This window comes from Protopterus annectens, chromosome 17.part0, assembly GCF_019279795.1.
Source record: "Protopterus annectens isolate FY-2018-M chromosome 17.part0, PAN1.0, whole genome shotgun sequence".
Classification (NCBI taxonomy): Eukaryota; Metazoa; Chordata; order Ceratodontiformes; family Protopteridae; genus Protopterus; species Protopterus annectens.
In genome coordinates, this window is record NC_056751.1 from 647,273,902 (window position 1) to 647,418,080 (window position 144,179).

The 144,179-nt window shown below is 39.6% G+C and overlaps 1 long non-coding RNA gene across 1 annotated transcript; it reads left to right on the forward strand.

The window, feature by feature from the left end:
- The first annotated feature begins 6,299 nt into the window (after positions 1–6,299).
- On the forward strand, positions 6,300–111,714 carry LOC122791853. Its single transcript, XR_006363210.1, has 3 exons — positions 6,300–6,497; positions 48,383–48,534; positions 109,803–111,714. It is a non-coding gene; the product is annotated as an uncharacterized LOC122791853 (long non-coding RNA).
- Positions 111,715–144,179: the final 32,465 nt, after the last annotated feature.

Genomic DNA, 144,179 nt, shown 5'->3' on the forward strand with positions numbered 1-144,179 from the left:
GCATTTGCAAGTGCATTGCTGCAGGACCCACGTGATTCTGAGTCTGTCTTCAGTGAAGCACATGTCCCTGCCCTTCTATCGTGTTTATGTATGCCTTTCTATGTGATGGAAGATAACTGGCCAATAACCATAGTGAAACATTCTAAACAAATCTTAACATAGTGGATCTCTGAGAAACTCATTTGCACGAATGATGGCAAGGTGTTAGCGCATGTGTAATTCCCAATTCATGAATTTGACTTGAACTTCTGAAGTAGTTAAGAAGATATGGTATGAGAGAAATAGCTGACAGATGCTATGCTGTTCATACTGCAGTTTATATTGGAAATATTGTGCATCAATTTTATTACCTACATAACTGCTGATGTTACCTTCCCAGTTTGCACATAGTTAAGCAATGAATGATTGTGGTTCTTTGATTAAATGGCAAAATAGTAATATGTCAATTGGTTCACCTCACTCCATGCAAACAGGCTAACCATCAACTTACAGCCATCAGCACTCTAGACAGAACTGAGTGTGGAGAATAGAGATAAAACCTAACTTTCCCTGTGGCACCATGTGTAACAGTAGTACCATACCTCTCAAACCATTCAGCACAAGAAATTTGGAAAAAGCCAGAAATAATAGGGGACAAAGGCCGAAAAATAGGGACAGTTTTTAAATATTGCTCCTATAAACTTAGAACATTGCTAGAGTAACAGATTTTGTATTCTTATATATTTTCTGAAGGATATGAAATCTGAAACTCAAATGTCTGTTATTTAATATTATATTTAATGACTTTGATCCTTAATGATTTGCCAGAAAACCACAGATTTTGTGAGGCAGAGACCAAAAATATGAGACAGAAATCGGGATATTCTGCAAAAATCTGAACAGTTGAGAGGTATGAATAGTACTAATTTTGTCAGAGCACACATGGGAACAGGGTTCAAATCCAAATCATTTTCTCTTTTTTTTTTTTTTTTTTTTTTTACAAATGGTGTCATTAGCTAAGTAAATGGGATCAGCACTACAACCCTCAATAAATGATTACAGTAAAGTATGTGTCTTCCACAATTTTTATCTGAAATGCCTACCTCAACACATTTGTACAACTCTTAGCTGTTTTGCAGGCCCCACTTTAATTCATAATTCTAATTCTGTATTATTTGCAATAATTATTCTAACTCAGCAGATATGCTAACTTTTTGCGTATGGCCAGATATCCTGAAAAGTATGTGCAGTATGCTTTGTCACAGTAAGGACAATTTCTGCATCAAATTAGATAAATATTTCATCCATCATCACCTGAACATGACAAAAACTGAATCCTACAGATGATTTTAAAACATTGCAGAGTACAGGAACAGTGATAAACTATTGAATTAAGGTAACATATTCATATTATCCATCAGCACAGTCAAGTCAGTCTGCAGACACCATCCATCAACCTAATAGATACACAGACTTAAAGAGAGGGTGGAATGATGAGATGAATACAAGGAGAGATGAACATACACCTAACAGTGTTTTGTTTAATGGCATATTAATGGTAATCTTTGGTCCGTTGTCATTACTAACCTGTCATTATTAACCATACATGCCATGTAGCATGGAGTGACTGACATAAGGCTAAAGAAGGCTTAGGAGAGGTACAACAGGCTTACGACAAGCAGAACAAGTTTAGCTAAATATGTGATAGCAGTGGGGATGGAAGTCACTTCTTATACTCATTTTTGGGTAATAATACATCTCCATGAAAAATCATAACTGTGGCAAATTGTAATATGTGGGTGATTAAATATATCATACAAATATATCATCACACTACAAAATGATGAGAAGTGCATCTGGAATCAAACCCTCAAAGCTATTGTCAAAAATCTTTCAGTCAAATGATTTACGTCAGCACTCCACATATGAAGTTGCATTTTGTAACATTCAGCGGTATAAGCAATTGTAAGAGTTAATGTTTCAAAATACTGCATTTACTCTGGTTTAACTCTGAGTTCCTTTAGCACAGCGAGTTTAAGCAACATTTTGAGGAGATAACCAGAATAGTGCAACCTTTGGCAAAAACTTAGCAGGTTTTGCCATAGGACAAGAAGAGCTATTCACCACCACTTGGCAATGGTGCATGATGTCAAACTTTGCACAAATGCAGAGAACAAAAAGTGAAAGCTATAGTAGAGGCCATTTCTGGCCATGTGTGTGGTGTGTGATTCTATTTTTTGACCCGATTAAAGGTGTGAAAAGGGGTAGATAGGGAAGTTTTGAAATGGGGAGAAAGCAGGTGAAGAACAAAGGGGAAGCAATTAAGGAATTTACTGGAAAGGACTAGGGGAGAACCATAGCTATCCACTTCTTTAACACTGTAATGTGAACATGTATAGCAAATTAGATGAATTTGGACTATCACTAAAACATAGATGGGTGCCAAAAATGCAAAAAATGTTGTATGGCCAATTAGACCAAATCAAGAGTGTCAAGGTGACACATATGTGAAGTAGACAGCTATATATGAGACATTTCTTTTTTCATTTCCAAAAAAGTAGAATGTTGGGGAAGGGATATAGGAATGTCAGGATCAGGTGGGTAGGGTAGGTGAGGAAGCAGGTGCAGACAAACTGAACAAACAAGACAGACACAGGGATGGTGATAGACACAAAAGATTGGGGAACACCATGACAGGGGATAGGTAGGGCACATTAGAGGTACATGCACATCAAGTATGGGAAAAGTAAGAATCTAGTCCTCAACTTCAGAACTGTCATCACTGTCTCCTGCCTTGGTTCCCTGTGAGATCGCTTGACTCTAGGGTCTTTTTTTGCATTCTAAGGATCAACCTCTCCAGAAGGCTGAGGTGACCACCAATAGCAGTTTCAATTATATCCTGCACCCTCCCTGTCAATTCCTGGCAAGTGATGTAATCACTGCCTTCACTAATACTCCCGGAAGGTTCCAATGCACCAGTAGCTAAGGCAATGCTACCTGATATAAACGGGCCAGATAATGCAGGGGCTGCTGAGGCAGTATTGCCAGGTTGCATCCCACAGGTGCTGGATGTTGGTGTGGAAGTCATTGAGGGGTTGGCAGGCTGAGCCACAGCAGATGGCCTACCTCCCTGTGGTGAAAAGCATTTTGTTTGTTTGCAGAAAAGTATGACATCAGAATTGTATATTTTTAGTTATGAAAAAAAGAGATAAGGGGTAAGGTGAGACTAAAAGGAAAACAGACAATTAGAACCCATTATATGTCACATTCAAATGGTTTATTGCAATAAATATACTTTTATTATTAAATTAGCTATACAGTTTTCTCAATCCATAAGAGATTTTGAATTGTAACATGTAATCCTTGCAATATGCAGATATTGCATCTATGCTTTTAAATATAGTACAGATTAAGTTAACAACACAGCATTAAAGCCAGTCTTGATGGAATTACAATTAAAAACATTATACTTTTGTAATTTGAATGTATTTGTTACTTGTGGGAATTGAAATCAAATATGAATAGATTACTACACTTGCCTACTACAATTACAAGAGCTACAGAAGAAAGCATGCATGCTTCCTCTTTCAGGTAAGATCTGAATGCTTAAGTTGCTAATAATGGATAGAAGATTAATAATTTATTACAATCATGTTTATTTGTACTGACTTACATTTCCTGAGCAGCTGTAAAACAAAGGAGACAAAAAGAGACAAGAAAGCAGTATGCATACCAGTCTTAGCTATCTAAGCTTTCCTTAACACTTAAAGTTGCTTTATATATATATATATACTTACACAACTGTGGGGTGTCAGCATTTCTAAACTCATCTAGCCATTGATTGAGTTGTGCCTGCTTGCGACTTTTCAGGTATTATGGTGCCTGCATTGCTGCTCAGTGTGTAGTATGCCAGTCACATTGAAGACACCCTTAGCTAGACTGTTCCAAACCTAGACCTGATATAGTCCTCCAGCAGCATTCTATGGCTGTAGCACTTTACAAGGAGCGCAACAAATATTTTTCACTCCTCCACACCCCACCTTTGTGCCTTGAATTTGGCACCACCATTCCCATCTCCTGACATGTCTGCACAAGTTCTCTAATTACAGTAAAGTTGTTTTCCTGCCAATTTGTAATATCATGTTTTACAGCCAGTGCGCAAACCTGCACAACCATGCCAACCATGTTTGTGCAATGTTAAGTGGAGATAAACATTTCCAAACACAGAGGAAGGGAATTTATGAAATAGGAAGGATAACCTGACTGTTGGCATTAATTTATGGCATGTGTGCTGCTATACCCGACAACACTTTGTCCAATGGTCAACACTGATATGTTAAATTACTTGGCTTTTAAGACATGACTTTGGGGGGATCAATGGTATGACTTGACACATATCTTGTGTGGCCTTACACACTATTAAAAGTAAGTTGTACAATGTGGGATGCAAATCTATGTAAAAAAGAATATGTGTGTGTGTGTGTGTGTGTGTGTGTGTGTGTGTGTGTGTGTGTGTGTGTGTGTGTGTGTGTGTGTATATATATATATATATATATATATATATTTCCATATAAGTGATTTTTTTTCCTCATTGCCACAGAAGAAGTTTTTGTGAACCATGGTCATTACAAATATACATTTTAATGAATGAATACTGCTATACTTCAATCAACTATGTATGTGTGTGTGTGACATGACAGGGTCCTGGCTTATGCATTCTCAGGTGTGATGCAGGAGTAATGTTTGACAATATACTGGAAATGCATATACTTGTATTACTTTCAGAGCAGATTTTTTTAGTTCTGGTTCAGGGCACACAATACATTCAGTCTAACAGTTATACTTGTTTTAGGAGAGGTGTGTAGATGATTGTCAGTAAACTATGAAGTCCGTCCCAGTTCTGAAAATACATTTTTAATTACATAATCATCATTATTATGTCAAACCGGTTACACATATAATAGATATGATACCATGTGTGTGCTCAATTGACCTCCTATACATCAATATTGGTATGTAGAGTTATCTTTATAATCTAAGTTTTGTAAAAAATTTAAATGGGACACCCATAATAAGGGTAAGTGGAGTGTGCTGGATTAGAACCCTGTCTCGCTTCTGTACTAACCATGAACTTACATCTAATGCCACAGGGAAAGCAAAATAGCAGGTATATGTTTTGCATTCTTTACTGTCCAAAGTGCTGACAGACATGTATCGTCACTTAGCCTATTTGTGCTATGGAAGGTGAACCACATAAAATGTTTCAGTTTTGTCACTTAAGCAGTGAACCATGTTTGTGCACAGGTGAGCAAGTGCAAATGTAACAGGCAATAGCTAACATATACATATTTGTTTAATACTCATTATGATCCTTCCTCAGTAAAAATAACTACTGTTGAACTGAAACCATACTTTACTTAGCTTATCTATTGTGTAACTCAACATATTTACACCTTGTGTTACACACACAGGTGGGCCACAGGTGTAATTTCCACCCATATTGCTGACGGCAGTGCAATGCCGCTAAGCGTGTTTGTGCTTCTTGGGAAACTGACAGTAAACTTTAAATTTTTATGCCTTTCCCTGTGTTTGCACCAAGCCACACTTCACCCAAATGTTAAATACAAAACAATTAAAATAATAAATAGCCAAAAGTTAAACAAAGTTTAAACAATTACACAGCTCTGGATTTGAACCATCAGACTAATGGAATTACAAAACATAGTTAGAGTGTATTATCTCTCTTTGCTACAGACACAGCTTTGAAACACCACTCAAATCATGTGCATTCAAGCAATTTACATTTTTTCTCCAGTATTAACAGATCATATATTTGGACATTCTCAGATGGTTGTGTATGTGTGGCTAAAATGTATAGTGTAATGAGTGATCACACAACCATTTATTAACATGTTTTGCAGAAATATAGCTCAGTTTTCTCTTTGTATTTTGGTCATTCTTCCATTATCTCTGCTGTACATCACACATGCAGTCTATAGTGCATTTCCAAGTATTTCTTTTTCAAGATGTGATACAAATATATAACAGTGATCAACATATTTCAGCAAAGGCAGAAGAGTTTTGCTATTACCGATCAAAATTATAAAAGTGTGGTGTTTTCCTTTATTTAAAAACTCACTGAAGTTATTTCCAAACTTTGCAAGTTTACCCTCACTGACACACCCACTGCAGTGAAGGGTGTCTGAATTGCAGCTGTGTTTTTCTTCTCTCACACTAATCATTTGCATTTGCAAGCCATTAGCACCTAACAATGGCGTAGAACCTACACTATGTTTACATATGCTATACAAACTCAAACATTTGACATTCAGCAATTCTATTGAGTTCATACCTAATTTACATCTTCACATTGATCAGAGTGCTAAATGCATACTATAAAAAGGTAACAGTGTAGCTAGGAAACTTGAAGGTTAGGAAGCTTGTGCATTTGGACAAAACAGAAGATTGGTAATCCTTTGAAGGTGATTTCTCTGCAGAAAAGGCTCAATTTTGCTAAGGTATTCTTTAATTGAAGGACATTATATATTTTGTAAAATATTACAAATGTATTTATATATCCAGGAGAAAATGGAACTTTTATCAGTATGCAATTCTTTCACTTTACTGTTGGCATAGACAGTTTTGGCAGGTATTTACGTTTGTGAGATAGACAGGTTCTACTTTCAGCACAACTATGTTCTTAACATTTGCTTTTTCAATGTCCTGTTATGGTATTGGAGAGAAATGTAATGTACATGTCTCTGACACTGGTGTTATGCTTTTGAAATGGTCCACAGCAATCTACACAGGAGTTATAGGCACAGTGAAAAGTGACTGTCACTCATAAATTGACTTTTCTGTTGGAAAAAGTGTAGACATCCTGATAAGTGTGTGGAAAACATATACACATTACTTATGCAGCATTCTTTGGTTTGTGCAAACCTTTGTTTGTTTGGGGTTGGTGTGGGAGCCTCCTACCATTCTGTTGGCGAAAAAGAGATGTGTGTTTCAAGTGCTTTTCTGTTGAAAATGTGTAGACATCCTGATATTTCTGTGGAAAACATATGTACATTAATTATTTATGTTGTATTCCTTGGTTTGTACAAACCTTCGTTTGTGTGGGAGGGGGTGGTGGGACAAGCACCTAACATTCAGTTGTACTAAATGAAACGTGTGTTTCAAGTGTTTAATTTAGACAAAAGGTATATAGACTATTTTTTGTAGCAAATACATCACTTCTGCAATATTTTATTTTTTGTAGCAAATACATCACTTCCATGATATCTATCTGTATTATCCTTCTCTGTTTTGTGTCGCATAGGATTATGGTTCCCAAGCCTACAAATCCATGAAAACCCCTGTCAGTGATGGTGAAAATGAGGTCATAATGCATGTTCTGAGGCAGCATGGAGCCTTTCTGCTTGAGAGAGGCTGTGTGGATATGTCTGCCAGAAAGGAGATTTGGAACCTGTTATTCAATGATGTAAATACAGTTGATGGTCGCAGCCACAATTATGACCAGGTGTGGCTTCGGGCCACCATCAATCCAGAGGAAGGTAGCTACCCTTGCCCAAGAAAAGCTAGCTCTGTGGGGTGGTCTGCTATTGCACCACCACTGTCACCAAATGAGGAGTTCCTTCCACTGTCAGAGAGCCAGATAGCTAAATGGAGACTGTGTACAATGTGCTAGATGTCAGTGCTGATGTGGTGGAGAGGACACTTGTGTCCCAGGAGCAGCTTCCAGGTAAGCTAACATATGGTGTACAGCTGAACGATCTAAGAGGCCTTTTGGCTGAGTAAGATGTGTAGGCTTTGTTGTTGTGGGTGACACTTATTGGGGAGGTAATAGATAGGAATGACAGAGGCAGAGCTGATTGTAGGTTAGAGGGAGGGCAGGCAGTTCAGGCAGCCAAGTGCTGAGCAGTACAGTGATGAGTTCTATATGAGCAATTTGCAGCAAATATAGCAAGTGTCATATTTTCCATTTTTCTTTTGCTTAGTCTTTTTTTGTTGAGATTATTCAGAATGGGAGATGGATAGAATAGGGTGGATAGATTGATCTGATGTTGTCTTGTGTTGTTGGTTTGAAGGCGTTAGAGTGACTATAGTTATGGAGAATTTTTCCATTTTCACAGCTTGGTACCTGTTAAGTAGCTAGCTTGACCAGTTTTCAACAATTGATCTGTTTATGACAACATTTATACTTGCTTGTAGAATAAAATGTATAATTTGACTACTACATCCACTGATACAGTTTTTTTTTTCTATCAGTATTTATTGATAAGTAATAGATTTATAAAAAGAGTCGTTCAGTACACATGGGTGTGGGTGGACATCTCAGGCAAGTTTCAGTTACAGCTATTTCTTACAGGACATATAGGCAGTTGTATATTCACTGTCCCCCTGTGTTATTCCCATTGTGATGTTTAATGGTCACCCTTTCCTTGTGTCATTTCTTCCAGAATCATCCACCCTGCAAAGTCTGGAGACATCTGCACATGGTATGCAGATGTTTATTTGCTTATTACTACACATTATTTAGATATATAATTAACTGTATGTGTAGGGGGGTGTAATGAGTGTCTGTATTGCTGTACCATCTGCAGTTCTGTGAACAGTGTTACTTTTTGATCATCTATTTTGGTTTAATACTTAGTGGAGTAGTACTCACAGCAAGAGGTTCTCCCGTTCAATTCTCAGCTGGAGTGTGGGGAGTGCCTTCTGTGTGGAGTCTGCATGTCCTCCCTGCGGTTGAGTGGACATTCGAAAGACATGCATAAATGGGTGTGCCTTTCTTGATGGTTGAATGTCGAGCTGGCACCTCGGCATTTGTGAAAATCTACTGACAATCATTAGCGGACCGGAGTTCCACTGTGGCGACCCCTGACTGGGAAAAGCTGAAAGACAACAACATTTAGTGGAGTAGTAATTTCACTTCTGTGTTTGTTGCTTATCACAGGTGATCCTGAAAGTGGAAGTATGGAACTCCTACCACCTGATGTCAGAGTAGAGGTAGGCTCTGATGATGATGATGATGGACAAACACAGGCACAGATGGGTGGTGCAGAGTTTGAATCTGACACTGAGGTTGTGACTCACACATCCCCTGGATTTTCATCAAGCACAGTATGCCTACACATATCCATTCCACAGACCCCTTAGATAGTGGATAAGTTGAGGGTGATACAGTTGATCAGTGTAGTGTGGTTAATGTGGCTTAAATGCCAGTTGACTCTGGCCATATCAAAAGTGTGGGCAAGGTGTCATACAGGAGGGTTGGTACGGGTGCTCAGAGGAGGCCTGTTGTGCACCCTTCACATGATCCTGTGTGTCGTTACACTCCACTCAGTGTATGTTTAGGGCAGTATTGTAGGCACAGGAACAGGCCTCCAAGGACATGCTTAGGGTTCTAGATGTGGCTCAAGCTGACACGCATGACTCCCTCTACTGTATGGTCATTTCAATGGATCAAATGAATGACAGAAAGGAATGGGCAGTATCTGTGATGGAATATTTGCTAGGAAGGGGACAGCATCCATGTGGCCATAGGTCTGCAACATCATCTACTGTTAGCCAACATGGCTGTGCTCAATCCCACTCCCATAGTGGCAGTACTTCCACTACTCCATCAGAGGTTGATTTTTCCACACCCAGATGTGGTAGTCCATGGTGTCATGGACCTGGGAGTAGTCATGAGGACAGCTCATCCAGCAGACATTGCTCACATTCAGGTAGAACCAGCACATCTGACCATGGGCATGGACATGCAGTGCAACTCCATGCAGAGCCACTTCTCACGGTCTGGGTGGATGATAATGAAGTGATACCTCTACCATGTATGGCTCACACCTGTCCAACATGCCAGGTAGTAGAGCTAGCACAGAGCTTGGCTGTGTTCATGTACAAGATGCATAGTTAACTGAGTGCTTAGTATACATATTCCTGATGTTATTTTGAAATTTTCACTGATTTCTTAAGGCCTTTTTATGTGTTGTGATTACTACCTTGAAATCCTTGATAGATCATTGAGGCTTACTGCTCCACTTGTGAGAATGCAGGGATAATTCGACTTTGGACTGTGTTTTCTATTCTGGGTATTTTAGATGCATGTGTCAAGTTAGCAGATAAACAGCAGAAATCTGTCTACATAAGTCAGTCCTGTCACATATTGATGGCATTGCTGAACAACTAGTACACTTTCTACTTGGGTACATTTTCAAGTAACACTATGCATGTACCTGCTATTCATTCGTGTTCTTACCCACTTATTTTCCTGTTCCAGTTTCAACACTTACCTTGATAGTCCTACAGCTACAACTGTTGTAATTTGGGGCTGGCTCTTTCTGAATCCATTGCATTATTTATTTTATGTATTTATTTATTTCACATTTGTTAACCGAGTTGGTCCAACTGAGTTTGCAAACAAACCCATTTTCTGTGGAGACCTGAGGAGCAAAGACCCGGCAACATAAGTGAAGATAGTGTCAATATGCAAAGCAATCACAATACAAAAAGTGTAAAAAGAAAAAGTTATTAACTATTTGCAATGCATTGATACTGCAAATACAAAATTAATTATAAAGAGAAAAACAAAAGAAAAACTTATGAACATTAAGGATTGCACTTATAACACTGGTCTAAAAATTTACTACATATGAGAGTAAAAATAAAAAGAATCATTGTTCAAAAGAAGGACAATCTATAGACATTGATAGGATGTGGAGGGAAAAAAGATAAGCAGTGTGGAGAATGGGAGGGGGAGAAAGGATGGGGCGTAGGGCTATAGTAGTAGAGCTGGGTTTATATTAGATAATTGAAATTTCAAAAGTTCGACTGTCATATGGTCGACACCATATGATCGAACTTTTAAAAGTTTGAAAATCTAACGAAAAATAAATTACACAAATAACCTACCTAAACATTTTAAGTAGGAGCAAGCCCCCCTCCACTCCCCCCCACTCTTTAAATATACTAACTCTGAGATCACACTACAGTGCAGAAAAGGGAAATCTTCCCTTTCCGCGCTGTCCAGAGATCGCTGTTAAAATGTTCAGACTTTCAAAAATTTGATCATATGGTGTAGACCATATGACAGTCGAACTTTTGAAAGCTCAATCATCCAACATAGACCCATAGAGCTGAGGGATTAGGAGGTTAGTTTAAGCAGAAGTTACTAACAGAGAAAGAAAGTTAGGAAATGCAACAGGTTATACAGTAGGACAGACTAAGACTGCGTGTCGTCAAGGCAATGGCATAATCTCACGTTTAGAAGGTGGGATTTAAGCTCCTTTTTAAAACAGGAAAGGAAAGGTTGGATCTGATATGGAGAGGGAGTTTTTTTCCAATTTAGTGAGATAGAGTGTTTGTAAAGTAGTTTTCCAATATTCCTTTTGGGTTTATAAACTGAGAGAAGACCTGATCAGCACTCCAGAAAAGGCCGGGGGGGGGAGTAGAGAGTAACATGGGAGGCGAGAACAGGGCAGGCAGAGGGGTTGTTGAGTATGGAAAAGGTAGTGTGGAGTTGTGATTGTAGGAGAAGGTGTGGGAATTCCAGCCACTGAAGTTTGTTTAGTGAGAGGCAGTGATGTGAAGAGAGTGGTTGGTTTAGAATAAATTTGGCAATTTTGTTGTATGTTTGTTTCAGTTTCTGCATTGAGGTAGTTTGGATATTTGATAAGGATGGGGGAAGTGTATAGAAGACCAGGTAAGAGAAATGCCTGCACAATAGTACGTTTAGTTGCAGTAGAGAAAAATTGCTCCTATAAAGTAGTCCAAGTCTTTGGTAGTTTTTTTGATGGCCTGTTATATGTTCAAGTCAAATTTTAGTTGGTCATCAATTATTACTTCAAGGAGTTTGGTGTGTGAGGCAGGAGAGATAGTGGTGTCATCTTGGGAGGAAAGAGAAAAGTTGGATTTAAGGTGAGAGAGTATCTGAGGTAGGAAGAGAATGAGTTGAGTTTTCTTATGGTTAAGGATAAGCTGATTGTTTCTGAGCCATTCTTCAACAGAGATAAAGGAATTCTGTGCTAGTGTGTGTAGCTCGGAGATAGTATTGGAGATAGATAAGAGAGTAGAGTCATTTGCATATTGTATTACAAATGAGACTGCAGGATGAATGTAGGTTGTTAGTAAAAATGTTGAAAAGTAGTGGTCCAAGTATAGAGCTTTGAGGTACTCCTGTTTGAACAGCAAGGAAGGTTGAGAAAGCCTGCTGCCATCTAACAGCTTGTTTTTGCCAGTAAGGTAGGATTGGAACCAGCCAAGAGTAGGAGGAGAGAAGTTTAGGTCTGAGAGTTTAAGAAGGATGGGATGAGACACAGTGTTGAAGGCATGGGTAAATAAAGGTTGCTAGTGTTGGCTGTCATCAGTTTTACTGTATGTATGTGTATTGAATGAAAGTTGTACCCTGTAATTGGTCAGCATGTGTGCAATCTTTTGCCTCTATGTATGAGCATAGGGTGAAAGTTGTACTGTTTAGGTGGTCAGCATGTGTGCTATCGGTTGCTTCTTGGCCAGGTTGAGGGAATATAGTGCATTCCCTACATCTACCTATACCCACAGCAGCTGATGGTTCCCTCTCTGACTCCTCATCTGTGTGTGTGGTGACCTTGCCAGTGGTGGTGGAATATATGTTCCTTCACCTTGGTGTTCCTGTTGCAGCCATTTTATCAGTATAATATTGTGTAAGATAGCATACACAGAGATAATTTCAGCACAAATACTGGGATCATATTGCAGGGCATCCCCAATGTATCTAGACACCAAAACCATGGTTTCAGCAGCCCAAACACATGCTCTTCTGATATATTTTGTTTGAGCAGGTGCCTCATTATAGCGTTCCTCAGTGGGTTGATGTGTGCATTTTTGATGGGGGTCCCCGGCCATGGTTCAAGTGCATACCCTGCATCCCCCAGTAAATGGCCTTGTGAGATCATCCCTGAAAAACCTCTAGTAAAACTGTGAGTTGTGTGAGATATGGGAGTCATGGTAACTGCTGGGGTTGCCAGCACACACATTTAGGACGATTCCCTTAGCATTTCACATTACCTGGCAGTCAACAGAGTGGAACTACTTTCTGTTAATGTAGACCCTTCCCTGTTCCATGGGTGGTGTTTTTTTTCTTAACATGCTTGCAGTCTATGGCACCTAAGATTTCAGGGAACTGTGCTATGGGGTAGAAAAACTTCATAGCTGTAGCTCTGTCTGCAGACCTACTTTGAAACATGTATAGTCACTGGCATACTGTAAGATAGCATTCAGCAATTTATGTAGGATTCTGAATGCTTATGCCTGTGCCCCCCCCCCCAAGCATGTCCCCTGTTGTTCTCTAGCAGGTTCCTGTAGCTCTAATTCTAAGTGCTACACATACCTTGATCTTCACAGGCATTGGTTCCCCTCAGTCAGTTGAGGACAACAGAGTGTGCAGAGTTCCTGGAATGTGTCTCTATCCACCCTGTAGTGCTGTACTACTTCCACTTCATGCAGACCATGAAAAGTTACACGGGGGTTTAAATACCTTTCTCCTTCTTGCCCAAAGTCTATCAGCAGCAGCATAGACTTGAGCCTGTTGCACATACACATGCAGAAGAGCAGCAGCAGCCCCTAACATTCTTTCCCTCTAGTGTAAGTTTCCCTGGCTTTATTCTAATAGGTTTAGGAATACAAGTCAAAAACCTACACTAACTCCTGGATTTACTATTCTTCATGCAGGACTAGCTTAGTCCTGCATTGACGCGGCTGTTTAGGAACAGGACAGCAGCGCGCCATGCATATTAATGAAGGCTCACTGCCTGAGCTCCTAATCTTGCACAGAGCCACTGTTCTGCCCAGCAACAAAATGAACAGCCTTGCAGGTCTTGAACTCAGGACCCTATACTCTATAGTCAGAGTAGTTAACCACCAAGCCATCACAGTAGTACCTAAGATTGAGGTATCGCCAAACAAATCCTGACTATAGTAAAATCAAACTGAGCATGTGAAAGGAATCCGTATACAGTCATATGTTCTATAACCTACTACATAACATAAATATGTGAACTGGAGTACTGACGTAACCGTAAGCCCAGATGTGAGGTGTAATTGTAATGCAGTGTTGAAGTCCCCTATTAAACACAAGGACCGCATACAGTGTACTTACACATGGATCATCCCACTGAATTCCCAGGGGGACAGAATGACAGGCAGAAGATATGGGCCAATATATATATATCATATCACTAATATATATATATATTAAGCAATGTTAAGCATTGCACAGGTCAGATTAGTAGGTGTAAGCAATGTGCAAAGTAAATATTAAGCAATGTTAAGCATTGCACAGGTCAGATTAGTAGGTGTAAGCAATGTGTAGGCCAGCTAACTCAATTTGCCCAGTGGTATACCTCATTAAACAATGCCAACCTTAAGTAATCATGTTTTCCCATAGCTTAGCCTTTTCAAAATCATCCAATCACAGCAAAGTGTGGGAAATCAAGCCTACTTAAACCCAACAGGTGGGAATACATCTCATAACTGGTTGTAGCTTCCCCTTGCAGGCACCATGTCAGGAAGGGGAGAGGGAGTGTGCTTTCAGGTGCAGCGCTGGGGCATCCAGTAGTACAGAGTCATGGCAGGACTAATTGTCACAGACCCTGAGCAGAGACTGCTGCAGGGCCAGTACCAGGGTTCCCAATATAAGGCAGAAGCCTGGGACCGTCTCGCCGTGACCTCACCAGTGCCACTGGAATACCCTGAACTGGTCAGGCATCACAATGCCGACCTAAAGCAGCAAAAGGGAGATCTCTTGGACCAGTGGTTCCAAGAGGCTAGGACAGCAGGGGTTGCCCAGCTGTGTGTAAGTATCACTCCACTACCTCTTTAATAATTGCCAGCTCATGTATGTTATGGATAGGTATGGCTAAATATTTCTCTTATGTCCTTCACAGTGGCAAGTGAACAGGCCACGAACCAGGGGGACCATGGATGTTGGCTGGAGAGGATTCGACATGAGGCTGGTTAGTAATACTCTTGCATATACTGTCAGAGGAAATAAATCTAAAAGTATTAGTAAGTTGATTGCCAGTATAAAACCTGTATTGTTTAAGGCAAGTATTGCATGCACCGGAGAATATGGCAGGAAGAGTCTCATATAGTTTTTATGTAAATAAAAGCATAATAGCCTGACAATAAAGGTCTAACTGCTGGACTGCATGTGTATACTATGGTATCATATGGTAATGCAGATTTGCAGCCACTTAATAGTACTGTTGTATTAAGCACTGTTACCCACACTGTGCAACATAAATAGAATGTGTAGGAATGTCTGTATATGACTGGTGTAATCCCCAGAAGTCATTTAGTACAACTGAGAGACACATAGACAGAAAACAGTGAAAAGACAGACAACACAATCCGAATAGCACATGCAACTGAGATGTGCACTGTTGTATTTTTAGCACACACAGCCATGGTTCGAATCCTGGGAGTGGTAGTCATCTGCATACAAAATCATACCCCACAACTGTACAGATATGTCCAGAATCTCCAGTAAATTGGCCCATATCTTCTGCCTGTCACTCTGTCCCCCTGGGAATTCAGTGGGATGATCCCAGACGTATAGGCAGCAAACAAGAAATGCAACTGATTGTCACACATTTATAAGAACAAACCTGTCACTCTAGCAACTCCCCAAACTGTTTGTCCTATCTACACCCTCATGTTGTCAAGCTGTCACCTGAGTGTGTACAGCAACAGAGTGAGATGTATGTGCATAATAGTAATGTGGAATCTGGTACTTTGTGTGGCAACATTCAGGTAATGCTAACAAACATTGTTGGATACAAATACTGTGCCGAGAAATAAAAGCCTGATACCCTGTACTGGTACTGTTTACTCTGGTATTGTATGGAATTGTGAGTGTTGCTGTTGCTCTGAATAATAAGATATCACTGTCACCCACACTGTGCTACATAATATAACTGTGTAGGAAATCCTGTACAATAGTGTTGTAAGTCACTAAAGGTTGAAGAGGGCAAAGGTCTGCATATGTCCCGGTTCACCTGCATGTGGTCAAGACATGGGCAGAGTCTGTGCAAAAAGAGATGGAAAGGTATGTGCATAACATCAATCTGGAATCTGGGAGTATGTGTAGAAACAGTTAGTGTTAATAAACAATTCCTCCACAGGTATACCAGGTAGAGGTGTATACTGCAGGTAAAATCAATCCATGTATATAGATGTCAACAGCCATATCACTGTCCAAACTAAGGCAATAGGGTAGTGTAGTAATACTTGTAAAGTACAGATAACAGCACTGACTATAACAGCACTGACTAGGAAAGTAATGCGAACTATAGGAATATACTAGTTGTTAATTGACACCCCCCCCCACCATATCTCCAAACCAAACACTAAATACCCACCTCAACTGGTACGTGATGACTCCACTGTAATGTTGGGACATATGTCATTTTGTTTGATAATTATATAAATCTGTTTCTATGCATGTGCTATGTTGAAATACTCCAAAATTGGTGGCATGGTGCCATCAATGTACCTGCATGCTGTTATTACCACTGTGGTCCCATATATGCATGTGTTCTGTTTGCTATGCTATCTGGTGTCTGGGTTAATGGGAATGTCTATGCATGCTGTTATACCTAATCCTGGAATGTGGTGACTATTACTATCCCACATATGTTGATACACCATAAATACCATAGCATGTATGGGAATGCAGGTCCCAGCAGACCCACCTGTCCCACCTCAGGTGGCCATGGCATCGGGCACCAGTACATCTGGAGCCCAACCCAGGATCTCCTTGTCCATTGGTCCTGCATCACCTTTGGGTGGAACCACCTCAGGGGATGGGGCTCACCCCCCCGGGAGTGGGCGTGGACAGAAACCTGTCACCTATTGCCAGGTACAGGTCATGATGCATAGAGAGCTCAGTCAGAAGTTTGAAGATCTACGCCAGCTCAAGAGCCACGTGTTGCGACTAGAGGGTCGACCTGGCTCTTTGACTCGGCCCCCAGTACAGCCACCTTTGGAGCTGTGAAGGTGCAGTGGTGACTGCCCATGGGTGGGCATCTCAGTCCCACTGTTTCTACTAGGGGGCTAATGGGCTTCCGATTTCCCAACACCCCTCCCCATTAAGGTGTTTACCCCCCACATGTGTCCTATACCACCCCTGTATGTGTCTTGTTTGACTTGTCCCACTCCCACCTAAAAATAAAAAGGGCAGTCTGGTCCCAATAAAAAATATCACCCAGTACATAGCTGTCCATTTCGCACAACTGTCCACTGGACACATGTAATTTGGTCTAACTGGCATCACAACATATTATTTTTGTCCTCGCCCCTCTCTCAGGGGTTTGAGTGTCCAAATCTACCTCAAAATTCAGTGTATATGCACAGCTGCTGCTGTAGAAGAAATGTGCAGCTATGGACCTTCCCTACACCCTCCTGCACATCCCTAGCTATTTTCCCCAATGTCTTTCCCTCTTTATGCCACATTTTCACCACTTTCCCATCAATCCTTTTTCTTTTCTTTTAAAGAAATTAGGGCAGGGGTAAGTGGGAGTAAGCACTTGTAAGCAGGTGTAAGCCTGTTTGCGTGGGGGTAAGCAATGCCTACACAGGTTAAGCAATTTAGAAGCTGAGTATAAGAAACTTGTAACCAGAAGTTAGCAGTGCCAATCTCCACACAAACCCGCTTACAACGGCTTAAAAGTGCCTTAATCACTCTGTATCCAACAACCCATGTTATGCCCAGCAAAAAAATAAACAGCCTTTGCAAGGCTCGAACGCAGGACCCTGCACACCATAGCCAAAGTGATTTACCACTAAGCCATGTCAGTTATACATAATCCTAATGTTTTCACAAAATTTTCATCCAGCCCAGTCATTCAACAGTACAGGAAATGTATTTCAACATGTAGATGTGTGTGTGTGTGTGTGTGTGTATGTGTGTGTGTATGTGTGTGTATATGTATGTATATATATATATATATATATATATATATATATATATATATATATATATATATATATATACACATTACATACATCTATAGATATAAAAGGGAACATGAAAACATATATGCCCACATGCACCATTAAGGAGGGTGAGGGGGCCCAAACAACATCCATCTTGTACGTATAGATACCCCTCCCCCCACAGCCAAACACATCTGTCCTGCAATACAATAACGACTGTTGCAGATCCCATAACCAGGACCTGACAAAACATGGGCACAAGATGTTAACAGTACTCCATCCCACCCGTATGATGTCAGGCTGGTATCAGTAACATATCATGCAGCACAGTATGTACAATGTGGAAGCAATCAACATTTCTAAGATACATATACACAGACACATTTATGCAGATACATATGTATATATATATATATATATATATATATATATATATATATATATATATATATATATATAATACCTATATATAGATATATATGTAACTACACATACACACACACATATATGTATAGGAAGATACATATGTAGAAGGTGCACACAATACAGAACAACCACTATGCCTACAGTTGCCACCTTACCAACTGGACACTGTATGAGCCACCAATACAAATGACAATTGCTGCCTGCAACATATGCCCACAGAGAGGTCAAAGGATATAACACAACACACAGGTTTGCATACATGGGAAAGCTTTATTTGTGTACTATTGCAGTTGTATATGCTATGTCATATAGTTGTTTAGACACTAACATACATATAAACAGAGTAATGCAACTTTGAAACAGTTATATTAATACAGTAGTCTGAAAAGGTTTACATATGTTGCTGTCCAGGCCAAGGCCTTCAAGTAGTACAATAGACTGGGCCACAGGATACCAACTAATCAACAGTAAGTAATGCAGATGTATAGTCCAGCAGCCTCTATCTATACTCTGTACACAATCCCTAGGGGGTAAGGACCTCAGTTGGCACAATGGGATATATCTGTTACATAACAAGGCATAACTGACACCATCACAATCACACTGACAAACAGAACAGTCTGTATCGCAGGAAGCAGTAAGCCTGCATTTACCCAAGGTGAATTGTATGGTAATGTTAATCCAGATACATTAAGGCAGCTTACCCCTGATAGCCTCTCATGTTGTAACAGCCTAGGTTAGTTATGGTGCATTCCCCCCACATAGACTCAATAATGCATGGCCATATATCACTGTTAAATACACTGGCCTCTGGAGTGCATAAGGGCACACATGTATTGTGTAGGTGAAGCCCATATGGACCCAACCCCACAATATGTGTGGACAACAGCAGTGGACTGATGGAAGTCGCTGTGGGTAGTGAGCCATGCCCATCAACCATATAGAGCAACACTGACTGATGGAAGTCGCTGTGGGTAGTGGGCCATGCCCATCAACCATATAGAGCAACACTGACTGACAAGATGTAAGCCATCATAGTGTGTGTTGTGTAATGGGAAGTATGTATATTACCGTGGCCAATAGCTGGTGGTGGACGTAATGCCATAATGATGGACACGTGGGTTCCACAGCCCACCTCTTACAGGAAACTCAGATTAACCTGTATTGTAGCATGCAGGAATGCCATAGGTGTGTAATAGGGTTACCTACAATCTGGCCTTACATATATCCCCTAATGTCAGGCTGTGTCCATATGTGGCAGATGTCTGTGTTGTAGCAAGGCAGAACAGTGGAGCTGTGCAGGAAGGTGTTGTGAGATTGTGGACCTGATGTCTGAATGTACCCCATATATAGGTATGCATATGTGTATATATATACATGTATGTCCACAAATCTACAGATACCCATGTGTAGACATATATATGAACACATATATACAGCATATATATCTACACATATATAGATATATACCTATATGCACATGTCGACATATATACAAACACACACACATAAATGTATGTAAATACATGTCTCCTACATTACCACCACAGTGCTGCATGCTATGTGAGGAAACAGCACACATAGCAATACACACAAATATCTACAGCTGTCAGTGTGTGCAACATGGATGGGTATGTCACATGTGAACCCCTTGTTGAGACCACATTGCCCTTGTCTGTAAAGTATGGAATGGGAATATGGGGAAGTATGCCAGGCATAGTTGTGGAGGTGGTCAGGGTTGGTAGATATAGGGGACAGCCTACAGGGGTGGTATGTGACGTGGTTGGTAAACACCCTGGATGGTATGTGTGGTCTGATGTGGCCACCCCATGGGCCCCAATATGGACAGAATGGGAACAAGCCTCCCACCCACTGCTACTCACAACAGCAGTCCACATCCTGAAGGTACCTGGCCTGGAGGCTGACCAGGAGAAGCATGTGATCCCTGTGAATGTATACTGGGTGCTTCAAGGTGATGTAGCACATCCCACATGTGTCTGTAGAGCCTGCTATGGAACAGACCCTGGACCTGACCTCGGAGGACAAGATCATGTCTGTGTGTGCCCCCGGGGGGGACAACATCCCCTGACTCTGTTCCACCTGAAGGTATTGCTGGACCAGTACATGAGGAGGCCCCAGGGTGGGTCATACATGTGATGTGGTCTGGTAACATGGGCAGATGAGTTTGGAGAGGTGGGTTCTGCTGGCCAATAGTACATATACATGCTAGTGTGTCACTGTTATAGAAGAAGTGTCGGTAGTAATAGTCTACACAATCCCAGAACATATCCAACAGCATGCACAGATAACCCCAATAACACAGCATGTCAGATATGCAACAACCACATATCAAGCATACCACAGGCATATATGGAACCATTGTGGCCCTGACATTGGCATGCAGGTGAATAGTCCTGTAACAGGACAGCAATGATAGTGTCCACATAGGGAACATGGCTACAAACTAATTGCACAAAGTGTGGTACAGTACGATATATGTCCCCCTGGTAGGTATGTTGTAGCCATACCTATTGAGTTGTGTGTACAGTTTGTCGCTGATATGGTGGGGGGGTTGACAGTGATGTGTATTAAGAACTGTGGTAACCTTCCTGCATGACTTGATCACATCTGTGTCCATCTTTGTCTTTCAGGCACAATGTCCCATGGAAGGCTTCCGGCATACTCAGCAGCTGAAAATGACATTCTGGTGAGCCATCTCATACAGCACTATGTTGTCTTGTTTGTCTGGGCCGCACATGATCAGCAGGAGAGGACCACCCTGTGGAACGACCTAGTCCACAGAGTCAATAATGTCGGACTGCACAACCACAGTTATGAGCATCATTGTTCTGACCTGCTTCGCAATGCCCATTGGTATGCTGCTGCAGTCTGGGGGGATCACCTCACTACAGGGGGGGGCCATGCCATCCATCCCCCTGATACATGTGGAGGAGCTCCTAGCCATCCTCATGGCACCTGCCCATCCGCATAGCCACCAACCGCTGGACACCTTTGTGGAGGTAGGTGCTACCCACACACCGGCCGAGGAGCGTGCAAGTAAGGCCACAGGTCATATCAGTAGACCACTGTTGCATATACATCCACATTGTACAGGTAGATCATGCATATCTGACATCTCAAAGGCCACAGGTCATATCAGTAGACCACTGTTGCATATACATCCGCATTGTACAGGTAGATCATGCATATCTGACATCTCATAGATATAGTTTGTTGCTGCATAGTAGTGATAAACAGATGTGCATATGTGGTAGTATTCTGGACATGTACTGTTGATGTATTGTAATGCTGCACCCACCCTATAGTAATGCCACAGGTATGGCCACTGACTTTGCATCTCTCACCCTCTTATGTAGATCCCTCCAGTATACCACCAAGGCAGCAGCCTGTAGCTGGTGAGTATGGTTTATGTAGATGCTTGCCAATACACCAGGTATGTAAATGGCTATGGTATATTCCATGCACACATCTAACACCCCTACCCAGAATGCATGCTGTACATATGCACATATTGTTGCTGTTAAATGCATGGCATCACAGTGGTGACCATGATGGGGTATTGGAAGGGTATGTCAGACATCTGTAAGATAACTAACATCCTGCCATTGCAGAATGTGTCCACAGGGAGTAACATAATGGTGGGAGACATGGCCTACAGTAGGGACATGTTTGGAACAACACCCATATACACTGCAACACCAGTGTATATACCTGTAGGACAATGGCAACTGTTGCAGAGTTACACTATGGCATAAGGTATTACTGTGGTCCACATTATCAGCTGGGACTAGGCTGTAAAATGTGGTGTTCAGTGTATGGAACACTGCAAAGTGACACATGTGTCGGCCTTACTTGTCAAGCATCTGCAAAAAGGCTGAAAGTGGGGGGATGACAGTATGACACACCAGTGCACTGCAGCAGGGATCCTAAGGATGCTCTGAATGGCTGTATCTGCACATAGTCAAATTCAGGAACTGTGGCAGACGTAACCCTACCCACACATCAATAGTGATGGCAGTGTGTGAACACCAAGGGATGTGCACATGAGTAGACCTTGCAATCATGCATATTAGGGGGACATGTGTAGGGCAGACTGAACATACACTGGCAAATGCAGATGTCCCATGCTAGTATACCCTTGCCAGGAGTAGTGACTACTGTAGTACACATAACAATAGGTGCAACAAACCATCATGATAAGGGTGTGCACACATATGCCCACATGGAGTGTATGCATTGTGGTCAGCATTCATACACCTAACACATTCCGAAAACACTGCATGTGAAAGTACAGGACATATGTCACATCTTCGGCTCATGTACTGTTAAGATATGCGGTGATGTGATCCCATGGCAGATCAAGGATGGGTGCATCATATCAATAAGGGTGTGTACACTCCCCATAGCCACAGTATGCTCTTATGGTTGTCAGTGTAATAGGTTCATAGGTAGGTACTAGGTTGCATCATATCAATAAGGGTGCGTACACCCCCCATAGCCACAGTATGCTCTTATGGTTGTCAGTGTAATAGGTTCATAGGTAGGTACTAGGCTATCGACCCTAGGACCTATACAAGCCCAGCCAAAAAGGTACCCTGGCTTTTGCCACCCAAGAAAATGATTTTCCTGTGCCACTGTCGAGCAGAGCCCCAGAGGTGATCCCCAGGGTGAATTTCCTATTTCCCATCCAATCATCAAGATTTTTCTTGAGTGCTAATGAGGAGCTTTGTTTGATATAGATAGGTAGTTTATTCCAGAGTATGGGAAATCTCTTGGACAGGAATCTATCCCTCGGGCATGTTCTGTTTATTGTGGTGATAAGGTTTAGGTCCCTAGAGCATGCAGCTCGGAGGGATTGGGATTTCTTTAAGTGGAGCATGTCCAACACCTCTGGGTTTGACATAGCTTTGTATGTTAGGCAGAGATCACCTCTGAGTAGGCAATATGCGACGGAGTAAAGCTGGAGTTTTTTGAGACGGTCTGCATAGGGCATCTGTTTGTGGCCGGTAATCCTCTTTGTGAGGTACTACTGCAGCCTTTCCAGTTGTTGTAGATGTCTTGTGAGGTACATACCAAAAGGGGCATTGTACTCTATAATGGGTCTAATGAGTGATGAGTAAAGGGGAACAATGACCTCTCTTTTTCTTTATGAGAAACCTTTTGTGATGAGGTGTGCCACGTAGAAGGATTTCCTGACTACTGTGGCAATGTGATTATTAAAGGAGAGACTACTGTCCACCTGTGTCTCAAGGTTTCTTATCACACTTTTGGTGTTGTATACTACCGCCTATGTTGTAGTTCATGGGTACATAGTTTTTACCAAAGGGGATGACAATGCACTTTTTGGCATTGAGCTTGAGGCCATGGCTTTGACACCAGGCATCTATCTCGGTGAGGCCCTTTTGTAGGATATCCACATCGTTGGGAGTTTCGATTATGGCTCTTAGTTTGCAGTCATCTGTGAACTTCATTAACCAAAGACCTTCTGTGTTAGCCTGTACGAAGTAGATACAAACAGGAGAGGACCCAGGACTGAACCCTGTGGTACTCCACTTGTCACTGGTCTGAAGTCGGATTTAGAGTCTGCTACTTTCACAGTGTGGGTTCTGTCAGTGAATCTATGAACCTATGAACCACAGTACAACACATTCAGCAATGGGTTGTACACCTGTGAGGTGTGGTGCACAGTACATGGCAGGGTGCAGAGCAGGTGAAGAGCAATACTGTGTTCATGGGTGCAGTGGTATCCATGGGAAGGGGCATCACCTAATGACACAGCACATGCATCAAACACATGTATACTGTTGCTAACATGGATTGACTATAGCTGCACTGCATGCTGTTGTGTACCATATGTTATGCATGTTGACAGATGGGTAATAAGAGAACTATGTGTACTATCATTGTGCAGCCTCACCTGTATGTGTGTGTGTGTGCATCCTGGTGGGTAGTTAGTTTGTCTGCAGAGTCTCTCTGGTGAAGTGGAGGGAAGTTGATGCATGTAGGATGCGTGTGTGCATGTTTGTGTTGGTGGCCATGTATGCACATGTGTGATTGTGGGATTGTTCATAAAGCTGTACCTCCCTTTGGGATCGTGCAGCACATGGACATGGGACTGCCACATTACACACTAGGAATACTTGTCATGTATGTAATCATAGGACAGCTGATAGTATAATAAGGTCTGTAGCATGGAACAGGCATTGAGAGGGAAGGGAGACACCAGGTATACCCTTAATACCGCATTCTGCAGGGAGGTGACCGACAACTCACGTATGCAGCACTACAGATGCATTGGGGAAGTACTACTCAACACCAGGGAGTAAACACCAGGGAGTGTATCGATATATTACAGTTGTCAAATGATAGGCTGACTGAGCAGCATATCTAGCATGTACTGAGCAATACATACACATGACACTCCAGTGCATGATATTATGGAGTGCTCATAGTAGCCCACACATATAGGGGCCATGTGCATGATGTCCGGACATACACAGGTTGAACACCGAATGACAGCAGTGAGGCCATCTAAAACCACTTCATACATTCAGGCAGGTAATGTAGTAACAGGTCTTGTGTTGTGATCACTTGTCTAGGCATTTGGAGGACTGATATGTTAATGAATGGTATTAATGTGTGTATGTTACCAAGATGATGGGGAATACATGGAAATGTATGTGGGACTGTCTAAGGCACGGACAGATAGGTATTAGGTGGTGTGTGTGTCTGTGTGTGTGTGTGTGTGTGTGTGTGTGTGTGTGTGTGTGTGTGTGTGTGTGCGTGCGTACTGTTATGCATTGCTGTACAGGTTTTAAATTGCATTTATTGTTTTCCCCCACAGGTGGCAAGGTGGGTCAGGGTCCCTCCTGCATGCAATTTGATGTTGGTGTCCATACAGACACCGAAGATTATGATAGTACTGTTGAGGCACAAGTTGGGTTGTCAGGGGCCAAAACAGCACCATCATTTGACATCCCCCTTTTAGCCACTCAAACCCCACACACAGTTTCAGTGTCTATACATACCCAATCACCAGTGACCATAACAGAGGGACAACTGGTATTTTTTGGCAGTGCACAGGAAAGTGTGGTAACCATGCCTACTGTGTCTGGTCACAGCAGTCATAGCTAGATGTCCGTCAGGGCACCACATAGGCAGATTTCCCCAAAGTGCTCATGGTAGGGCCACTGGTCATCATGCCCCTGGCAGATGAAACACAGCTGGTACCAGCAGGTGCTTGTTTCAGGCTGTCATAGCAGTGCAGGCACATATTCAACGTTACACCAGACAGGGTCTGAGGCTGCAGAGGGCTGTTCTTACACCTGCAAGTGACAATGCCCGTGAACTGACTGGTGCCATCCATGCATTAACTGATTTCATGGATAGATGGTCTGGTGAGATGATGACCCTCATCGACCATGGTTTGTCCGTGCTTAAACATGGGGTAGGAGTGCGGCAATGGCCACATGGATGTAGGCCAGTACGCCAACAGCTGGCAGTCAATGTGGACGTGCTAGGACACCAAGGGGTTCCTGAAGTGGCAGAACCAGCCCCGGCACTGAGGGGGGGCACTGTCCACACCACAGCAGGTCACAAGCACGTGGTCCTGGCCATTCCCAGGAGGGACCTGGTTCCAGCAGACATTTGTCATCGGCAGGTGAGAGTAGCACATCGCCTGTACCTGGATGTGCCTATGGAACCCCTGGCAGGCACAGTCCACGTGTCTGTAGCCGGAGGCAGTGAACTGCACACCCTGCCAAGTATGGTCTGCAGTTGTCCTTAAACACCTGTGTAGGGCAGCCACGTGGCAGAATTGTGTGCATGCATACCCACACACTATACGAACACACCTAGGGCAGCCCCATACCTACACACACCACATCACCATGCCCAGTTCACCTCAGTCCACTCCTCACCCACACACATGGTGTCAAATGTTTGGCCCACCCTAAGCCTCTGGCAAGCCAACAACACACCCTATGCATATGATGATACCTGTGCCACATCCCTGTCATCCATACCATCAATGCAGGGACAGGCTAATATGGTTCTGATGCACACGGTGACAGTACTACAATGTACCACAGTACTGCAGTGTAACATGTAAGGAGAATAGTGTAATTCATATATTTCAGGTAGTGTAGCCATCCAGCAATGCTGCATTATAGCTTTTGGTAACAATGTTTTGAGTGTGGTCTCTATAATGATATCCATTTGTGTTGTAGGTGTACATGTGTCAGCACGATGATGGACTGCATTCATATTCCACAATGGAGTATGGCACTGTTGGTGACACCATGGCTGTGACATATCTGGGGTACAGTAGAACATGTCACAGGTTAGTTATTGCCTGTGCCACATGGACAGATGATCCACTGGGATGTGTTTAATCTGCAACCTGATGTAGACTCATCCACATACATGCACACTCTTACTTGGCAACACTGGGACTAGACCCCTACCTAGGTATGTAGTTATACTGAAGTGTGTTGCTTTCATTGCACACACCACACAGTGTTTAGGGTGAGGTGTGTTCCAGGTTGTATGTTACATGCAGAACATCCCCAGACATGTTCAGTATGCTAATGGGGGATGTAATGAGCGCATATGGACAATACATAGTGTGACATACCTTCATATACACATTAACAGACATGTAACAGGCAGACACACATCTGAGAAACCTGGGCCTATTGCTGCTAACTTGACCATGTGGCTAGTGTGTTACAGGTAGGCTGCACACACCACATGCATAACTGGCCTGAATTGTGGTATCAGCTACCTGTATGGTTGATGGTGACAGTGGTAACTATAACTGGTACATGGGACATATACTGGGTGTACCTTGGTGTACTGACAGTGTACACAACACTCGCATCCTCCAGTTGATTTTGTACCCCCTGAAGCCCATAATGACACTCTGACATATCCACCATCACATATTGGTGATGACTGCGATACAACCCATTATATATCCCAACAGTAGTACTACATGGATATGCATCTAATGCAAATCCCACACACATAGTACAGTGTTGAATTGTCATGCCTCACCTTTGGGCAGCAACAACACTATCTGTACTACTGTGGCAATGGGTATTGTAATAGGAGTATGTGGCCTCGGAATGCTGTACCCTACAGATATACGGACATGCACACATACACTTGCCAGAACACAATGGGTATCCTATGGCTATCAACCCATTTGTACAATACTGTTGTGCAGGTACTGCAAGGCTTGTGTAGCTGGCATGGAGAGGAGCTTAACGGGATACATGTAATGTCCCATACAGCAGCAGCCACAATTGACTATTGTAACGGGTGTTGCTGTGGTTGTGAAGGCCCCTCATGGAATTCCCAAGTACAGGTGTGCTAACACACAGACACTGATATACTCAGCCATGCACACATACTCATGTCAGTACTGGAGTGCATCGCTGCTGGTGGTTATAGCTGTGTACCTAGCTATTGTCCAAGGAGAGATGGGTTGTGTATGGGTTGTCTGTACAGTGGTATCCTGCCACCTGCCATGTGGCAGCCGGCAATCTATCGACAAACACTACTGTGGTGACCTTCAGGGTGAGAGTGACATGCATCAGCCAATTCTCAAGGTGCCTCCTGCACATGGCCACTGAGGTGATCAAGTAGACATGCATGGTTAGTGTCTGTGATGGAGACCTGTACCCAAGCATGGTCTGTTGACTGTGGTAGTGTAGTGGAGATACCTGTGGCATGTGGTGCATACAGGGTGTTATCTCCTTTATGTGCCAGTTCTTACGCAGCTGGGCAGACATGTCAGTGTCAATCAAGCTTACATTGCCTGTACATATCCCAGCTAAAACCCTGCCATCTGCACATCTGTACAGCTTGGCAAGTAGCTATGCAGTAGGATCAATGTGTTGACTGATAGATGCTTAACAACAATATGTATGCCATAACTACATGTCAGAAGCACTCACTAATATGTGCTGTACAGACTGTAGTCTACAGTTGCATGCAAATGTTAGATCATTACCTAATAGGGGTTATATACTGTGACAAAGCTCACGCACCAGGGATACAACAGGGAAGCCTGAGACTCCAGCTATACCAGCAGGTGTGCCTGTTGTCAGTACTACATTTAGCACTCTACTCTTGCCAGGGTAAGCACTCTCAACAGTAGTACTGCCGTGATACACTACATGCCAGTGTGAAAGCAAGTACCCTGGGCTACTACTCCTGTATGTAACACATTCAGATGGATAACAGTGCTGTACAGGCCTTATATACATCTGTATCCCACACATGACAATCACACCCCTTGCTACTGTAATGACAGCACATAGGTGCATGTATTGTACATGGCATTGCATACACTTATTACAGATGTCATTACCCTGCTATGTTATCAGACTGGGTGGTGAGAACTGGTTACCAGGGCTAAGCCATGCTTAGCAGGTATCAACATTGCTCCAATATAACAGCTAAGCTGATTTGCACACTAGTAAGCGAAGCCTACACTGTGTAAGCGCCCGTACATTTACCCGTAGCTTAGCACTGCTTAGCTTCATGCAAACCCACAGAAACACACTTAAAGCTGCTCAAAACTGCCTTAACCACTCTGTATCTGACAGCCCTTGTTCTGCCCAACAACAAAATGAACAGCACTTGCAGGTCTTCAACACTATATTCACAACACTTAACCACTACGCCATGACCACTGTGAAGACAGCTCTTGTTTTCCAATATATCTGTCAATACACATATTGATTAATATTTAACAATTGCCTTTACTTCCACAATTGTGCAGTACTTGTTATTAATATGACTGTTGCATCACATATGTCATTTTACCATAATGTACACATAGCAGATACATATGGTGAAATACATCTGGGAGGGTTATACACAACCGTGAGGATTACACATGACAGGAATATGGATATATACATATAATAGGTTGATATATGTCTGCATGTACATACACATGTATATTTATACATATATCTGTATACACATCTGTATAGTGCAACACATATATGGCCATGCATACATCTCACGTGTGTGTGTGTGTGTGTGTGTGTATATATATATATATAGCTATATATGTATGCACATCCTATGTGTACAGATATGCCTATTTATGTAGATATAGATGTAGATATCTATAACTATATGTGCATACATATCTATTCTGATATACCTATTACTGTCAATATATATGTAGATATCCATAAATATATGTGCATATGTATCTCTATCTGTATATGTGTAGACATATATTGCTGTGTATATGTATATATCTGAGTGTGTGTGTGTGTGTATGTATGTGTATATATATATATATAGTGTGTGTGTGTGTACATATACATATCCATCTATGTATGTCAATATGTATATGCGTATATATCTATATAGATATATGGATAATTATATATACATATATGTCCACCATATGTCCTGAACATGGAGTGGAGCCTTACCTCAGCCCCAAATAGTCCCAAACATTTAGTACAAGGGGATGTCAGGTATGTAGTGCAGGTATATAGGTATATAGGTAGACTATTGCGACTGTGATAGGGGTTGTCTTCAAAGACATGTTGTGTGTGGGAGGTCACATCTGCTTTTAATATGTGTGCCATTGGCTACTAACAGACATCCTAAGGAGATCATAGTACAGTACCACTGCTAGCACAGTAATGATCATGTGGACTACAGCAGAGATATGGACAATAAATGTGGACAGTCTGACACTTTGGTCAGTCCAGAGGTATACACAGAACCCCTTAGTGCAAGAGATGTGGACCAAGCCTGATGGTCAGTCCAGAGGTATACAAAGAACCCGTTAGTGCAAGACATGTGAACCAATCCTGACAATGTGGATGTTGACAGCCATGTAGATGGGTATATCACGTAAATACTGGTATACATTTGCCCCCATAGGTTATGCATTCACACACCCCTGTCTCTCCTGACACATAATAACCACTGGTACAGAGGTGCTATGGCCATATACTACCCACTAGTTAGTGACATACATCTGTACAGCATCCCACTGCTTTGTCTGACATACATGACTGTTATGGTGGCCTGGCAGCAATACATCTGAACAAGGAAAAGGTCACAGTAAGCTGCCTGTTGGGAGCTAGAATCCGCCACATAACACAAGCACTCAGGTCACTCCACAGCAAGTACAAATATGACTCAGTCATTGTACATGCCGGTGTGAACGACCTGAGACGCACTTGCCCCTGGACTACATGAAAAGAGACATAGAGGAGCTCTCTGATTATGTAGCCCAGGCGGGTATGACCCTGACCCTGAGCAGCATCTTACCCTCACCAAGAATGATGTTACAGTACAAAGACAAAATGATCAGTTTTAACAATTGGCTTAATTACTGGTGTCATTCTAAGGGGATCCAATGTCTGTCTGCTTGGGATGACATGCTTGACAAGCCACGCTGCTTAAGGGATGGCTTGCACCTGTCACCCTGGGCTTCTGGATATTGGCCAAGGCTCTTGCCACCCCCATAGTGCCTTTTTTAGGCAAGGCTCAAATGACAAACCCACCTCCCTAGAAAACACAAGTGGAAAAAAACTAAGGGTAATGCTGCTCAATGCCAGAAGTCTAAACCTCAAGATGCACGCCCTCGAAGCCCTCCTCAGTATGGAGAACATCGATGTCTGTGCAGTGACTGAAACCTGGTTCAAGGCTCCTGGGAGCACCCCAGCACTATCAGATTTTACCTCATATCATGCTTTCCGGCCCCAAAACTTGGACTGAACCACAAAAGGAGGGGGAGTATCCATTTTCATCAAAGATACCCACACCTCCAGGTTAGTGGCAATGCACGAAGCATCGGAGACTATCCAGGTGCAACTAACCATAGGCAAAACTGCCTTACAGTTTGTAGCATGCTACAGACCACCCTCTCAAACTCAGGAACCCCACACAGCCTTCCTGAAGACACTGGAGAGTATAAATGTCTCTCCAAATACCATCATTTTGGGAGACTTCAACTACCCAAACATAGACTGGGAACATTACTCAAGCCCCAACACCCTAGCCCAAAGGTTCCTAGAATTCATAAACTCAAATGCAATGGAACAACTAGTCACCATTCCCACAAGAGGAGACAATATACTAGACCTGAACGTCACAAACATGGGGACAAAATGCTCCACACCGGAAGTATATCCCTCTTTGGTAAGATCAGACCATAAATTAATCTCACTGGAAATCCACATCCTGCCCCACCCCTGCAAAGACCACAGTGAAGAACTTCTCAAAAGCAAACTTCACACTTCTTAAGACTGAAGTGGTATCCTTCAAGGCCCCTGGGCCAGTGGAAACCACAACCCACACTGCTGAATCCTTTGCAAATGCCTTCTATGGGCACCTTCAAGAATGCATGGATCATGCAATCCCAAATAAAACCAAGACCCATTCCCCCCAAAGGCAGGCACCCGGTCTGGTGGACCCCAGCCATAAACAAACTTTACAACAGGAGGAGGAAGCTACTACATGACAGAGCAAAATCCCTAAAAGGGAAGGCATCTCTGATCAGTACTAGCAAAAAACTACTATCACTCATAAAATCATCCAAGGCCAACTTTGAGAGAAAAATTGCAAAAGACACAAAAGACAATCACAAGGCCTTCTTTAGCTATGTTAGAAACCTGGGTGGAAACTCCCAGATATGCTCAGAGTTTATTCCAAAATGACACAAAATACACTGAACCCACTGACATTGCCAACATTCTGGCAGACAGGTTCAGTGCAAATTTCTCCTCCCCCTCCCCAAAGGAGAAATAACTAGCGCAGCAGTTTGTAGCCACCCTAACATCTCAGATGCCCAGGTGAGAGCCGCCCTCTCTAAAGCTGAAAACACAGCATCAATGGGACCGGATGGTGTCCCGGGCTGTGTGCTACATGAACTCAAGAGGAACTAAACCCACATAAGGCTGCTGTTTAATCTTAGCCTTACTACAGGATATGTACCCAAAGAGTGGCGTCACGGCAACAGTGGTCCCACTTCACAAAGGCGGTGCTTCTGGACCCTGGAAATTACCGCCCCATAAGCTTGATGAGCCTGGTCTGCAAAGCTATGGAGAGGATCATTATGGAACTCATAAACAAAGACATTGGGGACCTAAAGACATTGGATCCTACCCAATTTGGCTTTGTCAAGGGCAGATCCTGCCTTTTGAACTTGGTCGACTTTTGAAACAGTCACTAAGGCCATTGATGAGGGTAAGGCAGTTCACACAGCCTACCTTGACCTTGCAAAAGCCTTTGACACAATACCCCACTCGGGCATCATAGACAAACTCACCAGCTTAAATGTAAACCCATATGTCACAAGATGGATTGCAAACTGGCTCAAGGACAGAACCCACAGGGTCAGAGTTGCTGGAGCTATGTCAGACTCTAAGCCAGTCGCATGCGGTGTCCCACAGGGCTCAGTCCTGGGACCCCTCTTGTTCAGCATTTATTTTTCCGAGGTACAGGCAAACATAGGAGGATTGTGGCTGACAAAGTTCGCAGATGACTGCAAACTGGGTGCCATAATTGATACTCCAGCGGACACAAACATCCTTCAGAGAGGCCTCATAGAAACGGATAATTGGTGCCAGAGCCATGGCCTTAAGCTGAACGCCAAAAAATGTATAGTCATACCCTTTGGGAAAAACAAGGTACAGACAAATTCCCACATAGGTGGTAATCCATTAAGTACGGAAGAGGTAATCAGGGACCTAGGGACCCAGGTTGACAGTAACCTCTCATTTGACACTCACATTGCCAAAGTGGTTAGGAATACCTTCTATATTGCCCACCTTATCATGAAGGGTTTCACATCTAGATCAAGAGAGGTCATTGTGCCCCTGTACTCTTCTCTTATCAGGCCAATGATTGAGTACAATGCCCCATTTGGGATGTATCTCACCCGACACCTGCAGCAGTTGGAAAGACCCCAAAAGTTCCTCACCAAGAGGATAAAGGGTCTTAAACATATGTCATATGCTGCCCGACTGAAAAAACTCTAGCTCTATTCAGTCGCATACCACCTACTCAGAGGTGATCTGTGCCTGACGTACAAGGCCATGTCCAATCCGGAATTAATGGACATGCTCCACCTCAGAAAATCCAAATCCATCGGAGCCACGAGAACAAGAGACTTAAACCTCAACACAGAAATAAATAGGACGTGCTGGAGGGACAGATTCATAACCCAAAGGCTCCCTACACTCTGGAACAGAATCCCAGTCCATGTTAGGCAGAGCCCCTCACTGACTCTATTCAAGAGAAATCTCGACAAATGGATGGGAGATCGTAGGTTTACCCCGGGGGTCATCTCTGTGTCACTACTAGACAGAGGCACAATAAACTAAACCCTAAAAGGGCGTAGTATTCTCATCCTAAGGGGTGGTGAAAGCCACACACACTCTGGCTAGGCTTATAAATGCCCTAGGGCAGATAGCCTAGTATGAACCTATGAACCTATGAACATCTGGCAAGTATCTGGATATAGCATCCCACTGGCTAAGTACACTAAGCTGCTAGGCATGTAACAAAGCACTGTGCAGGTTACAGGCAGACTGCCACAACACTGAGCCTACATTTCTTATGGGGATTACACCTGTACCTGCATATATAGCAGGCTCTACAGGCATGTCACAGCACAGAGGAACAGACCCCTGTGTGAAACTGCATAACCACAACCAAGGTGAACACAGCCACATATGGTACATAGCGTAATATTACACTATATGGACTATCTGATCAACACCATCCACATATGTGCCACTCACACACTAACCCTACATATACTGTGCCACTACACAGTGTAGTCTGATTCCTGTCTGTGGTATGGGACATGTGTGTGTTTGGCCCTACAAACCTGTAAGCCAATATGGTAACATAAAGTGGAGCAGCATGTAACATCAGATAGAATAGGACCCAAAACAATGACATCTACCACAGTCTGTACACAGGTCAAGGTATATATGCACAATACACACACTGTCAACAATCACCATAAGTTCACAGACCTCAGTACTGTACACACAACCACAGAATGCCCAGGTTATGTCCTCAAAGATAACCCCTACTATACATAACATATGTCGCAGTCTGATATCTCACTGGCTTATCAGATATGATGTCAATAAACTATGGTGTACAGAACATATGCACATCTTACTGCATGACTTATGTACACAGGTTGTGGCTGTAGGCACAAACACAGGGCCAATATTGACATGTTGCTGTGATAACCTCATACATTTACTGTTGTAACAGGGTTTGTTGTGACATATGTCCTATGAGGGATATGAAGTCAGTACCTCTCATGTCTGTCACCATGTACTGACTGCAATTCTCACACTATGCTTCTGCAGTTCACATGTAGGTGCTCTGTGAGTAACACAAGAAACAAAAGGCACCACACACTGCCCAGTCTGCAGATGACCCTACAAATGGGGGTTTCCTCAAAAACATAGCACTGTCATGACAGGTATTAAAACATGTAGGCCAGCCATATCCACACACACCCTGTTATAGCAACATTACTCCAAATGCAGAATAGCAACATTTATATTCTGTAGTCATGTCAGGCACATGCCCCTCCTGTGTGTTGACCTGTTTCCACAGTGTATGTTATTAGAGGTAAATCCCCAATCCATTTGTGATTGCCAAACACCAGAGCTAGGTCCTGCTTACAGTGAATGAAAAGGCCCAACACCAACATGATGTTCCTAGATACTGGAGTGTGTTTCCATGCAAATGGCTATGGGAATGTTACCACAGCTGTTCCACATGCAATCAGCTAGAGGAGGGCAAGAATTCATGCAGAGGCCATCAGTTGATTATGAGCATCACTTACAAAACACATGCTGCTGCCTAAGGAAAGCAGGTGTAAGTCTCCACATCCAACAGAGAGGGTGTGAAAGAGGCAGACAGAGGCAAAGATAAGACAGGGAGGGGGTGGGAGAGTAAAACCTAAGCATGTTTGTGTCACACACCTACCAGTACAGGGTATCAAACCCCTGACTGACTATGTATTGCTATCACATGTCTATGGAGTTATTAGATGGACCACATAGCTGACATGTTGAGGAGCTTTGCAAACGTATATGTGATGGTGAGTGACATCTGCAACAGTGATATGGTAGTGATACAGTAGGTGTGGTACACATGCCTGTCCACAAGAACAGCTGTCAGTGTCAGCAAAGCCACACTCTCTCAGAGACCCACACAAATTGACATACTTGGCAGGGTCAGGAATACACCTCCTCTTTAGTTTGCCACAATACAGTACTTTGCAGGTATTTCCTGCACCACAGGGATTATCCAGAGGTTATATGGGCAAAGGGTAAGTGGAGGTGTCTGACATCAGATAGCATGCTTCAGTATGCCAGTGGGGTTGCAGTGAGTATGAATGTGGTCAAAAGCATCATACACCACACACACAGACACAGGGTGCCAGTACTGACATGCATGGGTGCATTGCTTCATGGGTGTGTAGTGGTTGACAGTGCCAGAAGGCTATACAAGGCTAGGTGATGGATATACCTTGGCATCAGGCCACATAACAATTGTCTGCAGTGTGGCTCAAGGGTGTAGCATCTGGATTGGCCCACACAGGTGGGTATTGTATTCACCATCCAGTCACCTGGGTCATTACTGTGGGTGGCCATTGCTTGCCATGTATGTGTTCTTTAGCCCATGACATGGACAGTGTTTGGGATGTGCACATGTCCCACATGCAGGTACAGTGACATGTGAAACTGTATCTGGGGTGTCTGGCCCATGTTGTGTACACAGATTGTTATCAGATGCACCAGTCCTGGCCTCATGTGGCTGGAACTGGTAATGGAAAGCAGGTTGATCCTGCAACCTACATTGATAGCATGATACAGGTATTCCCTAGTGGCAGTGGCATCTGTTCATACAGGGCATGTGTTTAAGGCATGGTATGTCCTTTGTTGGTCACATTTGATATCACCACAGGTGTTCAGTGGGGAACATAGTGAAAGCACACTGTCTGCATCTACATGCCTATTGTACTAATGGACAGGGTGCCATGCCCTCTGTATTCCACTGCAATCACACCATGATTACTGTCTGTGGGCAATATACAGGGTACTACCAACATAGCGGTTGTTGCCTAGGCAAGTGTGCTTGTGTATGAGACATGGGTTGAGAGTGTTCTCTGGGTAATGCAAGGGTTGCTTGATGTCACATGTAGGGGTATGGATTGGCATTCCAGCCTCTCTGCTATTTCACATCTGTTATCCTTGTAAGGTGGACAATTGTGACATATAATAGGACCACCATATAAGAAATTTGCAAAACCCGCTCCACAATAAGTCCAGTTGTTACACACTCACAGCCACCTCCACACAGGATATGAATGACAAACACAGACACACACACATCTGCCATGTCTGGGATTAGAACTCCTACCTAACTAGTTTATTACACTACAGCACTATGCAGTTATGGGACGCGCCACTGAGATTTCTGGCATACTTCTTCCCCAAAGGTGTATTTCACAGTGAATGACATCAGCAGGCTTGCCAAAGTAGGGCATTTGAATTGTAGTGAGTGTGACTAGCCTAAAAAAGCATTGCTTCCTACACAGACATAGATACACACACACACACAAACACCCACACTTGCCATTTGTGGGAATAGAACCCCTACCAGAGTACTATATCACACTACAGCATTATGCTGTTATAGGACGTGCCATGGAGATTATTGGGCCACACTTTTCCCAAAGGTGTATTTCACAGTGAATGACATCAGCAGCCTTGCCAAAGTAGAGCATATGATCTGTAGTGAGTGTGACTAGCCATAAAAGCATTGCTCCCTACATAGACATAGAAACACACACATAAACATCCACACTTGCCATGTGTGGGAATAGAACCCCTACCAAAGTACTATATCACACTACAGCATTACGCTGTTACAGGATGCACCACAAAGATTATTGGGCTACACATTTCCCAAAGGTGTATTTTACAGTGAATGACATGAGCAGCCTTGCCAAAGTAGGGCATTTGATCTGTAGTGAGTGTGACTAGTCTAAAAAGCATTGCTCCCTACACATGCATAGAAACACAAACATCCACACTTGCCATGTGTGGGAATAGAACCTGTACCAGAGTATTATATCACACTACAGCATTACGCTGTTATAGGACACACCATGTTGATTACCGGGCTACACCTTTCCCAAAAGTGCATTTTACAGTGAATGACATCAGCAGCCATGCCAAAGTAGGGCATTTGAATTGCAGTGAGTGTGACTACCCTAAAAGGCATTGCTCCCTCCACAGACAGGCACACACACACTCACACAGTTACCATATCTGAGATTAGAACTCCTACCTAACTAATTTATCACATGACAGCAGTATGCAGTTATAGGATGTGCCACAAAGATTACTGGGCTACACCTTTCCCAAAGGTGTATTTCACAGTGAATGACATCAGCAGCCTTGCCAAAGTAGGACATTTGAATTGTAGTGAGTGTGACTAGATTAAAAATCATTGTTCCCTCCACAGACAGAGACACACACACACACACACACACAGTTGCCATGTCTGGGATTAGAATTCCTACCTAACTAGTTTATTACAGTACAGCATTAAACAGTTATAGGAGGTGCCATGGAGGTTACTAGGCTGCACCTTTCCCAAAGGTGTATTTCACAGTGAATTACATCTGCAGACTTTCCAAAGTAGGACATTTGAATTGTACTGAGTGTGACTAGCCTAAAAAGCATTGCTCCCTACATGGACAGAGACACACAGTTTGCCATGTCTGTAATTAGAACTTCTACCTAACTAGTTTATCACACTACAGCATTACGCAGTTTTAGGACGTGCCACAGAGATTACTCAGCTAATTCATTCCCAAAGGTATATTTCAAAGTGGATGATATCAGCAAGTGTGTCATAGTAGGGCTATGTGGAGGGCAGTATGTGTGTATGGGCCATAACCCATTCATCTAGAGGTTGACACACCACATGCAGGCACACGCAGGGCTATATTCTGCAGGTACATTTATACAGCTGCTAGATTACTACTGCCTTGTACAGTCATATTGCACAGCTAGCACTTGCACCACATAGTCTGTAATGCTGATGGATACCAGTGACTAATTTCTACAGTGAGTGACATTTACACATGTGGTTGTAGCCATTTGGCTGTGTGCTGGGTGGGACAAGCCTCATGATGGATGGCTCTTTGTTACAGTCACTCTCTTCCACACATCTATGTATGTCTACTTTTGGCTTATTATAGTGTGTTGTCCTTTGATATATGTCTGTATTCCTATCCAATGTGTGTGCAAACCATGGCTGGTGTATAATGAGGAGTGTATGCACTATCATCTGCAACTGTCAGATATGTATAGTCCTCTGTTGTTTGCAGACATGGGCTTCATTTGTTTGTGTGTAAGTATGCCCTGTATGTCCTTTCAGTATGTTGTAGTCTGACATTACCTTCATATCTCTAAGTGTGTGAGCATGCCCAGTATGCCCTTCTGTATTGACTGTGTGGGCCCATTCCAGGTAGTTTGTACACCAGTGCAGACCTTTGTGTTGTCCACCTACAGGTAGCAAAGTGTTTCTGCAGGGCATCCGTAGATCATTTGGCAATATGGGGACAAACTGTGCAAGGGATAGTGTGTACTGTAGGGGATTGTGTCTGTGCTGCTTCTGCTACATGGTACTGGTGTTAGCAGAGATATTCAGACATGTGTACTATTATATACTGTGATGTTTTATGTCCTCAGGTACTGTCAGGTGGACATTCTTTCTCACAGCGATGTCTTGGTGAACAAGGGTGAATGCAGCTGTGTCTGGTATTGTGGGCAGATGCCTACCTATTCATGGTAAGTTATGCCAATCTGGAGGGGGAGCTGCAGACACTTGCTGCTCGGTCTGTGTATCCGGTTCAGCTCCTTGGTACAGTGCTGGCAGAGGGTGCCATACTTGTACATCCATCAACATGAGAGTATGGCCTTATCTTGCTGTGGCAATACCTCACAGCTGTACAGATTCACACAGGTTACTCAGAGGCAGGGGCCATGTCAGGACATTACCCCTATTGTGGTGTACAGGCAGGTTTGTAGACACTCATTTATGTGTTTTCAGCCAGGGATAGTGTGTGCACACAGCTTTGGGTTGGACCTTGCACATTTCATGCTGCCCATGCTCCCACCCCCCTCTATTATTCTATCCTCTGCCATACATTATGCATACAATCTCTGATACATTCCCTAAAGTTATCACCTCGTCACAGCTGTGTTTTGGTGTTGGTCCACAGTTCATGCAGTGGGATATGGTGGACATTTTACTGTGGTTTGTCCACATGGCCTTGCATATGGCTTATGTGGAGTGTGTTGTGTTGTTATGTAGGTGTCCATGACATAACATGCATTGGCAGTATGTGTGAGACACAGGCCTTTGGCAAAGACCTGTAGGCCATTTGGTGGTGATGTGGGCCAGCTGTGGCAGGTTGTTGCATTCTATCAGTCCTACAGTCCCAGACTGCCATACAGTTTATTCCCCTGGGGTGACAGGGTAGGTGTGCTAGGTGTTCATGCCAATACTTTCTATCAGTATTGATCAGGTGGTATGGATGCTGGCAGGGTGCTACCTATAGCTAGGCACACACCTGCATGGGACACCTGCACTTCATGCTGCATTCTTTCGCTATTGCCATATACAGGTGGGAGTCATATTGTACCCATTCCCAAGAGCAGGGATATGACCTGAGAGGTACCTGTGGGTGGTGTTTGGGTGAGCTGGGTGCATGAGTGCTATGGACACTACTTGCATCTGACACACAGATACGCATGGGGCATTCCAGTTATGCTGGCATGTGCAGGTACATCAGCTGTCTCCCAATACATCTGCCCTACCACCTTTGTGATCTGCAAGTGTTCGGGCAGATGACACCGGTATTCCCTACTACAGGCTCAGATAATGTAATGCATACTTGAATGTACAAGTCCAAGGATGTGTCCATTTCACAGTTACACATTATATACTGTATGTCTGGGGTAATTTCCCTTGTGTACTGCTTGTATATCTAGCCCAACAGCCATGCTATGTCAGTCTTTCAGATGGTGACACATATTACCACCATACATTTACAATGGCTTACTGCTACCATGTGTTATACTTGTGGGAATTGTCTTTGGCACTGCAGTTGTGAGGACTTGGCCCTGTCATCAGCAGTTGTGGGCAATGGCCATCAGCTCATACCTCAACATGCATACATACTGACCACTCTCACACAATATGAAACTCACACCAGCCTAACACACACATACTTGCATATTGTACAAATGCTACAATTTACCCTGCTACCTTGGCCACCTCTGGCCATCTGTACTCCACTGGTATTATACCTATGCATACATGTTACTACATTTCTACATAGGATTGGGGGAGCACACCGGACTGCTACTACATGTCTACATAGGATATGGAGGGGGGGCACACCTGACTGTTTCTACATTTCTGCACAGGATTGGGGGAAGGGCATACCTGACTGTTACTACTTTTCTACACAGGAGTGGGGGGGCACACCTGACTAGTTCTACATTTCTACACAGGATTGTGGGGGCACACCTGACTGTTTCTACATTTCTACACAGGATTGGGGGAGGTGCACACCTGACACTTGTACACATTTGCTATGTCTGTACTGGTATGTCAGGTGCTCCATTTCATTCTGTATTCTAACCTATCATGATGACTAGAGGCATAGCAGTGTACTACAGGTCTTGGATTTGATTGACCTACATATCAGTTTCTAAAAACAAAGAGAAAAGCACCTTTAAAGGAAGCCTGACTCAACAGACAGAAACAAAAATATAAAAAGCAGCTTCCACCAAAACGTTGCATGATTAGAGCCTTTCTTCGTTATGTCTCCTACTTCTTTACTATTTAAACTATCAGTTTCCATTGATGGACCACAAGTGTCTCCCTTTTCTCTGTTTTCACCTTCACTGTCTTGTGAGAGTGAAGTAGTTTCTATTATTTCCTTGTTTCCGTTCCAGCCAACACTACACTGTCATTGGTCTTACTAGTCTTCAAATTCTATGTGATTACATCTTTTTTCAGTTCTTTAGCATTCAAGCTACTGTGCACCTCTGCTTGCAATTTCACCTGGTATATCGGCTTTCTTATTTCATTGTTTGTGGCAGGAATATTAGACTGTATATTCCTGCTCTGCATTTTCCTATCTCTGGGCCATTCAAACAGTTGTCCAGTTTTGAAGTCATTAAAATCTCTTTTTAACTTATTACTTTTGATGTTCTGCAGTTTATTATCATATGTATCAAGTTTCTCCTGTAGCCTTTCAAGTTTCATTATATTATTATCCAAAAGTTCTAACTGCTCCAACTTACTCTGTTTATTTTCAATAAACACCAAAGCATCTTCTTCCTGCTGCTTAAAGAAGTCTATTAGCAGCTTCATATATCGAAAATTAGTTTCACTATTAATTTTTTGCCATTTGGCAAGCAGCTCTGGATATGTGTTGCAATAACTCGGCATACACCTAACTCTTAGTCCCCTCGGTATTACATTATGATGAAGGCAAGCTTCCATGTGGAAGCGTTGTCACTGTAGTCTTTTGAGTTTATAAGCAGCATTTTCTTCTTCATTATAGATGCATTCAAAATCAGCATTTGTTTTCTCACTTAATACACAATTAGTTCCATCATTCCTCTCGTTTTGGTGGAAGCCGCTTTTTATATTTTTGTACATATCAGTTGCTGACTTCCTAACCTTCAGAACTAACATCCCACTGCCTGACCTGATGTAGTCTGTCTGTGTAGGCCTGGAGGGGAGGTTACTAATAGGCATCATTCAGAGGCCTTGGCACAGTCTTTGTGTTTGTCTACACCTGTCCTGCCGGCTGAGACTGTTGTTGGGTATGTGAACCTCCTTGACTGGCATGTGTGTGTCATATGGACACACATGTAGCCCAGCACATTTCCTGCAGTGGATTTTGTCACCATGTGTAGCAATGGCTACTATGGTGACACCAGTATTTGTTACAGATCTCATGCTGCCAATGTGTCTACTATCTACTGGCATCCCATTCGGCCACCCGATTCCCTTGCATGCTCACATCCATACCATAGATACAAGTAAGAACACATACTAATCCAGTCAGCAATTTGTATGGAGAGTGACTTACCATGTGGGTGTGCCAGTATTGAGGATGATGCTGGGGGCTGCCTATGTCGGATGCACATAGTACACTCCCTATACATGGTTGAGCACAGGTAGTGTCATGTTTGGCATCCCTTTTACTGTATGTGCGAGCCAGAGAGAGGTGTCATTCCATGAATCCCTACTGTGTCAATGTATGTGCTATGCTTTGCCTCTTTGCCAAGGCCAGGGCATATTGGGCATGCCTCCATCTACCTACTGGGGCAGGCTTAGGTTGTTCCTCTTCTGAATCACTCTGTGCCTGTGCAGGCATTGGCATTGGTGGGAGGTTGTGTGGCCCTGCCCCGTGCTGTTCCTGCTGCAGCTATTTCTGCAAGATTATATTGTGTAGCATGGCACATACAATAACAATTTGGGTACATGTACCTGATGAGTACTGCAAGGCTCCACCGGATGTGTCCAGGCACTAGAACCATGACTTGAGCATCCCAAATACATGCTCTGTTATGATTCTGGTTTGTGCGTGTGCCTCATTATGGCATTCTTGTTCAGGTGTGTGTGCATTTCTGATGAGTGTCATCAGCCACGGCTCCAGTGCATAACCAGCATCCCCCACTAGGTGACTGTAAGGGATGTTCCCATTGGCAAATCTCTGGTAAAGCTGCGTCAGATGCCAGATGTGGGAATCGTGATAACTTCCAGGCAGCCAGCACACACATTCATAATAATGCCCTGGGCATCACACATGATCTGGCAGTTGATGTAGGGGAAGCCCTTGCGGTTGATGTAGACCCTACTCCACTCACCGGGTGATGCTTTGATACATATGTGCATACAGTCTATGGCACCCACCACCTCTAGGTATTTTGCTATTTGGTGGAAGTGATGCATATTGCTGGCCAACACCTTACGGGTGTTGAGGAAATATACGTGCTCACTGGCATGTGCTGCCATGGCATCCAGGAACTGGTAGAATACTCTGGATGCAGATGCCTGTGAGATCCGCATGATATCCTCAGTTGGGCTTTCGGAGGTACCTGTGACTAGTATTCCTAGGCCTATACATACCTTGGTATCCACTGGGATGGTTCCCCCCTCTGTTAGTTCTGTCTGTCAGGCATGGCTGGCACAGCTCAACAATTTGCTGTAGGAGTTCCCTGTCCACCCTATAGCACTTCACTGTCTCCAGCTCATGTAGCCCCTGGTAGGTTACCCTGGGTCTGTACACCCTTGTCTGCCTCCTCACTGTGGGTTGGTCAACAGCATTCTCATCCTCACCACCCTCGGCCTCTTTCACATGTTGATGCCTGATAGCTGCTGCAGCCCCTATCATTCTGTTGTTTTTATTTGTTAAAAGTTCCCCGCTTGTATTCACCGGTGGTGTAGAGTATGTGGGAAAAAACTGAGGGAAGGTTGTTTGCATAGTTTATAGTAGTGTTCTGGGCTGGGCTGGTCTGCTGTCTGTGTAATTCGCTGATTCTGATACATTTCACTTGCCAGCTATGCTAGTTCTCCTAGATTACCTTCCTACTGCTGTTTTCCCTTCCCATTGCCTTCCTGTTTAAGCCCGGGGGCCCGTCACACAAACAGAGTGCTCGAAGGTGCACAGAGCTGCTATTTCCTGGTTTACTTTTTTTTTCCCTTTAAAAACCACTGTGCACACCTGCTTAGGCAATGTAAAGATTGCTAGGCAGCTTCAGACACACATCCTTGCTTAGCTGTGCTAAGCTAAGGGAAAACCCGAGCCACAGAGCTTCAGTCCACTTACAGTATACCTAACACACCCTCCTTTGATGAAAAAACAACAGGAAAGAGCAAACTCTTGAAAATACAGAAACAGCCACTGAGTAGTCTCTGAACCACCAAAATGAACTTTAATGTAGTGAAGCACTTTTTGTCTACCCAAATAGGTAGACTTCATCAGACAAACATATATAAACAGTGTAACAACCTTTTTAAAGCCAAAAAGGCTCCAATTCCAAACCAATCGGCTCTTAAGCTTAAAAAGCCAGCATGCATTAGAAAATTTAAAGGTACATCACAAATACACTGCAAAAGATGCTAAAAAGTTGTAAAAATATAAAAATGCATAAAAATATTTAAATACATAAAAGTACATGCTTATTCTACCACCCACATGAAAAAACTGTCCCATACCTCATAATTTTCATTGCATTAAAATGTAAAGAAACAATAAATAGCATATACAATATATAATATAAAATAAAATATCGCGATAACACCAAGCTAACTTACCTTGTATCAGAATCATTGCATTCATTACTAAAAAATAAAATGAAGTAAAATATAAAATTAACACTTTTACCATAATAAAAAATGAACAGTTATTAAGAAAATGTCAGGAAAAAATCTACCGAAGCAGACTTTTCAACTTCAAAATGCAAGACAAAGAAGTAATCTCATTAATGCCAGGCAAAGTGTAGGAATTTAACCTGAGCTGCCATAACAATTCACACTTTTCTAATAACAACTGACAAGGTCCACCTTTTCCATCTGTAACTACCTGGTCAATAATTCTAAATAAAAAATGGTGAGTCGGATACGCATTACAGTGTTTTGCCAGTGAATTAGTATTGCTGTTTTTTTCTAAATGTGGTAAATATGTTCATAAATCCTTTCTCTAAGCGTCCTGTCAGTTTTCCCAACATAAAATGCTGGGCATAACTGACAGGAAGCTAAAAAAAACACTGATTTAGAGTTACAGTTGTATCTACCTCTAGACTAATAAACATAGTGGTTGACTTCAAAACTAATACCTGTAGCAATATACCTACAGTAATTACAAGTTTCACATTTGTAAGTACCCTCAATCCTGTGGGACTTCCTAATGTTGGTCTCCACTATGTTCATCAAGTTACTACCCTTCCTGAAAATTATAGTAAGGTGGTTACTCACCTTATCCACTAAATCTCTTTCATATAACAGTAAATTCCAGTTCCTTCTCAAAATGTTACCAATCTCCCTGCTTCTGTGTAAAAAGGTGTAATAAAACTCTTTCTGAAAAAAGTTTTTTCAGACTCGTCTATTTTGTCCAAAGGCAAATGGTGAATAGTGGACGATTCAATACTCTGTACATCACCCCCATTAATACTTCGAGGTTTTCTAGATAACATTTGGCTTTAAAAATGTTGTTACACCCTCCTTTGATTCCAGCTAACTCCTAGGCTTGCACCAAGCTATTCCTGCTCTTAAACTCTTGGGTGCTGACTAGCATGCAAGAGAACTCTGGGATTCAGTATCATTCCCCTCATTTGCATAAGATTGCCTGCTGATGCATAGTTACAGGTCACACACTGAGCCTCCCCACTTAGCAACCACTATTCAATGGCCATGTTGTCTTCTCCCTGCCATTGAGTATAATGGCAAAATAGTGATTTTGGTTAGAATGCTTATTTTAGGTATTTTTTTCCAGTTTTTCGTCCGATCCCATTTGCGCGTTGCTGCCCTATGCTTAAACAGCCGAGATCAGCTAAAAAAAAATAAAAGTTAATTTTTTTTTTATTTTTGCAACTATTTTCCATACCAGTGGCCTTATACTTGGCCATTGGCATGCTTTCTACATTATATCTGCCCTTTATTTTGAGCTGTTATTACTCCATTTTGTAGTTTGCAGAAATGTACTCCATTACTGGTGAAGTACATTTCTACAGATTACACTAGTCCTGCATGGCCGGTTTCCAGCTTCCTGGATCATAAATTCACTTCATTTGCATGGATTTCTCCTGCAAATGGGGTAATTTGCATACAGAGGCTGAGTCCATGTAGGACTAGTGCAGGAGCACTCGTGCACATCCCTACAGCTTATTCTTGGTTCGCACGGCAGACATATTGCCTGCTAGAGCTCCTGCACTAGTCCTGCACACAGTACAGGGCTTGCTGAATCTGGGGCTAAGTGTACACGATTGCTTTATAGCTTGTTGAATAGCTCCACCATCTTGAATTGGTTGATTAGCATACAGTTCAGCTGCTTATGCTGTAATTAGCATGCCATGAAGTTTATCATATTTGGGCGGCTGTACACAATGAAATACAAATCAATGCAAGAATACTGTTTTAGCTAGCAGTGTAAGTTTATTACAAAATGTTCAGGTAATAATAATAATAATAATAAAGCATTTAGCTGTAAAACAAACCTAAGATTGTAGTATTAATTTCAGAATGTGCAGTGCAGCATACCTGTAAATTTGACCCAACAGCATTTAATGACATAAAAGCATGATTTTGTAGCCATGCCATGTTACTTATGAAAAAGTCTAATAAAATACAGAGATGACAACTCAGTAAAGAAGTATTCAAGGCTGTTACAGTGTTCCCCATTGAAAATAACACTCTCAGTGGCAACCAGGTATGATGCAACATTTCTGGCTATGTTGGTTAACATGTCTAAATGTACCGATAAACTGACTTAATGAAAAAAGCTATATCCCCCTTTTAGATTTTGTTAAGACACTTTTGAGTATTAGTAGCTAGATAATCTGCTACAAATAATATTGAGGAATCTTTCTTCCCTCTGAGGTATCACCACATCACTGTGATGAATTTGACCCTACACATTACTAGATTAGATAATTAGCATGTCAACTATGGCATGATGCAAATACAAAATAGTTTGTACAATACAGAGATGTTTTACATCTTATTTAATGGCAGCTTAGTAAAGATATATTCTAAGGCATTACTGTACTCAGCATATTGAAATGTTTTAGCATAACATCCACAATGAAAACAGTGCAATATGATATATTGAACAGTGGCAATAAAGGTACATGAACTAAGACACTCGGGACTATCTCTATGAAGCTGTATCTCTGCCCCTTAGAGATTACTATTTGAATCTTTCAAGAAATAACAGTGAATTTAGCTACAAAAGTGCCTAAGGCTACAATCTTAACTTCAGAGTTTTCAACACATCTTTGAATTTGACCCCACAATTTTAGATACTAAAGAATGGCATTATAGCCTTGATATGTTACAAATGAATATTGCTTTCAGGTGAAATTTATATATTTTTTATGCCTGACATAATTACAACATCGTAGACATATATTTTGGACACTAGATTTACCAGGTCTTTTGCACAAAGGTCAAATAGCCCCCTGCAGGAAATCATAGTGTCAGACTGTGACAACAAAATCCCTTAGACTTATCTGAATAACATCTCAAGTATCATGATTACTAGTGAGCGGCCTCCTTGTGTTTGAGATTAGAAAAGCAGTGTGAGTATTAAATGTACAATAATGCACAACTGGTTGAATTTTACAATTATGGAACATGGTCACCAATCAATACATTATAATAAGAAAGGATGGGAAGAAAGGTGTTATCTACTCTGTATAGGTATGTGCACATGTGTAGGAGTGGGTCATTGTTCCCACAAGAGCACTGTTTGAAATCACTATACAAATTCCATTTTGGACAAAGCTTTTTATACCTAAAACTATATTCAGTCAAGTGTCTACTGCATTGTAGTCTTATATCTATTTTATTTCTACTTATTGAGGTAAGGAGTTATGGCCTATATGTAAATATGTCTCTGCTGCATTTAATCCTTTACTTACATTTATTCAGATAAGGTGTTATGGCCTAAGTATAAAAGTGTCTTTAAGATTTTCCAGTATATATTACTTTAGCTTTAGTAAAGATGATTACACTACTGCTGGCATTTTTTCTTCTGTAAATAATCAGCTTTATATTCTGAAATAATCCATAATTCTCATGCAACTGTTCTTTATCAGTCAAAACTATTGTTTTCTTAATGCAGATGTGAGTGGAGGATCATTTGTCCAAAGAAGAAAATAATAAAATTGGTGTTTGGACATTTTGACATTTATGACAGTGGTGAAAATGGAAACAACTGCTATGATGATTTTCTGACTGTGTTTGATGGACCAGAAGAAAAGGAAAACATGAAAGGTAGATCTATTCTGTCTTTTTTTTTCATTTCTTTTCATTGAATTTTTGACCAAGCCTGGAACATGTTAAGCAGAGAAATTAAGGGGCATGATGAGTGATGGGGAAAATGAGCAGAAAAATCTTGTTTCTGGTTAATAATGAAACACAAAGGAAGACAAGAAACACAGCAGTAACAGACAGGCTCTTTGCCAACATAACTATCTACTTGAACAAATAAATGTCACTGTTTAATAATGTAGGACTATTTGTAGTGCAAAGTTTGCCCGATGAGTTGAAATCCATATAGACCACCCCAGCAAGGGAATCAAATCACTTTTTGTATTGCATTTCATTATCAAGGATTTGTTTATCGACATCCTGTGTAACACTGGGCCAGATACTGTGTGACCTGGGCTCTCATACCACAGTGTAAGAAGTGAGACCAGATAACTTTAGATAGATTACTACAACATATTTAGTTATTTATTAGCATGCATTTACTGGGATAGTCTGACTTGGCACAATGTCCCTTTTCAGCAGAGACCCAGGGAGAACTGTGCCACATAAAATACATGCATTAAGTTTACAAAAGGTTACAGTAAGAAAGGGTTGTGGAAGTCTAATAAAAATATTACAAAAACTATCACAATGCTTAGAAAGCAAAAGGTGCATATCACTGCATTAAGTAGGTAGTCTTAATTATTAAACCAAAAGCGAAAACAAAATAAAATATATTGAACAGTAAGAACAGCTAAGCAGAGCCATGGCTGTACAGAGATACCTTATTTTCATTATACATTTTACAGATATATCCATAACATTTGCATTGTACGTGTTACATACATATCTAAAGGTCTAAAATAATCAGCAAAAAGGCAGTACGATATCTGAGAAGGTAATGTGTGAATAATCAACAGCCAATAAGTAGAGCAACTACAGTGTAATGGTCATTACTAACATTGGTATCTAGGTCTAGGCTTATATACAGTGTTCATGGATGCAAAGTTAATACATTTTCCAAAAATAGGTGCTTTTCTGTGGAGCAGAGACTTCTGTTGGTAGAGCAGTGATATATTATGTTACTGATACTTGGGTATTATCTCATTTGAAGATTTTGTGTGTAGTGACTAATAGAGAAGTTACGGTCTGTGTTGCAGTTCAATCCACTGAAGTTGTTTCAGCACTAAACGTTGGTATGTTCTGTATGGTGGGATTGGGTGACCTTCAGATTTATGTAAATGGGAGCATTGTTTAGAAGGGTGGGAGAAGGGAAGTTGTGGCAGTCGGTTTCCTAATGTCATCTGTACAGTGTGTCTTTATTCTATAGGGGACTCCAAATTTTTGATATATATACAGTGGATATAAAACTTATACACACCCCTGTTAAAATTCCAGGTTTTTGTGATATAAAAAAATGAGACCACAATAAATCATTTCAAAACGTTTTCTACCTTTAATATAACCTATAACCTGTACAATTCAATTGAAAAACAAATCAATTACTGGAAAAATATAAAAAATAAAAAATGTACAATAAGCTGGTTGCATAAGTGTGCACACCCTTAAACTAAAACCTTGTTGAAGCACCCTTTGATTTAATTACAGCATTCAAGTCTTCTTGGGTAGGAGTCTATCAGCATGGCACAGCTTGACTTGGCAATATTTGCCCACTCTTCCTTGCAAAGGCGCTCCAAATCTGTCAGATTGCAAGGGCATCTCTTGTACACAGCCCTCTTCAAGTCACCCCACAGATTTTCTATTGGATTTAGGTCTGGGCAGTCTGGCTGGGTTCCAAAACTTTAATTTTCTTCTGGTGAAGCCATTTTTTTATTTGGATGTATGCTTGGGGTCATTGTCGTGTTGAAAGGTGAACTTCCTCTTCACCCTTCTAGCAGACGCCTGAAGGTTTTGGGCCAAAAGTGACTGGTATTTGGAACTGTTCATAATTCCCTCCACTTTGACTAAAGCCCAAGTTCCAGCTGAAACAAAAGCAACCCCAAAGCATGATACTGCCACCACCACCATGCTTCACCGTGGGGATGATGTTCTTTTGGTGATGCAAAGTGTTGATTTTGCGTCAAATATACCTTTTGGAATTGTGGCCAAAAAGTTCAACCCTGATCTCACCAGACCATAACACATTTTCCCACATGCTTTTGGGAGACTTGATGTATTTGTTTGCAAATTTTAGCTGGGCCTGGATGTTTTTCTGTGTTAGAAAGGCTTCCATCTTGCAACTCTATCCCAAAGTCCAGACATATAAGATCCCTTTGCTTTGTAAGTTCTCTGTGAAACATGGCTTTTGCTGTAGCAGGCAAGTGAGTAACTGTCAGGAAAATCCTACTAGGACATCTGAACATTATTTGGAGTTAATCAGAATCTCTCTAATTGATGGCAGGTGTGTACCCAAGAAGACTGAATGTTGTAATTAAAGCAAAAGGTGCTTCAACAAAGTATTAGTTTAAAGGTGTGCACACTTATGCAACCAGCTTATTGCACGTTTTTTATTTTTTATCTTTTTTCCCCTAACAGATTTGTTTGTTTTTCAATTGAATTGTACAAGTTATAGGTCACATTACAAATGGGAAAAGTTTTGAAATGATTTATTGTGGTCTCATTTCTTTATATCACAAAAACACAAAAACCTGGCATTTTAACAGGAGTGTATATACTTTTTATATCCACTAAATATATATATATATATTTATGTCACCCCTGGGATTCCAGATACTGGCTAAGGTTCTTGCCGCCCCTATAGGGCCTTTTTTAGGCAAGGTTCAGATGACAACTTCACCACCGTAACAGGAACAGACAAGCAAAAACTGAGGGTGATGCTACTCAATGCTAGAAGTCTAAATTTCAAAATGCACTCACTTGAGGCACTCCTTAAAATGGAGAACATCGATATCTGTGCAGTGACTGAGACCTGGTTCAAGGCTCCAGAGAGCACCCCTGCACTACCAGGCTATAACTCATACCATACTTTTCAGCCATGTAACCTGGACCAGAACACCAAAGGTGGAGGTGTGTCCATATTCATTAAGGATATTCACACCTCCAGGCTAGTTGCTCAGCATAATGCATCTGAGGTTATCCAAGTGCAACTAACTCTGGGCAAAACTGCAATCCAAATTGTAGCTTGCTGCAGATCGCCCACCATGCCCCAGGATTCCCACTCCTCTTTTCTTGATGTACTGGAAAATATTAGCGTTCAACCAAACACCCTAATAATGGGCAATTTCAACTACCCCACCATTAACTGGGAAACTACTCATGTACCAACTCCTTCGCTCAACACTTTCTGGAATTCATAAACTCCAATACCCTGGATAATCTTATCCACACCCCCACCAGGGACAACAATATCCTAGATCTAGTCATTACCAACATGAGTGACCGGTGCTCCACACCTGAAGTCAATGCCTCATCGGTCCGATCCGACCATAAGCTAATCACCCTAGATATCCACATCCTGCCCCCACCCCCACTAAGGAAACCATGGCAAAAAATTTCTCCAAAGCCAACTTCATGCTTCTTAAGACAGAAGTGGTGAACTTCATGACACCCATGCAGATGGACAATACAGTTACAACTACTGAATCCTACACAATTGCACTTTATACGCACTTACACAAGTGCATGGATCGTGCTATCCCAAACAGTACCAAGATGCTATCCTCCATTAAAGGAAGCCAAACTGGTGGTCCCCTGCCATAAACAAACTGTACAACAGAAGGTAGAAACTGTTGCAAAAGAGAGTAAAATCCCATGAGTGGAGGAGCTCCTTGGTCAGCCTCAGTAAGAAGGTATGATCCCTGATAAAATCCTCCAAAGCTAGTTACGAAAACAAAATCACCACTGATTCTAAAGACAACTACAAAGCATTCTATAGCTATGTCAAGAATCTCAATGCCAACACTCAGATCTGCACAGAGTTACAGCACAATGGCACTAAATATACAGACCCAACTGATATTGCCAACATCCTGGCAGATAGGTTCAGTGCTAACTTTATCCCCCTCTCACCCTCTAAAGGGCCCATCTCTATACAGGAAGAATGCAAAGTTCCTGTAATCACGGCTGCACAGGTAAAAACCACACTCTCCAAAGCCAAGAACACAGCATTCATGGGACCAGACAACATCCCAGGCTGCGTTCTACATGAACTACAGAATGAACTGGCACCCCACCTAAGTACCATGTTCAATCATAGCCTCACTTCATGCTTTGTGCCTGCTGAATGGCTCACAGTGACAGTTATCCGACTCCACAAGGGGGGAGCCACCACGGACCCCAGGAACTACCGCCCCATTAGCCTGAAGAGTCTGGTCTGCAAGGCTATGGAACGTATCATCATGGAACTTACAAACAAAGATATTGGTAATCTCCAAACTCTGGACCCCACCCAGTTCAGGTTTGTAAAAGGCAGATCATGTCTCCTTAACCTGATAGACTTCTTTGAAGCAGTCACCAAAGCCGTAGACGAGGGTAAAGTGGTTCACACAGCCTATCTAGATCTTGCCAAGGCTTTCAATACCATCCCCCCCATTTGAAAGTAGCAGACACCAAATCCGACTTCAGACCAGTGACAAGTGGAGTACCACAAGGTTCAGTCCTGGGTCCTCTCCTGTTTGGTATCTATTTCTCTGAAGTACAGGCTAACACAGAAGGTATTTGGCTAACGAAGTTCACAGATGAATGCAAACTAGGAGTCATAATCGAAACTCCTAACAATGTGGACATCCTACAAAAGGGCCTCACTGAGACAGATGCCTGGTGTCAAAGCCATGGCCTCAAGCTCAATGCCAAAAAGTGCATTGTCATCCCCTTTGGTAAAAACTCTGTACCCATGAACTACAACATAGGCGGTAGTATACTTAATACCAAAAATGTGATGAGACCTTATGACACAGGTGGACAGTAGTCTCTCCTTTGATAATCATATTGCCATAGTAGTCAGGAAATCCTTCTATGTGGCACACCACATCACAAAAGGTTTCTCATCCAGCAAAAAAGAGGTCATTGTTCCCCTCTACTCATCACTCATTAGACCCATTATAGAGTACAATGCTCCTTTTGGTATGTACCTCACAAGACATCTACAACAACTGGAAAAGCCGCAGAAATACCTCACAAAGAGGATTACTGGCCTCAAACAGATGCCCTATGCAGACCGTCTCAAAGAACTCCAGCTTTACTCCATCGCATATCGCCTACTCAGAGACAAAGCTATGTCAAACCCAGAGCTGTTGGACATGCTCCACTTAAAGAAATCCCAATCCCTCCATGCTACATGCTCTAGGGGCCTAAACCTTGTCACCACAATAAACAGAACATGCCAGAAGGATAGTTTAGTGTCCCAGAGACTTCCCATACTCTGGAATAAACTACCTATCTATATCAAACAACTATCCTCATTAGCACTCTTCAAGAAAAATCTTGATGATTGGATGGGAAATAGGAAATTCACCCCTGGGATCACTTCTGTGGCTCTGCTGGACAGTGGCACAGGAAAATAATTTTCTTGGGTGGCAAAAGCCAGGGTACCTTTTTGGTTGGGCTTGTATAGGCCCTAGGGCCAAAAACCTAGTACCTACCTATTAACCTATATATATATATATATATATATATATATATATATATATATATATACACACACACATGCTTGTTTTAGATGAAAGTCATGTTTCAAGTTTTGCATGGGTTACAGGTTCAGTTTTGGTACTTCTGGTGAGAGAATTTTTGGGGGTAAATAGGACTCGTTTAGATTTTGAGGGGGGTTAGAAGCAATTCTGAATCATGGAGCCAACTTTCAACAGATTCCTGGTTTATCTGTTATAGTTTTTCCAGATTCTTGGTAGAACAGATTAGGGATGAATCATCTGTATAGTGGATGATGATAGCATGTTTCACTTTATCTCAACCGTTTGTATTTCGGTAGGGTAGGGTCGCTTCACTTTTGTTATTTTTCCAGTACTACCAAGCCCTGTCTCGTGACCCAGCTGACAAGTTATTACATGACCATAGAGTTATTGGCATGTGTTAGCTCATAAGAAAATGTAACTTTCAGGTGATTGTGAACATATCAGTGGCATACCTCTCAACTGTCCAGATTGTTGCCTCACATTTTTGGTTTGTTTCTCATAAATTGCTGTATTAGGTAAATCACTGGCAAATAATTAAGAACTGTAGTCAGAAATGATAAAAGACATACGAGTTTCAGACTTCGTACCCTTCAGAAAATTCATGCTAATGCAAAACATTCTGTTCTATCAATTTTCTAAGTTTGTAAGAGCAATATTTAAAAATGTTCTCTATTTTTCGGCCTTCGTCCATTCATTATTTATGGCTTTGTCCAGATTTCTTGCTCTAAGAGGTTGAGAAGTATGATCATTGCTGAGTATACTTTTATTACTAGATGTCCATACATTCCATGCTCTGGGCTCAGAGAAACAGAAGGCTATACTGAAACATTTCAGAGAGTATTATAGTGTAGCAGGGGATAAAACTGAAGATGTGAGGCAGGATTTTAAGAAGGTATTAAATTTGAATGTTATGATTAGTGAAATGCAATAATTAAATGTAAACCACTTTAAATAGTCAGCACATTAGCAGTTACATGAAACTAGTAATGCAGAATCTGTCAGCTTATTTCATATGTTTTGATGCAATCATCATATCTAGTTTCTCCTGCCAGTCTTTCCATAAGTGAAACCATGTGCTTTCCAATTCCATAGTAATGGTTGCTTGCACTCATTTAAAGGGTGCTGTGCCTTGGCTGATATACAATACTAAAATATTTGTATCTGTGAATAATAATAATAAATTATTTTGTAATACACATGGAAGAACAAGAAAATCTGTAATTTTGAATGATGACTCCATTTGAATTCTTTCCGTATTTCTTTAGGTAAACGTTTTAAGGGTCTCATCCTTTTTATGGACAACTAACTACACAACTGTCAATGAAACAGGTCCCAGAAGAAGAAATATTGATATTAATAAAAGTTGTGTTTTTCAGTCCATTAATAGCAGTACAATCACTGACAGGCAAAGAAACACGCTAGATAAAACGTATTTGCATATGGGCAAATCTCTTATAAACTGATTTAGGGATAGCATCCACCATACCCCATGCTGCTTACATCTACTCACTTTGAGTTGCCACTGGAATGCACCCTATCCCACCCCCACTTATATGTCATAAATCTGAGATGACACCTTTTACAGCCCTTATTGCGTACATACACTAACTCTGAAATTGGTAATCACAGACAGTCTGAACTCTCTATATAGGACTGGTTTCCAATATCTATGATTGCCCAAGCTCAGTACATTCATGACAACTAATGACCCTTGAGAATAGTTAATCAGTGTGATGATCAGAAGCATAGCTGTTTGAACCAGTGCACTGGGCCGGTATTATGAATGAGTGCTCCACCCCCTCAGCTCTTATTGTATTCAAGAACAAAAAAAAAAAAACTGGACATTCCTTCTACAGGAACACCAACTAGGTGGACAGATACATGACACCTCTAATCCAGCCTGTTTCTGTGTCCCTGCTTTCAACCTTCCTTTAACATACCCTGCCGATTTGGAGTGCTATAGTGCTTATACTTTCATTTAAAAAAATACTCCTTTTTAAACTGTAGCAAACTACTTACTACAAATGTAGCAAACAGTTGCTATAGTTTACACCCTGCCTGCACAGAGTGCTACAGTGCTCAGGTTTTACTTAAAAAAATACTTTTTTTTTTCTTTTGAAATGTAGCAAACTGCTTGCTAATGCAAAATAATTGTAGAGGTTGGCTGAGTAGCCCCCCCAAAAGTTTGCGACAAGGGCAGCTTCCCCTCTCACCCTGCCCTTGCTATGCTACTGTAATGTTACTCATGGTGTAGTCCTTAGATAAGATGGGATGTTGCAAATGTTACTCACATTAACTGCCATTGTTGTCCCTCTATCATTAAATATACTTTAAAGTGGCTAAGCACAAAGCAGTGTCCGATTTCCCCAATCCATTAAACACTACTAGTGTCATATCAGCCAGATCAAGATCAGAATTATGAAGGTAGTTCCATTATGTAGATGGATAAAGCCCTAACTACTATACAGGTGACCTGAATTTGATTAGCATCTCAGATGCCTGTAGGGACTGGCCAAGGAGGATCTATTCAGTGGCCACTGCTAACTCATCCATTTTAGAGAAGACAGGTGGCTCTGGATTGCCACATGGATAACACCTAGATGAAGTACTAGGTGTTTATCAGTGGAATCTGAACCTGCTGGCCCCATGCTGTCATAGTACATCAAGCATTAGGAAGCTGAGGGGAGCACAGCATGCAGAGGTATGCTTACCTTCAGGAGACAGTGATTTGAGGCTCGAGAGATGAGCTGCCAAGTGGGAGGTTGTTGTTCCCATGGGAAGATGGTAAACTGCACCCCCACACCCAGCAGTATCAAGCTAGCCTTCTCCTTTCCAGCCTACTCTTGCCAGGGAACAGACAACCAATTGAGGTTTCTGGGCAGGAATGAATGGGACATGGGACTGTCACCTTACCCAGGAAGAGCTAACCTCTGCCCCCCCCCCCCATGCAGACTGAATGAGTTGATAGGGTGAAAGTAACAAAGTCATTGGCAAGGCCCTGGGTGGGGAGATGCAAGAACAACATAAATGAGCATATTTATGCAGTGCAATAAGCTGTTTGGTCATAAACATATTAGGTTGTGCGCAGATCAATTAGCAATTCCCTGACAGTGGTCATCTAATCAGAGAATGATTTGTGTTCCTTTTTTGTTATTGTGCATATGTAATTACACAAATATGAGGTATGGTTACATTTTTGCTGTACTTTAACATGGTAAGGGCATGCCTACTGTCGTATTAAGTGAGTCATATAAGCCTGGACTCCTTTCGCTGATGCTTCAGTTTGTTTTTCTCTTCAGTAACTCACATGGGAGTTTTTTTTATTCTGTGAGTGAAGACAATGGATGTTACAGCTTCCTCAACTTCGTTCAAGATGCATTGCGCAGAAAGGGAATCTATGCCTTCAGGCATTCACTGGATTTATAATAGGGCTGGGGTACTCCTTATCATTCTTTTTAGTCTTTATTTGAACTTCAGTCTTTTGGGGGCGTATTCAATAATAGATCTGATTTACTTACACCACAAGAAAATATTACTTTCTTATGTTTAAAGAATTTTAAATAAAATGTTGATGGAAACTTTAGAGGCTGATAATACCTTGCAGCTAGCTTTGCTTGGGCTTGCTACTATCCCACTTTTTCTCCACTCTTACCATATACACACAAACATGCATGCATGCATACATATCACAAAGGACCATCCTCACACAATGCTGTCAATCCTAATCAATATCAGTGTAACGCAAAGCTGCAGACCATTTTTTCTGTAATAAATGCTTCCTTGTTATTGTCATACACCATAAAAATACTTTTAAAACTAAGAAATGTAGAAATGTGTTTACTTTTCTAACTTGGTATGTGTAGCAGATCGTGTTTCAGAACTCTTTCTAAAAGTAAATTCCCAAGGTCTGTTTTCTAAAGAAAAAGAAAACTGACCTCAGAATATCTGTTAAGTTCATTTATATAAGGTATTGGGTAACCATCTGAATTGCCATGACCCTCTCCAGTGAGTCCCAAAATACGGAGACTGAATGGCCAAAAGAATGGACTTACATATATTAAGTTGAAGATGACATTTCTCGGAATATTCTCTTTTCCTGAGATATGGCAATCTCAGAGCCGGTATATATAATGTTGGGGTTGTGGGGGGCTTGCCTACAAAAATAAGTTTAAAGGGGAAGAGCGATTTTTCAGATTCAGTCTTCTGTGTTTTTGGTCATTTTGGGTTGTGAGTGCCGACATTTCAGTAGGGAGCCAAGCTACTGAACCTGGTATAGAGTGCAGAATTTGTGCAAGTCTATTCACACCCTACAGTCTCTACAATGAAATGTGCCTACATTTTCAGCAGAATCAATTCATTTAGAGTACCCCATGCCCTTCTAAAGAGAAAACCCATTCAAGAAATGAGAGATGAACATGTGTCACAGAAAAATGTATATTTATTTACCGGGTAATGTCTACTGAACAAAAAGTCCTTTTTCAGTGGAGACCTGGGGAGAAAAGCACCAAGAAACATGGTTATACAACATATTTAGAAGTATAAACAGGTTATAAGTTACACAGCGATCCAGGTATTGTCAAAAAGACAGTAAAAACATAGTAAATAGCATAAAATGTAGTAAACAGCATAAAATGAAGATACAAAATCATTCAAAAAGGAACTGAATTAGATAGATCTTTTGCATTTATAGAAGTAACAAGAATAATTATGACAGAAGACAGTTAAGAATTCTCCAAATGATTCTTTTTATTAAAAAAAAAGTTTACACCATATGGATTTTATTGTAATAAATAATACTGTAAATAATAGAAGAATGCCATGACAACCATTTAAGATATTTTTATAGGAATATAGCTGAAGTTGTTTTCAGTTTTAAACTTTATAGCAAATGGCTGCAATACCTACCTGTTAAAACTATATAGTATTAACAAACAGACAATTAAAAAAAGTAGACATAAACCATTTCTAAAGAAGAGATAACTACCTGTTAAAACCATACATTATTAACAAATAGACAATTAAAAAGTATACATAACATAACCCATTTCAAGTGGAGTTCGAAAGAAATGCGTAGAATGGAAGGTTGGGCATCGAGCTGGCACCTCGGCACTGTAAAAATCTACTGCCAATCATTAGCGGACCGGAGTTCCGCTGTGGCGACCCCTAACCAGGAAAAGCCGAAAGAAGAAAAACAACAACATAACATAAGCCATTTATAAAGCAGAGAATAAAAGCCACAGAGCAACAGGAATAAGAAGGCTGTTTAGTAGGAGCAGTAATGCTGGACATGGAAATAATAGACATTGTAGGTTTGAGGAGGCCCTACACCTCAGTGTTGCATCTCACAATACTCCTGGGATGTCTGCTATTCCCTTATAATTCCCACCTACAACTGCTTACATATTACCTCAAAAATCAGTTGGCCCACCAATGAAATACTGCTGAACAGTTAACAACCTGCTGCTTCTAGTCAAAATACAGGGCTTAATTCTTATATCTTCATTTGCCCACTGTTTGACTCTGAGCAAGTCACTTGGCCAGACAGTGCTCCCGGGTTGACCCAGAAAAGGAACATTTGTGTCCAGTTGGCAAAGTAACTTTGTGTGAGGATATTCTTGCAGAGTGGTTAACAGGAAATTAACTTATATTAGCTAGTAAACTGTTGATTATTACTGTACAAAAGAAGGTTGCATGCAAGCAGGGGAGTAGCCAGTGAATTCCGTTTGTACTCATAAATGCTTATCGCTATCCTCCAGTCTACCTGACATTTAAAAAATGGTCATATCACTCAAGCTGCCCCCCCCCAAACTTAATGTGTACAACATTTTTAACTGCTCATTTAAAGACAATTAGAGGTATTGTTTTTAGATTTGCAGTCCTGTCTGTAAACATGCTACATACATGTTTTTAGAATCATTAATCTAAATGGTTATAGACATTATATGGTTTGATAAAGCTCCACTGTTTCAAATATATTCAGGAAAAAATGTATTCTTCAGAGTACAAAGAGTATGCCTAGGTACATCCTTGCATTCAAGAGCTAAGGAGGATGTGCGTTCTTCATTTGCAGGATTAAAAACAGGTAAGCAGGGGCTTACCTGAAGACCCTGGAGGCAAGGAGTACATCAACCGAGTCATAGCTAATTCCTGAAATATATCTAGTGGACGCTATAGTAATGAGCTGGAATCATATCCTGGAGGTTTTCTGTAGGCTTTAGCCAAATGCAAGCCAAGGTGCAATTTTTATGAAATTCTCTTTGAAACTGCAACGCCTAGAAGAGCTGTTATTTGAATTTCCCTGGTGGATGTGTACAGTAAACCTGAAAAGAATAAATAACCATAATGCAGTAAATATGGCCATGGAAACATGTAATGACTTTAAAAATCTTTTACATGATTTACAGATTAAAATTCCAACAGTTCAAGAAACTACAATAGCACACTATAGCACTGAGGCATATATACAATTAATAATAGTGCCACATGGGCTTCATATTTAAAAAATGCCCATGTATGGGGATAAACATCCACAGCTTTTAAGAAAATGGCAGTTAATTTAAAATGTAGCACTGAATACATGCAACTTATTAATGACTTTTTTCAGCCAATAACAGTTGAATTGAAAGCTGACACCACACATACGTATAGCGCTGTGATGGACCATCAGTCGTTTAATAGTAATGAGGAGGGGAAACACTAATTTTGAATGTGCCTCTGCCTTTGAATAGCATCTAAGTGCAAGTAAAAAAAGCAAACCTAAAAGTGACATAAATAGTTTTAAACTAAGTAAAGTTTTCTCTTGGTCAAAGTCTCAATACCTAGAGAAGAAAAATAAACATACACTCATTAAACATTCTGGCTCTGATGATGGTGCTCAAGAAATCCAATGATCCAAACCTCAGCAAGTATCTCTGCCTGCTGTTATTGATGCAAATTTGATTTTAGCCCTTGATCCTCTAGACTTTTTACTATTCTTCAGAATTCCCCCTTCCACCCTTCCAGTGAGATGTCAACAGAGTCGCAGTCACAGCAGAAATGGATGCATAGAAAGAATAAAATGACACAGCAGAGACAGGACTACTTAGGCTTGATGACTTGCAGTCATTCCGGAATCAGTAACAGGTAGAACCTGCTAATGACTTCCTTGTCCACAATATTTAGGCAATAACTGACAATGTGGTGTGATATATTGAAGATTTACCCATGGTTGGTGTGATTAAATAAAGCCAACCGTGGGTAAATTTCAATATACCACAACCATGGGGTCGGTTATTGCTATTATACAATGACATTATTTAAGAAAAAAATTTTTTTTCTTAAATAATGTCTTTGTATAATGGCGCATTACTGTTCTTCCTCTGGTTGTGGTACACTGCTCCCTTGTTTTGATGTACTGCGCATGCGTATGGGACTTGCGTTCCAAGCATACCCAGTATAACAATGCTTTGAAATGGAAGCAACAGAAAAAAGAAAGTCTCCATTGCTCCATTTTTTCTTTTTTTTTTTTTTTTTTTATTTTGTAAAAAAAATGTTTTGAGCACTTTATACCAATGGAAAAAAGTCTGCAAGACCGGACCTTTTTCCATTGGTATATTGTGGGATTTACAATGGGCACACTGGCCAATCAGCATGCATGTTTTGGAATATTAATGGGGGGGGTCATTGTATAATTCTAGTTATTTGTTGACAGAAACTGAACTCTCAGTTTTAAATAAGGGAATGACTTTTATACCAGTGAGTAGTGATGGCATTTCACAAACTTTAACTGATCTTAGATTGTGTTTAACAGATTTAAATTTGAAATTGTTGTTTCCAAATACTGGGAAGTGTAAAGTTACTAGGTAGCTCATTAAGAGGAAAAGTACTTTTATTCAACAGAGAAATTATCTGGTTTTAGCCTTTCAAAAAGCCTGTGAGGAAGATATACTATATGAATATTTTCTGGGAAGTAATGCCAGTTACAGATATACATATTATAATTTTACTAAGGAATAGCTTATTGGATCAGCTGGTAAACTCCCCTACCAGAGGTGAAAACATATTGGACCTGGTCATCACTAACATGGGCAACAGGTGTTCCACACCAGAGGTCAACCCGTCACTGGTTAGATCAGACCATAAACTAATCACTCTGGATGTCCACACCCCACCACCACCCCCAGCTAAGGAAACCACAGTAAAAAACTTTTCTAAAGCAAACTTCACCTTACTTAAGACAGAGTTGGTAAGTTTCACAGCCCCCACACTAAAGGATAACACTGCCCAAGATAAAGAAACCTTTACAAATGCACTCTATGAGCACTTACAAGGATGCATGGATCGTGCCATCCCTGGCAAAACCAAGACTCACTCCTTTAACACAAGGAAACCAGTTTGGTGGACCCCTGCAATAAACAGGCTATACAATAGAAGTAGGAAACTAGCTCAGAAAAAATGCAAATCCCAAGAAGGAAAGACATCCCTGATCAGTATCAGTAAGAAACTAAGGTCCCTCATGAAATCATCCAAGGCTTACTTTGAAAGAAAAATAGCCAAGGATTCAAAAGATAACCACAAAGCCTTGTTTAGCTATGTTAAGAATCTAAGTGGCAACTCGCAGATATGCACTGAACTAGTGCAAAATGGCACAAAATATACTGAACCTACTGATATTGCCAACATCCTGGCAGATAGATTCAGTGCAAACGTCACCCCCTCTCCCCACAAAAAGGGCCTACAACAATACCAGAAAAGTGTAGTGTCCCAAAAATCACAGACGCACAGGTGAAAACAGCCCTTTCAAAAGCCAAAAACACAGCATCAGTGGGACCAGATGGTGTCCCAGGCTGCGTCTTGCACAAACTACAGAATGAACTAACCCCCAACCTAAACACGCTGTTCAACCTCAGCCTCTGCACAGGCTATGTGCCCATAGAATGGCACGCAGCAACAGTTATTCCACTCCACAAAGAAGGGGCCACAACTGACCCTGGTAACTATCGTCCCATAAGCCTGACTAGCCTAGTTTGCAAGGCTATGGAGTGCATCATCATGGAACTCCTTAACAAAGACATTGGGAGCCTCCAAACACTTGACTCGACCCAGTTTGGCTTTGTTAAGAGCAGATCATGCCTACTAAACCTGGTTGACTTCTTCGAGACAGTCATCAAGGCCATAGACGAGGGAAAGGTGGTTCACACAGCCTACCTTGACCTCTCCAAGGCTTTTGACACCATTCCCCACTCGGATATTACAGAAAAACTCACCAGCCTGAACATAAACCCATACGTCATGAGATGGGTTGCCAACTGGCTTACAGACAGAACTCACACGGTAAGAATAGGGGGCTCCACGTCCGGCTCTAAACCAGTCACAAGTGGTGTCCCACAAGGCTTGGTCCTGGGACCCCTACTGTTCGGCATATACTTCTCAGAAGTACAGGCAAACACAGGAGGACTATGGCTAACCAAGTTCGCCAATGACTGCAAACTGGGAGCCATAATTGACTCTATGGCTGACATGGACATCCTCCAAAAGGGCCTTACTGAGACGGACACCTGGTGTCAAAGTCATGGCCTCAAGCTAAATGCCAAAAAATGCATAGTCATCCCATTTGGGAAAAACAAAACATCCATGAATTACCACATAGGTGGCAGCCCCCTTAATACATAAGAGGTAATAAGAGATCTGGGGACCTAGGTAGATAGTAATCTCTCCTTTGACAATCATATTGCTAAATTAGTTAGGAAATCCTTCTATGTGGCCCACCTACATACTAAAGGGTTCGCATCTAGAAATAAAGAGGTTATAGTGCCCCTCTACTCGTCACTCATTAGATCCATCATAGAGTACAATGCCCCATTTGGGATGTACCTCACAAGACACTTCCAACAGCTGGAAAGACCACAAAAGTACCTCACCAAGAGTATTACTGGTCTCAAACATGTCTTATGCAGCCCGACTGAAAAAACTCCAGCTGTACTCAGTGGCATATCGCTTACTCAAAGGTGATCTCTGCCTGACTTACAAAGCCATGTCCAACTCAGAATTGATGGACATGCTCCACCTAAAGAAATCCAAGTCACTGTGAGCCATGCGCTCTAGTGAGCTAAACCTCACCACAACAATAAATAGAACATGCTGGAGGGATAGATTCCTGTCACAGAGACTCCCCATGCTTTGGAACAAAATTCCAAATTACATCAGACAGAGCCCCTCACTAACACTCTTCAAGAAAAACCTTGACGAGTGGATGGGTAACAGAAAACACACCCCTGGGATCACTTCATTGGCTCTGCTTGACAGAGGATCAGTTAATTAATCAATGGGGCGGTGAAAGCTGACACACTTTGGCTAGGCTTATAAATACCCTTGGCCAGATAGCCTAGTACCTACCTATGAACCTAGGAATAGAAAAAAGCACAAAAAGCCTTGATTATGAATGATGAAAACATTAAAAGAGCTGAGAAGATGTCTGTCATAGTAATGGATAAACATTTTTATTTGGATAGGGTGAATGATTTGCTATCTGTCAATGAAATATGTGAACCTATTAACAGAATAAGAGTTGAACAAATTACTAATGTACTGAACACTCGGGTCCAGGAAGAGCTGACACAGACAAACAGCTGGTGTCAGAGCCATGGACTAAAATTTAATGCCAAGAAATGCATAGCAGTATGCTTCAGGAAGTCATCCACCCCTAGAAACTATCATATTGACACACCTCAAAGAGATGATATAGTAGTCAGGGACTTGGGGACACATATACACAGTATCATGTGTCTACATTAGTGAGGAAATATGTTGTGCAACTTATAAATAAAGATATGGCATTTAGGTACAAGGAAGTCATTGTTCCATTGTATTCGCATTCATCAGGCCTATAATTGAGTACAATGCCCCCTTTGGTATGTATCTAACCAGGTATATCCAACAACTGGAATGTCCAAAGAGGTTCCTTACTAAAAGAATACAGGGCTTATATAACATGTCCTATGCAGACCACCTCAAAGCCCTATCCCTGTATTCTGTCTCCTACAGACTATTGAGAGGAGATCTATGTCTGGCATACAAGGCATTGTCAGACTCCACTCTGATGGACCTCCTGCATATCCGCACATCAAACAGCACCAGATTTACCCATTCTAAGGACTTAAACCTTACCTGTGATATTAATAGGACCTGCTGGAGAGACAGGTATGTATCCCAGAGACTACCCCTTCTCTGGAATAGGCTCCCCATCCATGTGAAGCAGAGTTCCTCCCTAACCCAATTCAAGTGTAATTTGGACAATTGGATGGGGAACAGGAAATTCATCCCTGTTTTGGCACCTATGTCTCTAATGGACACAGGCACTTGTAAACAGTTCATCTCACAGGACCCTGCTTGTAATTTTCACCTTCCAGGCCCCTGCTTACATTTATCAAGGATACCATAACTTGCCAAAGATTTAGGATGCATGGCTAGGCTTAAAAAGGTCCTTAAGTTTGTTAGCCTAGTAAACAGCTACGAACCAATAAACCAATATAGCATGTACCCAAATGATAAATTCTCTTTAGATATAATGAACTTTTTTATGTTTCTCAGCTTATCATTCCCATTTACTATGGGTTACCTAAAACTCATAAAGTCTTTTCAAATCCACCAAAGAAATCCATAATATCTGCTAGAGGATTGTTGGAACCCCATATCCTTCTTTTTGGAAAAGAGATTGAATGGGACTTTATAGCATTCTACAAGTTATATCAAGGGCAACACTGATTTTCTTTTTACATGAATTGTGTGGCATTCGATGAATAAGGAGAAACAACATTGTGACTTTAGATATTGATTCTGTCTACATAGTTATTCAAATGAAGTGTTAAAAAATTACATCAACAGACAACTATGTCCACAACTTCTATAAGCACAGTATGTGAATTACTAACACTAGTTTTAGAGAATATATATTATTTTTTAATGAATATCTATACTTGCTGAAGAATGGGGTGGTGATGGGTACTCCTGTTGCTATTACATATATTAACTTTGTATTGGCTTTATTGGAGATGGACTATGTTTCAGAACACAACAAGCCATTTTAATGAATGTTCTGTTTTGTAGATTTGTGGATGATATTTTTAACTGTGGGATGGTATGGAACAGGATTTAGATTTTATATTGTATCTGGAAAGAACTGTTTGATATGATGTTGTCAGTTTTCATTCATTCCTCAACTAAAGAGTTGAGATCCAATCCTCTGATCTGACTGTTATACTAGCTCATTGTCTCCAACAAACTCTTGAGCTCCTTCCTTACCCATAATGCACCACCCAAACATCTGTCAGATCTTGCTTGCCGCTTTAGTGTCTAGACATGTTTGCCTTTAGCTCTCAAGTTTACATTGGGAGACAAGTGCATTTTTGATATTTCATTTCTAAAAACTCTTTATATACCACTACTTAAATCTTTAATCTTTAATTTTAATTTTAAGTCATTTCCTCCTTTCTTTTTCCATACACTTTTGAGTGTAAACTTTCCTACCACCATTGTTAGGCCTAACTTTCCTTCCCCCTTTTACACTTAGTGTATTCTTCTTTCATAGTTGGTGCTTTGTCTCTATCTACAACATTATTGTACTTGGCTAATACCATAGTTTGTATTTTACCTTTCCTCTTCTTTCTGGTTAAAAAAAGTCTAGTTTTGTTCTTTTGTTACAGTATTTTTTTCTTTAAAAATATCTGAAAAAGTTCCAACAGGATTTAAAAAAAACATGATAAGTGTTGGCACAAGTTGCTTTATTCTGATGTCCACAATCTTTGTGTGTATTGCTTGGGTCTGGATCACTTACAGCAGAAATGCAGTATGATCTGTTGTGGCTTCAACCCCCGAGCTCTAACCCCCAAGCTCTAGATGACAAATAATAAATTGATTTTAAAAGGCTTGTGCCAACTTTTTTGCAAAGCCATTGCTGGGTTTAATCCCCCAAACATGAATCAAGATACCCTACCAAAAGGTCTAAGTCTTCTAAGTCTCCAGCATCTTCTTCATCAGAATCTAGGAAGAAGAAAGAGAAGCTGGATCCAAAATTACTTGTGGACTGACCCTCACTGGATCCGATTAAACCAGTTTTGGATCCTACACCCTTGGATCCAAAACCCTTACCAAGGGCAACTTACTCTCCAAGCTTGGATCCAGTCCCATAGAGAGTGCCCTCTCTGTTTTTAGAGAGGCACTACAAATCACCATCCCTAGTATCTTCTCATTCCTCCAGGAATCTTACAGAAACAGATGTGGAGTGGATGATGAGAAAATTCTTCACTGAACAAATTAAGAGAGTTCTCATGGTTCCTACCCTTTTAGGTCAGGAAGTCCTATCATCTACTGCTCCACCCATTACAGCTCCTTCTCTAATCCAGCGTGTGGTTTTAGAGTCCTTTGATGTGAGCTTTCTTAGACAATCTGGTTTGGATCCAAAGAGAGCACCATCTTTAGATCCAAATACTGCTGTGAGTGCACCAGCTCCAACATCCTCAGAGCCAGAGGTGACTCTTGGAGCTGAAGAATCCCTCTCGTATCTGGGAGGATGGAGTTGACTGAGGATTTTGGAGGCATCCCTTCCTCTCAGAGCTTTCTCACTATACAACTCGGCTCCAACTTCCACTTTGGGTAGATTGTTCTTGGCGTATAAGGAGATGAAGAGCCAGAAATTTGCTTTTTCAACTCTGTTGTCTTCCTTCTCTCTAGAGCGATCTACCTTTGAGGTTGTGAAGAGAGTTTCTGCTCTGGCAGGTCAGATAAGTCCTTTCCCCTTGGATCCTCCCTCTATTTGATGACTTTGCACCGTGATCCTCAACATTCTACCCCACAGGGACAGCCAGTTCAAATCTTCCAGACTACCCAGCAGGATATCCTAATCTATTCTGATACTTCACCGGACCACCCACCGAGGAAGTCACTAGGAAAAGAAAGTGCAAAATAAGGCACTTGGATTCTCCTCAAGAGTCAGTCACTGAGAAAACTGATTTTTTTTTTGAAGGAGAAGGTCCCCAAAATTACCACCCAGTGATGTCTCATTTGGAAACTTTCTTGAGATCCTTAAGCATAAGGGTGGCTGGTATCCTCAATACCCTTCTTCTGAGAAATCTGTATTTCTGGAAGCCTTTGGGACTGGCCTGTCTACCTCCTGGGTTACTCTGTTCATGGATGACCTAATTGATTTGACTTCTAGGTGGGCATAGAAGTGACCTAATACAATTGAGCCAATCCCCAAGAGATCAGAATGGATTCTGGCTCCACCACTAGGCAGGACATTTTGGGTAAAGGGGTTACCATAGATACCATGGTTGTGGTGGCAGCTACAAAAAATGAATTTGTGCAACAGAATTCAAGTGTCCATCCTCCTAATAGAGAGTTTAGAGTGATACACAGATTCAGGAAGTGTGTTTATGCTTCAGTGACTTTTGCACTCAGATCACTGAACTTGTTGGCACATTTTGCAATGCTTCAAAGAGATCTGATTAAAAAGCTATTAAAATCTTTCTGGAGCTGAAGCTGTTCAGGCTCTATTATCAGTAGTCTCTCAGTTGGCTAACCTTCAAGCTATATCTAATTTGACCATGAAGCTGCCTCAAGGGCTGTGGGTTCAGGTATTTCCATCAGGAGGCATGACTGTATGTGTCTGTGTGATTTTACGGAGCCCTTCAAGTCCTTGTTCATCAGTGCTCTCTTTGATGGGAATTCTTTGTTTGACCCCACAGTAAAGGACACACTCTTCAGGGTATGAGAAAGATGAAAATACCTTGTCTGCAGTGGGCATGCATTTTTTGACCTCTTCAAAGGACCTTTCCCAAACTCAAATGGAGATAAAAAAAGTGGTTCTGAAAATCTCATGGTCCTTTCCAGAACACTAGTGGACTTAGTTCTCCCAGATGCAGAGGGGGGAGCAATTGGTAGAGGAGGCCCACAAAACCAGGGTCTAGAGATTCCTTTTCTGACAGACGCTTTCAGCACTCCTGAATGGAGGCCCGATTGCCTACCTCATGAGGCAGTCAGGGATTGGATATCTCTGCACCAGACAACCTGGCTAGATATAACAAAAGACAGTTAGGTACAGAGAATTATTTCCAGAGGTTATATAATATAGCAATAACCCATGCCTGGGTATGGGTAATGCTGGATTTACCCACGGTTGGTGTGGTTTGGTCACGAGGTCGAAGCCCGAGTGGCCAAACAAAGCCAACTGTGAGTAAATCCAGCATTACCCACACCCAGAAGTGGGTTATTGCTATTATACAATGACATTATTTAAGAAAAAAAATAATTACTTTTCTTAAATAATGGCATTGTATAATGCCTCCTTGCTGCCCTTCTGCAGCTGTCTGGTATTCTGTGGCAGTTCTGATGTACTGCGCATGCAAGATCTCCGTTGCTTTTCACAAACTGTTTCGCTATGTTAAAGGGTTTAACATAGCGAGACAGCTTTAAAAAAAGCAACGGAGAATCTCTGTTACTTTTTTTAAAGCTGTCTCGCTATGTTAAACTCGTTTAACATAGCGAGACAGTGTGAAGCAATGGAGATCTTGCGTTCTCCGTTGCTGTAAAAAAAGAGTTATGGTAATGGAAAAAGTCTGGGCGACCGAAACTTTTTCCATTACTATAACTCTGATTTACAACGTGCACGCTGGCCAATCAGCGTGCATGTTTTTGAATATTAATGGGGGATCGTTGTATAATTCCCTTTTCCCTACCTTATCCATTGTCAAGAAAATGTCTCAATGTTCCACCCAATCAGAGGAAATCAGCAGCATGAGAAATCCAAAAGCTGCTAGAAAACAGTCATCAAAGAGGTCCCTCCAGACCAAATAGATTTCAGAACTCACTCAAGATTCTTTTTATTGCCAAAGAACACCGGGATCGGGAGACCAATTTTGGATATCAGTGCAATGAACAGATTTGTTCGACACACAAAGTTCTGGTTGGTCATGGTTCAGTCCATTCTGACCTTTCTAGGCAAGAATGACTGGATGTGTTCGATAGAACTTCAGGAGACGTGCTATCATATAAAGATGAACAGATGATCCAGAAGGTACTTATGCTTCTGGATGGGAGCCAGTCACTATCTCAGGTCACTGCCCTTTGGTTTCACCACCGCCGCCAGGGTGTTCACCAAGTACATGGCAGTAGTAGCAGTTCACTTGAGACTGCAAGGATTTCTGGTGTTTCCCTATTTAGATGACTGACACATTACTGCCTCGTACAGTTATCGTCTGATAGAAGCATGAGATCAGGTGCTACAGACCTATTCACATCTCAGAATAACCATAAATTACAGCAAGTCTCATTTACAACAATCCCAGACATTAGAATTCATAAGAGCAGTGCTCATAGGTTCATAGGTAGGTACTAGGCTATTGGCCCAAGGGCTTAAGTAAGCCTAGACAATTAATTTCCTGTGCCCTTGTTAAGCAGAGCCACAGAAGTGATCCCCGGGGTGTATTTCCTATTTCCCATCCACTCATCAAGATTTTTCATGAAGAGTGAGGAACTTTGCTTAGCATAGATGGGTAGCTTGTTCCAGAGTATAGGAAATCTCTGGGATAGGAATCTATCCCTCCAGCATGTCCTTTTTATTGTGGTACAAGGTTTAGGTCCCTAGAGCTGTAGCTTGGAGGACTGGGATTTCTTTAGGTGTAGCATGTCCAACAGCTATGGGTTTAACACAGCTTTATATGTTAGGCAGAGATCTCCTCAGTGTAGGCAATATGCTACAGAGTAAAGCTGGAGTTCTTTGAGATGGTCAGTGTAGGGCATCCGTTTGAGGCCAGTAATCCTCTTTGTGAGGTACTTCTGTGGCCTTTCCAGCTGCTGCAGATGTCTTGTGAGGTACATTCCAAAAGGGGCGTTGTACTCTATAATGGGTCTAATGAGTACCGAAAAGTGAGGAACAATGACCTCTTTTTTCCTGGATGAGAACTCTTGTGATGAGGTGTGCCATATAGAAAGATTTCCTGATTACTGTGGCAATGTAATTATCAAAGGAGAAACTACTGTCCACCTGTGTCCCAAGGTCTCTTATCACACATTCAGCATTAAGTAGACTGTTGTTTATGTGGTAGTTTATGGGTACAGAGTTTTTACCAAAGGGGATGGCAATGCACTTTTTGGCATTGAGCTTGAGGCCATGCCTCTGACACCAGGCATCAGTCGCAGTGAGGCCCTTCTGTAGGATGTCCACATCATTTGGGGACTCGACTATAGCTCCTAGTTTGCAGTAATCTGTGAACTTCGTTAGCCAGAGGCCTTCTATGTTAGCCTGTACTGCAGAAATGTAGATACCAAACAGAAGAGGTCCCAGGACTGAACCCTGTGGTACTCCACTTGTCACTGGATTGAAGTCAGATTTGGAGTCTGTAACTTTTACAGTGTGGGTTCTGTCAGTGAGCCAGCTGGCAACCCATCTTGTGACATAGAGGTTTATACCTAGTTTAGTGAGCTTAGCTAAAACTCCAGAATTGGGGATGGTGTCGAAAGCCTTGGCGAGGTCAAGATAGGCTGTGTGTGAACCACCTTACCCTCCTCTATGGCTTTGGTGACTGCCTCAAAGAAGTCGATCAGGTTCAGAAGGCATGATCTTCCTTTCACAAACCCGAACTGGGTGGGATCCAGAGTTTGGAGGTTACCGATGTCTTTGTTTATGAGTTCCATGATGACACGTTCCATGACCTTGCAGACTAGGCTCATCAGCCTAATAGGGCGATAGTTTCCGGGATCAGTGGTGGCTCCCCCTTTGTGAAGTGGGATAACTGTTGCTGTGCACCATTCAGTGGGCACAAAGCCTGATGTGAGACTATGATTGAACATGGTGCTTAGGTGGGGAACCAGTTCATTCTGAAGTTCGTGGAAAATGCAGCCTGGGATGTTGTCCAGTCCCATGGATGCTGTGTTTTTGGTTTTAGAAAGTGCAGCTTTTACCTGCATAGATGTGATTACAGGGGCTCTGCATTCTTCCTGTATAGATATGGGCCCTTTAGTGGGTGGGGGGGTAAAGTTAGCACTGAATCTATCTGCCAGGATGTTGGCAATATCAGCTGGTTCTGTAATTTTCATGTCATTGTGCTGTAACTCAGAGCGGATCTGGGTATTGCCATTGAGATTCTTGACAAAGCTATAGAATGCTTTTTGGTTGCCCTTAGAATCAGTGGCAATTTTGTTTTCGTAGCTAGCTTTGGAAGATCTTATAAGGGATCTCAGCTTCTTACTGAAGCTGACCAGGGAGCTCCTCCACTCATGGGATTTTACTCTCTTTTGCAGCAGTTTATTCCTTCTATTGTAGAGCTTGTTTATGGCAGGGAACCACCAGATTACCTTCCTTTTTTGGAGGATAGCATCTTGGTTCTGTTTGGGATAGCATGATCCATGCACTTGTGTAAGTGCTTATAGAGTGCATTTGTGTAGGTTTCAGCAGTTGTAACTGTACTCTCCATCTGCATGGGTGTCATGAAGTTCACCACTTCTGTCTTAAGAAGCATGAAGTTGGCTTTGGAGACATTTTTTACCGTGGTTTCCTTAATGGTGGGTGGGGGTGGGATGTGGATATATAGGGTGATTAGCTTATGGCCAGATCTGAGCAACGAGCCATTGACTTCAGGTTTGGAACACTTGTCACTCATGTTGGTAATGCCTAGGTCTAGGATATTGTTGCCCCTGGTGAGGGTGTGGATAAGTTGATCCAGGGCATTGGAATTTATGAATTCCTGAAACCGTTAAGTGAAGGAGTTGGTACATAAGTAGTTTTCCCAGTTAGTGGCAGGGGTAGTTGAAATCGCCCATTATTAGGATGTTTGGATGAACCCTAATATTTTCCAGTATATCAAGAAAATAGGAGTGGGAATCCTAGGGCATGGTGGGGAATCTGTATCAAGCTACAATTTGGATTTCAGTTTTGCCCAGAGTTAGTTGCACTTGGATAACCTCAGATGCATTATGCTGCTCAACAAGTCTGGAGGTGTGGATATCCTTAATGAATATGGACACACCTCCACCTTTGGTGTTCTGGTTAAGGTTAGAAGGTCGAAATGTGTGGTACGAGTTATAGCCTGGTAATGCAAGGGTGCTGTCTAGAGCCTTGAACCAGGTCTCATTCACTGCACAGATATTGATGTTCTCCATTTTAGAGAGTGCCTAGAGTGAGTGCATTTTGAGATTTAGGCTTCTAGCATTGAGTAGCATTACCCTCAGTTTTTGCTAGCCTGTTCCTGTTATGGTGGTGTTTGTCATTTGAATCATGCCTAAAAAAGGCACTACAGAGATGGCAAGACCCTTAGCCAGTATCTGGAATCCCAGGGGCGACAGGTGCAGGCCATCTCTGGGATAGCATCGTGGTCTGTTGACCATTTCGTTCCCAGGCAGACAGATACTGGATTCCCTTAGAATGACAGCAGAAGCTTAGCCAATTGTTGAAGTCAATCATTTTGTCCTTGTACTGCGGTATTATTCTAGGTGATGGCAGGATGCTGCTCAGGGCTAGGGTCATACCTGCCTAGGCTACAAGATCGGAGTGCTCTTCATGTCTCTTTACATGTAGTCCAGGGAGGTACATCTCAGGTCATTCACATCAACATGGACAATGACAGAGTCATATCTGTACTTGTTGTGGAGTGACCTGAGTGTGTGTATTATGTGGCGGATCCTGGCACCCAACAGGCAGCTGACAGTAACCTTCTCCTTGTTTAGCCTGGTGAGTGGGACATCAGTGTGCCTGACTATAGAGTCACCTATGACTAATGTTTTGGGTATGTTGTTTTGCCTTATGGGCTGTGGTTTATTGGAACGCTGAGTCTGTGGGCTATGCTATTTGGGTTGTGTTGCGAGGGGAGGGGTAGAGGTTTCTTGCATTTCTGCTTTGGAGGTCTCTGTTGCTTGAGCAGATTATTATTGAGAGCCTCTGTGAATGTTTTTGTGTTTCTATGTGTGGAATATGGTGGTGTAGGTTTAGTGGGACTATGTGATGAGTGTGGTGTGGTGCAAGTGTTTACCTTCTCCTCTTGACTGTCAAGTTCAGTCTTGGTTGGAGACAGCTTTACGTCCAGTTTGGGTAGATAAGTGCATCTCTCACTGGTTGTGGTGTTAGGTGGTAGGAGGAGAGGGTTGTCTGTGTACATGCGGCAATTGCTACATTGTCCCAAGATGCCCAGATTCATCAGATAGATAGGAGCGAACACTGGGAGCTGACCCTTGGACATGCCTGAATAAAAAACTACTTTCCTCTAGACAAGTGAGGAAAGTGAGTATAAGAGCTGTTTTTCTCTAAGCAAGTGAGGAAAGTAAGTATAAAAACTGTTTTCCTCTAGGTAAAGAGGAAGGTTGAGTGCTGTAGTAATTTGTAGCTTATTTAGTGCTAACAACAAGTTCTGAACAAGTGCTGAGCACGAATAAGCAAATTCAAGTGCTAAAACTAAGAATCTGTACCTGGATCTTGTGGTAAATAGGCTACCTACTCCCACTGATAAGCTAGAATGCTTCCCTCCAACACAGAAAGGCTTGGGTGTCTCAGAAGCTTACAAACAGTCTTGGATACAGCAAATCTGTATCTGGCCTAGACTAGTTACAGGAAAGGTGGGAAACAAGTGCAAATGCGGGATTTTAAACCAAAAAGTTGAAAGAGATGGAAAAACTGCCCAAACGGCCAATAAACTACACTTTTTGGGCCAGAAACCACTCTTGTGGTAAATAGGCTACCTAGTGCTTACCACTCCCACTGATAAGCTAGAAGGCTTCCCTCCAACACAGAAAGGCTTGGGGGTCTTAGAAGCTTACAAGCAGTTCTGGATACAGCAAACCTGTATCTGGACTAGACTAGTTACAGGAAAGGTGGGAAACAAGCACAAATGCAAGCTTTTAAACCAGAAGGTTAAAAGAGATGAAAAAAATGCCCACACGGCCAATAAACTACAATTTCTGGGCCAGAAACCACTCTTGTGGTAGATAGGCTACCTAGTGCTTACCATTCCCACTAATAAGCTAGAAGGCTTCCCTCCAAAACAGAAAGGTATGGGGGGCTCAGAAGCTTACAAACAGTCCTGGATACAGCAAATCTGTATCTGGACTAGACTAGTTACAGGAAAGGTGGGAAAGTTCCAACACAGCCTTTTAAACCAGAAAGTTGAAAGAGATGGAAAAACTGCCCAAACGGCCAATAAACTACAATTTCTGAGTCAGAGGCCACTCTTGTGGTAGATAGGCTACCTAGTGCTTACCACTCCCACTGATAAACTAGAAGGCTTCCCTCCAACACAGAAAGGCTTTGGAGGCTCAGAAGCTTACAAACAGTCTTGGATACAGCAGATCTGTATCTGGACTAGACTAGTTACAGGAAAGGCAGGAAACAAGCTTAGACATTTTTTTCAACACAGTATCTATGGTAGCTTCTCTTCCACTATCAAGAGTGCAAACAATAAGGGTGCAAGTCAGAAAAATAATTTGAAGTGCCAGAATTTCAGCTCGATTGATGCTGCAAGCCATGAGATCAATGTCAGCAGCAATAATTGTGGTTCCTTTCACAAGATTCCACATGAGAATTCTACAATGGATACTGGCAACACAATGGTCAATGCTTTCTCAACCCATGTCAGCAAAAATAAGAATAACCCAGGTGTGCAAATGATAACCTTTCCTGGTCGATATAATAACTACAGGTGTTACAAGGTTGCCCTTTCATCCTCACTCAGCCCAATGCCAAAGTGACCATGGATGCTTCCTAGATTGGGTGGGGGTATTTTCTGGGGAAAACAGTCCAAGGCACTTGGTCCTCAGAAGAACCCAATTTGCATATCAATGTTCTGGAGATGAGAACGGTGCTTTTGGCATTGCAGGTATTCTAAGACTCCCTCCCTCTTGGGATAATTTGAGGACCAGGCAGACAACATGTCAATAGTTTGGTACTTCAACAAACAAGGGGGGAACCAAATCTTATCAAATGTGTTGGGAAGCCCTCAAACTGTAGCAATGGCTGATATCTTCTGACTGCTTTCTAATAGCAATGCATATTCCAGGGAAGTCCAACATGATAGCCAACAAATTGAGCAGGTCTATCTTACTACCTCAAGATCTACAGTCTGTTTGAATGTCCCCTAAACAACAAGTGCAGCCACTTCTTTGCCCTAATCCCCCCACTGTGGGAATCAAGGGATGCTCTGCTCCATGATTGGCTCCTCAGTCTTCTGAATGCTTAGCCTCCAACTTCCCTAATTACCAAATTCCTTCAGAAAGTAGCCCAGTTGAAGTGCAAAGTCATCCTCATTGCACTTTACTAGCCTCAACAGGTTTGGTTTCCCTTCCTTTGACTTCATCTACTATATCCACCTTGGATTCTATATCCAATTACATAAAATGAAAAACCAAACAGAATCACCACGGCTAAAGGAAAAACTTTAAAGCTTTAATATAAGAACAGAGTAAGCACTTTCAAGGCCTAGCATCCGCTTCTTCAGACTCAAATAACAGCAGCATTCTTCTCCCTATTTAAAAGCAGCCAATTAGTCAAACTAATTAAGAACTCCATCTTCTTAAAGACACAGTTCTTAATTAATTTGACTAATTGACTGATTTTAAATAGGGAGAAGAATTTAAAAGATTTTTCCTTAAGCCGTAGTGATTTTCTTTGTTTTTTTAATTTTATTTATTTGTGTTTCTGTACCGTTTGACAGAATCGTTTCCAGGATCCGGTTTTTATCTACATTCCTTCTGGATCCAATTCCACACCTCCTGTCTTAGCTGACAGGCATGGTTCACCCAGATTTCTCAGATTTCAAACTAAGTGTGGTCTCTCCAATTACTTTATACCCAGGCAACCAATGCCCTCTTCCCCTGTCTGTTCCATACTTTCATCTTCCCACAAACCTTCTACTATGAAACTTTACAGGAGTGAATGGAAAAGGTTCATTCATTGGGCAGAAAAAAATCAGACAGACCCCTTCTCAGCTTCGATTCAATATGATTTAGAATTTTAGTGAGTTTATTTAATGAAGGTGCTTGTTCATCAGCTATTAAAGTTCAACTCGCAGGAATCTCTGATTTTCATGCTGGATTTCAAAATCTTTCACTGGCTTCCATTAAACTATGCAAGATATTTTTGAGAGGTACCCTTCTGCTAACACCCCCATTATAAAGACCCTATATCACCATGGGATTTAACTTTGGCACTGCAAGCCTTAATTAATTTTCCCTTTAACCTGCAACTAAATGTGATCTTAAATTTTTGACTTGGAAAACTATCTTTTTAGCAGCAATTACATCTGCTAGAAGGATTTCAGAAATTCATGCTTTATCTTCAAAGCCTTCATATTTAATTTTTCATAAGGATAGAGTTATGTTACACACCAATGCTTCTTTCCTTCCTAATTTGCCAGTATTCTTTCCAAAGTTTACAAATAAAAGGGAATATATGTTGCACTTACTTGATGTTCATAGACAATTACATTTCTGTCTGCACAGAACAAAAGAGATTAGAAAGACAGATCAATGATTTGCTTCCTTTGCATATAATAAAGTGGGCGAATCAGTTACTAAGGTAGCTCTACCTAGATGGTTGACAGATTGCATTTCATTTATCTATAACAAATTGAATCTCCTTTTACCAAAGCCATTAATGGCTCATTCAACAATATCTATGGCAACTTCTGCCAGTCTAGAGCTTCTTTGAATGCTATATGTGTGGCTGCAACTTGGTGAAATCCTCATATCATTATCACTCATTACAAGCTAGATCTGGTCTCGAGGGGAAAAGTGGACTTTGGCTCAATCATACTCAGGAATAGTCTTCCTTAGAGTCCACCCAGGAATTTAAGAAGCTAAGGACGCTGTGCCATTAGTTGAGGAATGAATGAAAATTGACAACATCAGATAAATAAAGTTATGTACTCATCATAACATTCCATCTGTGTTGTCCATTTTCATTCTTCCTCAACTCCCCACCCACCAACCCCCACCATTTTTAATAACTGACTTCTAAAGTTATTAGACATTTCAAGGGCACCAATGTCCTTAGTGTTGAACTCCAGTCATGGCACATTTATTTTATTTATTTATTTATTTGCTGTTGATTAACCAGGATGGTCCATTGGGCCAAGTGAACCCAATTTCAATGGAGTCCTGGGGAGAAAAGCTCCAACAAGAATACATGTTACAGAGATTTACATTACATAACATATAGCAAGGTATAGTTTACAATCAGTAAAATTATCAACAAAAATAATAATAGAGTGAAGTTATACCTTTTTTTTTTTTTTTTTTTTTTTTTTGATACAGTAGAATTCAGGATGATAGATTATATTAAGAATTAGATTACAAGCGAAATATAGGTGGTGAAGGTAATGAGAATACAGGAAATGGAGAGAATACAGGAAGTGGAGAATGCTTATGTGGGGAGGGAGCAGGAGCATTCCCATGTGGATGTTAGGTAGGAGTGAAGTGAGTTTTTAAAGGTTGGAAGGCTTGTGATGGTGCGAATGGAGGGATGGAGTTCCATAGTCGAGCTATGGAAAAAGAGAGGAGGTTTTGTCCTGAGGGGCGAAGGGGTCTGTAGACTTCTAATAGGTTTTGATTAGTGGATCTGAGAAGTCTTTGAGTCTGGTGAATTTTAAAGGTAGAAGAAAGGGCGGGACAGAGGGATGATTGAAAAATGAGTTTGTTTGCATATGTGAGCTGAGTGTAGGAGAGGTAATTGGGAAGTTCGAGCCAATTTAGTTTATGGAGTGGAGCGCAGTGATGAGTTGAAGCTTTGTTACTAGTGGCAAATTTGGCTATTTTGTTGTAACAGGTAGCTAGTTTAGTTTTAATAGATGATTGCAGATTAGTTAAAAGGGGGCACCATAAAGGAGAGAGGGTAAGAGAAATGTAGTAGAGAGAGTGAGTTTGGTTGTTGATGAGAGGAATCGCTTGTGTCGATAGAGCAGGCTGAGTTTTTGGTGTTTTTTTTAATGTTTATTAGTAGATGTGACTCAAATTTAAGTTTATCGTCAATTTGAACTCCTAGTAGTTTGGTTTCAGATACCAGTTCAAGTGGAGTGTTATTTTGACTGGTGATGGAGAATAGTTGTCTATCAAATGTGTTGGTTTTAGAGGGGGTAAATATCATTAATTTTGATTTAGCTGCATTAAGTGCAAGATGGTTATTTTTTCATCCACTGTTCTGTGGTGGAGAATGCTTCTTGGGTGAGCTTTAGAAGGGTTGGAATGGAAGAGGCTGCACAGATGATGGTAGAATCATCTGCGTATTGGATGATGCTAGCATGGGGGATAGAGTGATAGTAATCATTTACGAAGATGTTGAAGAGGAGGAACCCTAATATGGAGCCTTGTGGGACACCTGTGGGGGTGTTTAGAAAAGAGGAGATGGCTTTTTCCATTTGACAGCTTGTTGCCTGTTTGAGAGATAGCTGGTGAACCAGCTGAGAGTTGAAGGTGATAGGTTTAGCTTTGACAATTTAGTGAGTAGTAGGTTATGGGAGATCGTGTCGAATGCTTTGGAGAGATCAAGAAGGATGGTAGATACAGTAAGACCGGAGTCTCTAGCTTTATTCAGTTTCAAGGAATGATAGGAGGGCTGTCATAGTACTATGATTAGGGCGGAAGCCATGTTGAGTAGAAGTAAGTAGGTTGTTGTCTAATAAATAGGGAAGGAGTTGTAAATGGATACATTTTTCTAGAATCTTTGATATAGGAGAGAGGGGCTGGAAGTTGGTAATGCTAGTATTATTCCCTCCTTTATGAAGGGGAATAATAAAAGCTTTTTTCCAGATTTGTGGAACAAGACCTTCTTGGATGGAGTGGATTATTAGGATACTAATTGGGAGGGCGATGGCATCTGCAGATGTGCTGAGGAAGTGTGAGGGGATGTTATCGGGGGCATTAGTGCATGGTTTTAGCTTCTGTAGTAGTTTTTTTATAGTGGAAGTAGGGATTAGTTTCAGTGAGAATGTAGGGGGTTGTGAGGTAGTAGGATGATAGAGTTCTTTATTCTGTCAAGCAGCAAAGAAGATCTGAAAGATGTTAGGGTGGTGCATTATGGGAAGGGAAGTATCTCGAGAGTTTATTGGTGGCCACAAGTTGGCATAAGGGCCGAGTCGGACCCATTAGTTGAGGAAGAATGAAAATGGACAACGCAGATGGAACATTATGGTGAGTACATGTTTTTTCCTAACATTAAGAAAACAATCTCAGCATGTAGGATTAACTTTCTAAACATATGTCAAGATAAAGAATTACATACTACTATTTATTCTAAGAAGGTAGAGAGAAATACATACCTTCATAGAATGAATATGCACCCCTAGACATGTTCAGTAATATTGTTGCAGGACAGATGTTACAAGTAGCTAGAGAAACACAGAATAAACAAATACGGTGAAGCATATGATGGGTCAGATGACAGATTTATCTCATAGAAGTTAGTTTGCTAAGTTGATAAAAGAACAAAGGGGCATCGTTATTACATTAAGAAGTGAAGGGCTTCTGACATATCTGGTACAAAGCATCTATATATTAACATCGAAGACGCAAAATGTCGAACACTCACAAGAGCAAAAATGCCAAAACTCTAATTTGGTATTGTGGGAGGCTGTGCCCCGCACCCCCCGCTAAATATATATTCCAACTCTGAGATCGCACTACAGTGAGGAAAGGGCAAATATCCCAATCTTCACTGTACTGCAATCTCAAAAATGGACCCTCGATATTTCGGCACTTTCGCTGTTGTGCCATTCGACATTTTCATTTTTTGATAACATAGAACAAGGCAGCGAAAAGTACTGAAGAAATAGATGGTGGCGTAGTAGAACGCTGAACTCCAATGAATCAGGAAGACAAACTGCAACACCGCTTATAAAAATACAGATTAATACAATAGCCACGGAGTCCAGAGCCAGTAAAAATCCAATAAAAATCCAAGTTTAATTCCACAAAACGATCAGGGTTAAGCGCTTTCACACACAAATCGTGTGCTTCATCAGAACAATACATACCAGTTCATTCATAGCTTAAATAGCAAATTTGGCGCCAACTTCTACTAATACATTTAAAGCTGCAGCGCTTTTTTATATATAAAAAAATATATATGCTCCTACTAAACCTGTAGTTTCAAACTCGATACAATACATATAGAAACAATAAAAACTGTAGTTTCAAACTTGGTATAATGCATGTAAAATCAATAAAAAACACAATAAAAATATATAAAAATATAAAAATATATTAAAATATATGACTTCGATATTAAATAGCTATGTTCCTAACCACCTAATTGCTTATACTGAATTGATAAATGTTAAATATTGAGCAATACCAATGTAAACTGACTTAGACATAATTCATTAAATACATAATGGCATCTTGACACTTGTACATCCAGTTAATCTTATATATCAAAATACTACATTATTAAATTATCTAATAATACTAAAATGCAATACTAAAAAACAATACTAAACAGTACTAATAAACTAAAATAAAATAAAAAACTAAAATAAAATTGTGTATACATAATATAAAATAAACATAAGACTCATAATTCTAATATAGGTTTAACTGAGATAAATTAATTTATTCCCGGGGGTGTGGTTGCATCCGTCATTATTTGCCAATAGCATTCCCTAAATGCTAGATGCCCTTTGATATTACCCCCCCTGGGATTTGGCTTAACTATTTCTAACTCATGCTCCTCACCTTTATTCATTATATGCTTAGCTAAAGCGTTTTTTTCATCTTTTTTTCTAACGGAATATGCATGTGCGTATATCCTTTTTCTGAACTGCTGTTCAGTTTTTCCTATATAATAGGATGGACATGCCATACATTTGGCTAGATATACAATATATTTATTATTACAATTTCCTTTCTTTGGAATTAATCTAGTCTTATTATAATTCACTAACACTATCTCCATTTCCTCTGTAATGTATCGACACTGATTACAGTATATTAAGTATGTCCCTTTGTTGGGAACTAAGTTTTCTAATGTTGTAATTAATAAATTGGAATCAAATGATAGTGTGAATACTAATGTATATGGTAGATCCTGTGTTATAGAATTTGGTCCACACAGTAAAAAGATAGAGGAGATTATTAACAAACATTGGCATACATTATTAGCTAATGATGAAATTATATAAATATTAGGAATAAAGCCCAGATTTATATATAGGATGGGACAGAATTTGAAATTTCTTTTGGAAAATGATTCAATAGGCAAGGTGACCAATAATGTGGGTAGCACCAAGAGATGCGGTTCTTGTAATCAGTGTCGATACATTACAGAGGAAATGGAGATAGTGTTAGTGAATTATAATAAGACTAGATTAATTCCAAAGAAAGGAAATTGTAATACTAAATATATTGTATATCTAGCCAAATGTATGGCATGTCCATCCTATTATATAGGAAAAACTGAACAGCAGTTCAGAAAAAGGATATACGCACATGCATATTCCGTTAGAAAAAAAGATGAAAAAAACACTTTAGCTAAGCATATAATGAATAAAGGTGAGGAGCATGAGTTTAGATTTTGCATCTTAGAAATAGTTAAGCCAAATCTCAGGGGGGGTAATATCAAAGGGCATCTAGCATTTAGGGAATGCTATTGGCAAATAATGACGGATGCAACCACACCCCCGGGAATAAATTAATTTATCTCAGTTAAACCTATATTAGAATTATGAGTCTTATGTTTATTTTATATTATGTATACACAATTTTATTTTAGTTTTTTATTTTATTTTAGTTTATTAGTACTGTTTAGTATTGTTTTTTAGTATTGCATTTTAGTATTATTAGATAATTTAATAATGTAGTATTTTGATATATAAGATTAATTGGATGTACAAGTGTCAAGATGCCATTATGTATTTAATGAATTATGTCTAAGTCAGTTTACATTGGTATTGCTCAATATTTAACATTTATCAATTCCGTATAAGCAATTAGGTGGTTAGGAACATAGCTATTTAATATCGAAGTCATATATTTTTAATATATTTTTATATTTTTATATATTTTTATTGTGTTTTTTATTGATTTTACATGCATTATACCAAGTTTGAAACTACAGTTTTTATTGTTTCTATATGTATTGTATCGAGTTTGAAACTACAGGTTTAGTAGGAGCATATATATTTTTGTATATATAAAAAAGCGCTGCAGCTTTAAATGTATTTGTAGAAGTTGGCACCAAATTTGCTATTTAAGCTATGATAGGATTAGTATGTATTGTTCTGATGAAGCACACAATTTGTGTGTGAAAGCGCTTAACCTTGTATCGTTTTGTGGAATAAAACTTGGATTTTTATTGGATTTTTACTGGCTCTGGACTCCGTGGCTATTGTATTAATCTGTATTTTTATAAGCGATGTTGCAGTTTGTCTTCCTGATTCATTGGCGTTCAGCGTTCTACTACGCCACCATCTATTTTTTGATAACATGATGTAGATCCGGTACAAAGGACTGGTGATGTGACATCAACAAATGTAAAGGAGCCCTTTTGTATACTATTTACTTATAATACAGATACAAAATCACTTCAACAAATTTATTTATTTAACATTTGTTGACAAGCTTGGTAGAGAAAGAAGAAAACGCAGAAGAAGATAAAAATAAGTATAGAATAGTAGTAAAACCAGAATAGTTAGGTGAGGTTTAGTATTTGCGGAAAGAAAGTGAGGGGAAGAAAGAAAAAGGTGGAGTTATCAGATAACAGGGAGCAAGATAAAAAGAGGGGCAAAAAGAGAAGTAAAGGCTATCAAGTAGGATGATTGCAGTAACATAACCAGGCACAGTTTAGGTAAATTTTAAGAGCAGTCTTGAAGTTATGAGAATGAGTAAATAGTTAAGAAGCATTGGCACATCCTTAAAGGAACAGATTTTATACATACTAACATGGAAAAACCTGTCTTTGGATATAAATGTGCATGTAACTTAAAGCAGTTATTGTGCTACAAAGAGCAGCATAGAGGAGTTCATATTGTACTTAACAAAAAAAAAAAACAGCACATTCATGTCATAAATAGACTTTCTGTAAGTTTATTTCAAGGGATAATTTATTCATACACTCAGTTAAACAAAAGACATTTAGTTTTGATACCTAGGCCACCTATGACACTAAAAACGTAGTATACTTAGCCAAATGCTGAAAATGTTCACCATTTTACATTGGGAGGTCTAATAGAAAAATACAGAAGAGAATATGTAATCGTACGTCTAAAATAAGAAGTGTTGAAACTGATGCCTTATTTAAGCATATACAAAATACATCTCAACATCATTGTTTTAAACGTTTAGTTATACAGAGACTGTATGGAAACAGGATTGTAGAGACATAGTTTTAAAGTATATTTGGATTAATAAACTAAAAGCAGATTCAAGCCCAGGTTTGAATGGGATTAATAGAATACAACCTGTTTTGAAGTTAAGGCAGATGGAATTATGGTGACCAATGAGTAACTGTGTTTGAAGTCATGTGGTCTTCATGGTTATACAAACAAGCTGGAGGCTGTTTTCTTTTTTTTTTTACCTGAAGATACATTGTTGCAAAAGCTTGTTAATAAAAGTTTTTTTCTGTGGTGATTTGAGATAGTCTTTTTGGAGTTTTGTTTGTGCTTTTCTGACAGGCACATCTTTATATGCTGAAACTTTCCTTTTGTTTGCTCAATCTTTTTTAATGAACTGGTGCTTCCAGTCTTCTCTGGACTTATACTGGGGAAGAATTCAGGCAAATGGACAATGACTCCCAAGTACTAGCCATTTATTATTCCTAATGATATCCCTGCAAACACAAAACACCTTTGTGCTATCAATTCCACACAAATCTGAAGAAGCGTAGAGGTTTCTACGCGAAAGCGCTCATCTTGTTTTAAAGTTAATAACAGAAGCTTTTTATGGACATTCTTGGAGTTTGCAGTTCATTTGTATCGTGGTGAGACAACCTGTTTTCGTTTTTTACAATTCCACACAAATATGTTACTGATATTTTCCCTAGGTGTTTACAGTCATAGGAGATTACTAGGCTGATGGCTCAAGAGTACTTACAAACCTAACCAATTTTATCCAGATTTTACCCAATTTTCTATCCTTAGGGGAAAAATAACAAGAGTCAGCAAGCGGGGTTTTGAAAATTTTTACAGACTGCCTCTGTCCATAATGACATGGGCACCACCCCAGGAGTGAATTTGCAGTTTCCCATCTATTGGTCCAGATTACACTTAAAGATGATGAGGGAAGGGTTCTGCTTCAAGTCACTAGGAAGCCTATTCCAGAGGAGGGACAATCTCTGGGACAAATCTGTCTCTCAAGCATGATCTAGTCATGTTAGAGATCAGGTTTAGATCTTTGGAGAAGGTAATCCTTGTGCAGTTAGTTTTGCAAATATGCAACATTTCTATCAAGGCCAAAGGGCACATTGTACTCGATTACAGATCAGATGAGGGCCAAATAGAGTGGTACTATGACATCCTTGGATCTAGATGCAATACCCTTACTTATAAGCTGAGCTACATAGAAGGATTTCCTCACCACTGTAGACACATGGGTGATCAAATTTAAGATTACCATCTATCTGAGTACTCAGATCTCATACCACTGGGCCCAGTCTTAGCAGAGTGCTATCAATGCTGTAATTTGCAGAGGTATTTGATTTATCAAAGGGTATTATTATGCACATCTTCACATTTAGTTTGAGGCCAAGGCTCAAACATCAAGCATTAGTCTGCATCAGACCTTTCATTAGGATATCAACATAATTTGGGGAGCCAAAGATTACCCCCAACTTAAAGTCATTAGCAAACTTGATCAACCAAAGAGCATCTACGTTTGCCTCAACATCTGAGAAATATATCTCAAACAGGAAGGGACCCAGCACTGAGCCCTGTGGTACATCACTGGTGACTGTGGATTCCCCACTCTAACAATGTGTGTACTATCCTTGAGGCATTTAGCTATATATGTCTGGTTACATAGAGGTTTTGTGAGTTAATCTATAATACCTGGGTTGGGTATTGTTTCAAATGCTTTGGCAGGTCAAGGTTGGCAGTATGCACTGTCTTACCCTCATCCATGGCCTTGGTGACATTCTCAAAGAAATCCACCAGATTGAGCAGGCAGGACCTGCCCTTGATGAAGCTGATATGGGTTGGTTATAGAGTATGGAAATTTCCTATGTCATTGATAATCAGATCCATGATTATCCTTTCCATAACCTTGCATATGAGGCTAGTCAGATTTATGGGTCGGTAGTTTCCTGGGTCCAGAGGAATGACTGAAGCTGTCCTCCACTCTACTGAGACAAAGCCTTTTCTGGAGGCTATAATTAAACAGAGATCCATGTGGGTCTGCTAGGTCATGTTTCAATCTATTTAATAGAAACCCATTTTGTCATGGCCCATATCATATTTCTAGCTTTAGAGAGCAAAGGGGTTATTTAATGGGGGGGTGACCAGAGGTGATGAGGGGGTGAAATCTGAGCTAAATTTATCAGTCAGCAGGTTTCCTATTGTTTCTGGCTGAGTATAGGTAGTGCCATTTACAGCCAACTCGGCACATGTTCAGTGTTTCCCTTAAGATTTTGGACATAACTAAAACATGCTTTGTGGTTATCCTTTACTTGGGAGACTTTCTTAGTCTGTTGTTTTTAGCTTTTGAAAACTTAACTAGTTCCCTGATTTGCCTAGTGAGACTAATGAGGGAATTTTTTTCTCTGTTCTGCACCCTCCCACTTACTTCTAGACAGAAATGTCTTCCTTCTGTTGTATAGTCGATTTATGCCAGGGGACCATCAGGGTGACTTGTTTTTCTGGCTAGACCTAGGATTAGTTTGGTCAAGTACTGCTGCTTCTGTACAGTTATTTAAGTGGTTGTACAGGGCATTCATGTACACTTCTGCATATACCTGTATGCTTTGGAGGTTAGGGGGAGCTTTAAAATGACCTACCACTTAATAGAGGGTAATTTGCCTTGGGAAAGTTCTTTAGGGTTTTAGGGTTTGCTAAGGGTTTTACCATCACATTTATATCAAAGGAGACCATTTATGATCTGATCTTACCAGTGAGGACATTACACTAGAGGGGTGCATGCTCTCCCATGTTTGTGAGTATTATGTCAAGGATATTTGAACCCCTAGTGGGAGTGCAGAACAATTGTTCCAGAGCATTTCCATTGCCAAAGTCCAGGAATTTCTGAGCCTGCATGTTAGTCATCAAGTATGTTTCCCAGTTTATGGATGAGTATTTTAAAGTCACCCTTGAGTAGTGTCTTGGAATGAATGGGGAGTGATTCCTGTAACTTCAAGTATGTGGAGTGGTTTTCATGGTTCATGGTTGGGGACCAGTAGCTAGCAATGAGAGGGGGATTTTACCTATGGTCAGCTAGACGTGGAGTAACTAAAGCAAATCATCCTGCTTGACCAATCTAGAGGTGTGATTATTTTTATGCAAATGGAAACACCGCCTTCTTTCATTTTTTTTCCTTTTAAAGAGTGTGATCTGGATGTGTGATAGGGATTGTAGCCTTGTACTGCTGGGGAGCTTCAGCCTTGAACCATGTCTCTGTAACTGCACTGATGTCAGCATTCTCCAGGGTGAGGAGAGCTTACAGGGAGTGTTTCTTGTTAAGACTCCCAGCATCAAGCAGTAGTACATTCAGCTTGGCATTAGAAGAATTTGTTATGATGGTAGGTCTGTTGGTTTGTCACTGCCTAAAAAAGGCACTATGAGGGTGGCTAATGCCTCAGACAGTATTTAAAAGCCTAGCAACAACAGGTGCAGACCATCTCTGGCAAAGAAACATGGTCTGTCGATTATGTCATCCCAGGCTGACAAATACTGTCATTCCCCTTAGAATGACACCAGTAGCTAAGTAAATTACTAAAGTCAATCATTTTCTGTATTGTGGTATCATTCTTGGTGAGGGTAGAAGGCTGCTCAATGCAAGGATCATACCAGCCTGCTACATATATTCTGAGAGGTCCATCATTTCTCTCTTCATGTAGTCCAGGCAGGTATGTCTGAGATCATTCACACCTACATGGACTATGACTGAGTCATACTGGTACTTGTGGTAGGGTTACTACCTATCCTTCGCACAGGACAGTGCCTGTTTAGGCAGTTCTGTAAGTATTCAACAGTATGATATAGACCCCTATATTTTATGTATTGAATAGTGTAGACAACAAAATCACATATGTAGTCCAACTTTTTAACATATTATTTCTTCTCTTAAATATCAGTGTAACTACAATATACTTTATATGAATTTCTCATTTTTTTGTATTTATGAGGTCATCCAAATAAATAGCATTTGTGTTATGTCAAAATAATTAAAAACAGAAAAAATAGTAGCACACATTTGCAAGTTTGAATATACAGCCATAAATGTGGTTGTTGTAAATACATTTCCAAATGTATAATAATAATAATAATAATAATAATAATAATAATAATAATAATTACTTTATGGCACAACGTGGTCATTGTGGAACTTTTACTGTGTAAAACTTGTGCAGACAAGGGTGATTTCAATGTCAGAGTATGATGATTTCATAGTTGCTGTGTGACATCACCTGTTTGCATAAAACTACATATGTTAATAAGGTGCATTCCCAAAGATAAACTAATGTAAATCTGAGCTTATAATATTAATAATAGTAAAAAATAGTAAAATAATGAGAAGACACCATATTAAAGGACAACAATGGGATTCTATTATTAAATGCTCAATTTCTGTGTACTTGTTCTCCCTATTCACAGACACTGTTATGAATAAACAACAACACCGTCATTTAAAATATTTTACATTGACTGTTTGTCTCCTTTAGAATGGTACCTTACTGTACTGTGGTGCTTTCACTTTTAAAAAACTTTTATCCCAGTATACTTCAGCTTGAAAAAGCTTGCTGTAGTCTCCAATTCATTGATGTCATCAAGGCCAATGAATATAGATAGTTTTCTTGCCAATTCCCTCCACAAACTGACATCATCACAACCATCTAAAAACGCCCACCCATGCTGTAATGTCACAGCTCCCTGGTCCTTCCACTACCCATACAAAAAAATAAAGGCTAGAACAAGGAAACAGTACATGAATCATGTCTCCTGCTGTCAGCTGTCAATCACAGCAAATAACAGCTCAAATTACCCTTAGCACTTTGACAGCTAGGGAAGTTAGGTGTGAAGGGGGATGGGAGATGAGTCAAAGTAGTACAATTCAGGCATCACAAAAGACACAATTTAGCCATTCTAAACAGAAGCAGCAATAAAAAGCATTTTCAAAGTCTGTTCTGAGGCATTAGCACTGTTTGTGTTTTAAGTAGTCATTGAAAGTCATGAAATGTTACTTAAAACTGACTGAAAAACAGCAGTGTATGCATGTAAAAAGCAATGCAGTGATGGAATCTTTAGGAAGAAAGAGGCTTGTGTGATGTAGTTTTTTACAAACAAGTACTGCATTTTGGGATACCTAGAAGCCGACTAAACAATCAGGATCACTTCAAGATGTTGGACCCCATGTGGTCAGACTCAGAAATTACATATAAAAATATTTAAAAATCTGTAAATAGTGCCAGAGTAGTGTCAAAATGTAGGAAACACCAAACCATAATGAAATAAACATTTTTTGAGTCTGTGCATGCAGTTCTCCTTTAAACACTGCACCACAACTTTCACTGCAATGAATAAAATGAGACCAGATTTCCAGAACTTTCTCATCATACTGACTACATGCATTAAGAATGATGTGTTAATGTGTCGTTTGGTCCCTATAGTAGATTTCATAGTCATTCTGCTTGCATTTTGTTGTAAAAATCAACTTTCTCAATGGAATTGTGCAATCACAATGCAACAGTTTATATCCTGGCGTCATAAACAAATCATGCAGGAAAATGGGTCTCAGAAATATTAAGCATTAGTAAAGTAACAAAAAAAAAATTAATAAACTGAATTCTCATTTCTCAAGTTTGGCAGCGATCAATATTTTATTTTAAACAAATGTCAGCAATACCCATTCAACAGACAGATAAAGGTGGGTTGCAGTGTCAGTATGCAATTCAGTATCTCAGGGCAATTTTATAGTTGCTATGCATTGTCTAATTTTGACTGTGAGCAATCATCCTTCTGGAAGTAGAGATTCTAGCCTGAAGTCGTACAGATAGCATGCAGTAAACTAAGTCTCAAAATACTGAATTACAGTTAAGGTATCAAGAAAACATTAAAGAAAAATAAAAGGCCAAGTCATCAGTTTGGAAAGGATCAATAATTTTGTAGCAAACTTTTAGAATGTTGATATGAATAGGTAAAAGGAGAGTTACAGTGTCCGTTTACATGTCAATCACTCACAATAATTTCATAATCACTGTGATCTCATTTTATATTTTTCTAGGAAACTCAGCTTTGTCGATAGAATGTGATATTCACAATGCAGTACCTTGTAACATAGATGGCTTATTGTAAGCTGTACCTCAGAATATTCAATATTATTAAGGTAACAAGTAACCATGTATGAATTTAAACACTAAGTTATAAGTGAGAAATATGTCCATCTTTTGGGACTAGACTTGTAGAACACATATTTTCAACAGATACGATGAGGTTTACCATTTTGCTGTGCGGTTCAATCATGAAAGGTGCAGTCCCTGTGTGAAAGTGAGTTATGAGAAAAACTCCACAGTGATAGTACCAATATTCATAAGTCAGGGAGCTAGCTATACATGCATGCTTCAAACAGAAAGGTAAAATGTTAAAGTTATACACTATGGCCATTTAAAATCAAGAAAGAAAGAAAATAAACCTTCAACCAAAACTCATCATCTTCTTTCAGCTGTTCCCGTTAGAGGTCGCCACAGCAGATCACCTGTTTCCATTTCTTCCTGTCCTCTGCATCTTGCTCTGTCACACCAACCACCTGCATGTCCTCTCTCACCACATCCATAAACCTTATCTTAGGCCTTCCTCTTTTCCTGTTACCTGGTAGCTTCATCCTTAGCATCTTTTTCCCAATATACTCAGCATCCCTCCTCAGCACATGTCCAAACCAACGTAATTGTGCCTCTCTGGCTTTGTCTCCAAACCTTCCAACCTGGGCTGACTCTCTAATATACTTATTACTAATCCTGTCCACCCTCATCACACCCAGTGCAAATCTTAACACCTTTAATTCTGCCACATCCAGCTCAAACTCCTGCCTTTTTGTCAATGCCACTGTCTCCAACCCATATAACATAGCTGGTCTCACTACCCTCTTGTAGACCTTCCCTTTCACTCTTACAGGTACTCGTCTGTCACAAATCACTTCTGAAACTCTTCTCCACCCACTCCATCCTGCCTGTACTCTCTTCTTCACCTCTCTTCCACACTCACCGTTACTCTGAACTATTGACCCCAAGTATTTAAACTCATCCACCTTCGCCACCTCTACTCCTTGCATCCTCACCATTCCTTTATCCTCCCTCTCATTCACATACATATATTCTGTCTTAGTCCTGCTTACCTTCATTCCTCTTCTCTCTAGAGCATATCTCCATCTCTCCAGGGTCTGCTCCACCTGTTCCCTACTCTCACTACAGATCACAATGTCATCTGCAAACATCATAGTCCACGGGGACTCCTGTCTGATCTCGTCTGTCCTGTCCATCACCATTGCAAATAAGAAAGGGCTCAAAGCTGATCCTTGATGTAACCCCACCTTCACCTTAAACGCATCCGTCACTCCCACAGCAGACCTCACAGCTGTCACACTACCCTCGTACATATCCTGTACCACTCATACATACTTTTCGAACACTCCTGACTTCCTCTTACAATACCACAACTCCTCTCTAGGTACCCTGTCATATGCTTTCTCTAAGTCTACAAAAACACAATGCAACTCCTTCTGACATTCTCTGTACTTCTCCATCAACAATTTAGAGCAAAGATCGCATCTGTAGTGCTCTTTCCTGGCATAAAACCATACTGCTGATCACTAATCATCACGTCCCTTCTTAACCTTGCTTCCACTACTCTTTCCCATAACTGGGGATGCACAAACCAGTGCATTTCTTTGTGCCAGTCCCAAGCCCGGATAAATGGGGAGGGTTGCATCAGGAAGGGCATCCAGTGTAAAACTTCGCCAAAACATTTCATGCAGTCACCAAGAAAGCCTTCAACCAAAACTAAATTCCTAAATTATAATAAAAGCTTATCCACTTTTGTTATGCATTCAATAGCTAGAAAAGGCAATAGTGTAATTTACTTATAATGAATGGATATGCAGTTTTACTCCATTAATTAATTAGATAATAAAGAGACCAGTTTTGCCTCCTGAAGGCAATTTTCAGTTCTCTGCTTACTTTTTACAGGAAGGCTTTTTCCTTTTCTGTTTTTTCTGCTTTTGGCATCTGATCCATGCTAATTGCTCAGATTAGACAATGAGGTTAAAGTTGTTTCTGGTTTCTGGTATTTTCATGAAAACCCCATAAAAATCAATCTATCCATTCACTTATGTATCCATCTGTACATCTATGTATCCATTTTCAGAAATAACTTTACCCAACTCTAGGTTACAGAAAATAATACAAAATAAAATATTAATAAATTGGTAAGCTTTTATGTGTTATGTTTTTCTCATTCCACAGCCAAGTACATCCACCTAGCATATGTTCCTAATTTCAGTAGTGTAAGAGCAGTTCTAGAGCACTGATCTTGTTAAACCATTGACTAAACATTATCTGTCTTAAAAGGCTGATGAAAACAAACCTGGGAGACCGGTTAAAGGTCTTTAGCAACATATGACCTAAGCCCTCTAAGTTCTATTGCTAAACCACATTTGTAATGCACTGTTAGAAGGAAATATATTTCTAAGTCCACAGAATAAGAAGATCCTGCACCTGTTGCTGGTAAGCAAGATAGATATCAGTAAGTTTAGCTGGTGTGTTTGCATCTATAGGGCCATAAGATACTGCAGAACATAACTATAGACCGTTTTCTCTATTTCTGGAATTAAAGAAATTAGAGTTTTATTTTAATGGACAAAACAGTATGAGAGGCCTTTCTCTGACTCCATGCAATCCCTCTGTATACAAAGTGTAATAATGTATAATTCTTAAAGTGCAACAAGGACAATTTGTTATTAAAATCCATCACTACTGGGATTCAAAGATGGCTGCCATTCTGTAAACACTGCTGACCTGCAGCTCCTCAATAAACCTGAGAAAAATCTGTAACCTGAGTTGATACCAAGAGGTTTGAACATCAAATTAAAGTAAAAAAAGATGCATCTACACTTAATTAGTCTATAACCAGGAAAAAAAGTGGGAAAAAAGTCTTTATCTATCAGGATTCCAAGTGATTAGCTAGCTCTGAAGAGAGAAATAAACAAAGGACTATCTGCATTCTTCATTTTACCTGTCAGCTTGGGAAAAGGAAAATGTCACAAGAAGGAAAAAGCATGGAAACAACTACTACCAAAACAAAGCTGTCGGAATTACAGTCACCAGTAAAGGATGGGAGTGCGAAAAAACAAAGAATTACTAGACAGCAGGAACAAAGAATTACTAGACAGCAGGAACAACAGAAACCAGAGACTAGATCTAAAACTGATCAGCCACTGAACATGGATGATATCAAACATGCTTTATTGCCTATACAAGAAGCATTAAAGGAACTGACTACTCAAATACAAACTTTTGGAGTTTCATGTAATCAGTTGCTGCAGAGAATGGACAAAACAGAGGCTAGAATTTCAGAAACCGAGGACAAAATAGACTTGCTGGAGAAGAAAACAAAGGTACATGATGTGGAGTTACAAGCCATGCAAAGCAAACTTATTGATTTAGAAGCGAGGTCTAGGAGAAATAATATTATTATTAGAGGGATCCCTGAAAATATTCAGTATGCAGAGCTAATACCAACTATAACACAAATACTTGAAGTTTTGTTAAATGATGCTGATGGAGTGAAACAAATTGTTATTGAAATAGCACACAGAGCACTGAGAGAGGTACAAGCTTCTAATATGCCTAGATCTGTATATGCTAAGATATTGAACTTTCAAGATGTTAGCAAAATACTTTTTACTGCAAAAAAGAATGGTGGCTTTGTTATGTGGAAAAATAATAAAATATCTCTGGCTCAGGATTTACCACTGCAAGTAAGGCAAGCTAGGCAGTCTTTATCTGCATACTGTAAATTTCTGATTGACAAGCAAATTAAATTCCAGATGAAATATCCTAATGTGCTTACATTTGTGGTGGATGGGATTAAATACTCTGTTTCTACTAAAAACGAGGCAAAGGGAGTGTTTCTGAAGGTTTTTAAAGTTTTACCTGCATCAGAGGTCTGAAAGAAACTTCCATTGAGACTGGCATGCTCCTGAGGTCAGATCCAGTATCTACTATACTTCGAGGCTTAGGTAATCCTTTGTTCCCTGCTTAAGTCATTTAGGCCTCTGTAAAAGCAGTAAAACTGTTTGCGATAATCCGAGGGTCTGCTGGCCGTTTTCCAAACTTTTATGACCTCTACGAACTTTTTTCATCGAGTGGTAAACAGGAAATCTCTTGAATGCAGCTGAGAGTGTGGATTTCGATGTAACACTTCCTGGGGTCCGGCGGTCCCCGTCATGAGTATTACTGATGGTTTCCTGGTTTGAGAAGCTGAAAAGAACTGACATAATGTGTTAATGTTTTTTTTTTTTTAACAAGTAAATAACATTAGAATATGTACCTGAAGCATATAATAACATCTGTTTTTCCTGTTTCTATTTCCTTATGCTTATAGTTTTGAACCAAATTATATTTTTACAATATCTGCAGTGGGTGCAAGGTATAGCACTATATATATATGAATATAAATAGGTAAATAGTGGCTATTGGATGGTGTTAATCAGACAATTAATGTCAGTATAGTTAGGAACTAAAGCATGCAATTGCAAAACTTTGACAATTGGTAGTTGCAGGCACTGTGTATGGTACATAATTATAATATGGGATGCATTTATTTTTTTCTGTCTGTTTTTTTTTTTGTTTTCTTTTTTCTCTCTTTCTCTCTCTCTCAATAAAAGTGGTATATAAATAAAGATTGTAACAAAAGAGGTATTTGGGGTAGGTATAAGTAGCTAGTTAATATATTAAAACAATTTATTTATTTTTTCTTTAAATGGTAATATTACCTTACAATAGAGATTTGTTTAATTAATAGTTGGAACATAAGCTGTAGAGCAATAGCAGTGTTTGTTAGGGAATGTTTAGTTTAGACTTTGTAGTAGCTAAGTTAGAATATATAGGTTGTAAGTTTAGGAAATGTTTTAAGTTTTATTACATAAAGCTTTTAAATATGTTTGTGTTTTTAACCTTGTTCATGTTTTTTCACATACCAGACCTATATAAGTCCTGGTCCAGGGGTAAAGTGGGTAGGCACTGGCTGGGGACGGGATATAGGAAATGCTTCCAGATTATGTTTAGTATGCAGTTAATACATATCCATTGGATAATTTCCCTTTTATACTATTATTGGATAATTACACCTGTCAATGTGGGAATTAGACTCATGGAACGTTAAAGGGCTCCAGAACTTGAAGAAGAGGAAGCTGTTATTACACATATTGCTACAGGACAAAGCACTGTTTGCATTTTTACAAGAAACACACTTGTTAAATGATCAGTGGGATGATATTAGGAAAAAGAACTGGATTAGAGCGGTAGTGGCATCAGAAGGTAAGACAAACAGTACTGGAGTAGCTATAATTATTAAAACTCAATACAAAGACAAGATTTTAGACTCTAAAGTGGATCAAAATGGGCAATGGTGTTATGTTATTTTATCGGATAATGCGTTTGATAAACCTCTTTTACTTTTGAATATATATGCACCATGTAATGACCAACAAAGTTTCATAACATCATTATATCCAATCTTAACACAGTATGATGGTTATTATTTTATTGTGGGTGGGGATTGGAATACCTATCAAAATCCAAAGTTGGATAGGTCTTGTCCACAAAGAGCATTTAATAAGCAGGCTGGGATAGCATTAAATGACTTCAAGGAAGATTTTCAATTATATGACCCCTTTTGTTATGCACATAATATTAATAATGCAGGGCAGCCACGGTGGTGCAGTGGTTAGCATTGCCACCTCACAGCAAGAGGTTCTCCGGTTCGATCCTCGGCTTGGGTGCCTTCTGTGCGGAGTCTGCATGTCCTCCCTGTGGTCGCGTGGGTTTCCTCCGGGTGCTCCGGTTTCCTCCCACATCCCAAAGACATGCTGCAGGTGGATTGGACACTCTAAAATTGGCCCTAGGTGTGCGTGTGAGTGTGCCTTCTGTGGAAGGTTGGGCGCCGGGCTGGCAACTCGACACCGTAAAACTCCACTGCCATTCAATGTGCAGACAGGTGATCCGCTGTGGCGACCCCTAACCGGGATAAAGCCGAAAGAAGAAGAAGAATAATATTAATAATGCAATTAAGTATACCTTCTATTCACCATGCCACAAAATGTGGTCTAGGATAGATTTTTTTTTTGATGTCCAAAGTATTAATTAATTTGGAACCAGTAGTGGTTATACATACTCGATATCTATCGGATCACTCAAAAATTTCGTTAAGGTTTTCTAAAGATTTAAAAGATACAAGAATGCATGGAGGTTACAATTGGTCACTTAATCCAAATCTGTTAAATAAAAAGGATATAATAGATGGAATTGTAAAATATCTGAAAGGTTTAACAGATAGGATGAAGCTTCAGGAACATACTCCTGATATTGAATGGGCAGCAGCTAAATCTCAAATTAGAGGATTTCTTTTGCAAAAGCCTCATATTATAAGAAAAGGCAAAACATTGATATTCAAAATTAGAAACAAAAGTGAAGCTACTCGAGAAAGAACTGATTCAGAATTTTAATGCTCAAACAGAGAAGGAAATGTTGAAATGTCAAAGGGATCTCTTCTTGCTACATAATAGTAGAGTAACACTTCAGGAGCATAGGTGTTTAGTGAAATATGCCAATAATGTTCAAATACCATCAAAAGCATTGGCAAGGATTATAAATCAATCGAAAACAACTGTACATATTTCGGAAATACAATGCAATGATACAGTGTATTCTAAAACTGAGGATATTATTGATATTTTCAAAAAAATCTATACCAAGGTTTATGAGGGTCAAATTGATAGGTCTATACATAAACAGAATAAAAGATTCTTGTAAAAAATCAATTTTCCAAAATTAGAGGAGAGTCTGCAAGGTGATCTGATTAAACCTATATCTTCAGAGGAAATAGTATATGTAATTCAACATATGAAAGTACATAAGTCACCAGGTCCTGATGGTTTGACAGTTGAATTTTATAAAGAGTTTGCTGATAGTTTTGGTAAAATATTGTCTCATGTATTTAACTATATAATCAGAAATAAAATTAGTGACCCCCACCTTAATGCGTCAAAAACAATCTTTATACATAAAGCTAATTCAGACCCCCAAAGCCCAGATAATTACAGGCCAATAGCATTAATAAATGTGGATATGAAAATTCTAACTACCATTATAGCATGTAGATTAAAAAAGATTATGATCCATTTAATTTCTAAGGAACAGGCTGGATTCATGGCAACTAGACAAACTAGTGATAACACACTTACATTACATAATATGATGATGTATGCTAAACAAAACAACTCTAATATTTATGCCCTTATAATAGATGCTCAGAAAGCATTTGATAGAGTGGATATAAACTTTTTGTTTGATGTGTTGCCTTATTTCAATATGCCACAGGAATTTATTCAGATACTACAAATATTATATAGCAATCCGTATACTACGTTATATATTAATAGGAGTTATTCTAAAAGAATACAGATTAAAAATGGTACACAGCAGGGTTGCCCTTTGTCCCCCTTATTGTTTAACCTTTATTTAGAACCTCTATTTTTATATATTAAGCAAAATTTGTATCATAATGCACCAATACTTTATAGGACTAAATTAGTAATGTTGGCATTTGCTGATGATCTTATTATTTATTGTACAACCCCAATTTCTTTTTTTTTTTCAAAACAGGTTTATTGTTTTAACATATAAGAGAAATATCATAACAATTTTATACAAGTAATTAAAAATAGGTATTATTATAATATTCAACAAAACAACTAAAGTATTTACAAAGACATCCACTAGAATCAGATCAATTAATTAAACTAAAATACCGTGCTATTGAAATTAGAATTTTTTTAACAAATTTTGTAAATTATCCCATACAATATAATAAGATGTTTTTCCTAGTTGTTCTTGTCCTAATTGTGTTTATTTCCATATGGCACACTATATTCATAACATTTTTAAATTCATTGAATGAAGGAGGTGTATCTGAAATCCAATTTCTAGTTATTATTTTCCTAGCCACTGCTAGAATAGACCATAACAAGGGAAGCTTAACTTTTTTAACACTTTGAGGTACAGGTGTGTTGAATAATATAAGAGATTTAGAAATAATGAAATTATCCGTAAAAAGAGCCTGCAAAAATTCATTAATTGACTTCCAGTATTCTTTCAATTTTATACAGTCATAGAACATATGAGCCCAGTCAGCATTAATTTCTACATTACATCTCTTACATAAATTATCTTTATCATTTATTTTATTCATCATCAAAGGTGTATAAAAAGATCTATGTAAAAATTTCCATGTATAAAGTCTCCAGACAATGGAAGACGTAGTTCTATAAGCAGATTCAATATATATTGTTTATCTTGTTGATTTGGTGGGTCCCCATTAATAGAAGTGAAATAATTCCAGTATGAATCTACACTGTAAAAAGTTTCTTGTCTGATAATTTTATGTATGTATGAAAGTTTACCTTTATCAGAAACTTTATGTTGTAAATTTAATATCAAGTAATCAATCAGTGTTGGAATAGATTCTTTAACTGTTATAGACATTAGATCTATTTTATTAATGAGATGTTGTCTAAAGGTCTGAACCTCTAACCAGCAAGTTTCTCTTAGATCAAATTCTTGTTTTAAGAAATCTAGATTTTTAACTTTATTATCAGATATCAACTGATACCAGTACTTTAGATCATTATCTATAGCTAAATGAGTTCCTTCAGAAGTAGATGACAAAAGCATACCCTGAGTATACATTATAGGGAATACAATAAAATTCCATTCCCTATACTTAGGGTGCATGAATATAAAGTTACGATAGCTAATAATAATTTTTAATGGGTAACAAACCATATGTTTAGGTGTAATAGGTGAAGTACAAAATTCCTTTAGTAACCATAACATGGAGTTATTTACAATCATATTTTTATGTGTTAAGGAGATTTTCATGAAGTGCATATTAATTAGCTCTCAATAATCTTTCCATTTTGCGACATATGACTGATCTATTAATAAAGTAATAACTTTTACAATAGAATAGATAGTATATAAATTAAAGTCTGGAAAAGAAATACCCCCTTGAGACCAGCTATTAGTATGTTTCTTTAATGCAATCCTAGGTCTATTAGGTGCCCATAGGAAATTTAACATTAGTGTATTCAGTTTCTTGATAATTATTTTTGTAGGTGGAAGTATTATTGATTGTATTAAGTATAAAATCTTGGGGAATATTATCATTTTAATAATTGTAAGTCTCTCCTCCATAGTAAAAACATATTATTCCAGGTATTAAAAAGATTTTGTATATTAAGAAAACAGGTATTATAATTATTATATATAATAGATTTAATATCTTTAGATAGTATTATACCTAAATAAGTTATCTGACCTGAATTGGGTACATATTTAGTAAAATCACTAATGAGAATATTTTTTCGTGTATATATAGGTAGTATTTTAGTTTTTTCTTCATTGAATATTAAACCAGAAATACTTTTAAAATTCATCATTTTATCAAATAGAGACTGCATAGAAGAATTAGATCCTGTTGATGTAATTAGAACATCATCTGCAAAAAGTTGAATTTTGGATGTTGTATTTTCATCTATTTCAAAACCCTCTATGTCAGTACTGTTTCTGATCAAATTAGCCCAAGGCTCCATTACTAAAGTGAATAATAGTGGAGAAAGTGGACATCCTTGTTTTGTACCTTTAAGAATGGGTATTTTTGTGAAACATATGTTCCTACCTTAATATAAGCCAACGTTCCTTTGTATAAATGCTCAATTAGATTTACAAATGCATCTGAGAAGTTTGTGCACTTCAGTAAGGTAAACAGATAGTCCCAACTTACTGAATCAAATGCTGAACTTATATCAAGACTAATAAGTGTTAAATCTTTCTTTTTCCTATTTGCAAAATCAATTAATGTTAAAGTTCTTCTTATATTATCAAAAGTATTTCTATTTACAATGAAGCCTGTCTGATCTATATCTATAATGCAGAATGATTGTCTTCAATCTATCAGCAAAAATACTCATAAACATTTTATAATCAACATTAAGTAATGAGATGGGCCGATATGAAGAGCATCTAGTTGGATCTTTATTAGGTTTTAAAATTGGCGAAATAAATGAATATTGCCAAGATGGGGGGTTATTAACTCAGTTTGGGCCAAAATAAAACCTTATGTATTAATGAATATGTACTTTTAGAAAGGATTTTATATATCTCTGGTATAATACCATCATTACCCGGTGCTTTGTTTGATTTAAGCTTATTTATTTGTGTAATAACTTCTGTATATGAAATACTCTTGTCCAATAGTTTAATCTGTTGTTTATTAAGCTTTTTATTCATGTTTGTGGTTATAAACTCCTTTATTTTATCTTTAGGTTCCATGTTAATGTTATTATGGTTAATTTTGTGAAAGTGATTTCTAAATTCATCTAGTATTTCTGGTATACTAGAAACATTCTTCTTTTCCTTAGAGAAAAGATTTCTTTGATATGGTTTTGTTTATTCAACCTTTTGTTTTATTTTTAAGTCTATGTAAGTATTTGGGGCTTATTGAATAAGACAAAACTTGTATTTCTCTAAAGTTATTTTAACTTTATGAGTTAAAATTTTTGTATTTCTCATTTAGTTTGTTTATTTCTTCAATAACTTTCTTGTCCATAATATTTTCTTTATTATTATGTTTATAAGAGTCTAATTTACTTTGAATATCTAACAATTCCTTATCCCAAGATTTCCTTTTATTATTATACCATCTGATACTTTGTCCATATAGATATGATTTTAAGGCATCCCAAACATAAACAATGGAGACTTCAGGAGTATTATTTATGTCTAAAAATGTTTTACTTCTGAAAGTATATATTCTTTATAGTCTTTTAGTTGAGTTAAGTATGCTGGTATCCTTTTGATCTGAACATTATGAGTATTTTTATCATGAATTCAAAAACAATTGAATTATGATCAGATATAGGACATGAAATGATTTTGGAATTAATTAAATCTGTTACCATCTGGTTAGAAATAAAGACCCTATCTATTTTTGAATAAGTTTTGTATCTGTTAGAAAAAAAGGTGTATGGTAATGATTTTGAATCTATCTGGTTATTAATATCATTCAAATGATAAGCATTAGCAAAATCATTTAAATGTTTTGCATTAGATGTAATTCTTCTTTTCCCTATAGTGGTAGTATAACTTTCATGTAGTATACAATTAAAGTCACCAGCTAAAATAATATCTCCTATAGAGAATGATATGATCTTATCAAGATGATGTTTCACTGTATTAATACCAATTCCAGGTATCCAATATACATTAATTAAAGTGTAAGTCTTCCCATTAATTTGTATTGTAACCATACAAAACATTCCTTTGTCATCCTGATAAGACTTAATGGTTTTAGGAATGGGCATACTTTTATTCCATAAAATAGCCACTCTTTTTTCTGAGTGTGCTCTGAACTAACCAATACTGTATATTTGTTTGTGGCTAGTTTATCAATATCTTTTTCAAGAGATGGGTTTCTTGCAGGAAGACTAAGTTGGCCTTATGTAAATTAATGTATCTTATTAGGCTTGCCCTTTTACACGGATTATTCAATCCATTAATGTTTAAAGAAATTCCTTTTAAAGATGTCATTTGGCATTTTTAAAACTTAAGAATCTTATGATCAAAATAACAAATAACAAGATAAGTAATGTTACATCTCCTCCTTTAGGTGTACCTTTAAATATAGCTGTATTTATTGAATCTCTTATGGGATTTTGTATAGGATTCAATTTTGTTTGTAGTGACAATGAGTGTACAAAATATATTGTGGATGTCAAAACTATATACAAATAGCAATGAACAAGTAAAAATAATGTAAGGATTAAACCTTGCATCCAGCCTGGAGTTATAAACTCCAACTTAGAGTAGTATTTACCACTCAAGTTAACCCCTACCCTAAGCAGCAGTACCTCAGCTACCACCTTATCAATTTAATACTAGTTATATTTAACTGAGATTAACAGTTTTCAATTCAATTATCTAGCAAGACAAGACTACACATTTGGTAAAACAGCATCATATAAACTAAAATAAACTGTTTTTTTAAAAAAAACTGTTCATACTACTATATACATCTATGTAATATAAAACACTTGTATTCAAATAGCATTCAAATAATCTTGATGTTAGAAATCAAGAGGAGAGAAAAATAAGTTCTAACATTCATTTAAATCAAAAACTTTGGCTAATATGATTCAGACATTACATATATTAAGATGCATCTATTTTCTGTCATGTAAATGCAATTAACAGCTTCCAAAAAAAACCTTGAATTGCTTGTATATGAGCATTTACTCAAACTCATTATTGTCAATAGAATAAAATATTGTATTCATAGAAATTGTTATAAATCATACTGCATAGTTATGCAGATTCTCAGAAACACTTGCATTATTGTAAAAAAAAAAAAGCCATCACATCCACACATATATATATATATATATATATATATATATATATATACACATATACATAGACACACACACACACACACATATATACATATATATATATATATATATATATATATATATATATATATATACACACACATACACACACATACACACACACACATATATATATATATATATATATATATATATATATATATATATATACATACACACACAAACACACAGATATATATATATATACACATACACACACACACATACACACACACATATATATATATATATGCATACACATACACACACACACACACACACACACACACACACACACACACACATACACACACACACACACACACACACACACATACACACACACACACACACACATATATATATATATATATATATATATATATATATATATATATATATATCTGATCTCACTGAGTTGTGTCCTTGCTGAGCACAATCCTACTTGCTGTCCCTACAATAAATCTGTCTGCTTTATACAAAATAATGCACAGCAAACACATTTTAGTAACCAGATTTTACAACCATGCTATCCTACTGCTTTAAAATATATCACATGACAATTTCTTCCAGAATAGAGTTATAAAATTATTTATGCTTGTCAATCAGATGAATTAAATGAGTTATAGTAATGTATATGTTTGGAACATAAGTTTTTAACACAGATTATTATGCTGCTGTTAAGTAGATTTTCAAAAACACTTAAATAAATGTTTCATTTTCTATGCCTTCTAAAACAAGACATTTACTTACTACAAGAAACTGCATCATTTAAACTCATTATAACTGACATATTTTATGAATTATAACATAGATATTTAAGCAATTATATAAAATAACTCACATTTAGATGTTAAAGAGTTCATTTTCCTTCACATAGTCACATTTGCATCATTTCAGTTCCTGGTAGAGTGTTCTTCCTGAATCTGTGATGTGTCAGTGTGATATTTAGGTCAAAAGTTAGACTAACTGCTTTCAGCTTCTCTGTGAAAATTCTGAGAGTTGAAGCTTTTGAAGTAGCTCATGGACACTGTGCATGAGACAGCCCACATCCCAGATTGTCTCCCTTAACATTTTGGTGGGAAACTTATTAAAAACTAGTGACAAACATTCATTTAGCAGTGTAAATGCATCTAAACATGACAAAACCTTCACAATGTATTTTACAGGTTATTACAGCCTCTATGTAAGTGAAATTAAGCCCAAAATTATTAATAAGTAATAAAACTCAATATTTTGTCCCAACTCAATTTTTATGCAAATCTTATTATTTACTGTGTCTATATGATCAAAAGCATTTCTATATATTAATAAAGAATAGAAAAAGAGAGTAGAAAATAAAAGGGTGTAAGGCAGAAATAAAAAAATGTAAGAGAAAGCTATAAGAAGTATATACAATGGAATATTACTTACTGTTTATATTAATAGAGTTAAAAATAAAACATATTATTTACTATTATTTAGTTCTAATTATTATTAGTTAAAGCATGACAGATTATTTACAAACAAGCATAAGCAGTATAATCAAGAAAGTATAATTAGGAATAGCATTTGAAGAACATATAAACTTTTTACAAGGAATAAATATGTTATTATTCTATTAATCATATTTTCATTACTCTTCTCTCCCTGCCCTCCCCCACCCTTTACCCACTACATAATCTAAATAGAATGTCATTGTTTAAACAAAGAAAATAAGAAAAGGAGAAAAAAAAAAGATAAAGAAAAAAATGTATCAAATTACTGACCTTACTTCTCCTTTTCAGAAAGAGAAACAAATTGAATCATAGCTTGCCATTAAATCTTCAGATATTTTGACTGGTTATGAAACAAAACATTTCTTTGCACACAGAGAATAACTTTGATTAAATCTTTTTCAAAATATTTGTGGCTTTCTGGAAATGCAGGAACTCTATTTAAAAAGATTAATAATGAAATAAAATGAGAGAGAAAAAAACATAGAACAAATCATTTGTTTTTTAGTCTCTTCTTCTTCTCTGAAGTCTTCCACGAAGTTTCAGTTGCCAGTCTCTTTAATGAAGGACTAGCCCATTCCATTTCCTCTATTTTATCCAAAATCTTATTTTTTTTTGATAAACAGTAAAGCAGAGTCTAAGTCATCGAAAATTTTAGGACCATCAGGAAGGAAGATTTTACGCTCGGCAGGAAACAGAAGGTATGTTTTAAACTGTGCTTTTTTAAGCTCCCTTATTAGTGGCAGAAAAACTTTTCTTTTAGCTATTACCATGGAAGAATAGTCATTGTCAAAATGCACAGTTGTCTCATTAATCTTAACAGGAGCTTTAGCCCAAGCAGATTTAAGAACCATCTCTTTATCAAAAGATGATAGAAATCTAACTATAACTGATCTAGGATATTTTTTGTTAGAGTTAGTATTAGCTATAGATCTATGTGCTCTTCGATACCAAAAGAGAATGCTTCTGGTAAGTCTAAAGTTTTAGGGAGCCATGTTGTTAAAAAGAAGTAATATTGTTACCTTCAATATTTTCTGGCAGTCCAAAAATCCTAATGTTATTGCCTAGATCTATTTTCCAGGTCATCCAGCTTTGTTTGTAAATGTGTATTTTGTTTCAGCAGAAACTCAATGTTGATTTCCTCTTCTTGGATTCTATTTTCCATGTCATTCACAGCTTCTTCTATGCCTGTCATCTGGATCTTCTGTTGTTGCAGGTCTATATGTAACAAGTCTATTTGTTTTGTAGTTTTTCTATGAAGGTGTCTATTTTAGTATCCATGTTATCCATCTTAGCAGTAAGTTGCTGGATTATAATTATCAGAGACTGAAGTTCTTTCTTGATGCTGGAGTCTTGAGAATTTGTCTTACTGGAACTCATTTCAGACTGATAAACTGACAGGAAAATTTCCAAAGTGATTTCTGACAGGAATATTGTTAAGATTTCCTTTCTTTTTTAGATATAGTTCAAGAACTATATAAAACAAACATATTTAGAAAGAAAATTACTTCAAAAATTAATTTTTTAAGTAATTAATTCCTGTCAGTGTAATGAAATTGGTGGAGCTGAAGAAATCTGCTGCTATCCTGTGTTCATCATTGGCCACGCTCCTACAACAACCCCAATTTCTGATAGTGAAAAGATATTAAATGTTATAAACGAATTTTTAGAAGTCTCTAATTATAAAATTAATTTGGAGAAAACTAGTATTTTCCCGTTAAGAACCCCTAAACCTTTTTCATTAATATCCCTGGTGGGAAAGATATCATGTAAAGAAAATATCAAATACTTGGGTATTAGCTTCTCTACGGATAATAAGGACTTTTATAGTAATAATATTAAATGAGTATGGGAACTAATAGTAGCTGATTGTGGCATATGGAGGAATTTAAGATTACCGGTATTGGCAAAAGTATCAATAGTGAAAATGAATATATTACCATGAATGTTGTATATCTTTAGGTCTGCTCAAGTATCAATTACAAAGACAGTTTTTAAACAAATTCATAAAGATCTAGCTAAATTTATCTGGGAGCCAAAGAAAACTAGAATATCGTATGAGAAATTAATGACCCCGAAGAGTAGAGGAGGACTTGAGTTACCGAATTTTGAAGTATACTATTTAATTGTGAATGCCAATAGGTGTTTAAGAATTGCTAATTACGAGGTAATTAGTACAAAGTGGATACCAAATTGGGTGGTCTTGAATTACAAGCATATCCTAGATCAGAACATAAATCCTAAAGCTTTACCCTTTTTGGATAAAAGTAGTTTGATAAAGTATGGGATTATGGACCACTTAAAAATATATGTGTCATCTTTGCAAAATGTATTCCAATCAGTAGACTTGTTGCAATATATGATGGTTTTTCAGCCTTTCCATAGGAATCCCAATTTTAAACTAAATAATCAGTTGATTGATCTTAGTAAATTCCCATTAATAGTTAATTTGACTCTGATTTATGTTTTTAATAAATTTCATTTATCAAGTTAGGCAGGAATTGAATCTTCCTAAGAGTTATATGGTTGTCATGAGACAAATCAGAGAACTTGCTCTGAGTCATTTTGAAAACTTTAAACCGGTAGTTGAAATTGTGGATAAATGCTCTGAATTGTGGCAGGTTCTCCAACAGGAGGCCAAATTTATAGCAACAACAAATAAATTAATTAAAGATTTAAAATTCCAGGATAAAATTTTGTTGTCAGGGTATTGGGTAAACAAAATGACAGTAGCAGATAATCAGGTATTAAAAGCAATTGATTTAACAATAAAATCGGTCTCTTTTCAAAAGTTGATGTATACGCAGTTGATGATTTGGAATAATGCTTATTATATTCGTCTTAGGTTACATAAATTTAATCCTAGGAATTCTCCAACTTGTCCATATTGCACAAATCAAATGGCGGATCTTCTTCGTATGTTCTGGAGCTGCAAGTGTATATATAAACTTTGGAATTCTCTTAGAACACAACTACAAAAGATGGGTTATCAAAGTTCAACGTTATCATGGGAATTTATGATTCTACATGTTCCTCCAAGAGAGCTCTCTAGGTCACAAACTATAATATGTATGACTATTTTTTTGCTGATGAAGTTATATATAGCTACAAACTGGTTAGAACCAGACAAGACATCATGGGATAATTTCAAGCTTGTGGCTATAAAGCATATATTAGCACATAACTTACTCCTGAAGCAAAGTAACAAAAATATTAATAACCCGAAAATATGGGAAAAGGTTTTTAACATTATATTAGCATAATACTGTTATTAGGAATATATTAAAGTTTGGATGTATATGTGGAGGAAACAATGTTTTGAAAACATGTATGATATGTATGGACGCAAGGTACTTCTACAAATGTTTTGGCTTTGTTTTTCTTCCCTGGTGTCTTCTTTTTTGGAATAATGACGATTTTTATATGGAAGCATTTCATGTAGATATTGTATATAGTTTTGATAGTAATACTAGTGAATTATGTGTGTGATTTTATTGTATTTTGAAAATATATATAAAATAAAAATTTATTATGGAAAAAAAAAATCCATCACTTCTGTCTTAATGAATAAATTGCTCGATCAACTGAGTAATCCCATAGTGAAGCACTATTTTCATAGGTTCATAGGTTCATAGGTTCATAGGTGTTTACTAGACTAACGACCACATGGGCCTTTTTAAGCCTAGCCATGCATCCTAAATCTCTGACAAGTTCTGATACCCTTGATAATTGTAAGCAGGGTCTTGGAAGATCAAACTTTTACAAGCTAGGGCCTGGGAAATGAATCATTTACAGGTTGCCTATGTCCATTAGAGACATAGCTGCCAAACCCGGGATGAATTTCCTGTTTCCCATCCAATTGTCCTTTTTGCACTTGAATTGGATTAAGGAGGAACTCTTCTTCATGTGAATGGGGAGCCTGTTCCAGAGATGGGGTAATCTCTTGGATACATACCTGTCTGTCCAGCAGGTCCTATTTATATCACCGGCAAGGTTTAAGTCTTTAGAACAGGTAATTCTGGTGCTGTTTGTTTTGTGGATATGCAGGATGTCCATCAGAGTGGGGTTTGAGAATGTCCTGTAAGTCAGGCATAGATCTCCCCTTAAAAGCCTGTAGGAGACAGAAAACAGGGATAGAGCCTTGAGATGGTCTGCACAGGACATTATACTTAAGCCCTACATTCTTTTAGTGAGGAACCTCTGTGGACATTCCATTTGTTGGCTATGCCTGGTTAGGTACATACCAAATGTATTGCATGGGGTATTGTACTTAATGATAGGTCTGATGAATGCTGAATACAGTGAAACAATAACTTCCTTGGACTTAGATGCCATACCTTTGTTTATAAGTTGCGCAACATAGAATGATTTCTTCACTACTGTAGATACATGATGGTCAAAGGCTAGATTACTATCTGTGTGTCCCTAAGTCCCTGACTACTGGGCCATCTCTAAGGGGTGTGTTGCCAATATGATAGTTACCCGGGGTGGATAATTTCCTGAAGAAAACTATTATGCATTTCTTGGCATTTACTTTTAGTTCATGGCTCTGATCCCTCCTGGAGAACATTTGTGTCAGTGTAGAATTCAACGACAGTTCCTAATTTGTAATCATCTGCAAATTTAGTCAGCCAAAGACCACTGACATTGGCCTTGACTTCAGAGAAGTAAGTGCCAAAAAGTAGCTGTCCAAGGACTGATCCCTGAGGGTCTCCACTTGTGACTGGCCTCTTTGTAGGGGTGGACTCCCCAGTTCTAACTTCCTGGGTCCTGTCTGTGAGACAGTTGGTTATCCACCAGGTAACATACAGGTTTCTACCTAACCTCTTGAGTTCATCAGCAATGCCAGAGTGGGATATCAAATGCCTTAGCCAGGTCAGGGTAGGCAGTGTGAACCATTTTTCCCTCAAAACAGTTTTCCTGAATGCATATTTATTTATTGGTTTAACAGGTAATAAAAAGTCTCTGCCTTCCTGTTAAAAATGGAACTGTAATATTGTATAAGGTATGACTAGCAGTATACTTCAGCTAGTTGGAACTATATAACTTTTTTGCAGTTACTTTCCTTTATGCTTTCCTAGAAAGAACTACAAAAGTTTTCTCAGTAGTTATAGCAACCCCCTGTGCTTGACAATGGCTGAACTTAAGCAGTTCCTAAATGTACTAATTTAAATACAGTCACTATGAAAAGCAAGAAAATGTACTAAACTGCCCTTCACCAGATATTCATCAGTTCTTTAAAACGTTTTGTAGAGGTAGAAGAGCATGAAATTCATTCTATTTCTTGTTAATTTTGCAGGCAGATTCTGTGGAAGTATACCGCCATGCACCATCTGGTCCAGTGATGCATTTCTTACAGTGAAGTTCAGCTCAGACAATGTAAACACAGCTTCTGGATTCTTACTGAGTTACACCTGTGAGGATTACAGAAAAGACTAACTTCCTTTTCCCCAGGATGACCTTTTACAATTAGAACTAGGCTATAATGTGGCTTGCATATGTTAGAAACGTTTGCAATAGTATGCAGATATGTTATATATGTCATATATGTCTGAGCTGAAGTCATGATTCCTAATGTTCAGTTCTGCTGAATTATCATGCTGACTGGAATTCCATCAAGGACAATAACATGCTCCAGAGCAAAAGAGTGTAGTGTGCTGAGACTGATAATGTAATACAGAAAAATTTACCGCCAAATTTCAGAAACTGAAATTATGAAATTTCATCTACATTACAACATGGAAGTCTTTTGTTAATCAAACTATGAGTGAGGTTTCTAAACAGAAATGGTCATTAAAACATATGTGTGAAGGATATACAAGGTAAAATTGTTATGTTACCATCAACACAAGAGTAAGACAATATGGACTCATGTCCACGGGAAAAATATGCTGATAATCCTCGATTACCCTGAAAACAAATGCGTACAGGATGAAATAGCAGCCAGAATTTTTTAAGTCTTCATTCCACAAGGTATATTGAAGTTTTCCTACCTGTTTCCAATTTGAGATAGAGCATTTTCAGCAAAAGGCTACAGCTGTTTTTAAATTCTGGTCATATTTGCAATCAGTATTTAAGCTGTACAGTATAAACCTTGGCTCTAGGTGATTATCGCGCTTGAAGTAACACCTTGACCCCATGTGCAAAAGTGGGAAAAGTGGCTGTGGATGGATGGACAGATTCAAGTTGTACACAACAAACATGATTACTCAAATAGTTAATGTTGACCATTATTCTACATGTTCTCCGTTGTTTAAACAAAACTCCATCAATGACTATACCATTCTTTATGCAAGTGTCAGGATGCTTTGATTTGTTATATTTAAATATACTTAAATATTCAGTATATTATAGTCTGGACTGTATGCTTCTTGAATACTCTTACTGATATGCCATTAGCCAACCTTAAAACAGTAGTTTATGATTTTTTTTTTAATGTGGGTGCTATTATATTAGAAATTTGAATAAAAAAATTAAAGAAGGATAAATCACAGTGCCAAGCTGTACAGTTTATAATTTAGCACTGGTAGTTGTCCTGCTCTGACAAGATATGCTTCTCGTATGGAAAACTGATAACAGAACAAAGATCATGACCACACATTTTTTACATATGGACTAAACATATGGTACAGTACAGAGGTTCAGTGGCATACACGTACATGTATCTAAATTACTGCTGTACAAATCATAATAAAGCAAATGTCCAAACACTGCATTTTAAGGATCTCGTTTAACTCTGTGTAAAAACAGTGTGTTGCTGAGCTTCTGGATCAAAATTCTGTGACAATTATGGGCATGTTTTGTGATATGGACATAACAATGAAAAGTTTGTAATAGATCTGTGGTGAAGGCTCCATTCCCCATATTACTTTGCTGAAGAGGGAAACATCTATGTAGAGAAATGAAGAAGACTTTAGCCTAAATGGGCATTTATCCTGCAAACTTCTGACTTTAGGCATTGAAATACACCAATAGAAACATTCATTCATATCTCAGTGGTCTTCTACAGTATGACCAAATTCAGTCATATTTTGACTTGCTTTTATGTTCTTACATCCTGTTTTGCTATACAATACATTTTAGTAAGTCTTACTTTCAAGAATGGTTTTATGCTGCTTTTTCATAACTGGCGGACTGTGTTGACAAGATTTTATTTATTTTATTCTCTTCTGTTGCACAACTAAGCATTAATACTCCAATAAAGTCATTTAAGGAAGCACTTTTACCTTATGATGCATTTATATTTTCCTTGCCTAATTAAATAATTTTCCAAGACCGGTTTCATTCTTGCCAGTGCTATGAAAGCCCTAAATGCCTTTTTAAACATCAATAATGTCTTCTGCAAGATCCCCCGTGAACTATTAAACAAGTGTGTGATGCAACCATTTATAACATTTTTAATATGAAAATTGCCCTTTAATCCATGCACTCATTAGTCATCAGATTTCTGCATTCTTCTTAATTAAAAAAAAATGTACTCATCCCTGTCAGTACTGTCACACAGTAACAGAGAGGTCTATCCATGGTAAGTTAATCACTTTATATTGCGTTCTTGTAGTTTGCATTGCTTTATTGCTTTGTTCTGTGTATATATTGTAATATATGTTTTAATTGTGTTCTGTTTTCTGTTGTATATTTAAACTAGGAAAGAAACCACATTTGTCTGTCTTGCAAGTCACACAGAAACTAAATTTTCCCCACCTGGTGCTGTTGTGTTTCTAAATTCACTATCTCTTTGTCCTGCCCCTTATGCTAATTTGACCACATATTTTGTTCCCTCTCCTCTTTCTTTGGTTATTGTCAGTAAACAAAAACTCCCGATATAGATATATATATATATATATATATATATATATATATATATATATATATATATATATACATACACACACACACACACACACACACACACACACACACACTATATGTGTGTGTGTATATATAATTTTGTAAAGCCACCTCCCCCCTTCAGCTATTTAAATTAATTGGCCCTCCCACTGTATTCCATAGAGCCAGATGTAATGTCCCCACTCTGGGCCAGTAATCAAGGAGCCTGAATCCTCACCACTGGCACTGGAACAAAAATGGATACACCCTGTATTTGTAGATGCAGCTCTCTGCATCTAGCACAGTTTCCATTAATAACACACAGGTGACATGCTCACTTTGGGGGCTGGTTCCTCTCTTTCTCCCTCCAGACCCCCAATAAGACTCCCCACTGGCACAACTTTAGAGTTGAGTCTTTAGCTGGGGTTCCAAGCCTAGTCCTCCAGCACCCTCTCTGTGAAACTAGTGCCTTGTGTCCCTGCTATCAAGCAGCTGACACACACAATCTTTGCAATTTGATTTACACACACACACACACACACACACACACACACACACACACACACACACACCTGGGAAAGGCTGACACAGATTTAGTAGCTATGCTCCCTTCTGCCCAGACTATAAGGTAGATTCACTGCCACCAGTCAGTTACTATAAGGCTCTTAAAAGGGTATCCAGTTATACTGTGTAAAATTAATACTAATACACATGGCAATTTGACCAACAGCAAGGCTTTCAGGAGTGGCCAGAGTTATCACCAAATAAATGTATGCAAATACTCTCAAAACTTAAATATGTTCTAAATAGGACCAGCCACAATGAAAAGGTTAAATATATTTAATAATAAATAATCAAAGAACATGAAAATATTAAATATTTATTTACAGTAAACACAAGAGTTTCAGTCACGGGAAATATTAAAAGTAATGCAGGTGGACAGGTTCACACACTTACAGCAAAACAATACTTAACTAATCTCACTATATTTTCTTGACCAATCTAAAGAAAACTATCCCCTGGTCCACTGACTAGGGCAAGGCAATACGAAGTAGGTGAGGGATCCTTCTATGTCAGGTTCCAAGAAACAGACTGTTCCACCTGACTGAGAGTTTTCTCAATATAATATCTAAATATTATTTCTGGGATACCTTACAGAATGACATCACATCTGGTCATCTGACTCTTGTTTCCCACACTATCACCAACACTAGATACTACAAGGATTTTAGCACCTATGTATTACCATATATACAGATAGAGCTTTGCTCAGATTTGCTGCAGCTCCTGGAAATCTTAAAACAATTTCAAACCTCTACCCTTCCAGAGTAGCAATTAAATCCCTGCTAGAGACAAAGAAGGCTTCCTAATACTTGGTTTCCCAGACATTTTCTCTCTGGCTGCAACCAGAACTGTAAGATACAATCTTTATGGTCAAATTTAATTTCTACTATTTTTCAAAGTTAGGTGGGACCAAGATTAACCTCTTCTCTTCCATTATCCTCTTTTAAAATATACACATTTAATTCAGTTACAATACAGTCAGGACCCACTGTTGGTACATTTTTAGCACAATCAGCTTTACAATCACATTTTTCAACACAAGCATATGTAGAAATCAGTTTGATATTCAAATAACATACAATCCTTAACAAAATTTCAGCTAGCTGTGCTGGTATATGTTACGCTAAAAGAAAAATCCATGGTATCCCTTGGAGTGTCATAGAACTCAGTATGCAGCCTATACTGTCTCAAAAACAAACCAAGCAGAAACTTTGTAGCGTGGAGGGTGTGAATTTCAGTCCTTGAAATATGTTATGCACCTAGTTCACTAATAAAAAAATAACAATACAAACTACATAATAATAAAATAGTAGGTAGCCCACAGTTGAATTAAAAATGGAATATCCTTTATTAAGACACACAAACAAGTGATCCTTGCTGAGTATAATGAAAAGCATTAAAAACTTTCATTATATATAATAAGCATATTTGGAGCAAGGGTGTGGTTGCAGAGGGTGATTCTGTTAAGAGCGATAAAATCAGTAGTTTCTGTTCTAAGGCAGCACAGTCTCAGATTACACTATGGTGTTAAGTGGGAAGGGGGACTTGGTTAAAGAAATGAATTTAATGCTTTTATTGCTCTTAACAGAACCACCATCGGTAACCACTCCCTTGTTCCAAATATCCTGATTATATATAAATAATGAACATTTTTAATGCTTTTCATTATATATACTCAGCAAGGATCACTTGTTTCTGTGTCTTAATAAAGGATAATCCATTTTTAATTCAACTGTGGACTATCTACTATTTTATTATTTTGTAGTACGTATTTTACAGTTTGATTTTTTTATTAGTGAGCTAGATGCATAACATATTTCAAGGAGTGAACTTTACACCCTCCACACTTTGAAGGTTCTGCTTGGTTGGTATATGTTACACATCCACTGCCCTATTTCTGCAGGCATAGCTTTCAGTACCTCCTATCATCACACCAGAATATTACTTGCTTACCCCTGTCCAGTCTGTCTTGTCCCTTTAAAATTAGCAGCTCTCCCCTTAGATTGCTAAAGCCCCCTATTTCACACCTAACTGCTCAGTGCATACTGCAACTCTTAGGATACTAATCCATTTTTCCATCTTATCCTTAGAATCTGAACCATCAGGTCCAAAAACACCAGTCAATGAAGAACCCATATTCTGCTTCTCTGTAGCCATCTTGGGATTAGTGCTTCTATTTTTGCTGTTGTTGAAAGAAGTATAGGGGCATTATTTCATGGAGACTGCTGATCACCAGAAAGCCTGATAACTGCTTCATAGATGCCAGTTTATAATTTATGCTGTGGTTTTGCTCCTTGTGAGAGAAGGAGAAGAGAGCATGAATTCCTAACTGTCTGTGATTAGGCTGCAAGTGGCTGTATGGGACCTTCCTGACTGGTCTAGTTACTACTCAAAACATTTAACAGGAAAAGGCTACAGCAAACGTACAGACCTCTGCATCATTTGGGACAAGACTGTTGATCACCAAGGAGCCTATGGCCTGCCTCTCATCTTGGGATTGGTGCTGCTGTTTTATTTCTGGTAAGAGAGGAAGCAGAGGGGCATTATATCCCAGCAGCATGAAGTTGTGGTGAGACCAGCACTAGTAGTAGCCAGGTACTATCCAATTAAGTGAATCCACACTATTCATCATTCTTGACAAATCTAATTTTTTTCTTTTCAGCAAGTGCTGCTTGAACAGCTACTATCTAACATAACTTCAGAATATTTCTCTAAATACTTTATCCATAAATCACCAGAGTCTACTATAGCAGTTTCCCCATAAGTATTTGAAGGTGCCCTGTATAGACACAGGAACCTTAAGATAACATTCTTCCTGTAAAAGCACTCTTGAAATTTCACCAATACCTAGATGCACACAGGGAAAATAGTTTGCACTGCATCAAGCACTGCCCCCAGAGTTGCAAACCAGACATTTATGACTTTACTTTATATTCACACCACAACTATCTAATCAATAAAAATGGCCTGTTGCCATGGATATGACCTTTCCCACTCTCCCCATTACCAGTTTGGTGGATATGGGCATTCTGGGGCAATATAGAAATTGCCTCATGTTTACTGATAACCAACTAATTCTCAAACAAACTGATAAGGTATATGAGAGATAGTATCTACAGAACATCACTGGAGGCAAAGCTCTCACATAAAAGCACTCCTAATGTCAATCAGGTTGTCAGTAGTACACACGCTGCACCCATCACACAGAGCAAGAAGCAAACACATAGATAATATGCTGAGGCACTCAAATGTAATTCCTAAACCCCAAAGACCTCCTAGAAGATGCACACATGACAAATGCCCTCAGCAGTCTCAGACTAAGTCTTTCAAAACAACATCATCTCATACGTCCACATCTCATGGAGCATCTAGCTCTAACCCTATAACATAAGCTACCACACAATCCAGTATTCTGCTCATTGGATATTCCATTGTGAGACACACTGATGTTCCTCTCACTAGGCTGAGTAAGGAGAAATTACAGGCAGATGCTTATCAAGGAACAGAATCTGCCATATTATGCATGCACTCAGGTCATTGAACCACATGTACCAGTGTGACTCAGTCATACTTCATGTGGGTGTACATGGCCTGAGATATACATCCCTAGACTTTATGATGAGAGGCATCATGGAACTCTCAGAATACGTGTCCTAAGCTGGTACGAACCTTGCATTGAGCACCATTTTACCTTCTCCAAGGATGATGCCATAGTAACAACAGAAGATGACTGACTTTAATAATTGTCTTAGTTTCTGGTGTTAATCTAACAGGATGTGATATTTGTCAGCATGGAAGGAGATGGTCAACAGACTAAACTGCTTTGCCAGGGATGGTCACTTATCTCCTTTAGGCTTTCAGTATTTGGTAAAACATCGTCCTCCCCACAGTCCCATTTTAGGGAATGCCACCCTGCCAATACTTGTGACATATCAAATAAAAAACAATAAAATCTAAAGGGGTTACTGTTCAGTGCTAGGAGTCTAAACAAGAAACTCCACTCCATGTAAACTCTCCTTACTCTAGAGAATTTCGATACCAGTGTAGTTACTGAGACATGGTTTAAAGCCATGGAGAGCAATTCAGCAGTGCAAGGCTATAATGCCTTCCACACATTTAGACCAGCTATTACAGAGACAGGGACTAAAGGTGCAGGAGTCTCTATTTACATCAAAGATAAATCTACCTCAAGGCTCGTCAAACAGGATGACGTACTTCTGCTTCTCCACATTCAAATCATCATAGGCAATATCCCATACAACTTCCTTGTAAGCTTTAAGTCTCCCTCTATGAGCCAGGAAACCCATAACACATATTTTAGCTTACTGGAAACACTCACCATCCAACCCAATACTATGTTCATGGGCAAGATTAATTACCTCTCTATTAATTGGAATCATAGACAGCACCAAACATGCAGGCACAGAGATTCATAAATTTTGTTAACATCAGTTTGTCAGTATGCCAACCAGGGGTGCAAACATACTGGATCTGGTCCTCACTAATATGGAAGAGTGCTGCACACTCCCTAATGTAATGTCATGTCTGGTGAGGTCAGACTACAAAATGGTCTCCTTTTAAGTAAAAATAAAACCTGGAACTCAGGCTAACACTGGAATGTTCAGCAACTATTCAAATGCCAACTTCCTAACGTTAAATAATAATCTGTCAAAATTTCAATCCTCTAAACCCTGAGAACTCTGCTGCCTACATGAAGCTGTTCACAGAAACCCTGTATAAGCATGGTAATAGACGAACCCACCAAAAATAAGTACAGAGCTAACTAAAAAAAACAAGCAGCTCTGATGGAATCACAGCATCAATAGGCTGTATAACAGAAGGAAGAAAATCATGGCAAAAATTAGGAATTATAGCACCCAGCAGGATAAAAGCACTCTCATCAAACAAAACAAATGAGTCAGAAGACAAATAACATCTAACAAAGCCAAACTTGGGTTATATTTGACCTCCAAGGCCAAGGACAGCCAGAAGCTATGTTCATGACATCAAAGGTAGTACACAATTGTGTGTGAAGCTTCTTGCTAAAGGAGCCACCTCTACTTTGCCAGAAGAGATAGAAAACCAACTGGTAGACAAACTCAGCCCTAACATTATCCTGTTCTTCCCCCCAGACACCCCTCAGGAAATATTATTAAATATAACTCCCCCTACAATCACTGGCCTTAATGCTCTCTCTAAAGCTAAGAACACTGCATTGATGGACCCTGACAATATCCTAGACTGCCTTCCAATATAGCATGAAACATGACCTGTTATGCCCTCAAGAAACACTATCTAACCATAGCCTCCAAATAGGCTTCATGCCTCATAAATGGAGAACAGCAACCATCATCCCTCTGAACAAAGGTGGGCCATCTACAGACCCTGGCAATTACAGACCCACGTGTCTCTCTAGTCTCATATGCAAAGCCATGTAAAGAATTATCATGGAAATGATTGATGATGACATAGAAAACCTTCAGACACTGGACCCAACCCTGTTTAATTTCTTCTAGGGCAGATTATTCTTACAAAACCTGGTGGTCTTCTTTGAGGGGGTCATCAAAGCAATGGAATAGTGCAAAATATGTCACACTGCCTACCATGACCTGGCCAAGGCATTTGACACAATACCCCACTCAGGTATGGTTGACAAACTCAAGATGTTAGGTATAAACCCTTACATCACCTAGTGATGTAGTGAACACTGGCTCACAGACAGGACCAAGGAAGTTAGAATTGGGAGTTCACCTCTACAAAGAGGATAGTCACCAGCAGTGTCCCTCAAGGGTCAGTGTTGGGACAGCTCTGTTTTTGCATCTCCTTCTCTGAAGTCAAAGCCACGGCCAAGGGCTATTGGCTAACCAATTTTTCAGATGATTACAAATTAGGAGTAGTCATAGAATCCCTACTGACACTAATGTTCTCCAATAACTGGAGTCAGAGCTATGGACTAAAAGTAAATATTAAGAAATGCATAATATTATCCTTTGTGAAGTCAGCAAACTCTAGAAACTATTATATCGATAACACACCTGTATGATTTGACTTAGTACTCAGTGACTTGGGAATAGACATAGGCAATCGATAAATCATTCTGTATTGTGCAACTTATAAATTAATGTATGGTATCTAGGTCTAAGGAGGTCATTGTTCCAATGTGCTTGTCATTGAACAGCCCTATTATTGAGTACAATGCCCTCTTTAGTATTGAACTAACCAGACACATCGAGCAACTGGTATATCCACAGAGGTCCCTCACTAAACAAACACAGGGCATAAATGGCATGTCCTATGCAGATTGCCTCAAAGCAATGCAGATGTCCTATGCAGATTGCCCTATCCCTGTATTCTGTTTCCTACATGCTGATTGGAGATCTATGCCTGCACTCTCATTGACATCCTGCGCATCCACAAAACAAACAGTACCAGAATTACCCTTTCTAAATACTTCAACCTCGCCTGTGATATAAATAGGACCTGCTGGAGAGACAGGTATATATTACAGAGACAACTTATTCTCTGGAACATGGTCCCATCCATGTGAAGCATATTTCTTCCCTAACTCAATTTACGTGCAACTTGGACAACTGGATGGGGGATAGGAAATTCACTCCCAGTTTGGCACATATGTCTCTAATGGACAAAGATAACCTGTAAATGATTAATCTCCTGGAACCCTGCTTGTAAAAGTTTCATCTTCCAAGCCCCTGATTACACTTATCAAAGGTAGCAGAACTTGTTATTAATTTGGGATGTATGGCTAGGCATAAAAAGGCCCCAGTTGCCATTAACCTATTATACACTTATGAAGCTATGAACCTATGAACTACTATAAAGTGTTTTTCCGCAACAAAATCAAACCATAGCTGCATCTGAGATTGTTAATTGGTAACAATTTGAAATGTCAGGACCTGCTAGAGTGAGCCCTGAGATACATAGACTGAATACCTGAAAGAACAGACTTACATATACTAAGTCTGAGATGGCATTTCTCGGAATATTCCTTTTTCTCTGAAATATGGTGATCTCAGAGTTGGTATATATATATATATATATATATATATATATATATATATATATATGTGTGTGTGTGTGTTACATACATACATACATACACAGGGGGCTTGCCACCCAGATGGTGGAGTGCAAGAGGGCTTGCCCCCCCCCCCCAAGAAAAAGAAGTTTAAAGTAAAACAGCAATTTTCTCCTTTATTTTCAGTCTTTTTTTAGCTTGTCAACACTTGGCATTTTCACTGCCAACACTTCAATAGGGAGCCTTGCTAAACAGTTAACTTTCTTTGCATTGCACAAACTCTGCCCCTAGGTAAAGCTACAGTTAGCAGGAATACAAAAGTAGCAGGGCTAATATTTTAGGGTGGAATTTTCTATAGGAAATCAAGTCCATGGGCAGTTACACTAACAGGTTGTAAACTAAATGCAAGCAAATGTCTTTTGATAATATTTAAGGTGCACTCAGTTAGAAGAGGCAGCTGGATGAGTACATTCCAATGAAAAAATAGCAGCGATACAAAGTGAGATTTTTCTCAACCCTGATGCACATTTCATATCATTGGAGGAGTGGACTCTAAACTACCCAGCAGGATACCTGGATTATTTCACATCATAGCACTGTAACTGACAGACAAGCCCCAGCTCCTACAATTGTTAATATGTATCCTTTAGCCGACTTTCTTGCATTATAATAACAATGCAGTACAATAACTTAAACTATTTATTGCCTGGATTGGGTTTAAATTCACTGAGTTGCTTCATCAAAGAATTCATGATTACAAAGAAAAATCAGGAAACACTAATGCAGAGAAATTAGGTGAAATGTTATCATTAATGGTCATTTATTCTGTAAACATGTGACTTTAGGAATTACAATCCACTGCTGTACACATTCATCCACAAGTCAGCAAATTTCTACAGTATGACCAAATTCTGTCTTATTGGGGCTTCCTTAAATGTTACTATATTCTATTTTGCTATAAAATGTCAACTTAGATAATTGTTTTATGCTGCTTTTTCATAAATGGTGGGCTGCCCAATGATATTTTATTAATTTTAGATATAAGGTACTTCTCCAAAAGCACATATATTGTAAAAAGTAAAGATATATATGCAAAGGTAAATTTCATTAATGCTATGTACCATTAAGAGATTAAAGCCATCAAGTTTACCAAGAATTCCCAGCACTGGTGAAACAATAACATCATTATCAGCCCCCCATTTTCTATTTTTGTCGCATGCATTCTAGGTGTTGTGTGGACTGTCACTATCTTCATAAATTCCGTACGTCTCTCATACCTTCTTTGAGAGTCATGCCTGAGTATCACAGATATTCTTTGATGAAAGACATCCTTCTCTTAGCTGGATGTCCCTGTTTCCTCTTCTTTTTTCTAGTTAGCTGCAGCCCCTCTGATTCTAGCTTTGACTTCGTCATTCAGATATCACTTCTCCTCAACCACCCCTTCCAGATACTTAAAGCTGTTAACCTCTTCTACTATTTTCAATTTTCAGCTTCTTCTGTTTTTCCCCATTTGCCGCTATGACAATTGTCTTGTCTGTACTCAGGTTCACCCATGTGCATTCAATTTGACATACCATTTCCCCGTCATTTGCTGAAGTTCCTTTTCAGAGTCTGTTTGTAATACCACATTGTCAACTTATAGCAGCTTGGTTGATCTGTCTTGTCATGGTTGATAATATAGTCCATTACCAGTATGAATAGCAGTGGGCTCAGAGCTGAGCCCTGATACACTCCCACTGGATATGGGTCTGTAAGTCCAAACATTGTCTGTACTTGTGTCATTGGATCCTTGTACATAACCTGCAATAAATCTGCCTAGGTTTTTGGCATTTGAACCATCACAACACTGCTCAGTTCAACTTTCTTGGAACCTTTCCTATGCTTTTTTTCAAGTCTAGAAAAGCAAAGTTAGACACTCTCTCCTTATCTCTAGCTTATTTTCCACTATATGTCTCACTGTTGAAACAACAGTAAATGTGTCAGTATATATATATATATATATATATATATATATATATATATATATATATACTAAATATGAACTGCAAAGGGTAGCACATCTGTGATAAGGTACATATAATTATAGGTGCACTATGCAATTTTGCAAAACAGACAGCTTATTGCTGTTAACAGAAACTAAACACTGGCATCAGAGAGAAATGATGTATAGGTTTGTTTCAGAATAGCAAGTCCTCCCCCAGGATTTAATAAAATCTGTGTAGGCACAGTGTAGAGCCTACACAAAATGTTATAATGTCCATGTTCATGGTTCCCCCTCGACCACATGCCATGTATATTAATCATGGTGCATTGCCGAGGAAGAGCCATGGAACATGGTTATTGGATCAATGTAAGGAGTGTAGTGCCAACTGTGTCTGCAGATGAGTAAGACATTATCCGCACTGTCCAATTGTATTACAGCAATGTTATTTTATTGTTTTAAGTGTTTTTTTTTTTTAAATATTTGCATGGCAAAGAGCGGAGTACAGCAATGCTAAACTGTGCCAAGACACCTGCCAGACATCTAAAAATAGAAACCAGATGCATTTAATTCTATATTTAAATGTCATGTTTAAGCATAGCTGAACGGATGTGTGTGACATGGCATGGTGCTCAGTAGTGCTTATAGGTAGCTCAATGGTATATGTAAAGGAATAGTAGAATTCCACATATACTCATAGCTAAATGGGTAGATGTACTGCCTCATGGGCAGTAGGTGCAGGGCTTGAATACATGGAAGGGAAAAATAAGCATTTATTTTTGAAATACAAATTAAGCCAATTATTTTTAAATTCTGGCCCGCTGCACTCTGCTAAGGTCTGCTAAGACCTGCTAAGCACCGCATAAACACAATAACAGCTGAAAATGTTTATGCATTGCTCAGCTCTGCTTGGCTTGTTTGCACACTGCCAAGAACAGCTAAGCATACGGTTCTTCGAGTTTTTGCGCTGCTCACCTCAGGTGCACTCGTTTGCCTGCTGTTAAGCAATGCACCTCATTTTTAAATGTTGCCCAATGGCATGTAAGGGTGGGAAAACAGGATATATAGGTTCATAGGTTGATACTAGGCTATCCGCCCTAGAGCATTTATAAGCCCAGCCAGAGTGTGTTTGGCTTTTGCCACCCTTTTAGATTAGTTGACTGTGCTTCTCTATAGTAGGTCACAGAGGGTAGCCCTTTTAAGGTTAGTTTACTGTACCTCTGTCAAGCAGGGACACAGAAGAGATCCCAGGGGTAAACTTACGATCTCCCATCCACTCGTCAAGATTTCTCTTGAAGAGGGTCAGTGAGGGGCTCTGCCTAACATGGATTGGGATTTTGTACCAGAGTGAGGGGAGCCTCTGGGATATGAATCTGCCCCTCCATCATGTCCTATTTATTTCTGTGCTGAGGTTCAAGTCCCTGGAGCATGTAGCTCTAAGGGATTTGGATTTCCTGAGGTGAAGCATGTCCATTAATTCTGGGTTGGACATGGCTTTATACGTCAGATATAGATCGCCTCTGAGTAGGCGGTACGCAACTGAGTAGAGCAGGAGTTTCTTTAGCCGAACTACATAGGGCATCTGTTAGAGCCTCTTGATCCTCTTGGTGAGGTACTTTTGGGGTTTTTCCAGTTGCTGCAGGTGTCGGGTAAGGTACATCCCAAATGGGGCATTGTATTCAATTATGGGCCTGATAAGTGATGAGTAGAGGGCACAATGACCTCTCTTGATCTAGATGTGAACCCTCTCATGATAAGGTGGGCTATATAGAAGGTCTTTCTAACCACTTTGGCAACGTGATTGTCAAAGGAGAAATTTTTATCTACTTAGGTCCCCAAGTCCCTAATTACTTCTTCCGTACTTAATGGATTACCACCTATGTGGTAATTTGTGGGCACTTTGTTTTTCCCAAAGGGGATGACTGTGCACTTTTTGGCATTTAGCTTTGGGCCATGGCTCTGGCACCAGTTATCCATCTCTGTGAGACCCTTTTGGAGGATGCTTGTGTCAGCCGGAGAGTCAATTACGGCACCCAGTTTGCAGTCATCTGCGAACTTGGTCAGCCATAGTCCACCCGTGTTAGCCTGTACCTCGGAGAAATATATACCGAACAAGAGAGGTCCCCAAACTGAGCCTTGTGGGATGCCACTTGTAACTGGTTTAGAGTCTGACATGGCACCTGCTATTCTGACCATGTGGGTTCTATCCCTGAGCCAGTTTGCAACCCATCTTGTGACATAGGGGTTGATATTTAAGCTGGTGAGCTTCTTTATGATGCCCGAGTGGGGTATTGTGTCAAAGGCTTTTGCGTGGTCCAGGTAGGCTGTGTGGACTACCTTCCCTTCATCTATGGCAACTGTTTCAAAGAAGTCGACCGGGTTCAAGAGGCAAGATCTGCCCTTAACAAAGCCGAATTGGGTAGGATCCAGTGTCTGGAGGTTCCCAATGTCTTTGTTTATTATTTCCATGATGATATGCTCCATAGCTTTGCAGACCAGGCTAGTCAGGCTTATAGGGTGATAGTTTCCAATAGGTGGGAATACAGCATAATCTGTTGGAATTCTGTCTCTGAAGGGTATTATGGCAGGCATTGGTGAGGTTGCATGCTTCCAGGTGCAGTGCTGGGGCATTCTGAAGTCCAGGGTCATGGTTGGACTCCTAGTGGAAAACCATGAAGACCGGCTGCTGCAGTGAGGTTTCCAGGACTCAGAGTGTAAGATGGAGGCTTGGGACCAGCTGGCAAGGGAACTCACCAGTGTAACTTGTATCCCCTGCACAGGTGAGCATTGTTGTCACCACCATGATGACCTGAAGCAAAGAAAGGGGGATCTTCTGGACACTTGGGTCCAGGAAGCTCAGGCAGGGAATGCCCCACAACTCTGTAAGTAATTTTACCTCTGTTGCACCAATATCTAATCTGAATGTCTGCTAAACTGGTATGCATAATGGTGTGCTTCTCTCCCAACAGCTGCAGAGGAGAGGGCTCACAACATCAAGGTGCATGCTAAGCACTTAGCCAGGTTGCACCATGAGTGTGGTGAGTACAGATATATTATTCTAACTGTACTGAAATAAGCAAGAATTAGTAAAGCATTAAAGCAATAAAGTATATACAGTAAAGTTTGTATTGCAAAAAATGTGGACTTAGAGCTGTAGTGTAATAAATGAATAATGACAACTGTAGTGCAATAAAACCAAGAAAGCAATACCATTATCTGCATTAAAGTATATACAATAAAGTCTGTAGTGCAATAAATGTGGAATTAGAGTTGTATTGCAAGACCTGAATAATGACAACTGTTGTGCAATAAAATACTCAAAACAATACCGGTGACTGCATTGATGTATATATAATACAGTCTGTAGTGCAATAAGTGTGGCATTAGAGCTATTTTGCAAGAAATGAATGCTGCCAACTGTTCTGCAGTAACACATGAACCAATACCAATAACGCCACAGGTAAGTTGTGTACATCAGAATTGTCTTGTTTTAACCATTGCAGTAGACCTGTATGTATTCAGGATCAAAGGTAAGGTGCTGTAGTCAGGTATAACACTGTAATAGCTGTAAAATGCAAATATAATGGCTGATAAATGTACTGTTTAACACATATAGTACTGTTCAAGGCTGTTTTAGGCCAATACTGTTCACATAATACTCTATCATCCACAAACAGCAGGTAAGCATGGTATATGGGTGAGGTAGCCAACCCATGATCTGATATTGTTTTTTGACTTCACAGTTATTTCAATCCACTAACAATATATTGTGTACACCTGCATTCTATATAGTAATAATAATAATACCCACTATCTCTGTCATGCTTGTACACATAAAGAAAGGACAGACCTGTACAGTAGATAGTAGTACTGTTGTCAAGTAAATAGCCTATAATAATACTACTGGACTGTTTTTCTCTCTCCCCAACCTTTATCTTCATTTAATTATTATTATTATTATTATTATTATTATTATTATTATTCATTGGTTATGTTTTGCTATTAACATATTAACTGTATTTTGGGGCATGCATTTTATTATTGTTATGTATTAGAATGGTTGCATATTAACATATATTGTTGAATTACCTATTTTGGTGGCCTTATGCTGTAACTGTTACTGGCATGCTGTAACATACTGACTGTTCTGTTATTTATTGTTGTGCTTCACATAATATTCATTGATATGTTTTGTTTGTTTGTGTCTTTCGGCTTTTCCTGGTTAGGAGTCACCACAGCGGAACTCTGGTCCGCTAATGATTGGCAGTTGATTTTTATGTACTGGCTTGCCAGGCCTGACGCACAACATTCAACAAAGGTACGCCCATTCACGCATGTCTCCACGCAGAAGGCGCTCTAGCTGAGAATCGAACTGGACAGCGTCTTACTGTGAGGCGACAATGCTATTGCAGCACCACCACCGTGGGTCCAATATAATTGGGTTATTTCCACTGTTCTGGCATGCTATTACTAATAATGATTTATTCATAACTAACCTGCACCTATTGCTATATGTCCATCCCCACAGCACATCAGGGTAGGCTGATTCCCGGTGATCTTCCTACCTTGCCTCAACTGGCCATGGCACCAGGTCCTGGCATATCTGGGACCCAGGCCGGTGGTGCTCACTCCACTGTCCCTGCACCACCTGCGGCATTGGGTGGACCTGCCTCAGGGGACAGGGCCTGGCCTCCCCCTGGGAGCAGTGGCAGAAGGGCTGCAGACACCCAAGAGCAACTGCCGGTCATGGTGCACAGGATCATTCATCAGACCTATGAACATCACCTGTGCCAGATTGAGGACACACTGGCCAATATGGTGGGGCAGGCTGGCCCTGACGCCCAGCCTCCAGCACAGCCACCTTCAGGGCAGTGAAAGATCAGTGTTGACTGTCCATGTGTGGGGATGTCAGTTAAACTGCTGCTGTCTGGAGGCACATGCAACTCCAATTCCACAACACCCTCCTCATCCAAGCTGTTTAATCCCCTCGTGTGTCACACACTGTCCCTGTCTGCAGTCTTGTCTGTCTTAACTGTCTACTATCACATCCTCTCCTACCCAACTTACCTACCCACACATGCCTATGTCCCTTCCCCAAAATTCCACTATCTCCTTGAAAAAAAAAACGGGCACTTGTCCCACAAAAATAAATCACCCCTTACATAGCTCTCCTTTTTGCACACATGTCCACGGGACACACTAATTTTGTCCAATTGGTCTGACAACACATTTATGTTGTCCTCACCCCTCTCTCTGGGGTTTGAGAGTCCAAGTTCATCTACAAAACCTATCAAAATGCACAGGTGTTGCTGTACAAAAAGGGATAGCTATGATTCTTTCCTACACCCGTGTTGCAGATCACTACCTGCCTTTCACATTATTCTTCCCCCTGCTTGCCTCCATTTCACTACTTTCCTATCACCCCTTTTTCTTTTCTTTATACTTTATAGCACAGGTTTGCATGGATTTGCATGGTGTGGAGCACTGCACCGCTTCGCTTAGCTCAACTTAAATGAGCTTTAATGAGTTTTAAAGAGCTTTAATGACTATATGTGTCTATTACATTTTTACTCACATGTAAAAAATAAACACATCTGCCAAGTGGTCCCCTCTTAACTATAGCACACTACATGAACCCATTATGCTATACAGGCCTTAAGTTAAACAGTTGTTTCCAGCATAATATACTGATTGCTAATTACAGTCATTATGCATGTAACTAAAATAAAACACTAATGTGAAAAACTGGGAGTGTACCCTGGACTTTGGTGCAATACTAAATAATAAGAAAGATATATATTAATGGATGTAAATGAGGTCTGTGATAGCAGGTATATGTGCACTTTTATCAGCAACTTGTGGAAAGACACCTGCTGAGGCAGTAATGGCAAAGTACATGTGCATTTGTGACCCTGGTGCAGAAATACAACCATATAAAGCCACACACCTATTTATAGATGTAGAAATATTTCTCACAGCCTCTATATGTGCACATATATCTTGCAAATACACATGCTTTTGCATTGTTTCAGTAGCTTAGTCTATTAAATGCCTTGTGTGCAGTGCATTTTGCAACACACAGTCCTGGGTTCAAATCCAGTGTTGTGTTGCACTTCAATTACATTGTTGTGAAGACAGCAAGTAATGCCTGAGTCATGCAATTTTATTCCCCACAGGTTACTGCTACTTAATTATCTGTTACCCAGTTTTGCAAGTCAAAGACCTGCAGATAAGGACACAGTGCACATATCCATTTGTTTAACAGTTTGCTCCTACAAATATAGTAAGCTGATATAATAGCAATTGCTGCATTAGCATACATATTCTGATGGGTATGAAGTGTGACATTCATATGTCTCTCTTCCCTTACTGACTTCAACTCACAATGTTTGCCAGTAAACTGCCACATGACCACAATGTCATGGGACACTGAGAAAAGGGGTGTTCTTCTTTAAGAACACCCTTTGCCTCCAGTCACACAGACACAGATTATTTACATCTTCATCTTCGGCACCCATTCTGAATTTGAATTCCAGAAGATGTTTGACTGCGGATGAATGTACAAGTGAGAGGTAGGTGTGTGCTTGTGTGTGTTTAAGTGTTTTAGAGGTGTGTGTGTGTGTGTGTGTGTGTGTGTGTGTGTGTGTGTGTGTGTGTGTGTGTGTGTGTGTGTGTGTGTGTGTGTGTGTGAGAGAGAGGGGGTAAGAGTGTGTGTAAGAGGGGGAGGTTCATACCTTGCAATTATCCAAATTTATGCCTCATATTTTTGGTTTGTTTCTCATAAAATTGTGTTTTTCCTGGCAAATCATTGAGGACTGAAGTCAGAAAATAATAGCAGACATTTGAGTTTTAGACTTCATATCCTCAGAAAATGCATACCAATAGAAACCTTGTTGTTCTATCCACTGTCTAAGGAGGTACGGGATGTATGTGTGTGTCATACCTCTCAACTGTACAGATTTTCTGAGAATGTCCAGATTTTGCCTTATAGTTTCGGTCTGTTCCTCATAATAATTCTGTTTTTTTTTTCTTTTGACAAATCACTGGGATGAGCTGAGGATTAAAGTTACTAAATAATGACATGCTTTAGAATTTCAGACATCATGTCCTTCAGAAAATACATTTTAACACCAATTCTGTCATTCTAGCAACTTTCTAAATGTGTCCCTAGTTTTGGGTCTTTGTCCCCAGCATTATAACAGGCTTTCTCTGGATTTCTTGTGCTAAGAAACTGAAAGGTATGGTAAGTGTGTGTGTGTGTGTGTGTGTGTGTGTGTGTGTGTGTGTGTGTGTGTGTGTGTGTGTGTGTATGTGTATAAGAGGGAGGTAGTATACTCCTCAGCTGTCCAGGTTTTTATAGAATGTTCAGATTTTTGCCCCATATTCCTCCTAAAAAGGACTGAAGTTGCTAAATAATGACAGACATTTGAGTTTTAGATGTCATATCCTTTAGAAAAATGTATACACAAATCCTGATATTCTAACAATTTTCTAACTTAATGAGAGCAATATTTATAATCTGTCCCTATTTATTTTAGGCTTTGTCCAGATTTCTTGCCCTAAGAGGTTGAAGTGTGTGTGTGAGAGAGAGTGAGTGAAATTCCCTAGTTAGAGTCAGCAGGCAGAATTTATTTTCATTTTCATGGAATTGTGAGCTTTAAGGGAAGAGAAGTTTACAGCTGCTTATGCCAAGTTTGCTTAAAATGTGCAACTGTTTTGTTTAGCAAATGGTACCACTATTGTGGTACAGAGTTTTAAAGTAGTGTTAGTAGCACAGCAAGTAGGAAAAAATATAATCTCTGTGGTATCTCCAAAGTCTCAGAACAACCCACTAAACAAGTGTAGTGGGTTCAAAAACAAAATAATGTAAGAACCTTCTCTGTTTGGAAGATTTTCAGTCCATATATCTCTAGTTAATCACTGTATGTTAATCAAACAAAAGTAGTAGCAGTAGCAAACTTAAACTCATCTTAAGTAAAAAAATAAATAAGTAATAATAAAAAATATATAATTGTGCAGAATTACTAAGTATTTGAAAGTAATCCAAGCAAGGCAGGCAGTCTATTTCCAGTTGAAAACCATTCATTAAGTACACAGACAAGCGATCCAAGTAAAACAAAATAGAGTAATAGTTTCCTCACAAGCTTTCTAAATATATATATACTTTTTATTAGGCAAGGGAGTGGTTTATTGTGCTGTAAAACAAAGTGTTATTGGTACACATGTTAAATGCACATCCCTTCCCCCATCAGTGCGACATTCGAGCTGGTCCTGCCCTACTTAGTAGCTGTCATAATAATATAACCTTTATGCACTTTAAATAAAATTTATAATGATGTGGTACTTCTTATTTAACCAGATTATTAAGTAGATTATTAAGTCTGTGATTTTATCCAGGACAACATACTACACAGCTGGAAATATATCAACCTTAGTCCATTTAGCAATCAAAAAATATATATAAATATATACATATATACTTTGCATGTAAAAATTCAATTGTAAAAATCATATTCTATTTTCATAACCTATTGTTAACAAAGATAGCTTTTGTCCTTCTAGACTTCTTCAGGTCTGTGTACAAGAACCCTAAAAACTATCTATAAAAATATATATAATTGTATAATTAGTATTGTTATTACACATCATTTTGAATAAAGTGGAAAAAAGAGAACCAGAAAAAGAAAAAATAATAAGAAAAAAATGTATGATGATGGAACCAAAATATACACTTAAATTACAACTGATTTAAAATGGTATTTAAAACCAACTGGTAGAATAAAATAAAATACAATTAGTCATGTAAACAGTGTGGCAATTTTCCAAGTTCCAGTGCACTTTTAATTGAACAGTAGTAGTAGTTTAGTCCAGGCTTCCTAAAATAGTTCAGCTTTAAAAGCAGGCAGTCTGTTTCCAGTTGAAAATCCTTTATTAAGTACACAGACAAGCGATCCAAGCTTTTAAAGCTGAACTAAGACAATCATATGCCAGTTAGAACACTACATTTGTCCTATGACGTTTTTTAGGTTGTAATGAAGCATTTTAGTATACTATTAAGCTAACTATTGTTTTTAGTGAAGTTTTCTAAATTAGGTTTAGTCAATTAATTATATAAATTGCATAATTATATAATGTGTTTATGAGTTATGTTATGTGATTGGCTGGTATTATACATTTATTCTGTGGTTGTAATGTATTGATTCGTTCTTGAAAAAGAGTTTCAACTTGAAAGCTTGATGTAATAAATCCTGTTTTATATGGATGGTCATGCTGTGCCCTTTTTTTACTGGATCAATAATACAGTAATGAAGTAAAAATTAATATCAGACCTAGCAAGGTGAATCATGAACTTATATTAGCTTCTGAATCAAAGGATAGTTAATAGTATTTCTGTAGTTATATTAAGAAACTAAGAAGTAACACCCAACAATGTTCTGAATTTACCCCAAATGGCATCATCAACTCAGATCCAGGAGATACAGCAAATATACTACCAGACATTTGTACTAATCAGCTTCCTTCATCTACAGCCAGATCCACACCCCCTCAGCTAGTCAATGGAAGAGCAAAAAAGGGACTGCTACATTTTTTAAACAGTAGTAAGCTATAGTCAAACACACAAAAAGTGTTGAAGTGTATTTCTGTACTGGCATTCAGAAATGCCAATACAAAGGAAAAAGAATGCAGAAACTGCACTTCTTGATGATGACCACTAATACTTTGAATCTGGGTTGGCTGCCTCCTTTGCCCTGCCCTTGCAACACTTCTTCTATATGCAGTTAGCCTACATATGGAACTCTACATTGCTCAGTTTTGACTGCAAGTGCGATACGGGCATGTAAAAGCTGGTATGAACTGCTAGTAAAGAGTGTAAGAATTAATTGAGACTGTAATGTACTGTAATTAACTGGAAACAACTGAAATGAGACTGAAACAAAAGGCTTTATCTGTTAATTACCCAAACTCGTGCTGAACAGGTGCTAGTCTCTCATTTATGGGCCAAGTCTTGTGTACTTTTCAGAATTAATTCTCCAAACACTGTAGTTCATTTAATGAGGCTGTATTAGATGGTCACAATATCTGAATACTGTCTTCATTAACAGTGAAGATAAACAATAGCAGCATGTAGAACTGCTGGAATGCTGGTTAGTAATAACAGTGCTGCTAAATATAATCAAAGTTTCTGCACATTATTCTGATTGTCCTGAATGTTGTAAACGGCCGCAGTCTTTATATGACCTGTCTTCTGCACTCAGGCTCGAGTGCCTGTATTGTAGCTTCCTTTCTGAAATGCTAGATATTTAATCTTTTCTGTACATCATCTGTATATTAGAACTAACTGAATGACCTTAACTGAACTGCTACCCTGAACACAACATATTATATTACTTCAGTCCAGTGATTTTCCTTTGTGAACTGCATCTACTCCCCTTAACCCTGGTTCTCAGGCCTTGTTTTGTATATTCTTTATTTAACATTCCATTAAGGAACACTCTGTAGCTGGTTAAGATTGTATATTTCCCTTGAGAAAAGAACATTCTGTATTTCTGTATTTTCTGCACATTCCATGCATATCTTTCCTTTCTAATAAACTTAGAAGTTATGTACCTACCATAACGTTCCATGTTAGTTGTCTTCTTCTCGCCTTCTTTCTTGCTGGATGGGTTCGGAGCTGATCCTCGGCCCACTGCCACTCTAAAAGCTCGAGAGCTAGTTCCACCGGCTCGAGGCTCCCCTATATCCCACAATGCTAGGCGGTAACTCCTCAGATCTCGTTTGAAAGCTAAGCCCAGCAAGTAAATTCCATAAAAGGAACAAAAGAAAACACCTCTAGGTCTGTCCTGGCTAGGGGGAAGGAGGGTGGGACGCAAGAAAGAAGGCGAGAAGAAGACAACTAACATGGAACGTTATGGTAGGTACATAACTTCCAAATGTTAAGTTGTCTATCTCGCCTTCATTCTTGCTGGATGGGACCGCGTCCCTAGCACCTTGCCCGGGTGGCCTATCGGAACAGACTCTTGAGTACAGTGGAACCAAAGTTGGCTCGGTCTCTAGAGGCCAAGTCCAACTTATAATGAGAAATGAAGGTATAGGGAGAAGCCCAAGTAGCTGCAGAACAAATCAAATCAATAGGCAGCCTATCTTGGAAAGCTAAAGAAGTGGCTAAAGCTCTAGTTGAATGAGCCTTGGGTTTGGATGGCAACTGTTGATGTCTGATCTCATACACAAGGGTAATCGATGAAGTAAGCCATCTAGAGAGAGATACTTTAGAAACTGGAAGGCCCATTCTACCTTCTGCATAAGAAACAAACAATTGATCAGACTTCCTGAATTGTTTGGTCCTGTCTAAATAGTACCTAAGTTGGCGATGAACATCTAAACAGTGTAACTTTTGTTCTAACCTATTAGAATAATTAGGGAAGAAGACAGGAAGCTCAATGGTTTGATTCAAATTTGCCAGTGAAGCTACATTGGGCAAAAAGGACGGGTTAGTACGTAAGGACACCCTATCCTTATGAAACACAAGATAAGGGGGTCGACTACACAGAGCATGGAGTTCAGAGACTCTTCTAGCTGAAGTGATAGCTACTAAAAAGAGTGTTTTCCAAGATAGTAACTTTATTGAACATGAAGTCGCAGGTTCAAAGGGGGGAAGAACAAGAGCGCCTGCAGGCAGGTGCAAGGGGGTGCACTTGCACCCCCCTGGAATTGGCTGACTAATGTTATAATTTAAAAAAAAAGTTTGTTTGTTTTTTTGGACGTTCTTCTTTAAGAAGAAAGAAGTCCGTGCTGACATCATGCGTTCTTCTTTAGGAAGAACGATCGCGGTCGTGCTGACATCATCGCATGCATATTTTCAAGTTTTGCGAGCGGGAACTCACATGGACAGACGGTTTTGGGGTTTGCAAGCGGAAAATGGGACCACGAGCGGGAACTGAAACAGACAGATTCGCAAGCGAGAGGAAATGTGCGGAAGATGGGACACTTTCAGAGTAAGTGTGTGTGTGTGTGTGTGTGTGTGTGTGTGTGTGTGTGTGTGTGTGTGTGTGTGTGTGTGAATGAAAATAGGGAAAGATGTGAAGTTGGATGTGTGTCCATGTTCAGAAGCTGGCCCTGTTGCTGAAGAATCACAAGGGCAGTTTCATCAAAGTAAGCTAAATACAGTACTTAGCATTTTTTCATAGCTATGCTTACTGACTCCTGTCACTCATTATGGGGTGATTGCCCTCTTCTGTCTTTATTTTTTATTTTTCTAAGCAGAAAGCAATTGCTGTAACTATAACAGTAGAATATAGTTTAACAGTAGGGAGCACCATCCATTGTACCTTCTTCCTTAAAAAACCCTGTTTAAAGCTTGTGCACTCCATGTGGTTATTTCAGCAGTGTAAGACAAAGGTTGTTTTAACTGCATCTGTGCAAAGGTATCATGTTTAATGTGCTTGTTTCATCTCTTTGTCTCACCTTCCCAGAAGAACAAAGCAGATTGCTCAGGGTAATTCCATGTCAGTAACAGCTATGAATAGGAGTATGAGGCCTTGAGGCTCTGCCATGGCTTCTTTAATGTGTACCATGTTTTGCTGAACTGTCTAATGTCACATGACAGTCAGGGCTGACACACAACCATTTTAAGTGCACTTTGTTCAGTAATCAGGATAACTGCAGTCTTTGTCGCAAGACATTTTTATAGGAGGTGTAGTTGTGTCACAGACCCAAAACCTTGTAGTGATCATTGCCGAACCTCAGTCCTACAAGTTAGCGGGTATAAGGAGTGAGCTGTCACTTAAATATACATTAGCAGTGTTTCTTATTGTCACATTTTTATGTTAAGTCAAGCTAGTATAGTAATAATATCCAGTGTCTTTATTTCATCCAACCAGGATTATCACAATGCGTATTATCAGTTATACAATGGACAAGAGTACAAAAATAACCAGCATGACAAAAAAATCCCTCTCCCCACTTAAATATTTCCTTTCTCTGCTGCTGAAACAATTACCATTTGCAATATGGAAGAAAGTGTTTGCATGTCATTGAGTCAACAGTTCCAAGAGTTTGGGAGATGAAGTGTTGTGACATCTGGAGTTGTATTCTGTGCTGTATTGGGATGTCAAGGGAACAGAGTTATGGATACAATGTGGAACAGACATTGCTGCTAGTCACTTTCTCACAAGCTGCAAGTTGACCCCCCCCCCCCTTGAAAGTCCAACATTTCAACAGAGTGTCAGGGTTGGTTGACGCTTACACAAAATAATGAAAATTCATTTTCAAAATACAGTCTTGGCACATTCTGTTTGAAGAAATGTTACCTACCAGTTCTATCTGCCTTTTCAGTCATTTACTGATCCGGATCTGTCATTCAGCACAGTGCCCTTTCCTAAGCACCCCAGTCAATTTTCTAACTTACAAAAATAATGTTGTGTGTTTGTTTCTGTTATATTGCATGTGCATAGCCAAGGGACAGACCTGATGGCAGACAAATGGCATTTTCCTTTCCATGTTAAGATTGCTTTTTTTGGAGGGGGGGGCTTATTATTACAGAAAATATATTTAAAACGCCAAAATAAGAACAAACCACTTTATGGAAACAAATTCACAGTGCTTTCATTTTGTAACAAGACTTTTCATCAGAGTCTAAGGAAGCCTTGCTATAAGATGAAAATGCTGTGAATCTGTTTGAATAAAATGATTTGTACTTTACAGTTTTGTATGTAGTTGTTTTTGTAAGGGGTAATAATTGGTTCCAATTGTAAGACATTTTGTTTTATTTAATTGTTTTTTTTTATAGCTTAATTATGGGATTATTAAAGTACAGTTTTAGTTTGCCATAGTTAAATTGTGATATTCATTCCAGTTATACCGAGACTCCTTAAAGAGTTACTTGCTTCAGCTGTATCTGATTACAGTGCCTGACCTCCAGAAAAAACAAATACAGTAATCAGGCAATAAAGTGTTCACAGGGTTTTGGCCAACCACATTATTTGTAGCTGTGTAACACCTACATATGTAGTATACAGTTGTTACTTCTGATATCCTTTACAGGATTCATCAGGCAGCAAACATGTAGGCAGTCTTATAACAAGAAACAAAATGATAAAATGTGCAGGTGTTGTCCACACACAACAGTATGAAAACTTAAAATAAGAAGAAACATTAAAACTAATTTATGTTCTCTACATTCATCCAGGTATGAAGCACTGCCCTTCACAAAGCCATGTTATGCCCTTAAAATAATCAAAAGGTTTCCCAAAGAAACCCCTGCACTAGGCAGCATGCTTCTACCATCTCTTTAAAGACAATAAATTAATATCCAAGTTGCACAAATCCTTGACTATCTCTACGTCCTGTAAATGATTCACAGATTATTGTTAAAGATATTTCACCGTTACCAGCTTGTGACACCAATGGTATCTTACTAATTTATTGTGAATTAAATAGCTTAAAATGCCAACTGTACTGTATTGTACAAGGAATGTAATGTAATACAGTCAGGAAGGTGTATCAAAGAGCATGTGTATGTTATGTTCAAGGGGACTATGATTTTGAAGACAGCCCAGAGTTAATATTTATCTGCCACTGGCAAAATGTATTTTCTTTGAATGTGGGTTTCAAAGCTGTTTCAATGCATGTGAGTTTCAAGGGCAGAGAAGTTTTAATGTTAAGTCTATTTTCATTGTGAGACTGCATTGCTTTGTTTAACATATATGTATTAGAGTTTGTGCTGTAAAATGCAAAATAAAACTTTCAAATGAAATCTAAATAATCGCAGAAGTAAAGCAGTATGCATTACAGTGTTTATGGTAAATGGGGCAAAATAACCAAGGAATGGGACATTGGAATGGCTGCAAGGAGGAGGCTCCATTTGACCATGATTTTGTGAGGCGGGGGTAGCATAGTTTCATAGGTTCATACTAGGCTATCTGCCCTGGGGCAATTATAAGCCTAGCCCGATTCTGTATGGCTTACGCCACCCCTTGAGTTGAGTATACTGTGCCCTTTTTAAGGTTTAGTTTACTGTAATTATAAGGTCTAGTATGTTGTCCCCTCTTGCGGGAGTGCATACTAGTTGTTCCATAGCATTTGAGTTTATAATTTCCAGGAACCTTTGGGCTAAGGTGCTGGGGCTTGAGTAGTGCTCCCAGTCAATGTTTGGGTAGTTGAAGTCACCCAATATAATGGTGTTCGGAGAGATCTTCATGTTCTCCAATGTTTTCAGGAAAGCCGAGTGGGATGCCTGACTTTGAGAGGGTGGTCTGTAGGATGCTATAAACTGAAAAGCAGTCTTGCCCACTGTTAGTTGCACATGGATGGTCTCGAAACAATGCCACTAGCCTGGAGGTGTGGATATCCTTGATAAATATGGAAACTCCCCTCTTTTGTGGTTCGGTCCGGTTTTGGCGAAAAGCATGATATGAGGTATAGCCTGGTAGTGCTGGGGTGCTCTCTGGAGCCTTGAACCAGGTTTCTGTCACTGCACATATATCTATGTTCTCCATACTGAGGAGAGCTTCGTGCATCTTGAGGTTAAGACTTCTGGCATTTAGCAGCATTACCCTTAGTTTCTTGTTCCTTGTGCTGTCTGGGGGTGGGTTTGATTTTGAGCCTTGCCTAAAAGGCACTATGGGGTGGCAAGAGCCTTTGCCAATATCCGAAAGTCCAGTGGTGACAGGTGCAAGCCATCCCTAGTGAAGCAACGTGGCTTGTCGACCATGTCATCCAAGGCTGACAGACACTGGATCCCCATTGAATGACACCAAAATTTTAGCCAATTGTTAAAATCGATCATTTTGTCTTTGTACTGTGGCATCATTCTAGGTGAGGGTAAGATGCTGCTCAAGGTCATGGTCATACCAGCCTGGGCTACATGATCATAGAGCTCCTCTGTGTCTCTTTTCACGTAGTCCAGGGAGATACATCTCAGGTCATTCACACCAGCATGTACAATGACTGAGTCATATTTGTATTTGCTTTGGAGTGACCTGAGTGCTTGCGTTATGTGGCGGATCCTAGCACCCGACAGGCAGCTCACCATGACCTTCTCTTTATTCAGCCTGGTGAGCGGGACGTCAGTGTGTCTGACAATAGAGTCACCTATTACAAGAGTATCAGGTGTGTTATTCAGCCTTAAGGGCTGTGGCTGCTTCACACTGACTTTGTGGGCTATGTGTTGTGCATGTTTTGTTTTGAGGTAGCATTTGCTTGGATGTCTGCTTTGGAGGTCTCTGTTGCTTTGGGAGATTTTATTTAGAGCCTCAGAGTATGTTTTGTGTATTTATGTGTTTGGTTCGCTGATGTGTTGGGAATATGTGATACTGGAGCAAACTCAGACAGCCCTGGTTGAACTATACTTCTCAGTTGTCCATATCTTTGCAGAATGAATAGATATTTGCTTCTTATTTTTGTTTTGTTCCTCATACAATGAACTCACTAAATGACAGACATTTGAATTTCAGACGTCATAACCTTCAGAAAAATGCAAGCTAATGCAAGACCTGGTATTCTATCAACTGTCAAGTTTATACAAGAGCAATTTTTAGTAGTGTTTGTATGTTCTCCCAATATATTTAGCCTTGTCCAGATTTCCTGCATTAAGAGGTTGAGAGGTATGTGCAAATCGCTTTGTAGAATCAGGAATATCCAAATCTCTCCATTGTCCCCAATTTTGGCGCAAAATGTTGCTCTCCCCTAATAATCCTTCCTCAAAATGGCAATTTTGGAACAAAATGTGATTGAAGTCTCCTAGAATAATGGTGTTGGCTTAATGCATAGGGACACCATATTAGTTAGGTAGGAGATATGGACTGATGGGGTACATAGAAGGGGACCTATAGTTAGGTATGACACAGTAAGGAGTTCTGTTAATGCTAAGCTGGATGCAGAGGAATTCCACGTCATTATCTCACATAGCAAGTCTGGAGATGAAATGTTGTTTAAGAATATGTAGACACCATCACCTTTTCATCTCAGGTGATAGGCCTGAACTTGTGGCAGGTATTGAAATCCTGCATTAAAGGAGTGCTGTCATCTGTCTTGAACTAGGTCTCTGATGTGTATATATATATATATATATATAATATATATATGTTTTCCAGGGGAAGCAGTGCTTGTAAGGAGTGAACTTTTTAGCTTAGGCTCTGAAAAGGAAATTGGTTATTTTCTAATTCATGTAGCTATAAAAATTCAGTATAAAAACTAAGTTTCTGAATGCAAACACACTAGTTAAGCAGCATCATGGTAGGGAGTACTTCAGTACAGAGAGATTCAACTATAAACATAGCCCTTTCTGTCAAAAACACACACACACCATGGTCGCACAGAGTTTACAGTTGTTGTAACACGTTTCTGAATGCAAACACACTATTAAAGCAGAATCGTGGTAGGAGTACTTCAGTACAGAGATTCAACTATATACATAGCCATGAGTTCCTTATACCTTTCTGTCAAAAACAAATGCACTCCATGGTCACAGAGTTTACAGTTGTTGTAACTTTGAAAAAATCAATCTATTTATGTATTTCTTGCATTAAAGTTGAGGTGTGTGTGTGACAGAGAGAAATGCCCTAGTTAGCTCTAACAGGTGGAATTTATGTGCAACTGTTTTGTTTAACAAATGGTATCATTATTGTGGTATAGAATTTTAAAGCAGTGTTAGCACAGCAGGTAGCATACATGCATCTCGATGCAAAGGGCTGTAGGTTCTATTCATACAGCATGTACATTTGTATTTTAAGGTATGGTACTGCAGTTCTTAGTATGTCCTCCTTTGGATGAGACCTAATAACTATGAACCTGCTTTTCAGCCTGCCACCCATTCCCTATTGCAATATATCAACTTACCATTTATTTTAATGTAGCACATGCAATTTATTCTTCAAGGGCAACAGGCACTGAATTTGTAAATGAAACACTGAAATATAAAGTTTTTTTCTAGCAACAACCTCTTCATTGGTTTCAGATCTCTTTAATGTGGAATTATTCAGATGACTTACTTCTGCAGAGATTCTGCATACTGATTGATATTGGTGGATTTTATGACAGAAGTTTGAGTGTTCCTTTATGGTTGAAATGTTCTGAATTGGGCAGGCTGTCATTATTGGTTCATATGATTTGTTTCATTGCTTAAAGGAAAGATGCTCAGAACTATAAATTTAAAACACACTCTAACAAGTGGTGCTGTGTTATATAAGGGATATAATTAAATTATTATGTACTATAATAGTCAGGAAGGTGAAGCGAAGAACTCTTGCATGTTTCTAAAAATGTGTGCAAGGAGCCTATGATTTGGAAATGGGCCAAAGGTAAACTTACCCTGCCACTGGCCAGATGCATGTTCGTGAAATGTGGGTTTTGATGCTGTTTCAGTGAATGTGGGTTTCAAAGGTAGAGAAGTTTTAATGCTAAGTCTGTTTTCATTGTAAGACTATTGCTTTGTTTAGGTTTAGTAAATGTCTGTTTGTGCTATAAAATTTGAAATAAAAGTTGTAAATGAAATCCAGATATCTGTAGTCATTGTAGAAGTAAAGCATAAAACAAGTATGCACACAGAGATTTGAACAATTTCTATAAAATGGGGAGAGATAGCAAAGTAATGGGACACTGGAATGGCTGCGGGGGGGGGGGGGGTGAGTGGGCGGGGCAACATAAGGGTGGGGCAGTGTGGGCGGGGCTTGGGTTTGCACCCCCCTGCAAAAAATCCTGCGGGCTCCCTTGGGGAAGAATTAAGGACGTCAGAACCAAGTTGAGATCCCATTGAGGAGGAGGATCCCTGATTGGTGGTTTGAGGAGAAAAACTCCCTTTAAAAAGACTTTGCAGAGTTTGTGAGACATAATGGAGGACTCTGAGACTCCAACATGAAAGTTCGATATTGCTGCCAATTGAACTCTAATGGTAGATGGAGACGAACCTGAGTGGAAAAGTTCGGCTAGAAAGTCTAGAACTGATTGAATGGAAGCAGTGAAAGGATCTATATTCTTTGATTGCGCCCAATAGGAAAAATGTTTCCACTTGTTATGATAAATCTTCCGAGTGAAAGCTTTATGAGAGGCTATCAAAATATCTCTAACTGAGTGAGATATCCGAGGAAGCCTGGCTAGAGTTGGAATTGGAGGAACCACGTTGTGAGGTTCAGAGAAGGAAGGGAGTGGTGCAACTGACCTGACTGATGGGTCAAGAGGTCTGGAAGTGGGTCCAGATGCCAAGGTTGCTCCAACAGATAACGGTGGAGAAATGGGAACCAAACCTGTCGAGGCCAGTAAGGGGCAATAAGGATCAAGGAAGCTTTCTGAGCGATGGCTTTCTGTATTAGCTGAGATATTAGTGGGAAGGGAAGAAAAGCATACAGAAGTCCCCGGGGCCAATCGTACTAGGCGTCTCTGCTGGGGTGGCCTGGTTGGGGAAAGAGGGTGAAAAATCATCGCACTTGCTGTTTTGGGCAGTAGCGAAAAGGTCGCAGCAAGGCCGGCCCCACTTTCTGAAAACTTTCTCCAACACTGAATTCTTCAGAGACCACTCGTGAGGCATGAGAATAGCTCTGCTCAATTTGTCTGCAATCACATTGGACTTCCCGGGAATGTGCATTGCTAACAGAAACCGCTGAGAAGAAATCGCCCATTGCCACAGTCTGAGTGCCTCTCAACATAGGGGGTAAGATCTGGTTCCGCCTTGTTTGTTGATGTACCACACTACAGACATATTGTCTGTCTGAATTGCTATAGTTCCCTTGGGAAGAGAGTCTTGTAAGGCTTGCAATGCTAGAAGCACTGCTCTCATCTCTAGGACATTTATGTGCAAGTGGCACTCGAATGGTTGCCACATGCCTTGGACTGTCCTGCCCTGGTAATGCCCCCCCCCCACCCGATCAGGGAGGCATCCGTTGTCACTGTAGCAACCGGAGGGGAGGGGATGAAAGGTCTCCCTAGGTGGAGCTGGGGAGATATGATCCACCAAGAGAGATGATTCTTGCACGATTGAGTTATCCGAATAGGATGGGACTTTGGAAGTCATTGGAAAGACCATTGTGTGAAGAACATCCATTGTAAAATTCTCATATGGAAGCGAGCTAATGGTAGAAGAGGGATGGCCGCCGCCATAATCCCTAAGACTTTCAGGATCAATCTGGCTTTGAGTTTGTTGCTCTGCAAGACAAGAGAGACCTGTCTGTGTATGTCTGCTATTCTCTGCTCTGTGAGTCTGGCTGACATGTTGACTGTGTCTAGATTTGCACCTATAAAGGTAATAACATGACAAGGCGACAAGACAGACTTTTCGTTATTTATAGGCCTAGTGCCTGACATGTGTGAAAGGTGTAGTCTCTGGCGAGAAGCAAGAGATGCTTGGTGGGGGCTGTAAGGAGCCAGTCGTCTAAATAAGGAAACACCTGGAATCCTTGTCATCTCAGATGAGAGGCTACCACTGCCATGCATTTGGTAAACACTCAGGGGGGCTGTAGTGAGACCAAAGGGCAAGGCTCTGAATTGGAAATGACTGGTTCCCAGCCTGAAGCGGAGGAACCTCCTGGAGCGTCGACTCATTCTGATGTGATAGTACGCATCCTGGAGATCTATCAAGCACATCCAGTTGTCCCGCCCCAAAAGGGGTAGAATGGACTGCAGCGTGACCATTCGAAACTTTGTTTTCTTGACAAACGTGTTCAAGTTGCTGAAATCAAAATGGGTCTCCAGTCCCTGTTTTCTTTGGAACCAAAAAGAATTTGGAGTAGATTCGGATCCTGTTTGGTCTTCTGGAACTGGTTGAATGGCTCTTTTGCAAGCAGCTTTGAAATTTCTAATGCTGCTTGCTCCCTTGACTGGGTGAGCGTCTGGAAGGGATTTTTGGATTGCTTCAGAATGAAAAGGAATGGGATTCTGTAGCCTTGAAATGATAGACTGTACCCACTTGTCTTGAGTTAGGGATAGCCAGGCTTCTGGGTACAGCGATAACCTTCCCCCGACTGCCTCCGAAGGTGGACAGTCGGGCAACACCTCAGGGATGCTGAAAGGGCTTGTCGGAAAAGGATTCTCGACTGCCCTGATTCTGCAGGCCCCCTCTGCCTCTAGGACGGCGTCTACCATTATTGTTCCCCCTCTGCCTCTAGAGAATCGACTCTGTCGTCAGGCAAATCTCCCTGAGATTGTTTTGAACCACATCTTTCCCCCTTCTGGCCTTTGGGGTAAGGCCTAGAAGGAGTAGAAAAATGGACTCCGACGGCAGAGAGAGTTTTGCCATCAGTCTTGCACCTAGTCAGGGTTTCCTTCACTTGAGGACCAAAGAGGGATGATCCATCAAAGGGGGAATTAGTGAAGGACACCTTGAAATGGTCCGCAAAGTTACATAGCCGCATCCAGGCGTGCCGACGCAAGGCTCCACCTGTACCTGCCGCTCTACTTGCTCCATCTGCCGCATATGAAAGGAGGTGCATGGAGGAGTTAGTTATAGAATTAAGGGTTGCCAGCTGAGAGCTCATTCTATCCTGAAAACCCACAGCTGCTGGGTCCTTTAACATTTTGCTCGCTTCCTTGAGCAAATCCCTCTGAAGACGAGTGAAATGACACAGGTAATTCAGTGATCGCATAGTAAAGGTCGCTGACGAGAACATCCGCTTCCCGTACCTGTCCATCGACCTAGACTCCTTGTTAGGAGGATTAACAGGCACCGAAGGATCAGCTAACTCCTTCGTGGTGGCCGCAGCCACCACCATAGCATCAACAGAGACACCTTTGGTTAAAAATTCTTTGTCCTTGTGGGCAGTGATGAATTTTGATGGTCTCCTAGGGGTGGGTTCCACTGAATCAGGAGCCACCCAAGCCTTCTTTGCCACCACTTGCATAAGGGGGTCAAAGGGAGGGGACACCCAGGAGGTGGAAGGGCGAGAGCCAAACGCCTCAAGATACACTGATTCATCCTCTGAAGGGTTGAGGGCTGGCCAATCCCCCCTCTGTTTTAGGATTTCGAGGATGTCTGCAAAGGAGACATCTTCAGAGGGGGAATGAGGGAAGCCTTCAGAATCCTCTAAATCAGTGTCAGAGGTGACAGACTCAGGGGAGTCAATGTGCTTCCTCTTACACTGCCTCTTCCTAGGGGGCTCTCCTACCGGGTCAGGAGAGGCCTCAGAAGAGGAGGAGATCCCCACTGGGGAAACTTGAGGAGCTGGCTCTCTACGGTCGGGGATGAGAGAGTGAGCAGAAATCACTGGAGGCACCATGGAGGGAGGGGCAGAAGGAGCCGACTGTGGAGTTGAACCTGGTTCTAACACGCTCCTCATGACCTTGAA